At 32.8% G+C, this 144,179-nt stretch overlaps 6 protein-coding genes and 1 long non-coding RNA gene across 9 annotated transcripts; 6 read left to right on the plus strand and 1 right to left on the minus strand.

Moving 5' to 3' along the window:
• Positions 1-11,406: 11,406 nt before the first annotated feature.
• Positions 11,407-11,913, plus strand: LOC123695222. The gene has a single exon (XM_045640996.1). It carries the CDS (start codon positions 11,407-11,409, stop codon positions 11,911-11,913), a length of 507 nt encoding a protein of 168 aa, XP_045496952.1.
• Positions 11,914-14,746: 2,833 nt separating this feature from the next.
• On the plus strand, positions 14,747-16,078 carry LOC123695223. The gene is made up of 2 exons (XM_045640997.1): positions 14,747-15,663; positions 15,763-16,078. The coding sequence occupies exons 1-2, from the start codon at positions 14,747-14,749 to the stop codon at positions 16,076-16,078; spliced, it is 1,233 nt and encodes a 410-aa protein (XP_045496953.1).
• A 3,061-nt stretch (positions 16,079-19,139) lies between these two features.
• Positions 19,140-20,828, plus strand: LOC123695224 (putative uncharacterized protein DDB_G0271606). The gene has a single exon (XM_045640998.1). The coding sequence runs from the start codon at positions 19,140-19,142 to the stop codon at positions 20,826-20,828; it is 1,689 nt and encodes a 562-aa protein (XP_045496954.1).
• Positions 20,829-28,423: 7,595 nt separating this feature from the next.
• On the minus strand, positions 28,424-68,197 carry LOC123695073 (cadherin-89D). 3 transcript variants are annotated; one of them, XM_045640774.1, is made up of 22 exons: positions 68,065-68,197; positions 61,453-61,589; positions 48,850-48,949; positions 44,576-44,762; positions 42,396-42,504; positions 41,874-42,076; positions 41,171-41,299; positions 40,080-40,272; positions 39,507-39,665; positions 38,911-39,044; positions 38,214-38,817; positions 37,709-37,867; positions 37,085-37,265; positions 36,851-37,014; positions 34,529-36,675; positions 33,848-34,054; positions 32,558-32,727; positions 32,189-32,257; positions 31,712-31,915; positions 30,686-31,006; positions 30,052-30,129; positions 28,424-29,009 (listed from the first exon to the last, which is right to left on the minus strand). In XM_045640774.1, exons 2-22 carry the CDS (start codon positions 61,502-61,504, stop codon positions 28,526-28,528), a joined length of 6,054 nt encoding a protein of 2,017 aa, XP_045496730.1. In that variant the 5' UTR covers positions 61,505-61,589; positions 68,065-68,197; the 3' UTR covers positions 28,424-28,525. The 3 variants fall into 3 exon arrangements, with proteins under 3 accessions (XP_045496730.1, XP_045496729.1, XP_045496731.1); XM_045640773.1 differs by having other exon boundaries at positions 30,052-30,168; XM_045640775.1 differs by lacking the exons at positions 40,080-40,272; positions 41,171-41,299; positions 41,874-42,076; ... (3 more) ...; positions 61,453-61,589; positions 68,065-68,197 and having other exon boundaries at positions 30,052-30,168; positions 38,911-39,037; positions 39,507-39,620.
• A 2,018-nt stretch (positions 68,198-70,215) lies between these two features.
• On the plus strand, positions 70,216-71,863 carry LOC123695145. The gene is made up of 2 exons (XR_006751906.1): positions 70,216-70,681; positions 71,010-71,863. It is a non-coding gene; the product is annotated as an uncharacterized LOC123695145 (long non-coding RNA).
• Positions 71,864-89,622: 17,759 nt separating this feature from the next.
• On the plus strand, positions 89,623-91,387 carry LOC123695104. The gene is made up of 3 exons (XM_045640824.1): positions 89,623-89,661; positions 90,052-90,289; positions 90,568-91,387. The coding sequence occupies exons 1-3, from the start codon at positions 89,632-89,634 to the stop codon at positions 91,218-91,220; spliced, it is 921 nt and encodes a 306-aa protein (XP_045496780.1). The 5' UTR covers positions 89,623-89,631; the 3' UTR covers positions 91,221-91,387.
• A 7,465-nt stretch (positions 91,388-98,852) lies between these two features.
• LOC123695225 lies at positions 98,853-143,917 on the plus strand. Its single transcript, XM_045640999.1, has 5 exons — positions 98,853-99,090; positions 99,228-99,289; positions 130,798-130,838; positions 131,647-134,454; positions 143,776-143,917. The coding sequence occupies exons 1-5, from the start codon at positions 98,853-98,855 to the stop codon at positions 143,915-143,917; spliced, it is 3,291 nt and encodes a 1,096-aa protein (XP_045496955.1).
• The last annotated feature ends 262 nt before the right edge of the window (positions 143,918-144,179 follow it).

Here is a 144,179-nt window from a genome sequence, read left to right on the forward strand (position 1 = left end):
ATTGAAAAACTACAAAACTTACTTTACCGATAATTGAATAAAAAATCGTTCAACGCAGCCTCGACTGAAAATCCATACCCGTTGTCCCTGGGTAGACCGTGAACTCCAGATTTGGGTCACCAGTGCAAGGCTGTAGGCCCAGGATTGCAGGGCCAGCGTCGTTAGTGCATTCAGCTATTCATTTTTATGTTAAATTGAGAGGCTTTGTACAAATGATGTATTTGGCTGGGGAATGGTAAATACGGAATATTTTACCGGAATGTACAGGAAATAATAAGACGTGAGATTGTAGAGACTAGGCTTTTTAGTGCAATTTTATTGTTTGAAAATATTGTTTTGTAAAGCTGGATTAAAATAGAAATAAAAGCATTTGATCTTTCTCCTAACAAAGTGGTTAGCTAACTTTATTGTTGCTAATTACTACAAAAGCGTGCGAACAAACTATTAGGCTGACGTTACCTGGTAGTGGGCCTCACACAGGTGGGTATAGATCCATTGCGTTTTGCTCAGTGCTTAAAATTAAATAAATAAATAAATAATTGTTTTGTTTTCAAAAGAAAGCAAGGTAAGATACTTTTATTTACACATTAAATTATTCTTAATTGTTATATTTTACTTACATAACACATACGTCAAAGTACATAGGGTGTACCTATTACATAGATAAACCAAAATATAATTTTATCATAGTGTTTACATACAAAATTGGGTCTACTTGTATTTGTTAAATAAATACATATATTTGGTACTATTGTTTGTAGAGGAGCTAATGTAATACGTTACCTAAATAAACAATTTTGAATATAGAGATTACAATGTTTCCCGTCTAGTTCATATTTTGTACTAAAAATGCATTTAATTTCGTCATGACGATTAGTAATCATTCTAGTAGAATTCTAAATGAATCAAATTAATGAGACTGCAGAAAATTAATAAAATCCTAAACTTCAGAATGGCTTATTGAATTTAACTTTTCCCATTAATAATTTTAATTGCAATATTATGTACTAGGTACAATGTACTAGGTATTCCTCGAAAAAAAAAATATCCTAACTTCGACTTCCTAAAATTCGAAACTTCTAAATACAAATGAATTATAAACAAATAAAACGCAATCCTCAAATCTCATAAGGCGGGACAATCGGACAATGCAGATGTCCAGATGTTTTGAGCTGTGCCACGGCCTTGTCCCCTACCTGACCTAAAACGTTAGTTCACGGACGCACGACCCTTGCATTCCAGTGCACACCTTCCAGTGTTATAGGAATTCCGGTTTTCTTACCTCTGTTGTTAACCGCTTCTTCAGTAGGATGGGTTCTTATTGGATCTGGACTTGTAATAATTACCTGAGAGTCAACTTAAGCTTGTTTTTTTATTTATAATGCTCTGGAAAATTGTAAGAATTGCCAAAGTTTTATTTAAATTTTCTTCCAAATTTTAATTAATGTTTACTTAAATTAACAGCCTCTATTGAAAATAAACAGCCTTTATTTCTTAATTTATTCAATTAATATAACCTCTCTTTACCGAGATAAATAGCGTAATTACATAATAATAATTGTTTATATTTATGATCACAGGTAACCCTACCGTGAAACAAGATGGCCGCCCTAATTTAACCCAGTTCCGGCGCGAACCGGTTCAAGGTCGCTGCACCGCGCCAATCAATACGCGATATCAAATTTCACGTTCCCGCGCTGTCAAATTTGACAATCAATACAGATGTCAAAATAAAATTATCATGTCCTTGTCCAGTGTTCTTTTTTTTCTATCTTACATCGTTACCTTAAAAAGTACCTACCTATCAATAGAATGCATAAATATCAATAGGTGGCAGTTTTGAAAATGTTTATAGTATACAATACTGCACACAATTACTAAATCAATTATATACTTAATTAATATTATGTAAAATGGATATAAAATTCCTATGACATAATATTATAGTTAGCATAAAAATTATTAAAATATCCTCGTAATAACAACCAAATCTGAAAATCTGAATCTATAATTAATCACAATTATTAACATGTAATATTTCATCGATAAAGTCAATAATTTTACGCAAACACCCAAAACGAACGAGTCAAGACCAACACATAATTAGTGACCATTTATAGACAAGGAAAGCTCAAATAAGTGACGAATTTTACGCAATAAATAGGCACTTAATGTCGCAAAAATTAGCCTCGATACACTTTCGTTATGACCAATTTGCTGTTAAATCACACTATACAAAATTGTGGAAATAATTAAAAGTTTTCCTTATCAATGTTAATCAAATACTTAGCATAATGGAATGGAATGCCAATGGGCTTCTTAAACACCACAATGAATTACAAATTGTCCTTGAAATAGAAAATATTGACGTGTGCTTAGTATCGGAAACACACTTCACCAAACAATCATACATTAAATTTAAAGGTTACAAAGTATATCTTGCACTTCACCCAAATAACACAGCTAGAGGTGGAAGTGCAGTGATAATAAAAGAAAAGTTGAAGCACTATGAAATAAGTAAAATCGAAGAACAAGAAGTACAGGCCGTAACAGTATGCGTTGAAACCAAACGTGGTCCTGTATCTATATCAGCCTTGTATTTCCCACCGAGAGAATCTTTTAATAAAGAGAAATACGTTACCCTTCTCAAGAGTTTTGGCGACAGATTTATTGTTGGTGGTGACTTTAACGCCAAACATACCCATTGGGGCTCCAGGTTGATTACACCTAAAGGCAAAGAACTTCTAAGCGCCATGAAATATATGAACTGTAACTTTGCATCTACGGGCAAACCAACCTATTGGCCTACAGATCCAAACAAAATACCCGACCTATTGGATTTCTTTATATATAAAAATATATCATCTAACTATTTAGATATAAAGAGTATGAATGATATGATTTCAGACCACTCGCCCATAATTCTTAAATTATGTATAAATATTATAAATAAGAATAATATCCTAAGATTAGTAAATAAGAAAACAGACTGGAACAGTTTTAGAAGCGACTTGGACACACATATAAAACTTAATATACTTACCATTAAAAAATTCAGAACAACTTGATATAGAAGTTGAAAAATTTATGGTAGACATACAACAAGCAGCATGGAGAAACACACCAGATAGTCACTCTTGTCACAGGGGAGCAGTCTACCCGAAGAATATTATCGAACTTTTACGTGAAAAGAGAAAGCAGAGAAACCGGTGGCACCAAACTCGTTTTCCTGGTGATAAAAAGCTACTAAATAATCTCACAAAACAGCTACAAAGAGAGATAAAAAAACTAAATGACGCTAATATGACGTCATATCTCAAAAAACTGACTAACGATCGCAGCACAGACTACTCTCTCTGGAAAGCTACGAAACATATGAATAGACCCGTTCTGCATATTCCACCAATTAAGGAAGAAAATGGAAAATGGGCAATCCACAATGAACAAAAAGCTAAAAGATTTGCGCAACATCTGGAAAATATCTTTAAGCCATATGATGATGACGCAAATGAACTACCTGAAGATCAAAACCTTAATGAAGAATTACAAATAAAGTCTGTAACACCCAAAGAGATTTCCAACGAAATTAAGTTAAGTATTAACCCAAAAAAATCTCCGGGGTTTGACTTAATCACAGGCGAAATAATGCATAATTTGCCACGCAAAGCTATAATTAAATTAACAACACTCTTCAACGCTGCATTTAGGTTAAAATATGTGCCTAATTTGTGGAAAGTTGCTGAAGTTATTATGATATTAAAGCCAGGAAAACCACCAAATGATGTAACATCATATCGACCGATCTCGTTGCTACCAATAGTATCAAAACTTTTTGAAAAACTGTTACTTAAACGGATCATGCCAATACTTGATGAGAAGAAAATAATTCCAGAACACCAATTTGGATTTAGAAAGAAACACTCCACAATAGATCAAGTTCACAGATTAACAAATGTCATCGAAAAAGCGTTTGAAGAAAAGAAAGTCTGTTCAGCAGTGTTTTTAGATGTCGCTCAGGCTTTTGATAAGGTTTGGCACAAAGGTCTCATTCATAAAATAAGAACAATGCTACCAAAACAAATTTCAGATATCTTAGAATCGTATATAACCAATCGAGTATTTAGAGTTCGACAAGACGATGCCTACTCGGACCTCAAGAAAATACGAGCTGGTGTACCACAAGGAAGTGTTTTGGGTCCCATCCTATACCTTTTGTATACGTGTGACATCCCAGTATTAGAAAAAAACATTACTGCAACATTTGCCGACGACACTGCTATCATGGCCACAGGCATCACTTACCAGGAAGCAGGAGATAAAGTTCAAGAAGCTGTGAACCAGGTCTACGAATGGACTCGGAAATGGCGGATAAGATTGAACGAATCCAAATCCGTTCACATAAATTTTACAAACAAAAGAACACAGATTGTCCCGATACTCCTTAATGGCCAACAAATACCTTATGCTAACACGGCGAAATACCTCGGTATGACGCTTGACGCTAAGCTACGCTGGAAGGCTCACGTCAAGAAGAAGCGAGAAGAATTAGGCTTGCGCTATAAGAAATTGTATTGGCTTCTTGGAAGATACTCCCAGTTGTCGATACATAATAAGCTACTCATATATAAACAAGTCCTAATGCCAGTATGGACGTATGGTATTCAGCTGTGGGGCTGTACCAAAAAAAGCAACATTGACATTATACAACGTTTCCAAAATAAAGTACTGAGAGACATTGTAAATGCTCCATGGTACATCCGTAATGGTGACCTCCACCGTGACCTAAAAGTGGACACCGTGGACAAAATTGTTCAAAAACATGCAGAAGCTCATCAACATCGACTTCATCATCACGTGAATGTTGAGGCTATCCAGCTCCTTGACACCACGGACCTAGTGCGAAGACTAAAAAGGACTAAACCTTTTGAGTTAGTGTAGTGATAAGTGAAAAGTGAACAGTGACAATTATCTGTATACCAAAGCACACGAGCAAAGTGACTTACTTCCCCTTAACAGACACTAAGCAAGTGACAATGGACACTCTCTTAGAATAAGTTATTTAGAAATTTAGGTTAACATAAAATTACTTATTAGTCTTGTAGGCTAGATTGTAATTTGTATAAGGTGCTATTTTAATTAGCAACCTTATTTAATTAAAAAAAAAAAAAAAAAAAAAAAAAAATGTTAATCTATATGACAAGTGACAACCGCGTCTTAGTTAGCAGAGAACATTTTTTTTAAACTAAGTACCTACTTAGTAGGTAGTTACTTATATAAATTTATTTTTGAATAATTTTCACGAACGTCCATTATTGGATTGATGCTGTAATAGGTGTATTTGATGCTGTAACTTTGGTTTATATAAAAAATTGTGATAAAAGAAAAAGATAGAGCTTTGAGGTAGAGTCTGTTTTAATTCCCAATATAACTCAGAAGATGCCACAACTTTAAACTAGTATCTACCTATCTATACTTATATTATAAAGCTGAAAAGTTTGTTTGTTTGAACGCGTTCATCTCGGGAACTACTCGTAAAATTGTTTCGATGTTAGATATTCTATTTATCGAGAAAGGCTATCACTATATATTATCATCTCGCTAAGACCAACATTCCTTTACCAACATTTAACAATGTGCTTGCTTAAAGTGATATTCACAAATCATTCACAACCATAACCCAACCGTACAATATTTGTTCAGGCATTTAGCCTATAATCCAATACCTAGATCGTAAGCTAGATGCAATAGGAAGCGGCATACCGGTACACTATTCGTGTCAGGACGTCCAAGGTCCCAGAATGTAGGTATCTAGGTCATAACCAGGTTACTGTATTTTGTTTACGTTCAATTCTGTACAAATATTGTTATGATGGATGTTACGTAGGGTTTTGATTACATTTTAATCCATACAGATTATTGTGTTTGAATGAAAATTACATTTGTACATAAATATGTACAATGTGTAAACTAAATACTAATTTACTTATATTATTTTCTTCCTGAATAATTATTGCTACTTGCTAGTGCTGTATAAAATCACTTTAAAACGATTAGCTGTAGAGTTTCTTTCCAATATTTCTCAGTGAAGCGTCGCGTCGTTCCGAATCGGTGGTACTTTGATAAAATAAAAATACTTTTCATAGATATTGTAGAGGCTTATAAAATGTAGCGACTTTACTTGTATTAGATATCTATGTATGTAAGGTAAGAATGTTGTTCTTTCTAATAAAATATTAAACATAATACATTTATTTCTATTATTGCATACAAATGTAAACGGATGAAGTATGTAACTGACATTTCAAGTTTATCAATTGCATAGATACTTTGCATATTATATTGTCACCCTTTTGTTTCCAGAGATGATATTTTGTTTTTCATTTGTTTACGTATATTAATTGTATTTTTTTTTTGTAAAAATGTCTTATTAACGTAATTCAATTAATACCTACAATTAAATGTCTTATGAACGCTTTAATCGATTTTATTTTTCAGAGTAGATTTAAAAACCGTACAAATTAAGTACATTTATACATATAATAAATCTGTAGAAGGGTCAATTCTGTACATTGAAAATATTGAAAAAATAAATAGCAGGGGGTGTTACTGGATCGATACCAAACCCAAATATGTGATTAAAAAAATTTTTGTCTGTCTGTCTGTCTGTCTGTCTGTCTGTCTGTCTGTCTGTATGTGAAGGCAACACGTGAAAACTAATGGTTCGATTTCGATGAAACTTTGTATAATTATACCTTATAATCCTGAGCGTAAAATAGGATACTTTTTATCCTGGAAAAATACGTAGAAAAAAAATTAAATTAATTTTTCAGTTTTATCCATAGACGTTGTTCTGTAGAACCGCGAACACACGTTGCGTATTATTATAGGCCTAGCCGTATTTGGGTCCAATAGATATTTATAAGATGTCATTGTGAGTTACTCAAAATGGAGAAATAAACCATCCACGCGAAGACCGACATCCGCGCGGACGGAGTCGCGGGCGGAAGCTAGTACTTAATATAAAACGGAATTCAATATTCATCTGACATAGTGTGTGGACATCATATTATTAACTTAAATACTTTATCCATTACCACGTCACAGCCTCATATTATTATTATTAAATATTAATATTTCATTAAACATTTTCCTTTGTAATATCTTCTAATATTGTATATAAATCTCGTGTCACAATGTTTGTCCTCAATGGACTCCTAAACCACTTAACCGATTATAATAAAATTCGCACACCATGTGCAGTTTGATCCAACTTGAGAGATAGGATAGTTTAAATCTCAAATCGTTTAAAGCGGGCGAAGCCGCGGGTGGTAAGCTAGTTATATAATATTTTGAAGTAGGTACTTATTACAAATTTAAGTAGACATATTTTATACCACAGATAAACCTCTTTTTCCATTATAGCGCTATCAAATCTTTTCATCAAAGCTTTTTTAAATAAATTCACTGTCATTTTTCAATGATAAATAATACCAGCCTCACCTTGACCCATTAAAACTGAACAATATGAAATATATGGAATATAATATTGTTACAAAACGATCATTAATTAGAGATCCCTAAGTTGGATAAAGAAGCGAAAACTTTCAAGGACAAACGACTTGTTGAAACATTGGAAACAACTTTGTTTACCCATACCATAGGTTTCAATAATTTAAAAAGTTAATTAATTATTGAATATAAAAAAAATCTTACAATAATACGGCTAAAATGCTATAAATTTTTATATAATATGACATATTTATCCTGTAACCATTTACGACGTGTAATCTAAAAACAACAAAAAGACACAATATTTCAGTTGTTTACTAATTTAAAATTGAAAGTTTTATGTGGTTATTCAATTTGAATATAATATAATTATTATATTACTAAAGCTACTGAATTTAAAATTGTCAGAATCAAATTTTTATTCTTCTCCATTGAACACCAATTGTCGGGCACCAGCACGAATGAAGATGTATTAAAAAAAACTCGAATTATTTTTCTCTATTTAACACAATTAATATATATGTTTATTTTGTTTAATCCAAACTCGAACGAGCTTTCTCACGCAAAACTCGAACGAATCCACATTAAGGCCGCATCTAAGAGTTCATCCAATTAATCTCTGCCGATACTGTTCGAGTTCAACCTTCACACAGTTTCAACTGTTTTGGATACTTTACGAACGCCTTCACGGTCGTGGGTTCGATTCCCGACTCCCAAGGGAAACATTAGTACAGTTTGGAACTATTATTGCGGTAAAGTAACCTTAGTATGTACTGTTTTATGACCTGGAAAGCTATTTTTATCCTAAATTATTACAACGAATCAGAACCTCGAACAGATCTTTTATGATAGTTCAGGTTATAATTTTGGCCAAGTGCGGGTTTGCATAATATGTTATATTTTGTCATTTTTTTTAGTTTCTTGGATACAGGATAGGCCAGGTTCTTCACTGATTGAGTTGGGGATCGTTGGGGGTGTGCTAAATAATTAAATTCTTGAATAGTCGAATCAGGTATTTATAGAGGTAAGTTCTACATTATAATATTAGATCAGTATTTTTTTAATCAATGACACGATACGACAACCAAAAGCGCCTCTAAAGAAAAGTTTAATTGAAGAAAACATTTGAAAAAAGAAACATTTTATTCCAGATAAATATTAATTTATTTAAATTAAGTTTAAGTTATTTCTAAGAAGAAAGGGTAACTATATTTTCCAAAATATACTTACGTATTCAAAATATATTCATAATTGTATTCAAAACCGATATTGTGTTTGTCCCACTTACATTTCCTCCATCGAAGACCGGAAGTGGATAGATTGCGGGAACGTCCCAGCAACATCCGGTGAGATTGCGCCTATGTACCTTGACGTGAAATTGCATGAAACATTAATTTTTTCTTCATAGCATATGATAAAACTTAAGCTTTTTTTACGAATAAGCCTACGCTTTACTGTCATATTTCAACTCATCAAAAACTGAAATAGGTATGAATAAACATTTTTTTAATCTGCCTCCGATCTTTAAAAGTCATCCAAATTTCTAAAAGAATTAACAAAGATCATCAAAAGCTATATGTGCCGATTTAGGTGGGAAAATATTGACATTACTTCTTCTATAAAAAAATAGTGAAACAATAACTATAGAAAATCAATTTTTTTAAGCATTAAAATTCAGACCTAAAAGCATGCTCAAATCCAACTAAAAGCACAAAAATCAGTACTGACAATAACAGTTTGTATACAATAAAGCGATGACACAAACTTGTTCTGAGTTTACCGTTCGCCAAACTTGTAAATCTATTAATGCTCTCAACTTCAGTTTGAGTAACACAATAATAGTGCACAATATAGGAATTAGGAAGCTTGACGAAATCTTCCGTGCAATGGTTAAAATTAAACTTAGAACTGGGGAGTAGGAAGTCCTGAGTTCGAACTCAGGACTTCCTGAACTGACTCAGAAGTCCTGAGTTCGTCTTGTAGAGACAAAAATTCTTGCCCTTGCTCTCCATTTGCATTGAGAAATTACAATTAAAAACACAGGACTTTGAATGGAGAGCTTATAATATGTCGTTTTGTATGTTGCTAATTTTAAGTAAATAATATGATATCTTCTAAGCAGAGAAAACAAATACTTGATCAATTTTTTTTTTATATTGTCAAATCACATTAGTTAAAATAATTTATAGGTTTCTCCAAACTTTAAATAAGCCAAATTCTCTCACTCCATTAATTAAAGCTATTTTGCGAACAAACAAACACGCGATTCCTTATTCATAATATTTATAGCATGGAAAGGATAACGACCTCTAAAATAACAGACATCGTTAGTTGTACTAACTTTCATCTAATTGTTTACCAATTACAAGTTTCGCTGTCGACCATTTGCGATTTCCTAATTTGTTAATTGCTTCACAATAGTGTTTGTGTATTGAAGTAAAAAATAATAGTGGATATATATTGGATTGCTCGGAAATTATTATTACTGGTTTCTTTAAAGGGATAATTAACAGTATTTTTTCGTTTAGAAATCAAAGATTTTCGTAATTTATTAAATATATTCCCGAAGTTTCTCATACTTTGCAGCGAGCGTAAAAATCTTCAATTTCTAAATGTAAAATTCGCGTAAAATCAAACACAAGAAAATACAGTGTTTTTCCTGATAAAATAATATAACAAGATGATGATGAGATTTTTAAAGTGAAACTTTTATTACATCGTCTCAAACTTTTTGGTCTGTGTAGCGCATGTCGCGTGACGCACGATACGTACGATAATTATCGTACAAATACGATAATTTTTAGTTAAATGTCTATACTTAGTGTGAAAAAAAGTTTCACTTTTACCGTGGTTTCATAAAACCACACAAACTTTTTTTTTAATTATACGCAATAGTTTAGATTTAGCTTCGCTTAGTTTTGAAACATGACAGTCGAAATATTCAGAAGAATTTATTTATCTACATTCCTTATCCATTTATCGTAAACAAACTTAAATCACATTAATACGCAAACTTCTGGCTGTTTCAATTTATCATCACGGAGTAAAACTCGCGAAGAAATCTCAACGAATTAATTGAGTTAGAGCTTAGAGGAAATTGAGTTTCCAATTATGTGTGGGCATCGCACCCTTATCTTCATCATAATCGTTTAATGATATGCGACCCTTATGTCGCTTTGTTGTGGTATGGTCTGTTCATATGAGAGGGAAGTGAATCTAATGCTCAAAACCATTAAATTTTACTACTTTTAAAAGCTCAAGCGTTTAGTACCTACTAGGAAGAACATCAACAATATAAGTAATTTATAATATCTATTTTATTATTAATGATTGTGGTCAAGAAATAAAAGTCGTGATCAATGAAGTGTCTGTGTTTTGGAATACAACTTTCCGTCGCCGTTTTCCTTCGATCGTGATTCTCAAATTCCAGGAAGTCTCTCGACGCTTACTGTAATATTTCAAATTACAATAGTCAATAGACACATTTTATATTACAGGGTGGTTCTAAATTACGTTGACAAATTTCAAAATAATAAATTTCAAAAATGGGACATGCTGCGTTTCTATTGTTTTTTAATTATTATTTTCACATGTTTTGGCGCCAACTTAACGTTATTTGTGAAGAGAATAAATTTAAAATAAGTCATTTTTTAGTATGTCTGCTCAACGAGGTGCAATAATATCCTTATATATGAGACTGGTAAGCGGCAGTGCGAGGTAGTGCAACTTCTCGGTATCAGTCGGCAGTTAGTTTCTTCTGCTATTAAACGCTTCTATGAGCTTGGCCATCTCGGTGAACGTCTGGGAAGAGGCAGAAAAATAACTGTGAGGACGCTTAGAATTCAACATATCGTCAAACAAAGATTGACCCGCAATTCATAAGCCGAGGTAAGAAAAATGGCTCGAGACTTAGTTGTAAGTCATTCAACGTTACAACGAGTTGTTAAAAATGAGCTCAAGTTAACAGCATACAAGCTGCGAAAAGCACAGCGGTTGGATGATAAAGATAAAAAAATACGCCTTGAAAGATGTCGCTTACTGAAAGCGCGCTCCGCTGGTGAAGCGTGGAAAAATATTTTTTTCACAGATGAAATTTTTTTTCAAATTGAGCAGTCTCATAACCACCAAAACGATAGAGTTTACTCTTCTAGTCATCCTGGAGCCACAGCAATTATCCCCCATCGGCAAAAACCGGATTCAGTCCTGGTTTGGCGTGGCATTTGCTCAACAGGCAAAACGCCTCTCGTTTTCGTAAAAAAAGGTGTGAAAGTGAATCAAGAAATATACCAACGCGATATTTTGGAGAGTCTAGTTCTTCCTTGGAGCCAGCAGCACTTCGGTGACCAACCGTGGACTTTTCAACAGGACTCTGCTCCATCTCACAGGGCCTCAAATGTGCAGTAGTGATGTATGGACCATTTCCCAGAGTTCATAAGTTCCAAGGAATGGCCTCCATTTTCACCAGATTTTAATCAAATGGATTTCAGCGTATGATCAATTTAGAGGCGAGGGCCTGTGCAACTTCATACAGAAGTGTAGACGCGATGAAGGCAACACTTACTTGTGAGTGGGACAAAATATCTGAAGAGGAGTTACGGAAAATCGTCGAAAACTTCAGAAAACGTATAAGCCTTTGTATTAAAGTAAGAGGTGGTTATTTTGAAAATAAATACATATTTACATTAAAATAATACTGTATTTTTATTATTTAGTAGTCACCGTTATACTGTGTAAAAGAAAAATAAAATAAATCGTAAAATAAGTTGTCAACGTATTTCAGAGCCACCCTGTAATGTGAGATTTCAATTTTCAACTGGTGTCCCCATCGAAATTTTCCTTTTAACTTTAGGTAGGTACTTTATTTTTTATTTTTCAAGCGCCTTAAAAAGTCTACAACACCGTCTATGAGCACCAACCAAATCAAGTACAATGACTTTTAAACCAGTAAGTCAATATTTGTGGTTAGTGACACCGATTCTCGATACATCTGGAACCGATTGATTGAATTTGAAACAAATAAAGAAGTAATTTCATTTGTTTGAACGATGCTTTTCCGTTCAATTAATGCTTTTGTGTTTTTCGAGTTTATTTGATTGAAATTTTGTGGTTTGAATTGAGGTTTGAATCGTAGTGTGGTTTGTTAAATGGTAAAGTGGTTATTGCGTGATTATCGAACATATTTGGATTCCATTTCGGGTGAAAAAAAAATAATAAATGGGTCTGGAAGTTCGTCAAGCTTGATTTTTTTTAGCCCATTTATAATAAAACTAAAATAACCTCAAGAAGAGCAAAGGATATGAAGTCCTTTCCACTATAATGGGAAACAACTGGAAATCCATCAAGAGGCTCTACCTTAAACTTTTAACGATTACTATAAATACCGTTCATACAAGAATAAAATCATAAAACTTTGCGCCTTTCAAACTTACAGGCAAACGCACCTAGCAGATATTTTTACGTATTTTTTCAAGATTACTAAATCAAGATACAATCATACGTTTTACATAATTCTAAGAAGCCATTAAAACTGTTTCTAACAAGTTGAAGATGTTCTCGGAAGTGTACTTCGCTACGTGTATCACTGCGGTTCAAAACGACATTTTGTATTTACTCGGGATTCAAATAATAAGGTCGTTGAACGAGACACACTCTTTTTGCTTTTTCTCAAATAAAATAATGCCACTTTTGCACTTTGCCTAGACAGTTCAATGATAAATTTAAAGATATTTATTTTTTTGACTTTCATTTTAAAAAAAAATCTAAGGATATAACTAAGTAGGTAATACGTATGTTACCGGAAATGTATGTAATCCGTCATTGTATACAATTCCTAGGAAATCTATACATTTCCTAAATAGCTATCGGAAATGTAAAACATTTAAGATACCTATTGATATGTCGCAGGCAAATTGTAAAATATAATCTAGCGGCTAGATAAATTTGTAAACGACTAGATTCTAGCCGTTTACAAACGGTCGGCATTTTGTAGTAACTATGCCGATAATTCGTAATCAGAAATTTTTGGTTTGGATAAGGGGGTGGGTTAGGTTAGGTTTGTGTTTTTTTAAAACTACACAGAAATAGGAGTCCCACGAAGTGGGGCTCCGTCGGCTATATACGATATTGGAATTGTATACAATTCCCAGGAAGATTATACATTTCCTAGGATATGCATGCATTAAATAGTTTTTTAAACAATATTTTATACATTTACGAAATGGTATCGGAATTGTACACACTTCCTAGGAATTGTATACAATTCCTTGATTTCATACATTTCCGGTAACATGTATAACTATAACAAATAATTATGATATTAATGCTGATTTACGCAGGGTCAGTAGACAAGTCAGTCGCAGCGCCAATTTCGGCGCCGCGACTGACTTTAACTGTTTACATGAAGTAAGTAGTAGTGGTTCGTTTCTCACGGTGACCACACGTTTGTGAAGTCAGTGGGAAAAATGAATTCGCGAAAACAACTGAAACGACGATTTAATTATTTGTTGAAAAATTTATCAATTTTGCTGTTGAATGAGTTAATAGAAATTGTAGAAAATGAGATATAACTAAAAATAAACGACAATGGGTAAGAAAATGGATTTAGGGATTTAATATCCCAAAGGCACTCGTTTTTGCCATATAATTGCAACAATTTGAAGGTTTCGTCTTCGCTTACGGGTCATTTTTATCGCCAGCGAAAAAAACGTGGTCACTCTACAACGCAGCAGCAATGACTATACTCTGTCCACTATAAGAATTGCTTTTTGACAGCTCGACGGTTTATAGCTTTAGTGATGTTCAAAAGATTCTCGATTGTGATATCATTCCGATTATGAATTTTTAACATAATCATTAATCGAATAAATAAATTAAATTAATTAAATTATTACGTAAATGTAATAATAAGTACATATTATAAAGATACATTTTATGTTGCATTTTTGTTTTGTTTATATGTTATTTTATATATCATTTATTAATATAAATACATATATTTTAATTGCTAAAATCTCCAAACGGTTTGACATTATATTACCTATATGTATACTGGTAACATCAACCGACCATCCACCGGCCACAATTTTGACGTCATCCGTCACTCGCAGCAAAACGCCCGTGCCAGTCACACGCATTTATGTTCGCTGAGTGTTCTCTCGCATTTGTTAGTCGCCTTGAGTTGAGTAGTTTTATTCCTCGGTGCATCTTTTGTGAGTGTTTAGATCCATTGATCTTGAAAATGCCGAAAGGACAAGTTTTGAAAGGACAATCCAGACAGTTAGTGCTAAAACTTTGTGATTTCTTTGAGAAAGAAAATCAAAATGGCGGTCCTCTCATACCTTTCTCGCAAGTGCGAAACCGTGTTTCGGTTGCATTGGGTATCAGTCTACCAACTGTGACTAAAATTACGAATGATGCCTACGGTAGGAGCGGCTTGGAAAGAAACAAACCTTCTACACCAAAAAGAAAGCGTCGGCCTCGTAAGGTGACAGGTGTTGATGATTTTGACGCTGATGCCATTCGTCGTCATGTATATGACTACTATTTAAAAAAAGAAATTCCAACTTTAAGAAAACTTATTGTTTCCTTGCAAAGAAGTGGTTTATTTCATGGTCAAAAATCTTCATTGGCCAAAGTTTTAAAAACAATTGGCTTTTCATTTAAAAAATCTGATAAAAGAAAAGTGTTAATGGAACGAACTGATGTTGCTTTGTCACGATGTGACTTTTTAAGAAAGGCAAAAAGAATACAAGATTGGACAAATATTGTTTTTACAGATGAAACATGGCTCAACGCTAACCACACAATATCCCGTTCCTGGACTGACGGTACTGCTGCATCAACCTCCGCAGTACCAATGGGAAAAGGTGAACGCCTCATCATATGTCACGCTGGTACGGCAAAAGGTTTTGTACGAAATGCACTGCTGGCATTCAAATCTAAGAAATCAGGCGATTACCACGAAGAAATGAATGCAGAGGTCTATGAAGAGTGGTTCAAAAACATGCTCCTATCATTGGAAGAACCATCTACAATTTTAATTGATAACGCACCTTACCACTCTCGCCAAATTGATAAAATGCCAACACAAGCTAATAAAAAACATGAAATTATTAATTGGCTTCGCGATAATGGAGAAAATGTGGACGATTCTATGTTAAAAATAGAATTATTACAAATATTAAAAACAAAAAAAAAACCTAAACGCTATGTAATAGATGAAATGGCAGCAGAATATGGCCATATCGTCCTTAGAATTCCTCCTTATCACTGCCAATACAACGCTATAGAGCTCATCTGGGCTCAAGTAAAAGGGCATGCTGCGAGAAGCAATACGAGCCCGCCATTCACAGCGAATAAAATGTTGGCATTACTAAAAGACGCTTGCACCCACGTGACGGCCGAGAACTGGGCAAGAGTGGTGGAGAGAACTAAACGTATCATATTATCTGATTGGGACCGTGATATTGCATTCGACAATATATGCACACAAGACCTTATCCTACATATTACTGAAGACTCCTCATCGGACGAATCCAGTGAAGATTGTAATTCTGACGACTTAGGCTAATAAAATAGATTAAACTACTCTCGTTGTTTTATTTGTTTTTCAAACTAAAAAAAAAGTAAAACTTTATATTATATTAATATTTTATTTGGTTTCTATCTTACAATTTGGTTGTTTTTATGTTTAAATAACATTAACTTAGTAGAAGAATTTTTTATCGGATATATTCACATTTCGATTATTTATAATCTGTGGCACAATAATATTGAATCGTTCTGTGAAGCACATCTCTAAGTGGGCGGTACCTGTCCATAAAGAACAGTATTTTATTGTATGACATTTTTACATAATAAATACAAAATTTCATAGTTGTGAGCTGTCAAAAAGCAAATAATATAATGGACAGAGTATAACCACGCACTGACTTGTCTGTTTACACGGGGTTTATTTGGCTGACTTCTTGGGGGTGCGCGGGTAGCGGGGGGCGCCAACTGAGTCTAAAATATTCGTGTCCTTACATTAAAATAGAGACATAAAGGGATAGGAGTTATGATTCAAGTTTCAACTTCCAACACAGAGCTTTCATATTTAAGACTAGCTGCTCCCCGCGGTTTCACTCCCGTGGCTCCGCTCCTGTTGGTCGTAGCATGATGATAGATTTTATATATAGCCTAAAACCTTCCTCAATAAATGAGCTTTCTAACACCGAAAGAATTTTTTAAATCGGACCAGTAGTTTCCGAGATTAGCGCGTTCAAACAAACAAAAAAACTAAGACTCTAAGATCCGAATATAAGTCGACCTGCAACGGCGTGATAATAGAATGAAACCAATTTTATAATAAATTTAGAGTATTAAAAATGTATTAAAAATGGGTTGACTGGGAAAATCCTGGACAGGATTTAATGAATTTAAAAAAAAACATTTTTTTTAATTAATAAAAAAGATAATAAAAAAAAATTATAATAGACTTAAAGTATTTATGAAACCTACAGAATGTGCAGTCATAGTCGTTTTCTAATATTTACCGGGACAAACGGCTAGGTTGGCAGGTATAAACAGGTATGTCGATTGTCGGTACCAGTTACTTTCACTTGATAGGATGATGAAAAGAAATTTATTATAAAATTGGTCCTATTCTATTATCACGCCGTTGCAGGTCGACTTATATTCGGATCTTAGACCATTAGTATAGACATTGAGTGATAAAATTAATGTTAAAGTACGTTCAATATTCAGGTCTTTACAAAAACTAGCTGTGGCACGCGATTAGGTAACAAATAAAATGTATCTTCGAAAATCGGAGCAACAACCGATATTTTGTAGACCTAATACTGTCTATATACCTACTAATGGATGTTACCTATCTATACTAGATTGAGAGCAGAGCGTATTTCGAATGCTTATGTAAACTGATTTATCACTTTTCTCAGGATTATAATAATTTTAATAATATTTAAAGGCACACCAACAAGAAAATTAAGCTACATACAAATTTGAAGCAATACTTTCTTACCTGCCTCAGACTGTCCAAAAATGATAATTTTCTTTCTTTAGTCTGTCGAACCAGTCCTTCCTGAAATTAGCAATACTGAGAAACAGTTTATAATGTTCAGAAATCCATATTTTTCTAAAAAATAGTTATTATAGTTAGTTACAATATGAATTCCAGGTTAATTAACGGACTTGACCGCGTTAAACTTAAAATGACTGAGGTAATAACTTTGCTCTGATTCCAAAGCGTCACCTCTGGAAGTCATCAAGCTGGAATTAGATTTATTTCCAGATTCCCGTCAATTATCGGTTTATTGGTTTATTCCATTTACTAGAAATCACGCCCGCGTCAGCCGGATGGCTGGGAATTCCTTATCGTTATCTGGGTTTAAATAATGTAACGGTGCTGTTACTTAGGTACCTTATACTTACACGTTGAAAATGTTTTTTTGTTTGTTTGTATTCAATAGGCTCGAAAAGTACTGGATCGACCTTTTTTTTGTTTTATCAGTAGATATTCTAATCATAGTAGAGACGAATCTTAAATAACGAAAAAATATTAAATTAAGTTCAGTCGATCTAATGGTGTAAGTATCAGGACTTTCTTATAATATCTGTATATATTTTGTATGTAATAAGATAAGAAATAATTATTTCTATGACAGGAAATAGGTGCTCCAATAAAATGCAACGCTAAAAAATACACAGATGCAATCAGTACAAATAATGAATATTGTGATAATATTATAAAAATGATTTCATATTATTTGCAAAATCTCAGGTTCAAGTTACGGGTTTTGCCCAGTTGATATAATACTTGATACTGATAAATTGTAGGTCAATAATATGTACTTATGTCTTTGGTATTCCTAAATAGTGCAGAGATTCTCAAACTTTTTTAATTATTTCAAGTCTAAACGATTAAAAAAATTGTAATTAGGTATATCGCTGCTTGTCTACCATATTCGCAAAAATCTTTTTATTTTCTAATCTATACCTACATTATAAAGCTGAAGAGTTTGTTTGTTTGTTTGAACGGGCTAATCTCAGGAACTACTGACTCAGGAACTAAAACTGGTCCGATTTGAAAAATTCTTTCGGTGATAGGTAGATAGCCCATTTATCGAGGAAGGCTATAGGCCATGTATCATCACGCTGACCAACAGCAGCGAAGCAATGCGTAGATAAGGCGTAGATATAAAGACGGGGGTTCGAGACCTGTAGGCGAGCGTGCAGGATCATAGCCTGAACCATCACACGTGTCCCAGTAGTAGAACATGATAATGATGATGACGATGATGACCAGCAGTTATTATTTTTATAATTCTCTGATATCTTAAATACAACATTATGTATAATTATTAGGTATCTATTTTATGTAAGCAAATTTCTAAAATTAAAGCTGTCGTGTAGTCTGTTCATATTAATCTCCGGATTTTTTTTATAAAATGTAAAGAAACAGAAATGTTAAAAATAAAAAATGTTTAATATTCCTAGAATGATTTATATACTGTGCTTTATAAATTGCATTATACATGTGATGATAGGAAGTCAAAACTTATCAACTACCTATAAATAATTTACTTACAATTGGCATTTATCATTAATTATTTTGCGTCGTTCTTGTCAAGATGTATCGTGTAATCATTTTACTGAGTGCGGTTTTATTGTACGTCGATATTGCAAATTGTTTCCATTTTTGTGCTCAATATGAGAATCAAGTGTCCGAAAAACAAACGCTCATCGATAACTTACGAGTCTCTTTAAATAATTGTTTGAATAAAAACGAGCAATTACGTGAGCAAAATAATATTGTGCAGTCACGACAAAATGAGGGCGAAAAAAGGGTTCAGGACTTATTGCTCAGGATTAAAAGACACCAAATACAAGATGCACAATGTCGAAAGCAAGCAGAGCAAGCCAAAAATAAACTCCTTGCACAGGAACAGATTACACAAACACGAGTAGCTCAGTACCAAAAACAATTAAATCATCAAGCAGCTTTGCTGAAGCAGCAAGAGATGAAAATCAAGGAGAAAGAAGAACAAATATCGCATTTACAAGCGAAGTTGTTTGCTCAAGAAAACGCCGCTCAAACACAACAAGCTTCGTGTCAGCAACAAAAAGAACAACACCTTCGCTTCCAACAACAACAAGAAAATACGATAAAAGAGCAAGGACAACAGATTGCGAATTTACAAGCACAATTGATTTCTCAAGAAAAAACCGTTCAAACACAATTAACTTTATGTCAGCAACAAAAAGAACAACACCTTAATTTGCAACAACAACAAGAAAAGACGATAAAAGAGCAAGGACAACAGATAGCTAATTTACTAGCAAAGTTGCTTGCTCAAGACAATACCGAACAAACACAACAAACTTTGTGTCAGCAACACCTTCAAATCCAACAACAACAAGAAAAGACAATAAACGAGCAAGGGCAAAAGATAGCGAATTTACAAGCACAATTGATTTCTCAAGAAAAAACCGCACAAACACAATTAACTTTGTGTCAGGAACAAAAAGAACAACACCTTCATTTGCAACAACAACAAGAAAAGACGATAAAAGAGCAAGGACAACAGATAGCTAATTTACTAGCAAAGTTGCTTGCTCAAGACAAGACCGAACAAACACAACAAACTTTATGTCAGCAACACCTGCAAATCCAACAACAACAAGAAAAGACAATAAAAGAACAAGGACAACAGATAGTGCAGCTGCAACAGAAATTACTCACACAAGAACAGAGCGCTCTCTCGCAACTATCTTTGTGTCAACAACAACTAAAACAACAAATAGCAATTCACGAAAAAACAACACAAGAGCAACAACTTAAGATACAACAGCAACAGATTCGGCTGCTTGAATTAGAAAAGAGTTCAGTGATCTTTTCACCTTCTAACATACCACGAAGCCAAACATTTGACCAGGTCAGCTCGTTCTTGAATGAACTGTCCATAATACAGTGTCGTTACGCCGCGAAAGAAATTATTGATTCCAGTAAATATAAACTTATATACGATCTACCAAAAAATCTTACAAATGGTAATATAGAAGTTACAATGAATAGAAAAGTTATTTATGTAAAAGTGAGTGAAGGACAAACAGTTTTGTTTGAAAGCGTTGACTTATTACCAGTTACTGTGGACTTTGAAGAGGCTGACTGGCAAATATTGGGAGATACTTTGGAGATATTAATTCCATTTAACAGGGATAAAACCGACGCTGAAAGAAAATCATGTAATGAGAACGTTTCAATGGTCAGAATAATACAGTCAGATGTAAAAATCGATAAATTAAATAGAAGTCAGTAGTGGCTTCTAATTATATTTTTGCTAAAAATGCTTGAAATTGTACCATAATAACTAATAATAATGTAATATAAAATAATATTATAAAATTCGAGCTTTCGTCGCAGTGTTAGCGACTAAATCTGCGGGCTGTATATTGTAGTCTCTATTATTGTATTCTAAATAGTAAACCGCAAAAACCATATCATTTTCTTCTTTCATAAGAAACAACGAACAAAGAGAGAAATAATCATTGTTTGCGAAACGCGATATCAAACAAAGGCCTAAAAGTGTTTATGTATCGAGATAAAACTGGTTTTAATTCAAAATGATATAACAACAGTATAAACCCTTATAGGACGGTACCATTTGTAAAGTTATGCACTAACTTTTTCAATCAGGAACTGTATGTCTTAAAAAGTTCGAAAGTGCAAAGCTCTAGCGGTTTCAATATTTAAAAAACGCATCTTGTAAGTTCTTCATTTTGTAAAATCACACAGTCTGTAATTGTGTTTATGAATAAGGTACGATTTTTTGTTACTTTTTTTCATTATTTAGTGAACGTTTATCTACTTGCATAAAAATAAGTAGTTAGTTGATATATGTATATATATTATGTATCTACATATTATATAATAAAAATAAAAATAAAAATTATTTTCATTAAAAAAGCATTTAATTCCACACATTAGACCTATAATTTTATAGGTACAACTACGTATATTTTTGAAGATCTCGTCCATTGAAATAGCGATTAGCGAACTTGTGATTGCATCCACTATCTAGACATTCTGTTTATGTGCGTAGATAAGTGACGAGTATGCACTTTTGTTCACTTCTGTAACTTTGAAGTTTTATAGCGTATTCAATGTTATCGGATAAAAATTGGTCATTGAAATTTCAATTGAAATCGTGGATAACTGAAAAAGTCTATTCCATATACGCCATGTATTGTAAACAACTTAAGTAAATATTTTAGCTCAAAGTCTACGTCTAAAGATTGGGTATTTTGAGATCAACATCAACTTTAGTTAGAAAAATCAAATTATTCCTTAATTACTTAAGTAACTACATAATTTAATTAAATATTTAAATTGACGTGAGAAATATTATCTATAAATAATGAATAAATGATACTACAATATTGCAAATGCTGTAGCCAAAGTAAATTTAAATATGATTTTATGAAAGAAGCAGGTGGCTGGTCAGCCTCGCATCATTAAAAAGAAATGACTGGACAAAATATCTTAAATATTAACAGCATATCGAGTAAAGTGCTATTGTCATTAAGTTGCCATAAACAGACGGTAAAAATTAATGGACGGTAATGCCCGCCCAGCCGTTAATTTATGTGAGCTTTTTTAGGTTTACGGCTATTTTCTTTTGAAATAAAATGTCTCTAAACCTATTTTATGCCCCGTAGAAAAAAATATATTTGTGGCTTTGATTCTTAAAAATAAATACATAGTTACCTACTATAAAGTTGCGAGACTTTTTTGATATTAAGTACCTCACTTATAATTAATTAATTTTTAATTAATATTCAATCAAACTATTATTCAAACTCAAAAAACTCAAACTCAAACATTTATTTATTCAATTAGACTTCTTTTAGAAGCACTTTTGAAACGTCATTACATATTTTAACATTTACCACCGATTCGGAAAGCAGTATCTACGGAGAAGAATCGGCAAGAAACTCCATAGTTGCTCTTTTTAATCATGTCAGTTTTACAATTTAATTTTACAAAATACATTATATGTGTTATATGTACATTATAATCATAATATGCCAAAGAACTGTCCTGTGGTTTTTACGCGACAACCCTCCATGGGTTTTTATCGTCCATATATTCCTTAATACTGTAATAGGCTCTCTGAATAAGTACATTTTTTATATAAGTTTTAAATTTAGAACTACTGAACTCTTTAATATTATGAGGAATTCTGTTGTAAAAGCGTATACCTTGACCCATAAATGAATTTTTAACTTTAGCTAGCCGGAAAAATGGAATTTCAATTTTATTTCTGTTTCTTGTGTCATAACAATGTCTATCTCCTACTTTTGTGTGTAAATAAGCGTTATTGTGTACATATAAAATATTATTAAATATATACTGCGACGGTACAGTAAGGATACCAGTATTCTTAAAGAGATCTCTTAGTGAGTCTCGAGCACGCAAATTATATATAGAGCGTATGGCTCTTTTCTGTAGTATAAATATAGTTTCTATATCTGCACCCCTGCCCCATAGTAGAATTCCATAGGACATAATGCTATGAAAGTAGCTAAAGTAAACCAATCTAGCCGTCTCTTCATCGGTGAGATGCCTTATTCTTCTCACTGCATATGCAGCTGAGCTGAGCTTAGCAGCGGTGGTGGTAATATGGGCCCCCCATTGTAGCTTCTCATCTAGTGTCAAACCAAGAAAACAGTAGATTCAACAGGGTATAATACCTCCCCGTTTAAAATAATATTCCTTTTCACCTTTTTTACATTTGGGAGGATAAATTCTACACAATTTGTTTTTTTTGCATTTAGTAGTAAATTATTAGCATTAAACCAATCGGATATGCGTGAAAGAGCAGAGTTTACTTCGTCAACATTTGTGTCATGTCTATCCACATTAAATATTAAAGAGGTGTCATCTGCAAACAGTACTATTTCACACATATCCTGCAAATAATAAGGTAGGTCATTAATATACACTAAGAACAAAAACGGTCCTAAGATAGATCCCTGCGGAACACCTATGTTAATCGGCGCACCGCAAGATTTCTCTTCATTAACGACAACGGTTTGTACCCTGTTCTGAAGATATGAAGCTATGAGATCCTGAGCTAAACCTTTGATACCATAAAAATTTAGTTTCCGTAATAGAGTGGAATGTTCTACACAGTCGAAAGCCTTAGAAAGGTCGCAGAATATCCCCAAAGCATTCTTTGAATTTTCCCATGCTTTGTATATATGTGACAAAAGAGCTACTCCGGCATCAGTGGTAGAGCGCCCCTTTGTGAAACCATACTGTTTGGCGTGCAGTAAACCATTTGATGCAAAATGACTACTTAATTGGTTTAAGATTAATTTCTCGAAGACTTTGCTCAAAGTTGGTAATATGGAAATTGGCCTATAGTTATTACAGTCTTCTTGGTCACCACTTTTAACACTAGAGCGCACGCGCGGGGGACATAGGTCACCCAGTGTATTATATTTCTAAATAATTTTTTAAAGAATCGTGCTTGAGTGTTGCTGTCTCAGGTATTCCTCGACTACAAATCACCAGACATTTTATCAGCGCGCCAGCTTCCTTGGTGTAACGAAGTGTACTCTGTGAATGTTTTAAAGTATATGGGTGACGCATGTCTCCCGCGCGAGCGTTCTAGGAAGTTTTTGAAATCATACAATTGCGAGTGAAAATCAAGTATACCCTCAAGTAAGTTAATTATTACTTTTATTTTTTACTGCTTTTGTGATAAATTTCTAATTTTAAGAATTTATTAATAGATAGGTAACTAAAATCGAAATAAAATACTCATATTCTTTTATGCTCAAATTTATAAGAGTGCTAGGACACACTTATTTTTTTAGGTTGATATGGCATCTGCTTCGAAAGATTTGACTATAAGTAGGTGACTGGAGGAGGCATTGACGGAAAGCAGAGTCATCAGAGGATGAAGAAGAAGATAATAGCCCACAAGAACCCTCTACCTACTCCAATCAATTCACCTCATGTATCTGGCACGGAACTGGAAAGTGACGGTGTGTCTGACGAAGACAAAGATAAAATGCCATTGTCACAGTTAGCCGGTTATGGATCTAGTAGTCTAGTAATTTACCAGTTGAATAATCTCCAAGTCAAGACAATCCGCCGAAAATATTTGCAAGAGGCTGGGTTTGAACTTGTGAAAGCCCTTATAACGCGACGAATTTCCAAAGGAAACATACCCAGAGCTATAAAATTAAAATCCACACTGCTGGTGCATGTCTGAATATCCTCCAGTACAAAATTTGCCTATACGCGGTGGAAAAGGGCGGTGTGACTTTTGCAGCAGAGCGAGAGATCGCAGCACTCGCAAACAGTGTAGCAAGTAAAATAGGCGTATTTGACCAGATCACCAATTTATATTATGTCATATGTGTGAAGAAAATTTTATTGGATAAGAACAACTTATTCTTAAACTTTATAATTAGATGATTATTTTTAACAAATTTGTAGTTTCCAAAGTAAAAACAACTGATTGATCACAATAAGTCAAAAATTGGTTACTTTTCATAGAGGTTTATGTTTAGCTCATAATTTAAGTGAAATGAGAAAATGTTGATATATTTTTTGTCTCATCACTTAAAAATAAAGTTGATTTGTAAATAAATACTTCGTTTACTTTTTAAACTACGATTTTTATGAAAAAAACGTGCGTCGTAATGGGTGACATATGTAACCCACGCGTGCACTCAAGGAAAATTTTAGGCGCGAGCGCTCTAGTGTTAAATAAAGGAATAACTTTGCTAAACTTTAGTAAATCAGGGAATATACCACAGTCGCAACACTGATTAAATATAAACGCTAGATGTTTGGCAATATTTTCTATGATATTATTTACTAAATTAACAGACATACCCCAGAGATCACATGTTTTTTTTAAATTTAATGTTTTAAACGTTTTAACAATTTCATCAGCAGTCACGTGGCGCAATTCAAATAATTTGTTACACTCAGCAACGTGGTCCCTCAAAAAGGACTCTGCAAGCGCTGAGGACGAATTTAATTTCTTAGTAATACTAGCAGGGACACTACTAAAGAAATCTTCAAAAGCAAGCGCAACATCAGCACTTTTGTCAATGACCCTACCAGCATTGACAAGTTTTATGGTACTATCATTTGATTGGCTTTTGCCCATTTCACCATTAATAATTGTCCAAACCGTTTTAACTTTATTGTCAGAGTTGCGTATTTTATCTCTGACATACAAACTCTTGGCAGTGGAACAAACTTTTTTAAACGTTTTTGAATAATTTCTAACGTAACTAAGAAATGATAAGTCTTTGTTATATTGTTTCATACCATATAACTCGTAAAGAACGTTCCTGCATCTGAGTATACTAGGAGTTGCCCATTGACTGAATGGTTAATCCTTGGTAATAGTTAAAGATTTAACTTTAAATATTTTTTCATATTCACTATTAATTAATTTAAAAAGATTTGTAAACATTTCACAAGGATTTTTATGAAAGGATTGATCATTCAGGTCAGGCAGTTTATTATCAATATTATTTCTAAATGTATGAATGCCTTTTTTAGTTATAGGCCTAACGTAATTTCTTTTGAATGTAGGTATGTAATCCCACTCAAAAACTACTTTCTGGCCACAGTGATCCGAAGTTAGTGTGTTGAGAATATTTTTTTCTAAACAGTTGCAATCACAATATATATTGTCAATACAAGTTGCAGAAGTAGGTGTTATTCGTGTGGGTTGATCAAAAAGTTTATACAGATTAAATGAATGAAACAAATTAACTATTCGTGTAGCCGTTTGTGTGTGTGAAAGTAAATCAATATTAAAATCACCACATACTATTACCTTCTTTTTACTCCTGCCTAAACGCTTTAATATTTCTTATTTATTGTAATCCGAAAACGCATAATTAAGTAAAGGAATTGATTGAGCATTTATGAAATTATTAACCTGTGATTTGGATTAAATTTAAAACCGAAAAGCTGGCTTTTAAAGCCACAAGAAATATCAAATAAAAACCAGTTAAATTTTAACCTAGCGTTAATGAATATCGTTTTTTAAAACTAACACAATATTATGATTAAAAATGATCATTTGACTGGAAGTCACGGGCATCAGCTAGTCTATATATATAAAACTCAAAGGTGACTGATATAGTGATCTATCAAGGCACAGCCCAAACCACTGGACGTACGGGCCACGGGCTGAAATTTGGCATGCAGGTAGATGTCATAACGTAGGCGTCCCCTAAGAAAGGATTTTAGAATATTCATCCCCTGGAGGGGTAAAATAGGGGATGAAAATTTATCTTTTCCACGCAAGCGAAGCTGCGGGCAACAGCTAGTTTCTTATAAACGTATTTGTAACAGAAGCAAATAACCAATTCAATGAAGTGTACAGAATGGGGATTTATCCGCCCTTTCGTTTTCAATAACACATGAATACGTGACTAAAAACAACCTTAGCTTTCTTAGCGATAAACTTAGTTATGTGAATGAACATATTATGTTGTTCAATAAAATATTCAACGAATTCAATGAATGTATGTACTGTTATGTATAAAGGTAACGTATAAACGGAAATATTTACATATTCAGTTGATATGCCGATAAACCGATTTTGATAAAACTCAGCGAGCTTTTGATTTTGTTGAAATACTTACCACTACATCAAAGATAGATATTATACAGAAAATGATAGTAGGTAACTAATTACTTACTTTAACTTAACTTTTCGCTTGCGGCTTCGCCCACTTAGTATCAAACCTGCATGTATCTATTAAAAAACCGCATCAAAATCCATTGCGCAGTTTTATAGCATACATAGGGATATAGCCAACTCTGCCTAGTACCTAGTTGTTCATTTATTTTGTGTGCTTGACAGTTTAAAAATAAAAATTATTATTATTCTTATCCAATATAGATAAATTCACGGAAACAAAAACTGTTAAAATCGATTCAGCCGTTCTTAAATTATAAACTACTTGAGTTTTTACTATGTAAATGACTGACTGATGAACTAACGCAACTTTATTTTATACCTATAGATACTACAGAATATATATTATAATAAACTATATAGTACGAAATTACTAAGAGAATAAAATGTACTGAAAAACAGACCGTAAACAAAACGGATCCAATATTGTGGAGTCAACGAACCGACCAACTTATAATTTGTTTGTCAAATTCCTTGTTTTTAATGGATTTGTTATTTCAATTCTGTTTGCACATTCGGGACTTCACTTGATTTGATTTTCTGTTTGTACAATCGATATTACAATCAAATATTTCGCAGTATTATTTATTAATAGTATGAACTTTTTAAGGAAATCTTTGAGAGAAGTAGTGTATGTGTTCAAGAGTTATCAATAAACTAGCTGTGCGCGGTTTTATTCGCAGTGCTGAACGTGTTGGTCTTAGCGTGATGTTAATATATTATAGTCTATAGCCTTCCTCGATAAATGGGCTATCACACTCAAACAATTTTGCAAATCGGACCAGTAGTTCCTGAGATTATCGCGTTCAAACAAACAAAAAACTCTTCAGCTTTATAATATTAGTTTAGATTGCTAAGGTGAAATAAAACAAAATTGAAAAAATACAAATTTAATTACAGCACTATTTACAAAAGTCGTTACATAAATAATTACAAATCGCTATCCTACAAAGGTGGTAAGTCAAATATCCGCAATGGCACTAACTAACGTTACACTACAATTTTACACTTACATCTAATAATGTACAAAAGTTTACAATTCCTACTCTTAAAGCTTCATCGTTGCCATGGCAACAGTATTAGTAAAAAAAAGACGTGTGTCACTCGGGGACTGCCGCGGTAAAGCAAAGCATGCTATGCCTTCAAGCCACACCTCCATACCCGTCGGAGTGGGGAGCGTGAGGTTTTTTCGTTACGGAATTTCTGGATTCGGTCCCCGCGCTCAAGGCCCGCGATAGAAGCTATGCAATAGCTTAATAACAAATAACTCATAACGGTCTCGCGAACACAAGTCTCTCACTGGGCTGTCTCCGCATGATCTCCGCAGCAGCCGGTGTGGCCACAAACATGGCGGGCTGACCGCTCACATCCACGAAGCTGCCAACCCTTCGGTTAGTGCTCAGTTTCCTCAACCTCGTGTCGAACTGGTCTTCGTTCTCGCTATGATCGTAGTCTATCATGGGCTCGTTCATGACTTCTTTCCTTCTGTAATTCTTCTTGCCGTTCAGGAAGTACGATGGCGTGACGTTCACGTTTGGCGTTGAAGCTTGTCGCGTTATTCGTGGCCCGATTCTCTCGAAGGACGGGAAGTGTCGAAGGTTTTCTGAGAAGGATTGTCTTCGATGGTTGTACCGGCGGATGTCCAGCGGCTGGTGGCCGAAGGAAGCCCGTCGGTTAAACCGCGGCTCGGAATCTCGGTAGGCCTTGCGGTCGTGGTTGTGATTGGATTTCAGGGAATCTTCGTAACTGCATCTGTAATCATATAATTTATAAGGTCGCTGCACGTTATGCTCAAGCGCTTAGAAACTAAATATTTTTAACGGATTTTAAACGCAATATATTCATTTTATTATTTTCCCGACGTTTCGCACACTTTGTAGCCAATGGTTACGGGGAGACAGAGAAACGTCGGGAAAATAATAAAATGATTAAATCGCGTTTAAAATCCGTAAAAAATTTTAATTTCTAAATGTCTTATACTCGCGTAAAATCAAACACTAAAAAATACTATGCTCAAGCGCTTTATTAGGTTTAAAAGATCTATAACTATTTCATTACTGTGAGGATTGGTTTTACTATCTAATTAATTTCTTCTGTAGGTATGCTTACTCATTTAGTTACATTCCTTTTTCACTTTGACATTTACGATGAGTGACGAATAATCAACGATACTCATTAACAATACTTGTTAACAAGCTTTCCGCCCGCGGCCTCGCCCGCGTTTTCAAAGAAAAACCCGCATAATTCCCGTTCCCGTGGAATTTCCGGGATAAAACCTATCCTACGTGTTAATCCAAGTTACCCCTCTTTATGTGTGCCAAATTTCATTGTAAGTAATCGGTTCAATAATATTTGCGTGAAAGAGTAACAAACATACACACATATTACATCCATCCTCACAAACTTTCGCATTTATAATATTAGGAAGGATAGGATAACGTACTTTATGTACAATTTTTATGAAGTTAAAAATACATAATTATTAATAACTAATTCAGGAGCGCTATGGATTCATATATAAGCTGTACCTATTTTTTAATGTCAATAAAGTTATTGAAGTGAAACTTCTTTATCGGGGTTGGAAAAAAATTTAGTGTAACACTTTTGCGTTACGCGCCATCTTGTTCTTATCCGTACCACGCGTGATTCGACGTATTTCTGTAAAGTTGCATATAGTAAATTATTTTTTTGTAAAATAAGGACATAAAGAAGTTTCACATCTTACGTGTGTACACTAGTACACGCACACATTTTTTTATTATTTATTATTTAATAGTAAAATAATTCCCCTCACCCGCTGCTCTCTTCCGAAGTGTGCACAGAGGACTGCCCGCAGGCACACTTGCCCTCAGCGATGCCGGAGTCCTGTCCGCTGGAATTCACTGACGTTATCGACGTGTCCTGTCCTTTCCTATGTTCATGTTTGTGTTAACATTGCTCGTGATGGTACAATTTAATCGATACACTAGTTTCAAATACAATTTGTTGAAGATTTAGTGTGTTCACTCTGTTAGAAATTATGACCATCACCGATTTCTATGATTTTTTAACCGACTTCAAAAAAAGGAGGTTATCAATTCGGCCGGTATTTTTTTTTATGTATATACACCGATTACTCCGATTGCTGAACTGTTACGTGATTCTTTTTTATTCGATGCGGGATGGTGTCGAATTGGTCCCATAAAAATTTTATTCGGATAGGCCCAGTAGTTTTTATTTTATGAGCATTTTTGTCTGTATTTGTAAGTGTTGCAAGTGCAAATTTGAAGTCGGTTGTTGTTAAGGTTAGTGTCGATTGCTGAATGTATGTAGAAATCATGTACAAAGAAACATTAGTTGTGTTAAACATGTTAATAAGGAAAGGAACAAGATTTTAATAAATAAACTTATATTAATATGGCTTAAATATACATGTATGTATGTCTCACCTCTTCGACGGTCTCTGATTAAACTTAATACACATCCTCTCGTGTTTGTGATTGAATATTTCCGATCCGTTTATATTATCGAATTGACCTTTAATACATTTTTGGTGCGCTTTCCCAAACTCCTCGATAGTGTTACCGTGGGGACAAATCTTCTTTGTGGGATTTTGGTTTATTACATCGATGTAAGAATCAGCTTCGCTATAGGATTGGTTTAGTTCTTGGCACTGATTGTTTCCAGATGGAAAGAGACCTCCGAACTTACTGAGATGCTCAGTAGAGAAAGCGTTATGACGATGTTGGGAATATGGTTGATGGCGGTTTCTGTTAGGACAAGATAGAAGAGAAGTGAGTCCAAGAAATAATAGGTTAATTTAGAATAGCGAGAGAATATACAGCATACTATTAAATATAAAGAAATACTTGATAGGTTTGATAATTACAAGTGATGCATGAGCTATTAACAATGAAAGCGAATATGTGTAAGAATTTAAAATATGATAAAATTGTATTGTAATCAAAAGATAACAGTAGTAATGAAACACTTAAAATCTTTGTACTTTTTATTAAAGTAAGAGTCAGGCAATAAATTAAAGTTTAATTATCTAGAATTGATTCTAAAAAGTTAATTTATAAAATAATGTGTCGTATGCTTTCTTTTGTGGTGATGATGATGGTGGTGTCTGAAACGTGGAATAAAAAACCTTGCTTACTTTCATGAATCATTCCTCTGGCCTTTGTAAGCAGATTTTTGTTAAAAAATTGGTACAAATATATAGACAACTTTTGAAGTTATACTTCTTTTGGCGCGATGGAGAAAAATGATGAGAGTGAATTTTTACGATGCGCGCGCACACCGACACCTAAATTTAACAGCATGAAGTTAGTTCTAGGTGGTATGATAACTATGTTCATTATATTCATTATATTTACTATGTTCAATATATCCTAGTATTTTTTTTTCACACGCCAAAGAAGTATAACTTCTAACGCGTGTACATAATAGTACACACTCTTTCGTATATTTACCTTTTCGTCTTCCTGACGCAAAGTATACATATAGCGGTAGTGAAGGCACCGATAAACACTAGACATCCTAGTGCAACCACACTAATTTCCACAGTACTGAACATTTGGGCACTTCTAGCTTGAACCATTGTGGTGTCACCAACTTCAAGCACTTTGAAACCGGCCAAATTGTGACGTAGTGCTACTTCTCTCTTCATTAGAGATCTAGAAGATAAGTTATTGTTTGAATTCGAGTTATTTAGAAGGTTTCTTTTTTTGAACGAATTTTTGTAGCTGAAAATAATACGACTTCCTTGCTACATGACAATGCCATTGTTGATTTTTTATAAGTATCCATAGAATTGATTTTTTTGTATTCTCATACGACGAATATTGATAAAATAAGAAAAGAAATCATAAACGCCTACTCATTTAAGTTTAAACAGAACTTAAATGAGTAGGCGTTAACGTAGGAGAAACACGACGAACAGCACTTACTTTTGCAACACATCCATATCAATTATAGCATTAGATACCGGGTCAACGGCGTAAATGTACATGTCGGTTCTGAAATGGAAATAATTTTCGAATTAATTATAGATAGGTACAAAATTAGATAATTTCCGACAATAAATTTTACAAAAGATCTGGATTTTCTAAGAAAGATTTATGAAGTGATATGATTAATTGAAAGTAAGCAAATTGTGCTCAAAAGTAACTTGATTATTATTGGTAACTCCAAATATATTATATTCTGCATCCTTGACCTATAAATTTCGTTATTTTTAAAGCTACCAATGACTACATCCTAAAGATGTAGAAAAAGTCGAAAATAGATTAAAAATTAGGATAAATGAATGAACTCACGCATAACCATCCATTGCAGTCTTGGCGCTTGTTTCCAGTCTCCGCACGCGGATATCAAAGCCGGTGATGTTGGAGAGATACCTCGTTATATTGTACAGCTCTTTTTCCACTTCCATGGGTTTTGCAGCTACAACTATTACAAGCTGTTTGTTTTCATCTAGCACGTATACCTGTATATAAAATAATTACATGCTTATAAATTATAATAGGTTTATTTTAGGGATTGAAAAATGTCACTGGTACATAGGGAATATTTATATTAAGAAGTTTAGATTTCCAAAGGGGTCAGATAAGAAAATGAGGATAACAACATTTTCATTGTGTTGACAATAATATTATAAAGATTGCTGACTAGGATGTTACAGTAATTTGCTCAGGTGCACAGAGATACAAATGCACAAATTAGTAACTTTTTTTACAACAGTTCTATTTAATTGTAATCAGCAACACCTTAGTACTAACATTTTCGGAAACATCACTCAAACATTATGGTTTAAGATCCGAATATAAGTCGACATGCAACGGCGTGATAATAGAATGAAACCAATTTTATAATAAACTAGCCTTCCGCCCGCAGCTTCGCCCGCGTTTTCAAATAAAAACCCGTTCCCGTAGGATTTCCGGGATAAAACCTATCCTATGTCCTTTTTCGGGTATCAAAATATCTCTATACCAAATTTCATGCAAATTGGTTCAGTAGTTAAGGCGTGATTGAGTAACAGACAGACAGACAGAGTTACTTTCGCATTTATAATATTAGTATGGATTTAGTGTATTAAAAAAATTATTAAGAATGGGTTGACTGGGAAAATCCTGACATTAGCCTTAATAGAAAGTAACGCGCTACCGAGTCCATCGCCCATACACGTCCGCTCGTGCGTCCACACAGCTTTTTTTTAATTGTCTGATAGGGAAGAGTTCGACCACGATCTCGCCTGCGACACTTTAGCTGCAAACGCCGTTAGTACACCGACGCATTCGTATGCGGCAGCGAATCTCTGCGAAACTACTGCGTAGCGAAATATCTGCGGAACGTTAGTACACAGCAATGTTTTCGCAACTTTTTTGCAATGCGTCTGTGTTATGGCCATTTCGCAGTTCCTTGCGAAACAATACTGACAAGGACGCAACTATTTCATCTATCTATGTGCTAGAGTGAGACATATCATATGCGAAAACCTGCCATACTACTGACAGATTTTTCGTTGTTTCGCTACCGCACGCGAATTCATCGGTGTACTAAGGGCGTAACTTTGCAACCTTATCCCTAAGGTTATAAAGGATACTCACAAAAACATTAGCTATCGCGGATCTCCCATCGTCCGCCCCCCGCCTGTCGGTGGCCTTAACATCAAACCCGAGCACCCGCCCCGCGTCCCGCACGAACGACCCCGCCACCCGCACCCGCCCGCTGACCGCGTCCACACTAAACCGCCCTTCTGAGTTGATCACTTGGTAACGGATGTCTGCGTTGATGCCTGCATCTGCGTCTATCGCCTGTGAGATTATTGGTATACGATTTGAATATTTGTTTGCCATTTTTTTCACAGTTTTTCATAATTCAACAAAGTTATGTAATTGTTAATTATGACCTAAGTGATAATCTAAACACTTTAAACTGTAAGCACGCCTTGTCTATGCCAGATTTTTCTTCTATTTTGAAAACGTGAAATGGCTTGAAATTATCGTCATGTTAACTTTATTTAATCTTGTCTGAATAAAGGCTAAAATTGTGGGCTAAGAAGTGAAACTTCTTTATCGAGGTTGGAAAAAAATTTAGTGTAACTATTTTTTTTCGTTACGCATGACATTTTTTCGTTACGCGCCATCTTTTTCTTATCCCTACCACGAGTGATTCGACGTATTTCTGTAAAGTTGCATATATTATTTTTTTTTAAATAAGGCCATAGAGAAGTTTCACTTCTTACGTGTGTACACTAGTACACGCACACATTTTTTATTTATTCCTACCTGTAACTGTATAACTTCATATCCAAACGGTGCGGTTGTTGGAATGGCTGTAACCATCGGTCGACCTCCATAGATAAACCTCGGAGCGTTGTCATTCACGTCTTTTATTCTAACTACAACTTTAACATCAAACTTCGTCATTCCCTCTAAAACATCATCTGCTACGGGATATATCATGTGAGGTAATTCTCGACTAATCTTTTGCCTCTCAGCCCTAACAATAACCTCGTAAATATCCCGGGTTTCCCTATCTGGACTTTTTATTAAATATAACGTTCCGTTCCGTGGATCAATCACAAATGTTCTCTTTATATCCGTCTCATTTTCGTTGTAAATGTAATATCTCATTTTGAAATTTTCATAATATTCTGTTAAATTGAGGGTGACAAGTTCAACAGGCGTTTGGACATTTTCTTCAATTTCTAATTCATAGTATCTTGATATAAATACCGGTTTGTCCGATACTTCAACTTCATCTGGTACATCTGTTACAGTTAATATAACAAAGGCGGTGGAACTTAAACTCGGAGATCCAAGATCCGATGCAATTACAGTTATATTGTGTACTGATTGCGTTTCATAATCTAACCTCCCTGTCGTTGTAATAACACCTTCTTTCGAATCGATAGAAAATATATTAAGCTGATTTTTCTTTTGCGGTATGCTGTATAGAATTAAACCGTTGCCGTTTCCAATAAAATCTGAATCGTTTGCGTAAACCCTAGCCACAACAGTACCAATTGGAGCATTTTCTTCAAGTGTTGCTCTATAAACGGGTATCATTTTTACAGACTCATAATTGTGGTTTATTTTTTCATCTGCTTCCGAATGTTTCCACTCCAATAGTTCATTATAATCAAAGAATTTCGGCGCGTTATCGTTAACGTCTAATACTTGCACTTCAACACTTACAGACGATGATAATTTCTTTTCTTGACCATTATCCATGGCCACTACTGTTAGAACATACTTATCTTCTTTCTCTCTATCAAGTTCACCATTAACACTAAATACCCCACTCAAGGGTGATATTTCAAATGGTAAGTCATCATTGGGTGGATCAATAAAGTATGTTATATTAGCATTTTGGCCAAAGTCAGCGTCAGTTGCATCCACTTTTCCTAGAACTCGTCTACTGTATTGTGCTTCTTCTACATTAAAGCTATACCAAGCCTTTTTAAACATTGGGAAATGATCATTAACGTCTTTAATAAACAGTCTTATAGTAATGTGATCACTTAGTTGGCCGCCATCTAATGCTGATATATTTAGCCGAAATTCGGATTCCGGTGGTAATGCTCTAGCAGCAACAATATTACCATATCTTTCATTAATTACAAAATACCTCTTCATTTGTAAAGCAGTTGCAGGGAGTGAATAAGGCGGCAAAAATACCTCAGAAATAAATTCATAGTGAATTTGACCATTTGCCCCACTATCCATATCTATTGCATGTAATTTTAGTATAGTTGTTCCAACTGCAATATTTTCAGGCACTAAAAATAATGGAGAATCCACCGTTACAGCAAATTTATTCTTAGGTTTAGCTTCAACATTAAATATTACACCGGTTGCATTTCCCTTTTCCTTGTATACATTCACAGAACTTACTCCGGAATTTTCTAATAATTCTATATTTTCACCGAGAGGAATTATTACTTGGTCAAATTTAGGTGCATTGTCATTAACGTCTGCCACGAATATTGTTAATTTTGCTTCTGAATTTAAACTTCCTCTATCTCTGGCTACAATTTTCAATAGATAAGCGTTTTTTTCTTCCCTATCAAGTTTGTTTCCAATAAACGTGACAACTCCCGTTTCTTCGTCAACATTAAATAATTCATGACCATCACCAAACAGAGTGTATGTAAATACAGCATTAGTCCCCGTATCCGCATCTTTCGCTCTAATTTTATTATTCATTTTAACTTCAGTTCCTTTCGATGCATTTTCAGTTATGGTCCCCTCATATAAAGGCAGCTCAAACACTGGAGGGTTGTCATTTTCATCGTCAACGTGTATCGTCACTTGATACAAATTGGCGCCAGAAATAACTCCTTTGACAAACTCTGCTATTACGGTCATTCTATACGTATCTCTTTTTTCTCTATCTAAGGGCTTCTGTGCATAAATTGTACCATCTTGCCCTAAAAGAGAAGAAATAATATGTTTAGAATTTTATAATAACATAATAATGTTAATGTTAATAAAAAAATCTCACTGCTAATAAGCAGTGGGATTTTTCACTGAAAAATTCAAGACAGAAAAATATATTTTATTTAACATCATTACGCATTCATAAGAATTTAATTTATATCTTACCAATGGCAACATCATCAGAAACATCCTGTTGGTTGGCAATAATGAATCTAACTTTTCCGGTATAATTGACGGAAATAGAGCTTATATTACTTGGAAATATTTGTCCAATGGTAGCTCCAGCGACATTCTCCCTAACGTGAAACACGAGCGGCGAATGCGTTCCTCTGAAATAAGAAAACGGTGTTATTTATAATTTTTAAATTTTCAATAATTACGAATACAGAAAATAATTACTTCAAAAAGACACCTCTCTCATCGTTAACGTCCACAACATGAACAGTTGCATTTGTTGTGATTGTGTAATTGTGTTTTTCTTGTATTGCCACGGCTTCAAACTCATAAACGGGTCGATCGAACTTAGATAACTCATCTACAACTGTTATAACACCGGAACGCTCTTCAACCGCGAATGGTACTAGAAAAGAATTACATTTATACACTTAATCAACATCTTAAATCTTAAATCACATAATCAACAAATTTAATAAAATATTTTTTAAGCTATTGCATAGCTTCTATCGCGGGCCTTGAGCGCGGGGACCGAATCGAGAAATTCCGTAACGAAAAAACCTCACGCTCCCCACGGGGACGGGCGGAGGTGTGGCTTGAAGGCATAGCATGCAATAGCGCAACCGCCCCAGTCCCCGAGTGACACACGTCGTTTTTATTTATTGAAGTGAAACTTCTTTAGACGCGTTGGGAGTAAAATTTCAAGGTCGCGTCATGGCAATACCGCCACGTCATTGAGTGAGAACTTTTGGTATCTTTGAATCTTGCCAAAGAAGTTTCACTTCTGACACACGTGTTCTCGGCACACACGCTTTTTTCTGTAGGTAATATAAAACAATTCACAAATACCTCCTTCTTCATATCCGTGTAACAAATCATAGGACAGTTCTCCCTTCTGCATGGCTTCATTGACTCTTATTTGCCCGACGCTTGTCCCAATGCCCACGTTTGATCCAACCCAAAATTCGTACGGAGATCCAATAAAATCTGGTTTATCGGTTTTAGAACCTAAATAATAAATAAAAACGTTAAAAAAATTATTACAACATGTATGGCGATTTCAATAAGGTACCTAGCTTTTCTGTCAATAATTATTATTGTATTTCAACTAGCTGTGCCTCGCGGTTTCACTCGCATTGCTTCGCTCCTGTTGGTCTTAGCGTGATGATATATAACCTATAACCTTCCTCGATAAATGGGCCATCTAACACCGAAATAATTTTTCAAATCGGACCAATAGTTCCTGAGATTAGCGCGTTCAAACAAACAAACAAACTCCTCACAGATTAGTATACAGTGTTAATTATTTCTTACAATTGTTCTTAAAATATTCGTTTAATTTCTAAAATCTTACCTTTGTTTATATTTATGACGTCAATAGTAACCACAGCTAACGAATACCTTCGTTCACTGGGATTGGCCGGTTGGTCAGACGCTTCAATGAATAAAGCATGTCTTCCCTCTAAAATAGGCGACTCTGCCAACGTAATAACTCCAGTTTTGGCATCAACTTGAAACGGCGATGTTATTGTAAGATTACTCGTTCTTTGCAAATCATATAACACTATTCCATTCCTTCCTAAATCGTGATCCACTGCGTTTACAGTTCCAATTTCAGTTCCTATCTTCGCGTTGGATTTAACAGAGAATTCGTATAAATTACTTGGAATGAAAATGGGGTTATTATCATTTGCATCTAGTAATGTTACTTCAACAGTAACGAATGACATTAGCTGATGGGTATCATCGTTGTATTCAATGTTTTCAGCTTTTGTGCCTATTCTGTCGGGAAACACGTATGTTGTTTTTTCTTTTGATGGTGGTAGTTTTGGAGCGGGATTCCGTCGCCATTTCGCTAGCCTCTGTTTATCCAGGAATGTGCCCACAATGCTGGGATTCTTTTCTTTAGCGAACACTTTCATTCGTAGAGACGAATGCTGTTCGCGATCTAAGACAGTCTGAGGAAAGAAGAACATGTTACAGAATTTTTTTAATTAATTGAAGAAAATATATAATATATTTTCATACTAAAATTTAATACAAATACAAACTTGATTTTTGACAGTGAGCCAACCAGTTCTAGGGTCTATAGAAAATGCTCCGTTAGGGTCGTGCAGTTGATATGTAAATTCCCCATTATCACCTTGGTCCTTATCCGTCGCCATCACTTGAAGAACACTGAAACCTAAGAAAATAGTGTTCATCTTGTATCAAATGTATTCAAGACTTCAAAATATCATTTATATCGCTACGTTATAATAAAGTAAATATGTATTGTGGAAACGTAGTCCAAAATTTATAAATTTGTTATTTACTGGTGTTAAATTAATGATATGGTCTTATTCAAGATTAAAATCTACACAAAACGTAACATAAGTCAACAAAACACACAGTGATATCATAGTATAGGTCATAACCAAGTTATGTATCCCTACTAATATTATAAATGCGAAAGTAACTCTGTCTGTCTGTCTGTTACGCTTTCCCGCTTAAACCTCTCAACCGATTTTGATGAAATTTGGCACAGACAATCTTTAGACCGTGAGAAAGAACATAGGCTACCTTTTATCAAAACACCACGCGGGCGAAGCCGCGGGCGGAAGCTAATATTGTTATACATCTGTTTCACAAAATATTGAACTCATACCATTGGGCAAGTTCTCGACAATGCTGATGTTATAGAAGTCCACTTCGAACTCGGGCAGATTGTCGTTCAAGTCCAGTATCTCGAGCTCGACTCTGGCCTGTGCGGTCTTCAGCGGGTTGTCCACTTGGCCAGCTTGTACTTGGAGTATAAATGTATTCCCTGGATACAAGGATTTTGAGATTTTTTCAATGTTTAAAATATTTCCTACGGATTATTTGACAACTGTGACTAACTTATTTTGAGTTTGAGTTATTAAAAAGTGTATCGTTTAGAATCATCAAGTGTATTTAAAAATTCGGAATAACCTGTTATTTTATAACAATATTTTTTTTATTCATAATAAACGCAATATTTTCTTTTAACAGATATTTTAGAATTTATATGTGTTATCGTGCTTATAATAATTATACATATTATATGTTTTTTAAACATTTATAAAATACACAAATGGCCACAAGCTTTAAATTACCAGTAACTTATTGAAAAACATACAAAGCATTAACTTCCTTCAAATTGCCAATAACTTCTTCAGAAATTAACACGCAAAATCAAAATTAATTCCCTCCAACATACCGGGTAAACCGCTCTCATTGTCCAGATCGATCTCTCTATCCAGGAACAGGCTCCCATTCAATGGACTGAGTGAGAACAGCCTCCTATCATTCCCGGAGACCAGCTCATACCGAACTGGAGCAGCCAGCCCACTGTCCTGGTCAAATGCCCGGATCGGCTGCGGGAACGATAGCTCGCGGTGGATTCGCTTGTTCTGGAGAAGGAAATTAGGCTATTTATAAAATTCTTAGTGTAACCACCAGTTTTACCGACGTCGTATCGTACATAGTATAAAACGAAGTCGCTTTCTCTGTCCCTATGTCCCCATGTATGCTTAAATCTTTAAAACTACGAAACCGATTTTGACGCGGTTTTTTTAATAGATAGTGATTCAAGAGGAAGGTTTTAGTATATAATTTGTTGGGTTTCAGACAAAGCGGACGAAGCTGCGGGTGGAAAAAAAGTATGTAGCTCATAGTCTTCCACTATAAATGAACTGACACTGAACATTTTTCAAATTGGACCAGTAGTTCTTGAGCTTAACGAGATCAAACAAACTCTTCAGCTTTATATTTTTTTTTACATTGTGAGTAAAAATACTAGTAGCTATCCCTAAAAACGGTGCTCCGCTAGTTACTTAACACATGTATAAAAATAGTTTAAAACCTATTTCATAATTTTCCTTTCTCGATGAATACAAAAATTAATACGAAAATTATTTGAAGGAACATACATACAATGTTATATGGTTGTGATGGATAGGAGAAGTGTTATTGGGTCAATCAAATCACATCTATTTATATGTAAATTCATACAGTCAGGTCACAATATAGGATACATCATAACTATATCTTAATATATATATGTATGTATAAATCTCGTGTTACAATGTTCGTTCTCAATGGACTCCTAAACCACATAACCGATTATAATAAAATTCGCACACCATGTGCAGTTCGATCCAACTTGAGAGATAGGATAGGTTTTATCCCGGAAATCTCGCGGGCGAAAAGCTAGTCATAATATAAAATAAAGTCACTTTCCACTATAGCTATGGTATAGCTTAGATATTTTAAATACTATACATAAAAAATAAACAACCAAATAATTACCATAAGTGGATAAAACTCCGGTATTTTAGTTCTGTAGACATCAAGCGTGAACTTGGGAGGCAGGTCATCATTGTCCAACACGATGATGTGGACCGTCGTGTTGGAGCTGCGGGGGGGGGATCCGCGGTCCTGGACAACAATATTAAGATGAATATTATCTACTAAGTATAGGTATAAAAATAAGTCGGGTTTTCCTTCCTGACGCTATAACTCCAGAACGCACGAACCGATTTCCACGGTTTTGCATTCGTTGGAAAGGTCTCGGGCCCCGTGAGGTTTATAGCAAAGAAAATGTGTCTCTGGTGGCGAAACGGAGTTCGCCCGGTTTGCCAGTTAAGTATATAAATAGGTTTTGAATCGTAATCTGTGCCGGTACATAATAGTGTACAGGCCTACTGTACATAATATGTATTTTGTAATACAATAAGTTTTACTGAATGATAAATGTTAAACATTGTTCAGGTATATACAAGACGTATAAAATATGATTAATTAATTATTATTGGATGACTGAAATTACGAGATTTTATTTTTTCATGCTATGCTCATTGTTATTTCTATGCATTAAATAACATAATGTGGCTTTTTCTTTGAAATCTTACTACATTAAATAAGGCCTAATAAACATCTAATCTGTATTACATAAAAAAAATTTTTGTTCAAATTAACTTCACAAATAAACAGGCAAATGAATTATCCTTACAGATGCAGTTATAGTGAGCAAGAACTCCCTATCGCCACTATCATAGTCCAAGTGCTTCTTCAGCAGCAGGCCGGGCTTGTGGGAGGTCTCCAGGGCGAAGCGGTTCCCTTCATCACCAGACACGATGGTGTACTGGATATCGGAGTTGGGCGTGTTCGGCTTGTCCCGGTCGAACGCACGGATACCCCGGTATATGATAAGACCTGGGAATATTTTATGGTAGATTTAAGTTTAATTTCGTAACTGATGGCTTCTTGAAGTTTTAGTTCAAGAAAACAATGTACCTAGTCTGTATTTACCTGGCCAAAACTGTTAATTTATCTTTCCAAATAAGCCAGATATATTAAAATTATATGCTATCAACATTATTACCTTTTATTTAAATTAGGTACATATCAGATGCTTAATAATTCCATTACCTATTTATTATCAAAAATGTTAAAATAATCAAGGAAATTCTTGATCAAAACCTTTAGAAACGATTTACAACCTTAAGATATAAGTTTATACGACAAATGTTACCTGGTGGAGTAAGCTCATCCACGCTGACCCTGTAGGGCGCGTCTATGAAGGTGGGCACATTATCATTGATGTCCTCGATGTACACCGTCACTGACAAGTACGCTGATATCTGGAACATTTTCATTTATTAAATACGCTATTTTTGCTCTTAGTTTAAAATATATGCAGACACTTTATTATAACTACACCACTATAGATACGAAAAAAAATACATTATAATTTAATATTCTACTTCCTACAGTGGTTGACATGATTGTCTGATTCAATTGATGTCTATTCATAGGTTAATGCACGTTAAAAATATAATATTAAAACTCATATTGCTACTTCTATTCCTATTTATACTAAATGAACTCAAATCTATGTCACTCGTATGATTGAAATCAAAATCAGTCCAAGCCTATTTATATCAAGACATATCTAGCTATATTAAACTCCGCTTAGACCACAATATTCAATTTTACAAACTTCCCATACAACAAAAGTTTGCTACAATATACCACTACACATTTGACCCCAACAACCTTTAAAACAATTTACTATGGAAAGTTTCATAGTGACATTCAGAGAGTGGTTTTTAAAGGCTTCAACTTCCATTATGGCGATTGTGAGGAAAATAGCAATGTGTCCTGTGTAAACTCTATTTATAGAGACAAATCTGTTTCCCACAAGTGTATCGGAAATAGAATTGGTTATTTTTATCGCTTCTGAGTTTCATTTTTAATGGGATGATGGAGAATGATATTATCGTTCTTATATTATATAAAGTTATGTTTTGACGCTTCATATAAGTTGGAACTATCCATTTATAAATAACCTTATTCTTAGACCTTATTGTAATAATTATGTTATTATAGTTACTTACATACATAAGAAAATATTGATGGATGTTGTTTTTTGGTATTTTATATAAGTAAACAAGAAAAAAATCTAGATAAGAAAGCTCCATCGAATTTGGCTGAAATGTAGGTACGTAATGACATGAGTAGTATAATAGTTGCGATAAGTTCACTCTACTCAAAAACGAATTCTATTTCTCAATATATAAAAGCGAAGAGAACTCTATAAAAATTCTGTTCAAAATCTGTAACCATAAGCATACATTTACAAATCCCAATCCACAAACGTCGACCTCAATGCCGCAAAAATCCCATTCTATTCAGCTCAGTTATTTATCGACACATGTTAGAGCAATGTACAAACATTATTAGCATATTGTCAAATAGTATGCGAGCACCAAACGCAATTATGCAAATCTTGGAGTACAGACGTAAACAATATACGCACAGTACAGCCATAGAAATATCTAGAAGTGATACGGAATTTTGTGAAGGCGATGGCTGCGTTATTGTATTTTTCGCTTATTGACTATTTTTAAAGCAATTGTGCCTCAGTAATAAATATACACTGAGGATTTTGCTACTCCATCTAGTCCAAAAGTAGCCAAAAATAATCTAAGCTTCTGAGATCTGGATCATAAAAAACGAGTAATCTTGTAAGTTATTTGAAATGATGATTTCTTAGGAAATGACTTGTCTAATAGGTATAGTTAATTTCACACATTGCCAAGCGATTTTAAGAATTATATAAGATGTCGTAGTCATCTGGTTGAATCTGCTATTTGATTAAACGACTAGCGCGTTCATTGAATGACGACAATTAATTGTATGACTAAAAGTTGTTTAATCTTACATTCAACGTCTTGACTGAGTTTCCTGTAACATATCCATTCAACATAATTCTGTGTATGTACTCTCAGCAGGTTCATTGACTCTATCAAAAACACATCTGATTTTACGATTCGCATAAAAGTGAAAATGTTTTTACCCCTGTTGCGTTTATTGCCTACTTACAATTATTGTTTCCTTATTTATAACCTTATCCTATCCCGGCTTTGTCTGGGTTGATATAAATATAAATAATTAGTATACATAATATACATGAGTACCTTCCTTAAAATGAAACCTACCTAAATGGCGCACAATGTCAAATTAAAATTATTTTCAAATATAATAAAAGTAGAAAATATTTGGGTTCGATTCCTGATGGAGACGAAAAAAAAAATGTCTCGGTCTGGCAGGACACGAAGGCTGATCACCACCTGATCACATCTGCCCCTTATCCCACTAGGGGACACGTCACACGGGACTTTTTTATTCACCTTAACAAAAAAAAATTACCAGATCATCCCCCTCATCAAAGTCACAGCCCAGTCTGAACTTGACCACGTTCTGTGGGGTGTCGCTGTCGACCAGCTGGTCCACGCTCTGCGCGAGCACCACGGCCACGTGGGTCCGGTTCACGTCACGGTATGTGAACAGGTGTGCGTCTTCCTCCCGGTCTACTGGCTGGAGGAGCAGGTTCTTTCTGGAATGGGATTTAAAGAAATTTACTGCTGGTGAACGAAGTTGGAAATAAATAATGTAGGGGTTCATGTACAACGAGTGATACACCTTGTTTTAGAATTTTTTTTAATAGGAGAAACGTAAAAAGTAAGGTAAAAGGGTATAAAATATTATGAAAAACAAAAAACATAATATACAGGTATATACCTACATTATACATGGTATATAACTATTTTAGACAATACAGATAAAGATAATAAGTAGGTATTTACATAAAGACTGTACATATAACCGCATAATACATAAACAAGAATACATATAGTAACTACAGAAACAATTTAACAAATTTTTTGAGTTTTAGTACTTAAACTCATCATCAAAGGAATGGTTTACAAAATCATTAACTATTAAATAATAAAAATATAAAAAGACATTTTGGTTTTAAACACCATTGCTGTAAGGAAATTGTATTTTTATTTTCAATAAACTTATAGCATCTGCAATAATTTAGTTTTAATTTTTTATTATATAAATTGCATCATTATAATAATTTAGTTTAAAAAAAATTTTAAACTTTGTTGGTAAAAGCGCTATCTATCACATTAATTCTCAACTTCTAGCATTTTAGTATAACTTTTAGACAAAACATTTTCATAAATTACCACTAGATGACGCTAATTTGAAAGCTGTTCTTGAATCACTATTAATTGATAAAAGTTTATTCATTAAACAAAATAAGAATTTTTCGTTAAATGATCACTCAAAAATCTTATAATGAATAGCTTAATTATTCTCTCAAACAAGAATACTGAAAGGAATTTAGGTGCATTCAATAAACAAGTCTCTAATTGGCTGTACCCAATATCAGCATGCAAAAATAGTAGGTAATTAGACCGAATCGATATAAATCTAGTACATTACCCGGGTTCGTTAAACAAGTTTAAACAACCTTGTATATTACAAGGCTTGCCCTATAATAATATGACGACCAATCTCAAAAGGGGAATGAGGTAGGTACTACTTAAAAATTAATAACTGTGAAGAAATGTTTGTAATTTTAAGGTTGCACTTATGTTGATATATATAATAATAAACCGCATTATAAACTTGTTGTATGTAGGTACTTCAATAGGCACATCATAACTAAATTTAGGTAATTTATTTTGCATTTTTTTTAATATTACGATAGTAAATAGAATTTTATATAGAAATAGTAGTTATCTATAATAGTTCCTAAAATATAACTGGTAACACTTTTTTCTATACACATCTGCTATTTTTAAGCTTTCATTTTCCGGAAGTTTCATAATATTTAAAAAATTGTGCAATAAATTAACAATTTCCTCAAAAAACGAAATAGATTTCACGCTGTCGAGTTTTGAAATCTATAAAATATAAATTATCTCTAAACGTAACGTATTGCACTTCCAAAAAAACATCACATATTATAACTTCCATTCTTAGTTCGCAAAAAAAACAAACAAAACAATGAAGTTATATCAATTTTATTAGTAATTAGACCATAATATTATCCAATTGCGCTAACACACGTAATGTTACAATACGTTACTTTCAGCACGAAATGTTCTCTATGTCTGTGAATGTTAACACGTTGTAAATGAGCGGGCGAAACGCTAGCGAACGCACGTTTCTCAATAATTATACTCATTACTCATATTATACGCTCTAATATTGAAAACTAAACAGAAGAAAACGGCAGGAAACTAAAAAAGCAATATTTTTTAAAGGGTTTATAATAATAAATAGCATGCTGTAATTAATACGTTAAAATATAGTTACAAATGAAAATGACAGTGTTTTTAGGCACATCATATTTTAATCGCATAAAAAGACATTTTTAAGTTTTTTTTTATACAAATAGTTTTGTTAAAACTATTCATGTAAGAATTCAAACAATTCTTATATTTTAGTCCATCAAATAAGGTCTTTAAACCGCCCGTTTACACACAGTAGCTGCCTTTTACACTTTTACTATCACTCTTGTGTAATATTGACGTTGGAACTGACCATCTTGTCCCCAATATGAAAGGTTTGTCTGTATGTCTATGGGTTAAGCACTTTTGCTTGCGGTCAGAGCTTTGATGGGCCAACTAATCGATGTCAAGTGTTACAAAGGTGGAAACTATTTTTGTTTTTTATCTGTCAGCAAGAAATTAATAATTCTGAATTTAATTTGATAATTGGAAACGTATACCATAACGCAAGGAGAAAATAAATATTACGTCATTTATAAATAAGTAATGAACTAGATAATATTCATACTTGATTATAATATTTATTAGAGAAACGGAAATTCAGAATAATTTCCGTATTTATTTTTATTTTTAGCCATAATTATTATTATCTTTACCTATTATGTCATTAAACTAGAAAACTTTTAAGAGGAATGAATTAATGAATTCTCTATAATGAACATACTATAATGATAATAATCTATACTTATATTATTAAGCTGAAGAGTTTGTTAGTTTGTTTGAACGCGCTAATCTCAGGAACTACTGGTCCGATTTGAAAAATTATTTCGGTGTTAGATAGCTCATTTATCGAGGAAGGCTATTATCATCACGCTAAGACCAACAAGAGCGGAGCAACGCGGGTGAAACCGCGGAGCACAGCTCGTATTTGATAAAATTGTTAATCATCAATCCAAATGAAAATCTTTTAAGAATTTTATTCAAGTTTAATTCAACTGTATATAAAAGAAAGTTATGATTTCAAAGTGTAGGTACATAATATGTAGGTATGAATCTTTGGTACGCACGAGCTCTACTTAATATGAAAATGTCTTTAGGGATTTAAGCAGTGTTACTAATTAGATTTGTATTAATTGTGAAATAACCATTAGCGAGATTACATAAATTTGATGTGCATTTTTTCTTTCATCAAAATCTATCAAGTCATCAAAGTAAGTTAATATTTTTATGATATTTTCCTCAATTATTGCGTTACGTCCTAAAAGATCTCATAAGTCTTTCAACAAAATAGGTGTTAAGTGACTTATTGAGTGAAATATAGTTTCATTGTAAAACTAGTTACAGACAATTGTCTTATATAATTTACAAAATTGCGAACGATATAAAATAATATTTCTAAAGACTCGTTTATCTTTTTAACTTTGTCTTCTGTCTGATTTTGAAAGCTTCGTGTAGGTATAAGTCATTAATAATTCGAATGGGGATACTATAGTTTAAAATTACACGTAAGCATATTTTGAAGTGAAACTTCTTGAGCGGTTAGCCGCGTTGAGAGTAAAATTTCAATGTCGCGTCATGGCAATATCACAGTATTACAATTTACAATATTATTTCCTATGGTAATACTGTGGCAATACCGTCACGTCATGATGTAGGGCGACGATTTATGTATCTTTGAATCTTGCCAAAGAAGTTACACTCCTGACACGTGAGCTCGCGGCATACGCTCTTTTTTTCTAATTATCACATTATAAGATATAAAAGGGCGTGATTTTGTTATAAGGAGCATGCAAATTGTCAAAGTGAAGTCCAAGAAAAGCGGCGGGCGGAAAGCTAGTTATATTTTAATTTATACTGACATAATAAATACACGTTACGTTATAAAATTAATGAATTATTCCACGTGTCACGTTATGATATAATTATGATTTATTTTCATTTTACATTACATAAAGTATCGTTCCGTAAATGTTTGGTTTTTGAACGAAAACCGCACGAATCGCGTGTGCTGTTTCTATTGAATAAACATTTGCTAACATTTTATGTTTTTGAACGAATCGATAGAAAAAATATTTTTTTCAGTATCTTGTCTACATTGATTATGTATGGTCATGCCAAGTGCATTGAAATCATGATCGATATTTACAATGAAATATCTACCTACCTAGTACCTACTGTTTTATATCTTCGGCTCGCAGCAAAAGATTCTTATGATTATGGTGTTTGGTTAAAGCTCTAATAAAAACGCTCGACGCGTTGTGACAATTACAGGAAAACCACATTAGAATGATTGCATCATCAGGCATAACATGTTTTGAAAATTCATATATATCATTTAGCCTAACCGTGACCTTGACCACGACCACGACTATGAAAATGATTATAACTACATACCTTGGATGTACTTCAACTTGTAATACTTCATCCCCAACATTTAGATTTTCAGGTATCCTTACGAATTTTAAATATTCTCCCACGGGATAGAAGTTGCAACCTGTAAAAGAAACCAAACATTAGTTATAGAATATAATGTTTCCTAAAGATAATGTTCTTTGTTCCTTTTTCAAAAATTCTTTTACGTCACAGCATATAAAATTTTAAAATGTGAATCACAACAAAATATTTTTCAAAGAAAGAGAAAATTGTATGAAAGGAAAGACGAATTTTAAATCGTAGCTTGTACGTACAAGCTACGATTTAAAATTCGTTCGTACTTGAGTTATCTATACTAATATTATAAAGCTGAAGAGTCTGTTTGTTTGTTTGAACGCGCTAATCTCAGGAACTACTGGTCCGATTTGAAAAATTCGTTCGGTGTTAGATAGCGCATTTATCAAGGTAGGCAAATAGTAATTTGTAGTCTATATATTATTTCTAGCTTTGAAACCGCGAAGCGCAGCTAGTTACATTAGTATCGAAATTAAAAATGGTAAATGCACCACTGACTTCCAAGCAACCATAATTATACGCTATCATTCCAAATCGCATGTCAATCTTGAAAGTGATGGATCACCACTTATCAAATAAGTTAAAAGCCTCTATATGATTTAAAAGGAATGTGTAAAACAATAGCAATGATATAGATACGTTTTGTTGGGAAACCGATTGTCCCACCGACCTATAGCCATTCTCTTGTCAGGCAAAAAATGTATTAATTGAGCAAGTGGTACGTGTGAATGTTTTAATGGCAGTATTGGGATTTGGAGGTCTCTACATCTATTAGGAGCGATAGGAGAATAGACGAGCTAGTGTTAAGATGAAGGTAATAATGTTTCAGCTTCAAAAGCAATAAAGATGGTGTCAGTCTTTTAAATTAAACTGAGCTTCTGCGTTTTTGAATGATGCAGTTTATGTTAATTATGAGACACGTGAATATGTTGAAAGACCTCATTAATACATTGAAGAACCAAATATCTTGACGAAACAAAATCTGAAAATAAAACGCCTCCATCGTAACATAAACCACATATTATGTCCGATTATTTTTCATGATTAAATAACGTTTTTGAATTTGGAAATTTGATGCGTATATAGGTAGATAGGTGGCGTAGGTGGTTTACGGCGCTAACGTTCAAGCACGTTTGCCCACTATCGAATAAAAATCAATATTATAATCAAGCTGCCAAATAAAGGCATAAATAACATTTTACTTAGCTTTCTTCCGAACTGAATATCTACATTTAAATACATCTTCATTATGGCGCATATCTGATAAAAATCACTAATACTGTGCTAATACCTAATTGTATTGGAATTGTTTATTTCAAATAAAAAATTACGTCATGCAATAAAAAATAATAAGTTGTTATATTTTATTGATTGTCTTTTCACTTTCAATATCTGTGGTTTAGGCGCAGTTAATAAAAAGCAAAGTAAAACATAATCTTTAATGTTTATTCAACAATTGTTATTAAGGCTGACGCGGTTGGTTGAACGCTTCTCTTTTTTGCTTTCAACGAAATTCGCGGCTAGATGAACCGTAACAACCTTAATAAGCCTTGTAATTACTGCTCATTGGTTATTAAAATAAGGGGAAACAGAATTGGCAATGTTTGCTTTTTGCTGAACATCACATCTCATTGCGAAATTTTGAAAAGTGATCTTTCCGTGATGAAGAATGAAGAGTGTGGTATAAAAAAATCCCCGCCTCAATTATTGGGATTGCTGCTTGAAGAAGTTTCTTTTTTATCTATATCTTAGTGTTTCATCAAAATATTGAATTATATTCATCAACTTCTTTGATGAATATATTGAATTTTTTAAATGTAATGAAAAAGTAAAGAGCTTCTACCTACATCTTAATTTGTAATGTTGTTCTAAACACGTGGCACGAACGACGTCATATTTTTAACTTTTAGCAAACATTCTAGAACATAGTTTTCGGTTCCTATATTGTTGTCTTTACGTGCGTTCCTTGCACATTACTTCAGCCATGTGCACTGTAGCATCAAGAAGCCCATCGATTTCATCGTAAATCACCATTGCAAAACATTCCCTTACCCAATGCGTATTCAAATTGATGCTATCATTATGGTTTTGTCTAAACTCGTCACGGACATTATTTTGCGCAAATATTGCGCATTGGCCATGCTTTTGAACGACGATTTTTAAAATCGAAAATTTCCTCATGGTGTTAATTTTTTTTTTCGATCAAAGTAAGAAAGAAAAAATTCAAACCTGGTCTGTTTCTTTGATTAACACAAAAACTTCCGAATTTCTTAAGTTTAAGTAGTGGAAGTAATATTGCAAATTCAGAACTTAATTACCTACTGTCAGTTCATTGCTTAAAGGTATTTGAATAAAAAGAAATCGTTTTGCATCATCAGTATATTGTTATTTGTTACTGTTATGATAATTTCTACCCCAGTATCAGATAAAGGTCACCCACCCATATTACTAAATAACTAATCTTCAAAATTTAGAATAATCTAATAGTATTCTATAATGGTCATAGAAACGGAACTAGGTACTGATGCTATCTCTTCGCTAAACAAATTACCTTCACCATAACGCGTTAACAATAGACTTTAAGCAAATGATTATTCGAAGATCTTGATAGCTATTGTATTTCTGTTTATCGCATCTTTCCCAAGCTTCACCTTATAGTTTCCTTTGTTTGATATTTTCTAGCATATTATTTTTACATAACAATTTATGGTGATGCTGGGTCTTCTGTGATGGCTCAGTTGATTCCCATCTGAGGACTTTTTTCATCAATATGGAAATATTAGGTATTGTCTGTATTAGTACCTACTAAAATCTTTCGTATCATGAGGTCTTCATTGAAATATACATCTTATTACCTATATCTCAAGAAGAATAAGCAATTTCATCCTAGGGCATAAAATTGGCTTTTAAATTGTTTATCGACATAGTGTGATTTTTATCATATTTTCCAAACTGGCATTCTATAAAATGATCTGTTTTAACAAAATAATGTTTCCTCTCAGGGCATCGATTTTATAGGAAAAGTATAAACTATCGCGTCTCAGTCAGGTGTTATCTAAATTACCTAGCTCTCGACAATCTTGGTTCAGATAACAGTAACCACCGTTAGAAGGGCTAGCACTATCATTAGGGTTATTGACGTTTTTCTTACTCAATAAGCAGTTTTTCTCCGATTATAGTAATAGTCGAGGAAAGTTCTTTAAGCACGCTCGACTGCTTGACTGAACGAACCTTTGTAACCTTTTTAATAAAATGACTACGGTACAAACTAATCATTATAAATATCTTGTATATCGTAAATGACATTTTTATTATAATACATAATTTTGTAAGCTAATTAATATTACAGATTTATTTCCGAACTTACTTTAGTTTTCCCTTTGATTTGGCTCTAGGGATTGATTCAAAATCAAGCTCATCAACAATTTGTAACCACGCTTACACAACTAAATGAGTATTTTAAGCTCTCCAAAACAAGACATTACAATCCATAAAATAACACAAAAATGCGGTATGAAAACCTACACTACATTCCTAACCTCAGGATTTAAATTACAGGAACCAAATGCTCAAGACACAAGGCCTACGTCATTATGCAACTATACTGCGCACGCGCAGGGAAAGCGGTGGAAAGTTAGCATTTACATATCGAGATTAACTGATTCTATAATTTGTGTTTGTGACGTATTATGTAATTTGATTGCAGCTATTAATTACTAATAATCTACGTGGTTATGAGTATTGAATATTCATGCGAATGTGTTTACAAAACGTGGTCGTAGTATGATTTTATCAGCTAGTATTTTTTTGAGGTTTATTCTGAGGATCTAAAGTTACACCAGTATCTAATAATAGTAACATTTTCATGTAGATTATAGTAACTAAGTTTAAGCAACATGATATTCTTAATACTATACGGTAACTATACGGTAAAATAATGAATGTAAAACATTGGCAACTGCTATGAATAGCAATGCTAATGCGACTCTAATAATATAGTAACACTGTAATCTAAATGTTCAATAATAAGTTCAATATTATTTTAATGAGATCAAAATATAATTTTATCACGTCGCGTATAAAATTAAAATTGCCTCAAACAGACACTGTTTGTAGTGAAATCCATCACTTAACTAGAAACCACGAGATCACTGTAGTCTGTAAGCAATTTATCGAACGGTTAAGTTAATCTAATAACTTAACTCTGTGCACACTTATAACCTAGTTGAGGCTTCACACGAGACTTTTTATGACAAAGAACACGACACGATTTTCAAAGCGTAACTGCTATTGTTATTTGGACGGAAATAGTTAATAAAGGAATTATTTGATACATTAGGATAATTTAATGTAGATTGATAATTAAATACATAATAGATAGAAATAAACAATAAAGACAAAAAATAATTCTATAAAGATTGGACAATCACAAATGACTTGTATCGAAACGAGATTCAAAGCGTAAATCATAGTCATTATTTGTTTGTAAATTGATCATCATCACGTACGAGCGGCCCGATCAGTCCACGACACAATAGATTTTCTATTGTGTCTGTGATTCCGGGGCCTGAGTTATTACGACCCAACTTGAGCTTTATCATGGCATTGTAACTCATTTGTTTCAAATAAACCCCCCAATTTACATCTGCCATCATCAAACCTTACACAAATTTCTTATTTTGATAATATCATTGACCTTACGAAAGGTCAAGATAAACCAAAAATGGATTCTGAACTGCAAGTGTGAGTGTTCTCTTACAATACCGGTTTGCGGCCTACCGCGTGCCATTTCATTTAATTTCACTCCCATTGAACATCTTTACTTATAAGCCCATCACCTTATTCGGTTACGTAACTTCGTATGTATCAAATCTCACTTTTACTACATCGGGAGATTTTTGCTTGGAAATTATAATATTGACGGTTGTAGCGTGTGAACGGACTTTGATTATAATTTACCTAATATTTATAATTTCTGACTTAAACGTTTAAGATTTTAAATTTAGTTGAGCTTATTGTTTAATATCACCTAGATGCGTTACAGGCTGACTTACCTACAGTTTTTTATTTCGTAGGAAATATGATAAATTACGAAAAGGGGTTTGGGTAAAGTTGGCGTCGTGATGTACTTTCGCGGCAATCGATGAATCTGGGATATTTTAAAAAAGCAATATAATTATTGTAAGCAAAAGTTATTTTGGACACAAATTTCGAAACGTGTTAGGTTAGGTTAGGTTAGAATCTAGATGATTTATTATAAGATTTTTCTGAGTTTTTTAGGTTTTACCTCTATTTATTTAAGAATTATAATCAAAACGTTGTATATAAAAGCTTATATTATACGCAATGTATTGCTCTTTTAAAATATCCAAGTTTCATCACTGGCCGCGATATGTCACCACGACGCCACTAGCCCATGCAAAAGTACCCAAACCCCATTTGATGGGAAATATACATAAATTAAGCGAAAAGGATGTAAGCAATGCAATATACCTAAGTACATCCAAATAATGTTAGGCGGAAAAATTGATTTGCCACATCAAATAAACAAAAAAGTGAAACACATGATAAAAGTCCAAATACAGTCAAAGTTCTCACAAATGATATAACAGTCGAATGACTGCGCAGACCCGCAGCCGGACGAAACGAAAGTAAAAATTATCTCAAAGGTTCAACATTTCGCGTTTTACATAACTCCATTTGTATCACATTCCCGGCATTGTTCTCCTTTCCGCTAATTTCCGGTGGCCCAGTACGAATATGATTTAATTCATTGCATAATTAACCGCAGACGTTATAATGTTACATCCGTTTCGAAACATTCCGCGTTGACAATGCAATTCTTGCTCAAAATCTAAATTAAAATTCATAGATAATTGCCATGAAATATGAATCAGACTTTTGAAAGGAGTCTTGATAAATTGCTAGTTTTAAAACTCTGAAGTAACTGTTGTTTGAGACCTGGCTTCAATGTCTCAACAGGTTTAACATTTGTCCGCAAAATATTTCCAAAATTAATTAGGATTACAGTCAGACTGCATTCTTTATCCAATCAGAAATGAAATTTATGCATTCTCGTTCATTAACGAAAATAAAAGTAAAGAAATTCAGGATTCCAACGATGTCAAACTGTCCTTACATTAGGATTTTGGCAACGGACATTTATGCAACACAAAATATGATGTGATATTATCTCTCACAATCGATGCAATATTCGAATTTCCTAATCAAAAGGTCAATAGAGCCAACAACCTCACTCATAATTCTTTGCATCGGAAAGTAAATTATAGGATTTCCGACTTTGCATGTTTATTCAAATCAGTTACATGTATTTTGTGTTCCGTACATGAACGCAATGCCGTTTCAAAGAAGTCTTATGAAATAGTATGTGCATATTTATTTGTACCGCTATTAGACCAGTTTTGACACATCCTTTTAGTTCAGTAAAGTAATTATTTACCGCCATGTCCTCTGTACCGTTAGGGGATTTAAATTTTAGAATAGACTGCCATAAAACAGCTAAATGATAAATTAATTCATTGATAAGAGCCATAACGGAGACATCGATTAAAATTAAAATAGTGATGGAGTTGATGATATAAACAATAATGAAAGACTAATTTAAATAATTTGCAACATAAATGCTAATAAGGCCACTAGGTTGCTACCAGTCATTGAATTCATCACAGTTGGCTAATATTATTGTGTAGATATATAAATGTGTCTAAAATTATATGATTTATTTACATAATATCATAAAGAGTTTATTAAATTTTAGTTACTATTAATAGATGGGTAATGAGGGATGATATAGGTAGCTAATTAAACAAATATCTAGTCATAGAACATTTAGAACATTATCAAGTCAAAAATGCCATATTTTCAAACATTGTTGATAATTTTAACTGACTGAACTATACCTACTGCAAATCAGAAGTTGTGGAACCGTCTATAAAAGTTTTAGGAGTCACATAATTCTAAATCGACTCATCAACTGCACCACAGTTCCACATGATTTCCTATCTCCATACATCATGTGCAACTCAGGCCAATATCATAAATGATCGAAGCCTTCATCTACCGCTAGGGTCGACGAACTTGGCAAAAACATAGGAAGCATGAGCAGTTGCCACGTGTGAACGTGTTTCTTGTACATATCCGAGAAATTGCGAATACCGAGCGCGTTCCGCATCACTCCGACATGCGTTTTATAAATCGCTTTTGATTAAGTCACTCGCGCGCAGGTAAAGGGCCTGGGGTAACCCTAGATAGGTTGGCCATAGAAACTTTCGTTAAAGGAATAGATTGCTTTAATTTACTATTTATTTATTATCTTAATTTCATGGAACATGGAATTAATCTCTTCTTGCTTGCAAAAAGACATTTTCTGCCCAGAGCATGTAATAAGAATAGAACATAGATTTGGTTAAACTGATTTCATTGAAATCACGTGAACATAAAACTTATAATATGAATGCACGATCATTTTTAAATTATGCATATTATAAAAGACTCAACAGTTAGTATTACAAAGTAGCTGTTATCGCAAAAAAAGTCAATAAAATAGCCATTCAGGCGTGCATTGATACATAAATAAATCATTAAAAGCTTGTATTTCTACTTAAAATGCTCTACACTGCGTTAATTATGTTAAAACAATTTCCCTTACAAGGATTTTACATATTACGTCTCGAATATAAATGCATGGCTTTTCCTGAATATTGATCATTTTTTATCTAATATTGTTTCTATTTAATAGCTCTATCACTAACAGCTTCTATATGACATTTTTGCATATAAATGTCTACCTGAAATCTAAATAACTGTTTTTCTAGAGTGCTTTTAGAAATTTACATGATACTAAAACAAACTATTTCTAAAAGTTGCATGTCTTTCTGCTTGACTATTTATTTGTCTGCTAATCTGTACAATCGTCTACATTCTACATAATTATCATTCTTGTTCTAACTACTTGTAATATATTTATACTTTCAACTAGACTTCCTTAGGAAGCGCTTTTAAACCGTCATATTACGTAACTATCAGATGCCAGTTCAAGTTTATAACAGCCGACAAGAAAGTTTTGTTGCTATTTTATAATCAGATAAAATACAGTTACTACAGTTTTGTTTTATTCATAAAAATATGAAGACAACAATCATCTTAACAATATGTACTATAGAAACAAAGAAACCTGACTGAAAATTTTACTATTAATTATTTTCAGGCGCCTTTGTTTAAATTTTGTCTGTGCCCCACGGTTTTACCTGCCGTGCTTCGCTTCTGTTGGTCTTAGCGCGACGGCATATAGCCTTCCTTGATAAATGGGCTATCTAACAACGAAATAATTTTTCAAATCCGACCTGTAGTAGTTCCTGAGATTAGCGTGTTCAAGCAAACAAACAAACTCTTCAGTATAGATTACACAAATCTACAAGATACAAGAATCTATTGACACAAATAGCATAAAAATACGACAAGCCATTTATGCTCTAGCACCTCAGTCTAGCACATGCCAAAGAAATATGCATACGTATAATTACACTCGGAAAACATAACCTCCTTCAGTCGCAGTCGGGTAAAAACTGTCCACCTAACATTCCATATATTTACCGTACATAATATATGAATTTATGCTTCAGTAGAATTTTGAACTAAAACAAAAATTAACATATTTTATAGAATGCAATTTTATACGGGTATTAGCTGATTATTAAATTTAAAATCTCTTAAGAAGTCATTATTATCTAAATAATACATATTAATGTGTGCGTGTGTAAACTTCATGCATATTGAATATGCAATCAGAAGGCAATCAGTTTTCAAGTGTAAAAAATATAAAAAAAAACAAGTGACTTCAAATTTTCCAAATGATTTGTAAGTAGGCCACTAATATCTTTAAAATCGTCCAAACGAATTGAAACATACAAAAGAGGCATAAATCAAATAATGAAAGTGTCATACCCCACAAAGCTGTAATTATTTTCCGGACGTGTTTCCACAGACAAACAAAGAAATTGCAATACAATGTATGAGAAAAATGCCTTTGGAACATCTCACGATCGACTTTTGGACACTCTTTTAAGCCAATATCTATCTTATTTCCACCTTTTTAAAGTCCAATTTGAAACGACAAAAGAATAGATCTTGAATTTTATTCATAAGATCAATTTTGAACTTTATAACGTTGCAGCAAAGTCGATTTGCGTCTGGCTTGTTATAAGTAGAGCTTTTATTGAAAACAAATTAAGCCTTATTACAATTACGTAAGGTGGCAAATGTTAAACTATTTGTGTTAAATGACACGCGGTTTCTTCAATTAATTATATGGCTTAGAAATCTATAGAGTGAAATTGTTTAGTTCATTATTTGCACGAATTAGTGTTTAGGTGCGTACCGTCAACGTAGTAATTTGTATAATCAATCATTGTTATATTGTTATTATTTATTTGTTTAGTTTTCTTTCTCCTTTAAGATTTTAGATTTAAAAGCGGTTCTGCTGCTGGAAAACACGTGCCTGCGATACTTATTTGGAAATAAAAGCCGCTGGTAAAACTAAAAGGGCTAGTTGAAAATAGGCATTTTCGACATAGACCTAATTAATCAGGTATTTCTTAGTGAATACTTAGTTAGTAGTGATTAATGCAACACGAGTATAGCTCTACGTAGCAAAATTTATTTTAATATTTAAGAAGTCATTAACTCCACTTAAAAAAACTGCCCAATACTTTGTAAGCAAACAAGATAATATTATAATCATTGAGATTAAAGTTAAATATCAACAATTACACAATGTTTGTTGATAATTTTGATAACTTATAAGTATTAGTGAAAAAATCCAGTTTGTCAGGAAATGGCAATCAGAACATAATACATCAAACAATCATCCTCAAAACAACTGTACACTTAAGTAGAAACTAACATATATCCTGCATTTATTCAATAGATTGCTTCATTATTGCAAATACTATTATTAAATTAAACTATTATTTGAATGCTTATCGTTACGTCTTGTTACTTTCATTAAGATAAATATGTAACAATTATGTTATTAGACAGGAAAGATGTTTCAACACTGTAATAATATTAAAATTTTACTTTATTTTAACAAATGTATTTGTTATTTTATTTTAACAAATTAAAAAAATATTTTAAAAACAAAAAATAAAAAGTACGATTGCATTTTTGAACCTTTTCGAATGTCATAACATTATAACATATAGTTACATAATTAGATAAGGTATTCACTAACCAATTCCTAACTTCAGGCTGACACTTATTCACAAATATCAAATAGAAAAATACAATATTCTACTGTCCATCCCGAGATGATGATCTTTAGCCTATACAACTATGTAAGTATCGATGCATTGATCTAATCAAATATTAAAATGTCGTTAATAACTGCAAGCCTCTGAGAGAACGCAATTAAACTAATCTTGCAATAAAATCTAGCGTACAGTTAACGATATTTAAAGGTACAGTAAAACGGCACATAAAATGGTAATAACACGTTTGTGCGAGGCATTACGGCTAATTAATGAATTTCACTGCGACAGATGGATGTAGGCTGCACGTTGTCATTACGATTGAGATCTGTTTCGCTCTACAAAGTGGTGCCGTGAGATATGGCGGAATGGGGACGAACACACGGTTTATATCATTTAATTTAAATTAAAAATAAATCAGATTTCATGTTGCTGATGATTACATGATTGATGAATATAAGGAACAGCGTCGGGGCAAGGATGTATCCTTGTGGGACACCAAAAAATAATTAAGATGCTATAATTGTAGCCTAATGTTAATATTATATTAAAGTCTAATATAGACATAATATTATACTGTATACACGAGTACAAAATACTTTCATACCTACGTTTATGTTCAAAATTTGGGACCAACCAAAAAGAAAATGTATACAGACTTACCTTTGCAATTGTTACGTAAGATGTACTTTCCATATCTTTTTTCTGATTTGTTTGTTCTATATAATATGGATCGCGAAGACGTTCATTGACGTTAATATTATCAGAGCGTCTATCAGTCATTACTCACATTCCCAAGCCATGTGATGCTATCACGGCTCCCCATAACAGTACCCTTACAATGTCACGCTACACCACAATTACCTCATAAAATCTCTAAACAAAGCATCTCAGATTATCACAAAACAAATCATTTTTCTTCAAATAAGTTCCGCTATGGAGAAAGTTGGAAAGCCGTGAACTTTTGACCATAATTAGAGTATTTACAAAATTGCTGGCCTAATATTATCTTGTGTTATGCAGTATGTTAATTTCGAGTGTTTTGGTTACGTTTAATGTCACAAATTAACTTAATGTGATAATAAGTTTTTCAAGAGATTGCAGTTCTTAATATTTACTGACTTCTGCTAGCGGTTTCGCTACCTTGTTTTGTTTTACACATGTGGATTATGCCACTTTATTATCATCTCTTGACTTTCCTATAAAATATTTTTGTAGAAAACATTTTATTAAATTAATATAATTAATTCGAATGCGAATAATAAAGATAAAATTGTAATCGATGTTAATTCCTTACAACTTGTAAATGTATTTATTTTATGAGTATGTACTTTATTTTATTTTACACTGTAATTACCATATATTACATTTCTTACTATTTCACGGATTCTTAGCTCGTGAAAAATTAAACAATTATTATGATAAATAATATAAATGCATTGATAATACAAAAATAATGTTTTTTTTTTTACAATACTTAATTGCATTGTAATTACAATCATATCTACACTGTATCTATACAATTGTTTGTTTGTTTGAACGCTTTAATCTCGGGAACTACTGGTCCGATTTGAAAAATTCATTCGGTGTTAGATAGCCCATTTATCGAGGAAGGCATCTCGCCAAGACCAACAGGAGCGGAGCACTGCGGGTAAAACCGCGGAGCACAGCAGTAGTAAATTATAAAACACTAAATGGATACAATATAAATGTTTATTTTCTTTAAAGAAAGTGTGAAAGTAATGCGAACTTGAGGTTAAGTGAGACCAAATTCAACTTAATGATATCAGTAAGCGCCTTGCGTGACTTATGTTCAGTTAAGTGCTGTACAAAAAGTATAATGTTAATGGATAAGTTATGTATACGTTTGTGACAGATAATAAAATATCATATTATCCGTGTAAGAATACAGATTTAAATAAAAATACAATGTCTGATAATTTTAACCAAGAAATTTTTTTATTATTTAATTCAACAATTATCAATTTTCAAGGAAAACCGTACTTTCAACCGTAGGTAGGTACTTACATTTTTTACGAATTATAATTATTCATTAACTATGTATTATTCTAATTTTCTTTACATACTAACTAATATAATAAACGTGAAAGATTATGAGACTGTTTTATGTTTGTTCCTCTTTCACGCGAAAACCACTGAACCGATTTAGATGATAGGTGGCAGTTATTTAGCTTACATACCAGAATAACACACGAGCAAGTTATTTCGACTGTGAAAATGAATATCTAGTAATTAATAATATAATTATTATAATACTTACATTGAATAACTCCAAGTGTGCCCAAAAGCACAATCAATGTGATGGCGCGCATGATCACTCTCTTTTGCACAGTCGGTTAAACACAGCACTTACACATAATATGTCCACATATAACTTTCATTTTTCCCGGATCAAATCTGTGGACAATATAATAATACCATTTAATTAAATGTTATTTCTATATGTATAGGAACCTAGTTGTTGCAAATTCTGTTCTATGCTATTCAGCAAGTTAGTGAAATTTTATTAAGCCTGATTTTATATTTTTAATTAATTTTTATAGCAAACTTTTTATCCAGAAATGTATTTTATTTGCCATTTATTAGGTATCTAGTAAAGTAATTCAGTAAGATATGCCACAGTATGTGATATGCTATTGTATGTTATTCGCGATCTTAAAGCTCTAAAGTGTTCAAATATGCGCTTGGAAAAGCTATTCGAATAAAGTACCTAATATTAATTGAAGTGTGAGTTTTGATACAAAAAATAAATAATAAAAAATACGTCTTTATCAAATCCAAAATACGAAAAATGGTGTTGAGTTTGAACTTGCCATTGAGTTTGAGTTCATGTTTATACCTGAGAGCGGTATAATCAGAATAGCAGTACACATATCGCGTGACTTCTGCCATTAATTGGATCTATTTTACCTGCCAGTTGCCAGTTTACCGGTACATGTCACTTTATGGTATGTCAGGCGTCCTCAGTTATCCGACTGCGAAGAAGCGTTATGTTTTAAAGTATTTTTAATATTACTTATGTTTATTTGTTTGACTCGTACGTTTCATAAACGACTTAAATTCGAGATATTGTGGTTTAATTGATATTTCATTAACCTATACGTTAATTTGCCTATTTTTGAGGGTAAGTATTGTTTTTCCTACAATATCTATCAAGAAAGGTATCAAAATATTTTTTTAATTAACAAATAAGGCTAGTTGTAAACGTTTCATATTATTATCGGTTTAAATAATATTCAAACTTGTTCATTTTCAATGTACCAAATATTGGGTGTGAATTTTTTATTACATTTTATCATTTTTTCTTAATATTATTCGATAAGCGAAGTCAAGCGCACTAGCTAGTGTACTATATAAATTATTGAGTATTCAATGGAGTATAACAGATGGACTATGGAGGTTTAACGGCACTTAATAGAGGTCTCAATGGAAGAAGCGTTAGCGACCCTGCAGTGATATTCTATTTTCCTAACATTTAGATATTATAAAATTTACAAATTTTACTTAATTCGTATCATTTTATAATACAAGTTTTCCACGATTTTTTCTATAATTTTTTGATCTAGTTTAAACCATCTACAAATTTTTATACTAAGTACTATAAGTTATAATAAATGGAAGGAAGTATGTTTTTTTGCACTATAGAGAAAGATTATAGTCTGGTCTTATCAGTCCTTAATCACGCGAGTAAATCCACGGTAAGTGCCAAGTGCTTGGACGAATGAATCAGGTAAAATTATAAACTTCAAACACTGGCCTTATCACAAGATTCCATCACGTAACAAACAGTTACTTTTTTAAAATCTAAATAAAACAGACGTAGCGGGAGGCCAATGAACATAATTAATTATGATTATTTAATAATGGCTGGCGGAAATAATGGTATTATATGGATGCAATTGTTTTAAAGTGTAGCATATATGGGAATTGTTGATAAATAAAGCATTACGATTGAAAGACTAGGTTTTATATGAGTGAGAGGTTATATTTTGAGTTTGATAATAGTTAATCTATACTAATATTATAAAGCTGAAGAACGCGCTAATCTCAGGAAATATTGGTCCGATTTGAAAAATTATTTCGGTGTTAGATAGTCCATTTATCGAGGTAGGCTATATATTATCATTACGCTAAGACCAACAGAAGCGGAGCCACGCGGGTGAAACCGCGAAGCGCCGCTAGTACATAATATATTAATATTATGTACCTACTAGCTCTATAGGAGGTCTAGGAGGACTCAACACAAATACGTTTCATTATTTTTAACACTGTTTCCGTTTTAACTACAAATTATTTCTATTACTGGGTTGTAAAATGAATAAAAATGTAAGGCAATGTCAATTGTCATACCGTCCGTCGGAATAATGAATTTGATTAGTTCAGGATACATCGCCCATTTTTGCAAGTGACTACTATCAAGCTAATTTTCCGTTTGTAGCTTTATTTTGATGAGACGCCCAATAATTTCGTGTACGAAAGTCTCGATTGTGGTAGCTAACAGAGATAACAAGGATAAAAATTTTTGATTTGATGGTTCTCAAATATTTATTACTAACTGAATTTTTTTTTTTGTTCAATCTCAAGATTGCCTAAATTATTCGAAAAAATATTTGTCCTACAAAATCTATGGTTGGTTCAAAGAGTCCTCCTTTCCAAAGTGTATCGATAACGAGGTCATCATAAATGATTACTAACAAGCTGATTTTTTTGTTTTCACTTAGTTAATGTTTATATAATTCAACAGACATATTGTCCTACAAATTGCGTAATAAATATTTGAGAACCATCAAATCAAAAATTTTTATCCTTGTTATCTCTGTTAGCTACCACAATCGAGAGTTTCGTACACGAAATTATTCGGTGTCTCATCAAAATAAAGCTACAAACGGAAAATCAGCTTGATAGTAGTCACTTGCAAAAATGGGCGATGTATCCTGAACTAGATGTTGTTGTTTGAGTCAATGAAATTAGAGCGGGTTTATTCAGAGGTAGAGCCTCTAAAATTTTTAGGGGGGCAAAGAATAAAGAAGGGAATGAACTGGATAGGGTGAGGAAAAGGATATAAGCCTTTCATATTTACCGAAAGTATTCGTCCTAAGTATAAAAAGTGAAATTTTTAATAGGCGCAGGTGAGGCAATATTAGGTAAATACAGTATAAAATTATCATTTAGCATAACCTTTAACAGCTGCCATGAGCTAACACCTACACCTATGTACCTATTAGTTATTCGTAAAGTTTGAACAGTGAAACTTAGCTAAACGCTACAGAACGGACACTCTCCGCCTCCCGCCAAAATTAAACACTTACCTCACCCCGCACGATCAGACATGTTATGGTACCCATTTCCCCGCAAGGACGATACCAACGACGTCTTTAGACGAAACGCAACGAAGATTGACAACATTAATCAAATTGACTTAAAGCAATTTTATTATTTTGGATTTGTGATTATCGTTTTTCGTAGAAAATGGTTAGATATTGTGCTGTTTACGGACGTATTTCATCAGAAAAACGCGAATTTTTTTTTACGCTAGTCACAAATGTGCCAACCATAAAGAGTTTACACACACATTTGCAGTCTCTACAGTGTGACTGTCAAAACTATAATTTTGTATGGAGTGTCCGGGGTGTGACTTAGGTAAATTCCCCAAGAGGATAGAGACGATTTTTCTTTATTTTAATCCTTATTTTTACTAACATATAAACCGCATATTACAAACATACCTTCTACAGCTTCTAAAATGATAATTAATTTTAACACATTGAAACAAGCGAAGCTGCGGGAAGAAAACTAATAATAAAATGTTCAATTTACGAATGTAGGTACATACCTACATAAATACATATAAATAAGTATAAAATTGAGTAATAACGGTACGCGATGCAATTAACAGCCAGTGACCCATGCGATGATATTTAATGGTTTTTAATAATTATATTTCTATTATATGACACTCATTGCTTACTGTTCTTACTTCATTTTTAGGTGTATTGGCTAAAGCCTTACTAAAGCTTACGAAACACTGTCTATTAATTCTTATGAATATGCAAAAATTAAATTTTCCGAGAGGATTGAATAGTTCAAGTTCGTAATAATACATCCCTACTAATATGATAAAAGCGAAATTAACTCTGTCTGTCTGTATGTCTGTCTGTTACGCTTTCCCGCTTAAACCTCTCAACCGATTTTGATTAAATTTGGCACAGGCCACAGACAATCTTTACACCCTGAGAAAGAACATAGGCTACCTTTATTTGCGAAATAATATTATGTACCACGGCCCCACGGGCGAATGCCCAAGCCTAGCCGGGGCGGACCGCTAGTAAGTAAATATTTTATGAATTTAATAGACATTATTTTTGTCTGGTATTATTATTTATTTTTATAAAAAAAGGGTAATACCTTTTTGTTTATAAAAAATGCACAGAATAATTGCAATTATAAGTTTATATTTATTTCGCAAATGTTTCGGCATAAAAAAAAACTTTAATGTTACAATAACTGATATTGTACGATCAAGTTAACAAAAGACATTAAACTATTTATGACTCCAAAATTCTATCAATTATGGAAAGATAAAATTACTTTCACCGGTGGTTATTGCTTTGAAAGTAAATTTCAAATTAATTTAGATTAAATTCGACTTATGCAACAAATCTATAATTCTCTCAATTTGGCGATATTTTTAAATCGCCTTTCTAACAGTTTTTTTTTTTTTTCAAAAAGGAAAAATCGCTACATTAACTCGACTAGTTACTACATAAAGTAAGGTTATGTTTTAGCGCCATCGTAATTTCTAGGCATAAAATAGGTAGGTACTTGCATAATTATTCTTCTCTATTAGAAGTTTACTCCATTGATAATGTTACGTTTTATTCAATCCAATTAGACATACCCAAGAAGCTTATATCCTCTGACATACCTAACTTCTAACTTTAAAAATATAATCCGTCCCTATGTATGCTTCAATCTATAAAATACATAACGGATTTTGATGCGGTTTTATCAAAGAAATATTTATTTTAGATAAAGCGAGCAAATCCGCGGTCGGACAGCTTGTTTTATATCATTTTAACAAGCCGAGTGTTATATATTTTAAAATATATGGGCTACTAGATTTCCGCCCGCGGCTTCGCCTGCGTTTGTAAAGGAAAACCCGCATAGGTCCCGTTCCCGTGGGATTTCCGGGATAAAAACTATCCTATGTGTTAATCCAAGTTACCCTCTATATGTGAGCTAAATTTCATTGTAATTGGTTCAGTAGTTTTTACGTGAAAGAGTAACAAACATCCATACATCCATACAAACTTTCGCCTTTATAATATATTATATATATATATTAGAATTAGATAAACGTCACTTGAACATCGGTTATTTTTTATTCAAAATGAGTAATATTCCTTTTCAAAATATATTAGAGTAATAAAGCAATGAATAGTAATTATTGTAATATATAATTTTATGTGCAACGGTAGTCGTTGTCAATTAGTTTTTAGGGTTCTGTAGCCAGAAACATAAATTATTTGTATCGGATAATATCATTTTACACGTTATATGTTTTTACGAGTCATATTTAAATTTTATACAAAAGCTATTAACATTTTTTATACAATACATACTGTTAAGTCTAAATTGTGATAAATATTACATAATATAATATGGTAATTATGTAATTCAATGGTGACTGACTGACTGACATAGTGATCTATCAACGCACAGCGTGAACCACTGGACGGATCGGGCTGAAATTTGGTATACAATATTCTACCCCCAAAGGCACAAAATAGGGAATGAAAGTTTGTACCTTCTATGAAAATTTATATTTTCCACGCATACGAAGCTGCGGGCAACAGCTAGTTTTGTAATAAAATATTGTGTGTACTTTTTTAAGATACATTTAATTACTTAAGGTTTTCTATGTACATGCGACACACACTTGGCAGGTTGGCAGGCACCAAAATATTCAGTTCATATTAAATGAACATCTAAATAAAAAACTAATTACTATTCACACGTTTTTTTTAATGTTATGTAATAAAAAGTGTTCATTCTAGTTTTTATATTTAATTAATTAAGTATTCTTGACCATTTATCATACTTATATAATTTTTTAGGTATATCTTAAGTATGAACGTTATAATAAGATAAACTTTATATGATATTACGATTTCATACATACCGTAACCATAATACCTACCTACATACAACTCGAAAAAAATATTAATTAACAAGGTAAATGATATGCTCTTATGTAGAAATTGTTTAAGTGTGCGTGTTAAAACAGGTACTTTGTATTCATGAATACAGAAAATTATATTTATATTGTACTTTTTATGATTTTCATTTTGTTTTTGCTTCTAAACTTAGGTAATAAATAGTAAATAACCAAAATAATTTGGGTATATTTAATAAGTAGGTCGTTTTAAACTGTGTACGGAAAAAATATTTGCATTAGCATATTTTAAAATAGTTTATGAATAAAATTATGTATTTGTTGGCTGTATTTTTTATTTTAAATCTTTATTTTAAAACGAGAGTGAAAAATAAAATTAGACAGAATATATTATAAACTAATTTTACCATTCTATCTAGTAAAAGTATGTTATAGTTATATCTAGAGTAAATTTCATTTTAGTATATTTAGATTTTTATTAATAAAATGATATTCTAAATTATGTACCTACATTGCTTTTTAAATTCATAATAAAATCAAATACCTTATAGAACTTTCTTCACAAACTTAAAGTGCACATATAATATTTTTATATTACAATTTAAGCGCTTAATAAAAATTACTAAGTAATTAAAATATTTTTTATTATCTACCAAAAATGTTAACAAAATTATTTTCTACAATAAAAAAACTCACCATCAACGAGCGAAAAAAATCCAAAAAATGCAACAAAAAAAATCACTCAATTTGACATGAATTCTAAACGTCAGAAAGCGTCAAATCAGTTGCGCGCGCGCAGCCGTCGCCCGTGCGCTATCCGACCACAACTAGCGACTGGGCTAACTCAACGCACTTCCTACCATAGCCCGCTTGCACATTAGAAATGCGAACTTTTAACGGATTTAAAACACGCTTTATTTTTGGTTGGAGTCAAAATTTAAAGAAAATACGGGAGTTTACTACGTGTTCTTTCGCCTTCTATAATTGGATTTCTTCTGATTATATTTTACGGTATTACTTATTTTGCATCTTCAATTTTACTGAGCAAGTTTGAATCAAAATAAATATAATTTATTAAAATAATAGGTATATTACTTATAGGTATACATAGTTTAAAAAAATGGCTTACAATACTATTTAGTATTTATCTACACAATTATTTACAACAAACATTTATTTTATATCAGGTGTTACTATTAGCCCGATCAAAAACTTTAGACACTTCACAAATCACAGCACTGCCTTTTACCACAAAACCAAGTTTAAAAGCAAGCCATTAAATAAAAAATTATAATAACTAACGGTTATCAATTAAGAAGAAATGGAAAGTGAGCTAACGTTTGTTATGAAAATCTTGTTTCCATTAAACTCTCGAGCTCTCGAGTCTCGCCAACCCGTGCTTTATGATATTATTATTATTTTTAATTACCATTGTTAATATCAAATTGTTATTGAGGTGATAAAATAAAAGGAAAGTAATTTATGACTGACATATCAACGTAAGTTCAAACTAAGATTAGAGACATGTAATTTTGATGATAGTTACATATTTCTCTTTTATAAATTTTCTAGCTTTCTTCGCGCGGCTTCGCTCGTTTTAAAAAAAAATGACAAATTATATACTAAAACCTTCCTCTTGAAGGACTCTATCTATTTAAAAATCGCTTCAAAATGTGTTGTGTGGTCTTAAACATTTAAACATACATAGGGACGAACAGACAGCGACAGCGCCTTTTTTTAAATACTATGTTAGTAATACTTATTATAGAGCTTAGGACGGATTTAAACGTCTATCATGAAATTAATTTGTATACAATTCTGCGATATTGAATAGAAACGCGAATGAATGAATAGAAATTAAAAGTAGAGTCGAAGAAAGAACTTGAAAAAAAAACGTCCCAAAGGTTGTATATCCCTTAATAGAAAGTAATAAAGCAGTTTCTTTATCCACCTGTGTTTAATACAAAGACACGAATTTGTACTATGTTTGTCACCTGAACAATGTCACGACAGTGCTCTACTAAATTCGACTGCACGATTGGTAAATAGGTCAATTTTCTGGTACCGGAATACCATAGTATATTCATTAATTCACTTTCATAGTACTAATCTTACTTCCTCAATGCGAAAGTTTTCGAGGATGGATGTTTGTCACTCTTTCAGACGATAACTTCTGAAGTTCTGATCGTAGGTGGATTAAAGAACAGGGGAAATAATTAGTCAGCAGTATATAAGCTAAGTTGCCATAAAATGATGCGAGTTGACTGTCCTTTCAATAGAAGAAAAAAATATTTCGAGTGGCAAATGACAATTTTTATCCTGCCTTGTAACACATCTACGAACATACTAATTGTTAACAGTCAATTCTAAACTGCTAAACGGAAATAAAATAAATCATATCCTACATAAGTATACCTTACAAATGTTACGTAGTTATATCAACTTTACAAGGCATATACCCGCTTTCTTTTACTTACCAATTGTAATGTCTAAATCACTGAATATAATTGACACACCAATAGCAAATCTAAACTTTCAAACCATCATTTGAATTTTGAACGCAGATTGAACGCTCTAACAATAGAAAAAACTTATTTGAATATTGCATAATCGTGTTACTGTTTTCTTAATATTATGTTGTACAAAACCGTGTTTAAAGTTTTTAATGAGCGTAGGTAATAATTGGGTCATTGTCAAATTTTGCGCAGGTTAACTTGTCCCTCAAAACTTTTTTACTTCTATACCATTAAAAAATTAACTGTCACTAAAAACTTACAGCAAATACAAACTTAATCGCATTAATAAACAGATATTAATAAAATAAAGACTTAGTTTTCTTTTTTTATTTTATTTTTTAAAGTAACATTGTGGTTTTTTCTGGTAACAGAAGGGTTTTCCATACAAATTTGACCTGTCCCAAGTAGCACTTCGTTACAGAAAATATAAAATAACTACAATTTCCAATATACCAACCCACATCAATTAAAATATTAATATAAACAGAATATTGCGAATATTTCTAAAAGTACATTTTCAACCCGATCAGTGCTAAGATTTATTTTATAAAAAATATTTTAACTTTGTCCCACGTAGTGTTTGGAATCGTGTGCACTACTATGTTACTAAATAAATCATTACTCAAAATAGAGGTGGCGCTGTTTTCGACTTTCTATTAGCTTGAGCGAGGTTTCTGCAGCCATTGTGGTCGTTCGTTAGGTCTGGGGGTGGGGTACATTGAATCTCAGTCGACCGCGTGGCGCTGAACGTGCCGCGTGTTTTTATTCCGCATCAACATTGTTACCTACCTATTAAAGTAAGTAAAACCGTTTTTTTCTATTAACTTACGTTCACTTTGTTGTTTAAGGGGTAATTATGCTCAATTTGAAATAAAAAAATAACTAAATGCATTATTCTATGATTTATGTCTTTTAGAATGTAAAATTTACAACTCTGTTATCATCATTCTGTTACTTAGCTCATGGTAACAGAGTTGAGTAAGCATGTATTCTGTAACTTTTGTTTGAAATTTTATATTTGTAATAATTTTTTTTCTTAAGAATCGGCTTCCCAAAGTAATTTTGAGTTGTTATATGTAAATAAATCATATTTAATTAAATGTAACTTTGAAGATATTGTTACAGGTTATTCTGCCGTTATTAACGCCCTTAAAATGCCTCTCACGCCAGCTGAGAAGCAAGCAAGTTAACAGAAACAGATCGAAGTTATTTACAGGTTATATAAAATTTAAGTAACAATTAGAAACAGTTAACAAGAGATAGGAGACGTATAAAAAACAATGCAACAGAGAAAAACGAAAGAAGTCTAAAAATAAGGACGGCAATCCAGAAAATCCAGTAAATGCTATTAAAAATGGCCATGAAAAAGTTAAGAATCTGAAGGAAAAGTATGCTATTGATAAAATATTCGACAAGAAGGCCGTTAAAATGTCTAGGCAGGAAATACAAATTATACAAGAGTGTCTTGCTGTGGATCAAAGTTTCATATGAAAAAAATCAGCCCACATGTAAGAAAAATGTTTTTAGAACCAAAATCAATCTTTTCGAACGTGACGACATATCAAAAGTATGCAATTTATTCACTTATAGTACAAAAAGAACAACTAAGTTACTGTGTTACAACTCTGTTACTTTCGTGTCCCGAAGATTAAAGAACTTAGTTACGAAATTTAGGAAAAGCTATTCAATATAATACTGCTAAATTACAATAGGTTAATTTGTCAGTTAATGAAGCGGTTATATGTTGTAATTAGCTGTTAATTTACAGATATTTCATGGAGTAGTGTAGAATTTAAGGTTTGTTATTATTCATAAAGTAACAGAGTTGACTAAAATTGTAAATAAATTACTGTTAAACTTAAAAAAAGCTTGTGCTTCTAATGGTGATTATAAGATATAAGACTGTAATTAATATAAAAGCCAAAATATGTGCGACTGGCTTATTTAATTTAATGATAAAAGGTAAAGTGTAATAATAACAGAGTTGTATTTTTTCTCCACCCTGACGCACTAAATCTGAAATAAATCTTAAATTATTAGCTAAACATCTCGGCCAACTTGAATTACAGATACTTCAGTTATTTTAACAGGCACGGGCATAAAGAAAAGTTCAATTTTAAAATATTTTCTTTTTCACATTTTTGAAATCTGCAGTTACGTTTACCTGCGCAAAATTTGACAATGACCCAATTAATATTTTTTTTGAGCTTCGCATTCGTTTCCTTGTATGTAATTATGCGTTAGTTTATGCCTGAGTTTAAATATCATGTAGTTTTTTTTTTCTATTTTTAAATAAGTAGTAAGTAGGTAAGTAGTTACCTATAATTTATTTGAATCTTGCCCGAGTCAGATCCATTTGAATTTTTAACGCCGCGAATTAATATGGGATCCTATCTAAATAAGTATTTAAATGTTTTGATTTTATCGTGAAACGGGATTTTAATCCATCACTATCAATTTACTGTAGATATTCATCAAACCGTTAGGCTACTCACGAACCCATCTCTATAATTTTACAAGCGGACCCAACAATCCTATCTCATAAGATCCTAAATAGTTTTCTAAAATTTCTAACTTAAGATGATAATCACCAATTATTCTTCTTCTTCTTTTTCTTCAATTGCAGCTTCCAATCCTAGATCATTTCCATCATATTATGAAGCTCTAGATCATAATCTAAAACGCTGGCCAAGTAACTATGTATTTAACAATTTGTCAATGTCAAATTGTTAAATACTTGGCCAGTCAACGTCTCTATAATCGAAATTATTAGTTCATCATGCCGGTATTGCGAGTTTTGGATGACTGGCTAACATTTGCTGTAAATAGTAAGTTAAAAAAGGAGCAACAAAATCTCGATCTTCTAGTCTCGAAACCCGTAATTTTCGATTGAACTCGCGAGGCCTTAACCACTAAGCTACTGCTGCTAATAAATAAAGATACCTATCACATTATTATTAACGGTATAAAATAAATTAACACATCCATCTTAGTATATTATTAAAATCTGGTTTAACGCGTTATCGCTAAAAATAATCAAAAGTGCGGTTATTTCATAATATCCTTTTAAACAGTTACGTAAAGATCCAGTTAATACTGTAGTACAGTATACGCAATGAGTCGTTCATTTTAGGTTATTTTTAGTCATTTACTTGACAGTATTTAATAAGTAAACGAACCAATAACCTACATGTCTCAGAATATAATCACAATAGTTAATACTATTTAAATTAAAATGTGAGACGAATTAAGACAAATGACAATTAAATCATAATATACCTTTGTATACCTAGTTAACCCTTATTAAAACGCTGGGAGCTATACTTCCCACGTCTCAGATTGAAGTAAATCGTGTTTTATTTTTATATGCTTAAACCTAATGCAGTGTAATATTTATCTACGCAATCTTAACATTTCAGAGAACTTTTTTTCATGGAAACACTTTTCTGAGAATTATTACATGTCATGGTAAATACACGTCAAAGTCAGGTGACGTGATTTTGCCACCGAAAATGACCGTTATTTTTTAGTTTTTTGTGTAGTGCTGAAAAAAAATTAGATAAGTAGATTTGAGTTTTAGCTATGTAAACTAGACTATATTACGGTTGCGTGAAACGTAAAAATATGCCCAGAATCTTTCGTTTATACCTTGGTAGAGTCGATTGAAATTAAGTCTATAAGTGGGAAGATATCATCCCAGTGTTCGTCACTGCACACGACATTCGGAAATTCTATATATAAAATCCGTGTGTCTAAAAAATCTTTTTTAGTTGGTTTAAGCAACTTATTTCTTATTATTCATTATTTCCTGATAAGATAATTAGACATCTTAACTCAATACATTAATATTTACCTATTGCTTTTATTTTGTTTTAGAAAAATGCCTTGTTTATGTTGAAGTCATTCATTTTTCAATTCCCGAATTCTTCCCTTAGTAAAAGAACTTGCATTGATGAGTGCTTTCACCTGCTTTATTAAAAAATATGATCTATATAATTTTTAACGATAAAATTTAATTCACAAGTGGAGTCAGGGCAACTAGCTAGTGTTTGAAAATATTGGTGTCATACTAGGACACTGGGAGCTATAGTTCCCACGTTTCCAACCTTTTTACAAGAGAGAACAGATGACGGGATATATACTTCCCACCCAAAAAAGGTTACTTCCCCCCACTAACCCCTCTTTTGTGTGTATTTTTGAAATCTACGACCCAAAGTTACCTAGGAACGTATCTTACTTTTTTGTTAACTCCTCCACAGGGTCGCGTTTGAATAAGGGTTAAGTACTTGATGTTTTCGATTTTTTCTTTTCTAGCCTGAGAGCAATAATATGGTGTTTCATATTTGATATCAGATCTATTTAGAGAAGTAGAAGTCTTTAAAATATTCCTTTAAAACTTCCCGCGCAATCGACTGTCATCTGCCAGCATAATACCCCTTCCAGACGACACAATTTTTCGTCCAATTTGACTAGATTGGCAATCAAATTGGGTCGTCTAGACGGAAATATGAAATTGAAGGTCATTGGGTGGTCGGGATCAGCCGATTTGCGATTGCCTTGGGATTGCCCGATCAAATTGGGTGGTGTGGACGCTAATTGGCCAATTTTTACTTGTAATCTCTTCCTGATGCTAGATATTTAAGCGTTACTATTAATCTTTCCTCAGGACTAACGGATTCTCTCAGTCTAACAGTGTCTTGTTTAGTAATGTATGGGCTTACTAGAGATAATAATTCATTAAAAGTGTCATGGTCCATCCGCATAAAATTTGTGAAATCGACACTGTCCAGTTCTCTAACAATATTTATATAACTTAGCAATATTTAACTCTAACAATATTTCTTTTAAGCAACCATTCTTTGCTCCATATCCTTTTTCTTTTTCTTTCTTCTAAATTTGTAGTTACGGCCAAAATCAGCCCCAATTTTTGTTTTTTACTAAGAGGCATGTTGCAAAATAAAAGTCCAGTGAGTAACGGCAACGGAGCAGAACTAAAATTGGCGATTTAATTGTGTACGTGTGGATAGACGATCAAATTGGGCCCGATTCAATCGGCAATCAAATCGGCTGATTAAATTGTGTCGTCTGTAAGGGGTTTAAGTGTGCGTGTCCGCGACTAGTGACACAGTTGACAGATATATACTACGTACATAAGTGATGTGCGATCTTGAATTCGCCACAGCTCAGCCATCCTGCATCCATTCGGTCCCCAAAGGAAGTTCCCCCGGCTGGCCACAGGAACTCACTCATTCCCGCGGTCACGGCGATTCTTGCATCTCGAACTGTTTTCAGGATTCGATGTTAATGCTAAGGCCCCTGAGGCAAGCCATCTCTGCGATGCCCCTGAGGCAAATGCAGGCTTCGGTGATAGGGCTAAGGCCCCTGAGGCAAACGCAGGCTTCGGTGATAGTGCTAAAGCTCCTGAGGCAAGCAACCGTTGTTTTCAAGCAAGCAAAAGTTGTTTTCAATTGGGCCCTTACGTTAAGCAAAAGGATTGTAGTTAATGCTGAGGCCCCTCACGGCAAGCAAGACATTGGCTGATTATGCAAAGTATTGCAAAAGAGAACCACTATCACAGCACCCCGCTGACTTAGCACCAACTTCCCACAGCTTGTAACCAAGTGTCTCAATGACAGCTTCAGTCAAGATATTCCAATTTCTAGCTTTGTAAAGAAAAATTCTATTGGGTCCTCATCTGGCAACCTCACCCTATTCACGAGTTCCCTAATCTGCAACCATTTATTTTCAGTGAATGAAAATACCTCTATTAACTTCTCCTTACAATCGTCCCAATTAATTTCATATGAAGGTTGTTGCTCATACCAAGACTTAGCGTACCCACTAAATTTTGATGTATAATTAAGTACCAGGGTATGTTCATCCCATTGATGCTTGGCTGTGGTTTCTGAACTGTGAATCCAATGTTCTATATATACAGAAGTTGTTTGAGGATTAAACACTATTATTAAATTAAATTAAAATTAAAATTAACACTATTATTATTTAAGTCATAACGCCCTACATAACGCATAATAGTTTGCATATCCTTATCAAAACTAGGACTTATTTTAGATATGGGCGGTGTTCCACTCTGATCGGGCATAATCTTCTTTCTTAACTCTCTGACTCATTGTTTCAGCTTTTTTCCTTCTCCCCCAGAAGAAGAAGATGAAGAACTTGAGCTACTATGAGCCCATTTCTGAACCTTGACCCATATTACTCTTATTTATTTGATTACAATCTAATTAAATTTAGGTTTATATATAACAAATTGTTTTATATCAAGAGTCTAATTAGAATTAGGTCTTTATTAAATTGTTCTGATTCGCACATACACAGACCTATGTTATCCAATAGTCACTGTCCAACATATATAATGCACACAGGAAATAAAATGAAAATTAAGTTTTTAAAATTATCTTGTATAAATTCAAAATATAATTTATTATTATAATAGTCCACATACTTAGAATGTTTTACTATTCACTAGTTATTGTTTATTTAATATTCCAAACAGAATTCAGACAATATTATTTAAAGTTGTAAACAATATGGATGGAGCTCACCAGTCACCAAGGTCTCTTGGGCACCTTAAACCACACCGGCGTATAAATAACTTGTTACCACGAAAGAAAGCAACAAAAGCCCACACCACAGTTAGTTTTAAGCGTTTAATAGTGAAAAGCATCCATTATTGCAAAATTAAAGTTCAACAAGTAACTTTTCCGTCACCAATTAAGTTAATAAAACTTCACACACTTTTGTTAGCGAATTAATCATCCCAAAAACCACTTAATATTGTTCGTGTTTGTGAGAAATATACCACTTCTGATTCTAATAGGAAATTATAAGACTTTAAGAGGGCTTATTCAATTTAACGCAAGTCAAAATCTCCGCGATCTATTACGATAGATCGCGGCTTGCGCTATCCTTTTACTATGAACAGCATAGGTCCACAGGAGAGCGCCGAGCAACATGTCCTCTCTCTGGAAAGGCTCGCTGCCGACTGATTTTAATCGGGTCGCGCGCAGTGTTTTATAGTACTTTAAAAAAAATTGTAGAAAAATAATAGAGGTACCTTAGTTGATTTTTTAAATTTTATCTTATAAGTAAGACGTTCTTTTATTGCAATATGTATAAATTATATTCAACTAAGTCAAATATCTTGGTGAAAATAATCATTTTGTCGACTATAATTTCTAAAAAAATTCACATTGTTCGGATTTTAATTTCGTAAGTTAGGAGTCCAAAATAAAAAAATCTTTTAACTAACTATTTTAATAAGGATTTTTGCAGTTAGTTAAAAAAAATGTGTGTTAGATCTGTCAGCAATTTCAGATATTTTTAGCTTCGAAATTGACACTAAAAGTGAAATCAAGTAATCATCGGCTCAGTTATCTTGATGGTATTCACAAATACTGTATTAATTGAAAAAAACTCTTAACTAACTATATAGACAATAAAATTTCCTAAAATTATTAGTAATTCATATGTTTGTAAGATAAGTGGTTGATGGACAATCTGGTTTGAAAAATCACATATTTGAGCCAAACAGCGCACGGACCGCGTACACGGCCTTAATTAATGAATTCAAATATAGTAATTTTTAATGTAGGTAGCCAAAAGAATAAAGCAAAAACAATGCTCTCTTCCCGCGCAATCGACTGTCATCTGCCAGAATTAGGGAGGGGACGTTTCCGCGACTAGTGATGTGCGATCTTGATTTCATCTAACAGTATAATATATATTTCGAGCTTGCTAATACATAGGTACTTTAATATTTCAAGATAGATCAACAGGAAGTTCATATCCTTTTCGGTGTAAAATAGTGTCATGACATTTAACTTCTAATAGGTAACGTTTTCGTTTAATATTTAACATAACATCTTTTAAATAATGTCAACAGGACCTATCTGTGTTTCGTAAAGTTTACAAACTTAGTATAACTAGCCTATGTTTATAATGATAGAAGAAAACTAAATCCAATTTCCTAAAAGAAAAGCGGTACTTACCTACCCATCATTATAAATATAATAGCTTTCTGCCGCACACATTTTAAAGAAAATTATCACAGTTCCCGTTCCTGTGGGATTTCTGGGACAGAAAGTAGGTAAGTATAGGTATAGTAGCCTATGTCTTATTCTGGATCTTCAGCTACCTACATACAAACATTGTAATCGATTCAGTACCTAGTATTTGCGTGAAAGAGTAGCAAACAATATACATAGTTACTCACCAACTTTCGTATTTATAATATAGGTATGTAGGATTTTGTAGCAATTTATTTTTAAACTTATTAAGCTGTAAGCACTACATTGAAAGGGAAAATAGATAACGTAATTACAATGTTCATTTTTGCTAACGCATCTCCAACATTTGACCGACCTTCACCTGCTTACGTTATTATAAAAACAACACACATTACATCGATGCGTCAGTAAGACGCCAAGTTTTTAGTTCACATAGTAATCAATCAATGTACATGCACACTGCGATATAGTTCTAAAAGCGAACTTTTAACCGGTTTCAGACAACTTTTACCGCTAAAGATGGTCAGAGGTTACATCATAATAATTATATAATAATGTGAATATTTACGGTATATTTATTAATTAGTGACAAACGGAAGGTCAAAAAATTTAATAAATTAGAAATTTTATACGTAAGTTTTTTGTACTACTTACTTACTGTACATTTTCTTCCGCTAAATGGAAAACGTAAATAACTTTACTAATTTCATATCATAAGATATCGGTTAGTAGAAAGTTTAATATGTACTTACTTATAAAATCATTAATTTAGTTTAATAAATAACCTCGAAATAAAATATTCTTTCATTTTACATGCAGAAATTTAAATTAAGTAACTAAGTAATAAATAAAAGCTTGCGTTTTAAAGAAGTTTATTTATTTTCACTTTGTCTAATATCTCAATGTTTTCTCAGTCAAAACTTACGAGTTAATAATACTAACAAGGTCGTTTAGGTAATAATAAAATTAAGTGGATCGATCGTGTCGGTAAAATTGAACAAAGTTTAGCTTGCTTAATCTAGACTAACTTTAGACAGTCATTAGTCACTATCACTTGCAATATAGTCTTAGAGATTTTGATTACATATTATTATTACTGTTATGATAAAAAGTTTAGTACTAAATATAATTTTTACGTTTTCCTTCGTTAAATAATTGTCCTTATTTTTTTTTTAGTTGGTTTTCTTCGTTAAAGTTTAACAACGACTATTTTTATACCAACAATCGAAAACTGTTTAATTTTTCATTATTAGGTAGGTCATTTTGCCGCTGTCTTTCTTTAGTTTAGGATTTGAATTATATTTAAAAAATTATCATAAATTTTTCATTTTGCACATTACAGACATTGCCACTGCTCCTATTGGCGAATGAAATCATCACCAAGAAATCATTACCTATGTCAAAATGACACACAGATAAATTCTTATTACCTTTGTATTATCCTTAATCTATATAATCTATTTACCTAATCTATTTATAATTTTGTTCAGCAGCTCCTAGACAACACATCAGTAGGTATTTGCTTCGCATTTTAGCACGTTTCGTAATATACGAAACCATTTGAATACCTAACGATGATCACTTTTACACCTGCGTTGTAACGTTTGCATTATCTGTGTCATCATAACTCGATTTTAATATGATTACATATTGATCATTCATTAGAAAAGGTTAAATTATGTTTTAATTTGGACTGGTTATTACTTTTAAAGGACGCAAACAAATACTTATATTTCATCCTCAGATTTCATCCATCATGTCGACACTTCGTTATATTTTATGAAGTCTTGTAACACCATAGTTACGATACTCTTTCATTTATAGATATGGAGTCTATGGTATCAAAAATTTGTTTTTAACTATTCGAAAGCTAGAAAAATAACCGAATGAATTTATTATACAGTTGAGCATCCCTGTAATAATTTTGAATAATAATTTATTTATCAAGATAATTAAAATTTTTAAATAAGCAAATACATACCTAGTACCTACTTAGTAGGTAGTTAGGTAGGTACTTATTTCACCAACTCATTAAACCTAGACCAGGTTACATTACGAAAAATACTAAAATTGTGAATAAACACTGATTTCCCATGATTTGAATTTCAAATAAGGTTCGTTGAAACAAAGCATTTTGTCACGACGATAGTTTCAGATATTGCTGCAAATAATTAGGTATCTGGTTCGTGGGAATTTAAAATGTTTTTCATTATTGAACTGACGCCCTATGGCCAATGGCTATCAATTCCCTTTTTTGTCATTACGTAGGTAATTAGATCCCTGAAGAACCGCCATACTGGTAAAAAATACCAAATATTCTATCTCACTATATTCCCAACTAAGGGTGCTTTTCCACCAGAGATGTACGAAGATGCGTTGCAAGGGATGTGTTTTTAAATAACCAAAACTGTTGGTTTATGTACCTCGCCTCGGTCAGCACAGTTTTGGTGGAAGCGATACACCTAGTTCTTTACAGATACATCTTCATAGCGCATCCTCGCACATCTCGGGTGGAAAAGCATCCTAATAGACAAACAAAGAGCTGATATAACAAAAAAAAAAATGTTAAGTACTTACTTACTTATTCAATATTTTTCTAAAAACATTTTTATAAAATATTTTTGTTCGTGTAACTAAGGGAACGCATCTATTTTGAATTAAAGAAATTAATTTCCCGTTACGAAAACCACTGAACTGAACATTTTGTTGTGGTTTGCAACGGTTTTGAGCCATTTGCATTTAGATAATTATGTTATTATATTGAAAGTGACAGTAGTCGGAATAAACCAAATGCACCAGACTTCCCTTCTCTAATGAAACTGTAAAAAGTATTGATTTATTAAATAACAGAAAGTGGTTAGATTATATAACGTTTTAGAGATTTTATAAAGCTTAACATAATTCGATAAAATTTTAAAGATATTTCGGTTGCAGATGTGCCTAGTTTAGATAAAATAAAATGAGATAAACATACCTATTTAGATTTTAGAGACTAGAGACAACTCAATGCAAATTAATTCTATAAATTTTATAATTAATGTATTACGTGTTTCTTTATATTAATAAATGTTCAGATTAATTTTTGTGATCGTGATTTGATAAGGTAGGTACTTATATAAATTAATTCCAGCATTTCTGTGTAGAATCTGCTTTCCGTGATAAATAGTAGGGTAAGAGCGGGCAACTCCAGTCAGGAGATAATACCAGTCACTTTACTATTACATACAAAATGGTGCGCTAAATGCACACACACATGTGAACAAGATGGCGTGATCGTTCTATCTGTTTGACTTTGAGTCTAATAAAATAATTGGTTCTTGTGAATATTGAACAAGGAAGTATTGAACATTAACTTGAACTTATCTCGTGTGATATTAACGTTTTTGTTGTGAGGTGGAGTCCGTTATGCAATCGGGAGACCTTTCTCTGAGATAGCGCCGTTAGCTGTCGAATCATTTTGGTGTAGGTACCTGAAGCGTTTTGTATTATCTGAATCTATTGTAATAGCTATGAAGCATCTTTGTTATCCAATAGCTTAATATGTAATGACTACATAATATTTTGAAATAAAGTGATCAGTCGAATCTGTCTGTTCGCGATAAGCTCGAAAACATCTAGGTTGAAAGCTTGAATTAAATAATAGCGAAAATTTATGATCTGGTGGCAATCTACTTAGGGTAAGAGCGGGCAACCCCAGTCAGGAGATAATACCAGTCACTTTACTATTACATACAAAATGGTGCGCTAAATGCACACACACACTAGTCCAAAAAACTCTTAGAAGGCTTCATTCATTCAATGGATAATAAATAAGTAGGTAATTATTTTTATTTAAATTGTAAATGATTGATTGAAATGTATTAGACGCATAATTCTTTACAACATATTTAGGTACTCAGAGAAATTGAGTTAATCTGTAGTATTTCGAGCATGTGTGTATCTTTAAGATGGATTATATTTTCTTTCTTTTCTGTACAATCATAGTTTTCTTAACCTAAGAAAGAACTTGAAAAATAACTCCCCTCGGGAGTCGAATATATGACCTATATGGACCTGTGTGGATCTCTAGCCAAATATGCATACCTACCACTGCACCACCGGGTCGTAATTTCGTAAACACATACATTAAAATCAAGAATGCTATGTACCGTTTATGTTATTATATGTTAGCATTTTTAACGGTAGTCCATGTCCCATGATAACCGACTACCGCAAGAACTGACGCGGACGCGACGCGACGGCAGAAACACTTTCATTGGAAACCTGTCCTGGGTTAATAAATAATAATTTTTCATTTATTTCCTTTGTTTTTATATGTTTATTAAAAGTGTAAAACTACTTTTAGTTTCTGTGGTGTACATATTATAAAGAGAAAAAATTACGTAATAAGGCGTAAACTATAGACCGATCTCCGGTTAAAGATACCTACTGCCAATATAATATACCTACATACAAAAATCTATAATGGTGATTACCATGTGATAACTTACAATATGAGCATAATACTTATGATAGGTACGCATAATAACCTAATAAGTATTTCTGTTTCCTACTTTAATAATTTGAAACAACAATCGTATCGAAATCGAAATAAGTAGGTATTACAGCAGATTTTACCAAGAAGCCGAAGATTCATCACAATATCGTGTGTGGAAGGTGGAAGCAATCTCGTACGGACGCATTCAGATGTGCACTGATGCAATCGATTTGTTTACTGAACATTAATATTTATCTGGAGCTGTTAAAACTGTCAAATAGTAACATATTTAAAGTTGCCGAAAATGTACAATATAATAATTTCTAACTCATATTTTCACTGTCGGCTCAAACTTGTTATATAATACCTACTGATAGCTCAGTTTATACACTGCTAAATAAAAAATAATGGTCCCATGAAAAATTAAACTCTATATTTGAACAGCACTTCACTTCATACTAGGTACTTTTACTTTTCTTACGTTTTATTTACCCTATCACTTTACTTTCATCTAAATTAGTGTTTTATAGGCACAAATATAGTTTTAGCTAATAAAAGAAAAAGTGTCTATGACAATAACATGCATGGAATAAATGTTGAAGGCACGTTAATAGGTCGAGGTTGTAAACAATTAGCATGCAAATAATCTATTATAATTCTATCTATAAAACTGAAAGTTTACGAAACTACAGCGAGGATCTGTAACCCAGTAAACCTTATAAGTCTTGCAGTAAGTAGGCCTCGTCTCAGAGGAGCTGTGCTAAAGGAATAATAATTATATTGATAAACTGACAATGAAACTTAGCATATTAAATTGGTTTTACATATTAGAATTGCCATAATATACAGATACTAAGTGGGAAATTAATGTAACCTATTTCATTTTCATCCAAATCCTATAAATTTTTTATGTACTTACTTACTTAACTAACTACTTTATTTAATAATAACAATCTCGCTTAGAGCTTGCGATTTAAAATCATGTTTAAATGTGTTTAAGAAATTAGTAATATTAATGTATAGATACATAAAAAAGAAATAACAACTCTATATAAATACTGAATACCAGTGATCGAAATATGACAATAACATTAGGAGAGTGTCGTAACCTAATTGTGCTCACAAATGTACCGTGAAATCAAAACACCTGCACCGACACTCTACCTGTCTTCACGTAATCTTTCGGATAGACCAAGCAAGAAAAATCATATTTTTTCAGCTAAGTCATAATATACATTTCATATTTACTCATATTGCCTCGACGCGAAAGACGCGAGTTTGAATCCCACCTCGTGACCGAATTTTGTCTATTCTTTAAAAAAATAGATTTTTAACTTGTCGTAGGTATTATATATATGCATGCTTGTATAGAATATCTCACGGATCACGGTGATAATTATTAATAAATCAAATCAAATAATTTATTGCATACACATTTTACATAATATTAAAAAGTTAAAAACCCTATGCAGGTATAAGGTAGATATTGCAATACATAAATATCCAGCAGTAAAAGAATTCAGTCTAGTAGTTCTCTTTTCAGCTCTATATTAATTATTAGATAGTACAACAATTATTTATGCAAGACTAACTTATTCATTAAAAGTGGAAAAGTACCTACCTACCAGTATACGGCGAAGAAATGAATTGTTTTTTTTACAGGAAGCTCAGAATAAATGTCAGATTCATGAGAAAATGAAGCTGATATTGTTGTGATATTCTGCGAACACTGCTATAGTTCCTATATTGATTTACATTTTACTAACTTTTCGCCCGCAGCTTCGCCCGCGTTGTCAAAGGAAAACACGGATAATTCCCGTTCCTGTAGGATTTTCGGGATAAAAACTATCCATGAAACTTGGTTCAGTAGTTTTTGCGTGAAGGGGTACATACAAACTTTCGCATTTATAAAGTTAGTAGGATAAGACGTACCTAACTATCTATTGGGAATACTTTTTATTCTATTAATTAAGTAAGTAGGTATAGAGATTTTGTTCTTTAAAAACTAAAATAAAAAAGATTATCTCACTCAGGAACGAAACAGCTTTCTACTGGTCAATGAATTTTATGTACCTACTTATTATCATTGCAATGACTGGCAATGACATGGTAAATTTAACAAATATTTACATTACATAACTCAAACTTAATGTTATTCACTATTAGATTTAAACTCAGCATATAATTTGAGTTTTCAACCAGTTTCCATGGTGTACCTTCTAAACTAAACCACAGACTAAACATCATTTTACCGTGAGAACAGATTGATGTATTTATTGGGAACACAGAATAGATGCTTAGATAACAAAGCCCCACTGATTGTTTAATCTTGCATAGATACGAATATTATAAAGCTGAAGATCGCGCGCGCGGAGACCCTGAAGAATATGTTTGTTTGAACGCGCCAATATCGGGAACTAGTGGTCCGATTTGAAAAATTCTTTCAATGTCAGATTTAAAGATAACCGATTTATCGTAGCTGTATCATACCTATAGGTACAAATAAAAACTACTTTCTGAGTTTCCATTTCAAATAAAATTTTAGATTTTATATTTAAAATTTTCTTAAGTTAAGCTAGATCAATTTGTTAAAAATACACAAAGTTTCACATTATCATAACCTGCCCTTTGAATTTCCTTATGCGATTTCCATTTGACGTGTTATCAACGTTTCCCGGAAGCGGCCATTTTGTCTAGTTGCACAATATGGCCGCCACTTCCGGCGGGAATTTACATGAACGAATAGTATCATTTTCTGGAAATATAAGTAGGTACTTGAGTTAGATTCTAGTTTTAGAATGTTAGGTCCGTAAACGGTAAGTTCTATCATTATTGGTCCATGGTTCTATCTATAGCTACTTACGATATATTATTTACTTTAACAATTTTATGGAAGGCTCATAAAAAAAGCTTCATTCATCAACATTTTTTGTTCAGAATAATTATTATAATACGTAAGTAGGTACATGAAAAATTATAAATACACTATCATAATATTTTAAATGTATTAAGCTACCTACCTACCTAACTATAATAATTATTACTGAATCTTTGCAAAAACGAAAATGAAATTTCTAGGAAAAGCCCATCAAAAGAATTCAGAATGTAATAGATGCAAAATACATTCGTTTTACATAATTTAAATTAATTGTTAACGAGGTAAAAAAGCGAAAGCTTCCTTGCTAAGTGTATTCGATTAAATTTTGCATGGAGATAGTTTGTAATTACATACTAATTAGGTACTCTCGAGTCTTATCTCTAATAAAATGTTTTCAGTAGATTTTTGTAATAATTTTTAGATGTATACAAATATATTTACTATTAGTTATTAGTATTATAAAATTGTCTTTGACATTAATTATTATATATATTATCAACTTTTCAAACCACCTTTTTATTTTCACGCCCTCTCGTGGGCAACATATAAACTAAAACATCACTACAGCCACAGACTAATAATAATATACTACGTATCTACAGCTGTACTTAAATAGCAAAGACGATACAACGTAATATTTAATAATATCCCTAGATGGTTCTGAATATAATTTTAAGATATATATATACGTGCTTATATAGTTAATTAATGTACATTTATATAATAAAGATGACATAATGTACATTTATATAATAAAGATGACATATTATTTTCTATTTTTGATTTTATTAAATAACACTATTTTATGACCATCGCATTTATCTCTAATTTAAGCAATATTTAAAATAACTATAAATTATTGTTAATAAAACAACAATATTTATTTTTATTTTTACGCCCTCTTGTTGGTAAACTATGAACTAACACTACACTGCACTGCACCTTAAAACCGTAATATTTAATATTGCCTCTAGATGGCTCTGTACACAATTTCAAAAAGTTTCTATATCTGATACAATAGATGTCGCTATTTCAATTTTTGATGTTGGTAAATGTTAAAAATACTTACAGCTATGTAATGACGATTCGAAAGTGCTACTAAATACTATAGCTGTAGTCTAATTGAATAAATGAATGTTTGAGTTTGAGTTTGATGTTAAATATAATTTATAACGCCTAGAATATTGTATCTCAAAACCGTAATTATTCTGATGATGAAAATAGGTATATTTTTATTTTATTAATCGCTCAACCGCATTTCCAATTACGATGGATATGAAATCTGTTGCTAAATTAATAATTGTAGCAGGTAAATAAGTAGATAGCTGTAGCAGTAGGATGAATTATTATTGGATTTACTTACGGGAAGAACATATTGTAAGTATTTATATAGATAGTTACCAATATCTATATTCCATAAATACAAATTTTATAATAAATAAAATAAAGGCATAAAACCCAATTCATATTATAACTATTATATTATTACCTACTTACATAAATTAAAAGTTTTAATTGAAAAAAAAAATTACCTTTAAAACACAGCATTATAACTGATGTAAGTACATATTTAAATATTAATATAAGTATTATTATATCCGTAATATTTCAAAAACTTAAATTTTCATATTTTCAGAACTAGAAACGATTTTCAGAAAATAAACGATTTAGGTATTTATTTATTTATATATATAGAAAACATGAATCCAAATCTGCAAAATTACATACAATAGAATCTGTTACAAAATTGGAAAGCCCCGGACCATCACAAATTCAAGAGGCAGTACTGCAGCTAATACCACTACAAATATGGAATGAAAAACAATTAGGTAATGAAGAACAATATCAAGGAATATGCAAATCTATACTAATATTATAAAGTTGAAGAGTTTGTTTGTTTGTTTGAACGTGCTAATCACAGGAACTTACTGGTCAGTGGTCGGATTTGAAAAATTCTTTCGGTGCTAAAGACCAAGAATAAGACGTTATTCATTTATCTAAATTGTTATTCGTGGTGGAAAATCTTTCCCATAAGTAGGAATCTCGATTTATATAATTTGAGAATAATCTTTATACAGGGTGTCTCACTATTGGTATACGAAGCGCGAAGGGACTTGTAGTTTTGCATAATATACTGATCACGTAAAAAATACTTAAACAAAAGAAAATCCATGTTTTCTTCACTAGCTTCGCGAAGCCGGCATATACCTACCACTTCTCTAATGCGAGCATTTTGTCTATGAAAACCACAGATTTACTGTTCTGTGATGAAAACATAATCTTAAATGACAGCTCAAGTACTGGTATCAAAATTGGGCTTGTTATGGGTGTACACATAGAGTTTTAAGAATTCATCTATCTGAAAAAGAAATGCGTCTGGAATTTTATAAGTATTTTTTACGTACTCAGCGTATGCAAAACTATAACCCTACCAACAGTGGGACACCCTGTACCTATATTTCTGACTAAAAATAAAACTGAATTCAATCTCATATCATAATAAAATTATCTTGAATAATTTTTGTATTATTTCGTCGATATATTTTTAGACACCCTCGCAAGCAAAGGTAGTAAATACTAAATTCTTTGTTATCTGCTCGTATAATATTATCTCAAATCTAACATAAAATTTATAAAATTTTCCCTCATGTAATATGCAAAGCTTCAGGTCAACTTTTTAATTATTGCAGTTAATAAGGTAAATTGTGGAATGACACGTACCTAGCTAAGAGAAACAGGGAAATGCTGAATTTTAGGAGCTGTCAGCTGCTGTCATGTTGGCATCAGATTTGGCGGGAAATGCGCAATTAGCGCGCGTTACTGCATGCGCCATTTTGAATGTGAGATCTATTTTACAATCATGTTAATATGATGGTTGTTGAAACATTGACGGATTTACAGGCAAAATAATACGTAAAGTCAAAACAAAATATTAATTTATTATAGATTTAGGTAGACTAAAAAATTCAGTGCAGCATTTAATGATTTCAAATGCATACTTTAATTATTTATGTTTGAGATTCTTCATCTTAGTAGGTATTTATAATTTATTGCAAACCAAAATATAAAATTGAAAACCTAGTTCCATAGAATTGGCGTTATTTTCACATCTTGTTTGGTTGCCAGCGTTTACAAGGGAAGCTAATAATAATACCTACGTTTTTTAAGTCATCGACTTACAAATCAGTAAAACTCGTCTTTTTACCATTATAATATTATTATGCTGTGTGTGTGAATATGTTAGGTAATTTTCCTCATAAATTAATTTAAAAGAAAATAATTAAAATTCTTTGTAGAGTATTCTCAATAATTTTAATATTTTAACGAAAATAGAAACGATATTTTGTATAAAGTGGAGATTTTAACTTTCTAATTGACTTGTAAGTTGTAGGTGGGAATGGTCTCACATTACGATAATTTGCTAAAAGCTCTTTCATGTTTAACTAGACGAAGACATTAAAGAAGTTCTTTTGAAGTACCGTACACACTGCCTGTAAACTTTATAGAACTAGCTTATTGTTTCAAAAATTAAGTACAAATTTTTTTAATATAATATTATGTTGATGTGTGATCAAGTTATTATTGTGAAAGAAGGCATCTTTGTTGAAATATTTAAGAGTAAAAAATATTGTGTTGATGATATTCCAACATTATAAAAACAATAAAACTAACTAAGTACATAGGTATACCGTTTTTTACTTTTCAGATTAATAAAAATACAAGTGATAACTGCGTTAAAAACAACCGACTTCAAACTTGCACTTGCAAAATTTACAAATACCTACAGACAAAAATGCTCATAAAATAAAAACTTCTGGGCCTATCCGAATAAAATTTTTATGGGACCAATTCGACACCATCCCGCATCGAACAAAAAAAGAATCACGTAAATCGGTTCAGAAACCTCGGAGTAATCGGTGTACATACATAAAAAAAAAAAAATATACCGGCCGAATTGATAACCTCCTCCTTTTTTTTGAAGTCGGTAAAAAATCCGTAGCTATTTGATATTTTGGTTTTATGGCATTCAAGTGTTTTATTAAAGAATACATAAAATATATACATTCTTAAAGAATATAAAAAATTCCATCGTGAGGCGGGATTCGAATGAACCGCACTGAACCGACTTAGATGAAATTTGGTACAAAAATAGGGAACTATGCAGGTTTATGTATGAGATGCAGAGAGCTAGTGATAATATTATATTAGCGTCTAATGTCTTGTTATTTATTTATTTAATTTTTAAAACTCGCTTAAAATCAACAAAGAAAATACAATACAGTCTGTACTATGCTTAACATATTCAGTGACCCGTCACGGTCCGTTTTGTGTGAACTTAACGTTGCTCGTTCAGTCCAACACATGATGGCATCTCAACTCGGATTGCTTAGCGTAAGTAAACAATTTTCTGTTTTGTATTTTCTAGTGTTTGATTTTTTGCGAGCATACATTTAGAAATTAAAGATTTCAACAGATTTTAATAAATTTTCAGTCTCTCGCGTGACCACGGAACGACGGGATAATAATATACCTAATGAGGAAGTCGCGTTTGAAATGTGTTAATGACTTTAATTTGTACTTTTTCCCTATATAGTAATTACCTATAACATATATTTTTTTTCAAATTGTTCTACCCTGTTTGTTCCCTTTACGCGATAGTGGCAATTTTTTTCAATTTCTAGCCAAGTTTTAGATCACTCGTATTTATGAATTGATAATTGATATCATATCGGTGTTGTATCAATTATGTATAAAATTTTAATATAACAATTTCTATTTCAGATGCTTTTCCTAACAGTCACTTGCGAGTTCATCTCCGACAGTGGCTGGACTCCCATATCAAGAGAAAAGGCGGTTAATCCGGGAAATTTCATTAAAACACAAGTTTACGGGAATTCCCAAACAGACTGGAATAGTGACGCGGACTCAACATTTACTGGAGAGATTCATATCAAATTACCTGATAGCCGTGAAATGTATGAAGGCTTTTATCCTAGAAATCTGGATGTACATAGAAAAGGTAACCCTATAATTTAATAGAAGAAATCAAATACATAGTCCTTAATTAACTTAATCTTTTTATAATTACGTTTTTTGTAATTATAAAATCAACCACATCGCGTCAATTTTAATAAAATTGTTATGATGGATGGATTGGATACAATACTCTGGACTGTTAAAGTATGCACTACATCAAGATCATCTACAGGATATTAATTAATTTCTAAAGTTAGAAATAAAACACAATTTCACATAAAATTATTTTTATTTACTAACATTTCTGTCATGACATTACAGATGTACTGCCTCCTACAAACTCCGATGAAAGAGAAGACAATTCTTTTGAACATCGAATAACCACAGAAATACCTTTGAAATTAAACATTGAAAGAACTGAAACACTCAGAAGAAAAGCAAAGAAAATGAATGATAAAAATTATTCCGCTAAAGAAAATCTTATAGAAGACATAGACGCGAACGAAGACACATTTAAAATGGACAGGAAAGCAATTAATGATAAGTATGCAGTCACAGAACACGTGGACGATGACGTCATAGCAGAAAGTAGCATTGGCGAGGACTTTCCTCCACTTAAAGAAGTACCAAGACACAACCCAACAGATGACTTCATTAAGATTCTTGCTAACTATAACATACGAAGTAGTGATAGGCTTCCAAATTACGCTCTCTCAAGGCAGAACAGTCGTCATTCCAATAAATTTATTTACATGCCGTTAAGAATAGCAGAAGGGTTTAATAGCCCCAATCACTTGTTAGTGGACCCTTTGCTAGCAGTATTTTTGTCGAACTATGGTTATTATCTACCAGGCCTGTACGGTATTACGGGGAACTACCGGAATCTGTACGGGTATGTCGCTGCCAACAACATCCATAACAACCAGCCCTTTGGTTCTTACAAAATTTATTCTGATACAGATTCTTCTCATTAATGTATGCGGCAAAGTATTTTAAGCTAACTAATTTTGTTTTGTAATTTTTACATAGGTATAGTGATAAGGCCGTTGTGTTAATTAGGTAAGTATATCAATAATTTAGAATATTGTTCTATTTCTTAAACTTTAGTTTAAATATACTGTAAAATAAAGTGTAAAATAAATAATTTATATAATTTTAAACTCGATTCCTATAGAATATCAGTTATAGATACCTCTAATCAATCTTATAGTCGTAAGAACAAAAATTTCATTACAAAAGATTGGTGCAAATTTAAAGTTTAAATCTGGCAAGCGTTTCGAGTTCATTCTAGTATTTTAGCCCGGATGAAATTATGTGCTAGTTAGGTCCTGGACGCATTCCAGTGTTCCCACGACTTGGCTACGTGCATTCTTTTCTTTGATTTGCTATCTTTAAAAGTGTTTTATGTTCCTTAAAAAGTACCTACTATTTTTATATCTAGACTCTTGAGGTATTTGGTATAGCAGAATACTAGACAACTTCGATTCTACAATCTACATGCTGTATCTATTGTCTTAGTTGTTGTTCTGGGTGCTGGAGCCAGGAGATTCATTGGACTGATTTAAAAATAATAATTCATTTTTTTATTATAACTTCATTGGTCCACTTGTTAGTAACAATATTCTTATAACTATGTTAGTAATAAGAATATTGATTATTATCCTTACTAATATTATAAATGCGAAAGTAACTCTGTCTGTCTGTCTGTTACTCAATCACGCCTAAACTACTGAACCAATTTGCATGAAATTTGGTATAGAGATATGTATTTTGATACCCGAGAAAGGACATAGGCTACCTTTTATTGTGAAACATGTACCACGGGCGAAGCCGGGGCGGACCACTAGTGATGTATATGTATGATTTGTTTGTACTTCTGCGTTTTATGTTTGACGTTTGTACAGCCAAATTTTGGTGCAGCTATACTATCTGTTATTGTATCGCTCTATCATTGGTCAACTGAACCTGCAAATTATAGACGTATTATAAAACGTAATATCATTTAGTATGGCGGCTTGTTGTTGCAGATGATGACTGAAAAAGAAGCCATGTAAAATATATTATGTCAACTCAATACGATATACATTGACTAATATTAATTATGACAAAATATTAGTTACTTATATTATATTTTTTGGTAGTTTATAATACTGAATTCGCCGCGGCTTCGTTCGCGTGGTGTAAAATGTAACAAATTGTATAGGTAAATAATATTCAAAACCTTGCTCTAGAATCACTCTATCTGTTAAAAAATCGATTCGAACATGATTCGAACCTCTTTGCGTAGTTTTAAAGATTTAAGCATACATAGGGACGGAGAGACAGCGACACTTGTTTTATATCATGTCGTTATTTAGTAAATCAGGACGGGAATACCAATTTTCATTAAAAAACTGTCTAGTTGATTCCCTGATTCTATTAACGATCAGCTAAAGGTACAATAGAGAGGGGATAGCTATGCACTAGACCGAAAAATGCAGTTACTCGCCAATATTTCTTTTTGCCATTCCGTTTAACTTACCGTGGTATTTTTGCGATTCGTTCGGCCATTTTGGAATCTATTATAGACGAATAGAATGTATGAAAATGGAGATTTTATATTTTAATCTCAATATTTGCTATGAACTTATCGAGTTATTATTGAAGTATCCTTATTCATAATATGTTTATCAAATTAAATTGCTGTTTTTGTAAAAAAATAAGTTTTATTAATTTTAATTTTCAACACAAATTTTTCTTGAATTTCGGATAAAAACTCTAACAACATCACGCTACAAACAAAATATAGGTAAATATAAAAGTCAATAAAAAAAAAACTTTAATGCGTAGGTATTATAAAAGAACATAGATTGCTATCTTTTACTACCCTATCCATATTGCAATATTAAAAAAAAAATCTCTTAAGCCTATTTTTAATATAACATTGGAATGATCCTCATTTCCCGTCATCAACGTAAGAGCGGAAGCCGAGGGATGATACTCCATCTCGAGTTATATAAAAACCCTCATAAAATTCAAATTTGACGCTAATACTTATTTTTAGACGTTCCCGATGATTTATTGGATTCGAATAAGTTGAGAGACGATCTTTTCATGCTGTAAATCAGTAAGTGTAAAGGTACATTAAAATAATGAAATAGAAAAAAAAGCACTATTGTAACTAACTAAGTATTATAAATTTAATTTGTTGGCATTTTGATTTTATATTCTAAAACTAAAAATAATGTAGCTTCATTTAAGTAAACTATTTTAAAAAAGCGCGCTCTATCGAATTCCTGTTCACAATTTGACACTTTCACTTATTTAGAATTACTTAGTTTCGATTTTCCAATGGTTTCCTGTAATGTGTGTATTAGGTATTATTATTCGCCTCAAGTAAGTATAATATATAATTATTATAAAATAATGTGTTTATATTAAGCATCTCTAATTAATCGAATTATTTGTATTACCAGCATAGATTTATTGGCCTCTAATTTAAACTAATTTGTGAATCCAAATACATTATTGTAGATATGTGAATGTACTGGTTGGTAGCTCTATTTTACCGTTAAATATAATAAATAATTAGTATTATTACGATCACAGTAAGCCTAAAATGAAAGTGATTCCCGTCAAGTGTTCCCAGGCAGTCGCAGCGGGCCGCTTCCGAGCAGGAAATGAATCGAATTTCCGCCACTGCACGCCTCCACGCTTCGTGTTCGCTGAACGAATGTCACGTCCATTTGTGATACAAGAGTACATCCAATAGTTTCCAATCGGTTGTGACGTTTTGAAGTTCTTGAAATGTATTTATGACTAACTGCTTGCAATTTACTGAAAAAAAAATATCTAAACATGCACCATTGCATAAATTAGCCTTTAACTAAGATCAATAAGGTAAAAATAACTTTCTAGTTTATTTCTTTACTTCTAACATTTTGTGCGAAACTTGAATAACACCTCTATAAACTGCTCTAGAAGACTTTATAATGTATTTTTATTTCATCACAAAATCTGGTTCCTACGACGAAAACAAATATATATTAAATCCAAAGGTCTCCTAATTATCCGCATTCATAAAATCCAATTAAAAACGTAAATTGGAACAAGGTTCAAGCACAAACGTAGGAGCAAATGTAAGAGGATTAAAAAATGATAAAAAGCCTAAAACGGCATTAGCCGGTCTGTTGAAGCCGGGACACCTCTATTTCATATAATAACGTCTTCGCAAATGATAGCGTTCTTGATTTAATTTAAATTATGATGTTTCACATCTTTGTTGCTATTAATTCAAAAATATTTTTAACGCTAGTAAGTTTAAGTGTAATACATATTGATTGTAATTTAGATACCAAATAAATAAATATTATGCGATAGTATTGTTTACCTTACATGATAGGGCTCGGCTAGGAAAACCCATTTATCATTAAAAATATTCAAAAGCGCAATTAAGAAATTAGGAGCGTAAAATTGGGAGTACGATGTAACTTAACATTATAGAACATTAGTACAATGTGATTTGGTAGCATTACATTCATAATTAGGGTGCTAATAGACAGATCGTGTTCCACTTTAGCTAATGAGCGAGGGATTTTTTATAATTCAATTGGTTTTGCTTCGTTTCGGGTGCGACTGGTAATATCACTTTAATCAGGGGAATGGAATGCGATTTTCTTATTGTTTCAGACGACACTTATGTAGGATTGCATCTTCTAGTTTTTATATGTAATGGAGCAAAGAAAAATACGGATTTTTAACCGACTTCAAAAAAAAGGAGGAGGTTATCAATTCGGCCGGTATATTTTTTTTTTTTTTATGTATGTACACCGATCACTCCGAGGTTTCTGAACCGATTTACGTGATTCTTTTTTTGTTCGATGCGGGATGGTGTCAAATTGGTCCCATAAAAATTTTATTCGGATAGGCCCAGTAGTTTTTATTTTATGAGCATTTTTGTCTGTAGGTATTTGTAAATTTTGCAAGTGCAAGTTTGAAGTCGGTTGTTTTTAACGTAGTTATCACTTGTTCGTTTGTAAGCTAATGTAATTTACTATCTGTGACCCGCAGTTTTACCCGCATTTCTTCGCAGAAGCGAAGATCAATAGGGATTGGTCTTAGCGTGATCAAATATGCCTATAGCTATATATTTATCACTGAACGATTTTTTTCAAATCGGACACATAGTTCTAGAGATTAGCGCGTTCAACCAACCAAACTCTCTCAGCTTTATAATATTAGTATAGATTGCTTAGCTTTTTTAATGATTTTTTTTTTATTTTTTTTATTACAGAGCAAGCAAAGGAGCAGGTGGGCCACCTGATGTTAAGTGGTCACCACCGCCCATAAACACTTGTAACACTAGAAGTTATTGTGATTATTAATATTCACCTACATAAATTATTTTAGGTTAATTTATTTTCCTAAACTGTGACAGCTACAAAAATCAAAAGCAATAGGAATATGGGAATATCTTTATACTGAAGTTTGACTAAAATCAATACAAAATAACTTCTAGTTATAATAAAGTTATACAGTATGAACTACCACCACGTTAGTTGATGTCGTCTGGTGACAATACATCACAATTGGCTCAGATTAACGGCCCTGCTCCATTAGCAAATCGTAAATTTAAATTAAAATTGTACTGTGTGATTGGTTTTTATTGTCGATATCGAAACTTAATGATTATGTACCTTATTATAGGCTGTTACTATGAGTAGGCAGTAATAGTCAGATATTATGATAAAGGGGTCATTTCTCGTACCTATTAAATAAATTATTGTACTTTATCGAATTTATCTCTATCGAAGTTACTTAGAAAAAAAATTCACCAACAGAGAGCTGATTCCTGAATTTATTTTGTATTTTTCCGCTTAAAAAATTGTACATTTAATGTAAGCATCTGGCAGTTAAATGCAAATAGAAGATATACGCCAAATTATTATTAAGACGTATGAGTTATTTAAACAGAAGGCGCTAGCTTTTAACCTGTACTTTTAACCTAGGACATCTTACGACCTATATAGTAAGCAATTGAAAATAAATTAGTATTCCTGTCACATATAAATGTCTAGTTTATTTCAATTGTCTATAATTTGTCGTCATTGTGAGCCAATCAGAACACAGATAAATGACGCGTAAAAGCTTCATTCATTCATGAATTGTGAACATTATTACATATAAGGTACCTATTTATAAGATACATACGGATAGTAATATAAAATTAATTATCTACTCTCTGAAAATCGCGATGTTTATGTATTTTATCGAATTGAACAAAATAGCCCCGATATTTTTAATTTTGTCAATTCGGACAGAGGTCGATATGGACATCTGTGACAGCAATTACAAACAAAAAAAGAAAAGAATGCTTTAATTATATTGAAATTGGCATTTTGTTAGAAAAATCTTGTTAAGATTGCTGCCTGTCGTATTTAGGCTGGTTGCAGAGCTTGACCGACCGTCAGTGCGTACCGTCGGTCCTGACAATACGCATCAACAATTGTATGACTATGACACTAATGCGCATGACAATACGCGTGCGTATGGTCGGTCTAGCTATGAACGGGTTTATGAATTTCCATACATATGACAAGCGCGACTGACGTACGCACTGATGGTCGGTCAAGCTCTGAAACCAGCCTTAAAGCAAAGACAGTCGAATTTAAATGTTTTGTTTGTATGAAATTACATATCTGATATTATGTACTAAATGTTATACTTACATATTGAAAAATTAGATAAGTCTATCTGAAATTATCAAACAATATTATATAGAGCGCTGCGTAGAGCAGTTTTTCTTATTGGACGATATAATGTCATTGTGATTATTTTAATGATTCATTATTTTCATGATTCATTATTTTCATTTATTTATGTTTTACAAAAAGAATCAAGTAAATTTTAATACAAAATAATGGTATAGAATATCGATGTAATACAGTGAGGCAAAACGGGTTGTTACAAGCATATTTAAATAATTACTACTAAGAATTCTTGTATGGTCCTTATTATAAAAGGAATTCCAAAAACCATTTAGCGTTCCAAGTAATTTCTTTCACTCAAAGTGAATAAAGCCAGAAGACTCAGTCCAGATAATTCCATATAACGATTTATCTCACGCCACGGCTCTGAGACGAGATCCCGGATCGCTAAGATTTATTCGTCTAGGAAGGGGATGAGACGCCCCAAGGTTAAAGAATCTGCATTTTTATCTAAACGCCGTGTCCTTACGTGATTATGTTGACGGTTGGTACAGTTTAAATGTTTTTAGTAAAAAAAATTGAGTTTTTAATGTCACTCACTATTGGGCTATAAAGTCTTATCAGAATTACAAAGATAAAAAAATCAAAGTACTATTTAAATATTTAAGTACTATGGAATTTATACGTGAATCAAAAAGAAGAAAGATAATTTTTTGTCGTCTAATCTGCACAAATTCAATTTCTATGTATTGTATCTGTAATTTTTAGCAAATGTATTATTATGTGTCTGAACGCAATATATTATAAACAATAAAAATAATAAAATATCTATCTATTTGTCTGCAAGTCTGCTCTTCACTCTGTTATCACTACCTACTTGGGTGTGCTATTACTTATGTACATTAAAATAAATAATAATCTTTATTTACTTTATTATGTTCATATAATACAAACGTTTATTTTAACCGCCAAGAACTACCGAAAGCACCAACTCGCCTCCAAAACTACCTACAATTTATCTTAATATAAAACAAGGTTTATACTGGTGATCAGCAAACGGTTTATTTGCAATATAAATGCTAATTCGCTTGCTTATTGTCACCCGGCTGCGTTTGAAATAATTCCTGTATTGACTATTGGTGCAACATACAGAGTCATGAATATTTATGAGACGGTTTAGAAGTCAAATGTCGCTTGGGGAAGTTTGCAAATGGGAATCGTTTTATTAAAGGTTAAGATGCAATGAACTATATTATCAATATCGTAAGTATTAACTTGTAAAAAGGCGTATATAATACAATATACATACAGTTATTAAATTAGATCAATTTTGTTTAAGTTAAAGAGAAAATTGGTAGAAACTTTACAGGTGCAACTAATAAAAGTGTTAAAAAAATTAGTTAAAAGTCATTGGTTAAAAATTGATGAGCTTCACCTGTAATATAACCTACATGTTTGTATAATGTTGCTCCCCAAGTGTACTCCTTTTGACTCGATTTTGTCTATGAACAAGGATCGGTGACACTAAAATAATTTCGTTTAAACCTTCTTTATAGTTTTTTTTTTAAACTATACTTATTTATTGCTCTATAAGCGATTGCGGTCTTTGAACGTCACGTTTACGTTATATAGAAAAGAAACGAAACAAGTGAAATGATAATCTAATAATATACTAGATATCCAAAATCATGTTCCCCTTTACTACTAAATCTCTGGTAACAGCGCAATGTTCACTGACATTGATTCCCAGTAACATCCGCCACGCACGTCCATCACATTCGGAAGGGTACTCTAATCGACACTAGAAGGGCGGTTAGCGTCGGACAAGTCACTTCCCTCGGGAGCCAGTCGCCGACAGCAGCATAGCCGGACTGAACGCGCTCACAGCTCAACCCTACCCTACTGAATGGATACGCCATCATGGGGAGTGACAGACCGAGTAACCCGTGTTATTGTGTGGTGCAAGTGTGTTTCTGTGTGTTTTTCCTGCTAGGTTGTGGATTTGTGGCGGTACGGCAGCAGGCGCTGGAGCAGCGGCTGCAGGTGCTGGAGGAGCAGCAGCTTATGTTAGAGCAGCTGGTGAGGCCAGCTACTACGCGGAAGGCGGAAGTTCCGAGACGAGTGAGGAGAGATGCCACGGACTGCGTCTGCCCAGCAGGTAAGGTTTAGCTTTTAGAAGAAATTTGAAAACCTGTCTTTGGTTTTATGTCTTTAATTTATGTCAAGTAGTTGATGTAATAAGGTCAATTTAAAAGTTATGTTTTCTATATAATATAAAAAAAATTTCGATTCCAGAAGATTCTGATGAAATAAAGAGTTGGAAAATAGTGTTTATTACTACTTTAGCACGATACCACGTATTTAATGTATACGTTTTTAAATGCCTAGTTTCTTTTATGGCATAAAAAGATCGTATCGTAAACAGAGGGAAAAGAAAGAAATTAGAGACAGAAGAAGCTTTATTATGATTTATTTAGTAAAACTGCGAACCCGGAATTGAAAACATTTTTATGCGTGGAATTACAAATTTTAATGCCAAAAGGTTGTATTCGGAAAGTTTTAATAGCATCACTGTGTATTTACGATGTAAATAAAACATAACACAATGCAACATTAACAATTGAACAGGCTTTGAATAACAATTCTACACAGCGTTGAAAGTATATGTCTCGCTAGGCAATTTATTTCTAGACATTGTATAAGAGGTAGCATTTCAAAACGTCGATCACTCGAGCGATTTCACAGCGACAATTAACAAAATTAATATCGGTTCTCTCTAAACACAATCAGCGTCCGCAAGCTTGCCGCAGAGCCGATACGGACATATTGTGTAACTGCGACCACTTTACAATATCCGCAGATAAACTCAATTGGGACACCATCGTCCTCTCCTGCACTCGATAAGCAACCTTAACCCTTCTAGGATAAGTCACAATTCCTCAAACCGTTTTCGGCAGTCCCTACGCCGCGTTTCTACGAGGCATCGCGACGAGACAAATTGTAATGCTCTATTGTAACAGCCATTACAGTTAATGGCTCAATAAGGAGTATTGAAAACGTTCGGATCGCGGCCGGGCCTACCATTGGAGATTATTGAATTTAACACGCGCTGCAGGGCCGTGCGAAGGGAAGTATGTTGACCTCCGCCGGATATTAAAAATGGCTCCTTAAATTGGTTCACAGATTTGTTATCGACGGCATATTGCACGTTTCCGTCGACTTTCCAATTGAACTCCGGCAAGTCGTCATCGAACGTGGCTCTGATGTTAATAGACTTTTCGAGGGCCATCTCTCCGGGCGAGATTGATGAAAATTCCGCCGAAAAAAGGATGCGGGATTTGAAGTTTTTCTTGAAAAAATCAGCAGACGAACGATCGCTAATTACCTCTTATTGTTGGCGCGCGAAATAAAGGCTTAATTGTCAGAAGTTTGCAGTGACTTCGATCCCCTTATCTGAGGCGCCACGAGCTCAAATTAAAGAAACCCTCCAATAGATCTTTCCGTCCAAGTTTTGCGCAGATTTAGTTACTGTCGGTGACGACTTTTGTTTGTAAGGCTTGACTTCGAGCACCTTTCTTTGTTAACGCTACCTTTCAACAGTTACTAAATTAACATTTTAAATTATCTACTTATTTCTTTGTTTACTTCAAATATCTGACTGAAATTAGGTAGGTGCGTGACTTTTATCATGATAAAACCTCTAAATGGAAATTAAAAAAAAAAAAAAACAAAATACTATGTCTACTTATCGTCATTTACCAAACCGTAGCAGCGTCAATGCTACAATCGATTTTGAAGACCATATTGATAAAATTCCTCCACTATTGTTCAAGCATACAGCACTCGGGAATTTCATTAAAATTTTTAATCTGCCCGCTAAGAATAGAAGTCATAAGTAATATATGGTGCTCGTGAGAACTTGGCACGTTCTCCTCCGGGGGGAGCCATAAATTGTTGGTAATTGTTACATTGCTCCTCCACCGCACATCTTGTAGTGTTGTTTCAAATCGTATTAGTTTTGCGAAGCTCTCGTCTTGTTTGTGAGGAACAATGCGAAATAAATTGTGTTTGGCAGCGTAATGAATTATGTTTATCTAATCTGCTACGAAATGTTTTGTTGCAAGCTACGAGCGCTACGATACGAAGTCTACGCTATTTCTATTGTTTTTTTTCGGAAATTAATTTGCGTAAATAAATTTTTATTACGCAAATTAATTTAAGTAATACATACATTAATTAAACAATTATCTAAAATACTTTACAATTTATGCTACATTATTGTAATAAATAGGTATAAGCTTATTTTAACTATAGGTGTTGTTACAGAGGTACATGATTACAAAGTACCAAATAAATGGAAAAATATGTACTTTTCATAAAAATAAACCGTATATTTTAAGAAATATTTGGAAAAATAATTTTTAAACGTTTAACGAAGTTAATTACGAGAGGAAGGGTTAAAAGGAATCTACAACATTAATTAAAAAGGGAAAGACAAAGTGGGTAATTAAAGACAGAAAATATTTAAATTGTACTTTATTATTTTTACATGAAAGTATAATTTCAATGTTTGTTTTCTTTTTATTTACATAATATTTTATACGACATTACTGACCCATCGTAGAACGGAATATTCTTGATGTATGTAGAGAAAAATATAAGATTTGATAAATATACCTTTTAATAAATTTAAAAATTGAATTTTGAATCGGAATCAATTTATTTCAGGTTGTTCTTACTATTGAGCTGTTTGTTATCTCTCGCAATACATTATTGATTATACAATCTCTGAACCGACCTACTGTAAATTGTAATAATGTGGTACCTAATAAAGTAGGTACACTCAATATTATCAGATGAAGTAAATTTATTGTAATTTCTAGAACAACAAATCCCTCTATTAAAGACTGCTAAAAATAGATATTATATCCGATTTAATTTCTATCGTTTATTATTTCTACTGACAAATTGGAATCACGACATAGTATAAAACAAAGTCGCTTTCTCTGTCCCTATTTCCCTTTGTATGCTTAAATTAAAACTACAAAACGGATTTTGATGCGGTTTTTTTTAATAGATAGAGTGATTCAAGAGGAAGGTTTTAGTATATAATTGATTAGGTTTTAAATAAAACGGGCGAAGCCGCGGGCGGTAAGCTAGTGATCCATAATGTAATATTATGTTAACATAGAAAATTGCATAGGTACTATTAAGTAAATAAATTTATTTAAAATATTCTGATATTTCCTGCATTTTTCTTCTACATTACTCTGTTGAGACATACAAACCGAAATCGGTTCAGCAATTCACGAGAACCATAACTAAATTAGGTATTAATTTTTACGCACCTGTGCTTCTAATAACAGACAGCTATATGTGGCTATATTGTAGTTTATGACATTACACGGACATAAAGCCCTGGAGGCGAGCCAAGCTAAGCACTCAATACTCTGATAGATTTACTGCTCTGCATAAGGGCCTATCCAGTTAAAGAGAGAAACTATGTCTGTGATATAGCAGTCCTAAAGAGACTTGACTGCGAAATTAGTACTCTCCTTTATATTAAATACATGTAGAGAATGGTATCTATGCTCCTCGCTTTTTCACTGCATATCACTTAAGGAAATAATATTACCAAGATATTACCTATTTATTTATTTATATAATATGTCAAGTATTGTGCTTGTATTTATATTTTGATCAGACAGAGATTTCAGATATTTATGAACTTGGAAAAATATACTTATTTATTTTTGTTTGAATAAGCCTTAACTAATAGATTTAATATGAAATGAACGAAATAAGTATATCGTAAAACTCGAAAATATAAATATCATTTATATATTTTTGCTGCCAGTGTGACAGATGATTAAGTCGGCTCTTATAAATTCATCTGTCAAGTGCGAAATAATGAGCCGACAAGAAATGATACGAGGCTCTGATGTTTTTGTGCACTTGCTTATTAATTCTGTTTTCACGGACAGATGAATTTGTAAAACATTATTTCAGTGAGACGATTTATTCAAAACGATCTGTATATCTAAGGAGTAACTTCTTATTTGGTTGTGAACCAATATTTAATAAAATTTTGTAGTATACACATCTCTATAATAAATATAATGTTTGAGTGACATAAGACTTGGCAACTCTTATAAAAATGTGTATAATAACAGGAAATATTTTATTTTCTGTATGTTATATAAACTGGATAACCTCAAAAACTACTAAACTGAAATTCAACATTCTTTCACGAGTACATACAATATCATTCTCGACTTACATAAGTTTTATCCCAGTCCAACCCAAGCAAAGCCGGGTCGAAGTATTAAATAAACACCCAAAAGTTCCGGCAACTCGCAAAGAAATTTGGGACTATTACTGAACTGGTATTTACATAAATCAGGGGGTGACGGGATAAACCGGCGCAAACAAGTTTGTTACAGTAATGAAAGGGACGCTTTTTGTTCCTACGATATATTACTCTATTTACATATAAATATATCTAGTATTGCATTAATTCATTAGGACTGGCAAAGTTTTAAACGGGGTTTTAAACATATCAGTTGTGATGAAAAGTTACTTTTTACATGTAAGTACATTCCTATTTCATTTCCTGCATTTCGTTATTTTGTTACCTTTGTACCTTTGAACCTACGACATCTGTCTTAGTACGTGTTTTATTTATTTCGTTTATATGAATAATGAACTATTAATATTTACGGAATTATCTCTATAATCCTAAGCTTTCTTAAAATATCTTCAGAATGAAACGTTTTTATTTCCTACAGAACCCTAAGCGTAAACAAACACTTCAATATTGCACATGAAGCAAAAATAATGTATTTATGCACACTGACGCGTCTCAACACAAGATTTATCTCGACACGAGTCGCCGCGTATTTCTAATATTTCTGAAACGCGCCTGAATCTCGCGAAAAGGCGACAAGTGTCAAACTCAGCACCGATACCCTCTTAACAACAAACTTTCAACTCTATACCCGTAATAACACGGTCCATATTCCTAACAAAATCCTGTAATTTGCACTCGCCTTGTGGTATTCCAATATTTCAACAACATGCATTGCGAAACAAAAAATAACTCTAGAAAAATGTACTTTATCTCGCTGAAATAGGATGCAGTTTTGAATGCGATAGCTGATAAAGATTACTTGATGATACATTTTTAAGTCGTTTGTGCCTTAGCATACGAATCGAGAATTAAATTTGAAAAGTCGGTGTATTTCTTTTATTTATCAAGGCAAGCTTGTTTTGCGCTTCTGAAATATATTAACCGTGAAGAGATATTAATGTTACAAGGAAAATCCTTTCTTTTGGTGTATTTCAGATAATTTCAAATTGTTTCCGTGGATCAGAAATATAATAAGTAAGTCAATCTGTAAACAAGAAAAATATTATACTTACGCTTTACTTACGTATAATGTTTTACAGATGCACTATATGTTTTTAGGCCCGAAAAAGTGACATTCTTGTTTTATTGGATATATCTAAGGAGCTTCTCTTTTTAAATGCACGAGTAGAACACCCAGAATTTCAAAAACACGATTTTTAAAAAAATATTTAAAATATTGGAATTTTCGCGGCCGAATGAGCTAAATAAATTCGTATAAAAAAAATAGATACACTGGATAATTTATTATGTTGCTAATATATGAAGCGATTACAGGCGCAAATTATCCCTTTTTGAAATTTTCGATATTGTCGATAGAGGCGAAAGTATTGTAATTTTTATTGATTTTCGTTTTTATTTTTTTATATTAAATGCAGGCGTTAGTAGAAGCTCTGTTTAGTACCAAAAGAAGCCTTGAAATGAGGTCTACATGTGACAAAAATAGCACATTTTAAATATTTAAAAAAAAACGTGTTTTTGAAATAAAACTCTGGGTGTTCTACTCGTGCATTTGAAAAGGGAAGCTGCTTAGATATTTCCAATAAAACAAGAATGTCACTTTTTCGGGCCTAAAAACATAATATAGTGAGATGGTTAAAACTTATTGAAGTAAAACACAGTTAAGCTAAAGAAAAAACTTGTAATGCTTGCACGTCTGACTTGACTGAATTGGTTAAAATAGATAATGTTACGATTTTAATTTAATATTTATTTGCCATAGTGCTATAAAATAAAATCTCTATCATCAGTATAAAGTGATATTCTTATCAAAAGAGAGAAATAAAAGCTACGGCAACAACAATTTACTCTCCTAACACTACGCCAAGTGTCAGTGTTGTTTTTGGGATAAATACATTAACATTTTTTTATTAGAAATTCGAACCTGGGACCTCCCTATATAGGTATACACATCCTCTATAAAATATGCTATCCACTAGATACACACAATAATAGTAATCCTAAAACAACAAACATCCCGATATTGGATTCTTACAAGCGACTTATCTCATTCCTATTCAAGCGGTATCCAGTCTAGGGATATGAAATAGTAAAAATTCAAATGAAGTCGACAATAATCATAAAAATAACGTTCGCTATCAGATTTTCGCTCACTCATGTATACTTTCTTTGTTCGGATGCAAATGGAAGAAGTAATTTCAGGGGAATCCCCGCGAGATGGCGGTTCAAGATTAAATCTTTGAAATGGAAACTGGTGAGGAATGCATGTTGCGGGCTAGTTTAGATTGAAATAGAGGTTAAGTGATATATTTTGGTGGAAATAGAAGATTGATTAAAAAGCCTTTAGTATAAAACGGAATAAAGAACGTTTTTATAAAGAATCAATCTTCATCTATTATAAAAGCTTTTTCTAGCGAATAAACGCAACAGTGTAGTTTCAAAGTTTTTATAGGTTGAATTCTCATTAGATCTTAATAAAATTTTCTGCGACAAAAAAATTAGTACTAAATACATAGAATAAATTTGACGATTACCACGAGAAGCTGTCGGCTTCAGCTAATCATCACATAGTGTAAAACAAAGCGCTATCTCTATCTCTATGTATGCTTAAATCTGCGTTTTTTTATAAATAGTGATTCAAGAGGCAGGTTTTAGTATATATTATTATAGGTTATAGACAAAGCGGGCGAAGCTGCGAGCAGAAAGCTAGCAATCTATGTAAATAATTAAATAGCATAACGACACAAAATGGCGGTTCACAAAATATACGATCACGTTTTCAGCTAAAATGTAAATTAACCACAACAATTATACTCTGAAATTGACTTAAATAGCTCTACGTATAATTTTTATGTAAAATATCACGAGGCGTTAGAATTATAGGCCGAGAGCTCGCTGATGTTATTTTCTATGAACGAACACGTGTGTGAATTTGCTGGTCTTTTGTTAGTTAATCTGTTGTATTGTTTGTGTTAATTAATGTATTGTTTTAAAATAGAAAGGTTTGAGGGTTATTGGTTATTGATTAGATCTGATCGTGGATTTCATAATATTTCAGTAGATCTGTGTGTGATAGGCGACGCGACTAATTATTATATTCTATTCACATTTTATTTTTAATGTTGTTATGACTTAAATGGTTTACTAGTGAAAATAGGCTACCTATGCTTTTTGAGCAAATAACTATTTGAAAATTAATAAAAAAGTTAGTACTCATTTCCATGGGAGTGTCCTTGTCTACGCGGGCGAGGCCGCGGCCGCGGTCAAAAATCTGGTTAGTGAACTTCTTGACATACTATTGTTCACTATATAGTAGAGTTCCGTTCGTTTCCATAGTAATATATGCAGCAATCTCTCCAACTAGCCGTAGGGTAGATGCAAGATCCAGGGAACAGCCAAACGCATGTTTACACATTAGATGTTAATTTAGGAGATCGATCTCTGCTTTAAATATGTAAATGAATTCAAGCAAATATATGCAGAGACGGTTGCATGTATTTTATCAACAAATATTTGCGTAACGTAGTTGGTATTAACATAATATTAATTGGGAACATCTTTATGCGTGAAATTGTAATTAGTGAATGCCTGAAGGTATGTAGAATTATAAATGAAAGATACGCGTCTGTAATAAATAAAAATTTTATCAATTAATGGTGTATAGTGAAAACAAATGATGACTAATTAAAAGAAGAGCGTGTGTGCCGAGCACACGTGTCAGAAGTGAAACTTCTTTGGCAAAATTTAAATATACAAAAATTGTCGCCTTACTCCATGACGGTATTGCCAGACGCGTCCTTGACTTGTTAGACCTCAATACACCTAAAAAAAAAATCATTTTTTTTACACCCTAGTCTTTATAGTATCTAACTTTAAATTTTTTACGTGGCAAATTTTGCCGCGCTTTTCTATTCGTTTTTCAAACAAGTGACAAACGTTTTAGATGCAACAACGAAGGTCCATTTACCTCTACAAATCGCTATAAATAAAACATAAGGGCTTAAAGGCCATTAGTCAAAGTGAAAAATAAATTGCAATTAAAAGAATATTCACTTAGTTCGAGCTGTTTTGGCTTTTCGCTCGTAACAAGCGATTAATTTGATTTCATTGAATTGCAAATCGATTTCGTTGAACTGAGATACAATTTTGTGGATGCTAAATTTTGTCTTAAAAGTAATGATATATACAAGTGTAATTGTTTTTGTTAATTATTATATCTATTGAAGAATGTCGTTCGATTTGTTACTAATTACATGCTTCTTTCCTAAAGATTATAAGTAATAGCATAATATTATGCAGGTAAGTCACATTATTTTTCAAAAATCTTCATTGTTATAATGTATGCTCTATATTTTGGCATAGCTGCTTAGATTCCATTAAGTAATTATTTACTATTTGACTATTAGTAAGCTAGGTACAAGTTATGCAAAAGCTGACAACGAAGAATGATGCAAATAAATATGAAAGAACCTTACAATGCTAAATTATAAATCATAATACAACATGAATATAACTCTGTCTGAATACAACTCTATCTCACACTTTGACATAACCTCCATATTAAATAATAATACGTTAGCTTCTTTCAATAATTAATCGATATTGATATATTTCCAACCCTTTTTCCTTATCTTAAAAATACATTACAATTGTAAAATGATTGTGATTTTTTTAGTCTTGACTATTTAATTTTATTTTTGTTTGGTGGAAACATAATATGTCGTTTCAAGCATACCTAGCTCTCAGAAGTACCTACTACGTAGAGTAAACATCACCTATTCATATTGTATAGTAGCATTATTATTATTATTTATTATTCAGCCATGGCTCCCCCACTGCTGGGCAAAGGCCTCTCTTCGGCATTGTTTTCATCAAAGTATATTTGGTAGGGGGAATAAAACATTTTAATTAATGAATTAATTAAAAAGACATACTCTTTAAAAAATATACATTACTAAAACAATAAACACATTATCTAATCAGGACAATTGCAAAACCTCTTAATTAAATATCTTATTACGTTTAAACCATTTAAGAGTTAACAAGGAAACACGATTAAAACGGTTTTCCATTCGTCTCAAATAACAAGTTATTTACAACAGAGTATTTCAGAATATAATATTCATCTTGATCAAAATCTAATTTCACCGGAGTCGACCTTAGAGGGAGTAAACAACCCTAAGATGGATTGTTTTTAGCTGACGGCTTGTTATATACTGTATACTATGGTAGGGTTATTTTTCTTGTGACCTTTAAAAGTTATAAAACTAAATTTTATTTTTAATTGTGTTTATTTGGGATAATCGAGTATTTATATACATAGTTGGAAAGCAGAATTCTAGTCTCTCTACTTATGTAGAGCAACTTATAATATGATACGACTTTCTATATTGATATCATAGATTTGTATGATAATATGTATTCGGTATCCTTTTTTTTTTAAATTAGAGATACGCTTTATATTTTACGGAGTGCATTTTTCATGAGATATGGTTGAAACATAAAAAAAAATCACATGTATAACATATAAAAGTTTTTAAATAAATGCAATCCATACAACGTAAGTCTAAAAATTCAACATCTCAAGTTTGTCGGAGATCTATTGTGGGTAAAGTTGATAACTTCGGTTGCTCAGAATTTCGCTCACGTGCTCTTGTGGGGGGAGGGTATGTACATTGTACTATATGTATTTTGAGCTAGATTTTAGATAGGAAAGATCGAGTTACTGGTCTATTAAGAAACTATGAAAATATATAAGAAAATAAGATGTTTTTGATAAGATTTTTCTTAGGAATACTTGTCTTGAGGTAGGTACCTATAGTAAATAGGAAAATTTGAACTGGGTCGAGTAGTCATACATTATAACCAAGAAAGATTTTTTTCATTTAAAGAAATATAGTAATGTTCAATTCACTTCGTTACATTATTTTATGTCTCTCCATTTATCCTTATGATAGCTTCTTCTGCTGAAAATCATCAACATGTCTGTACATAGTAAATTATCACTGTTAAGATTTAATTCTTAAACAATCTGTTTCAAATCTTGAAACACATCACACGTGTTCCCGAGGCCAGAGGTCAAAATATATAGTCCAACAACTCGGCTCATAAACGTCACACACCTCGCCTTGACGTTCAATTGCCGGGGAAATTTACTTTTCCCGGGCTACCCTAACGGTATGTTTGGATTAACGGAAACATGTGTACATTTTATGAAGTGAGCGGTGAAGTTTAAGTAATTGTTAAAAACGTAAAATAAGATTTTTGTTTATATGTTTATTACGTATATAAAAAAACTTAAGTGAAAGATCTAATCAGGACCCAATCGACTTTTGTCTTCAGTATTTGAACTTGGCTGATCGTAACGCACATACAGAAAAACTGATAAATTGGTTTTGGTTGTATTAATCAAAACATTTCGCTTAAAATTCATCTCTTTTTATATACCTAAATGCGAAAGTAATGTCCATCTATAATCTACCTATTTACCTATAGCTCGCGTTGTGTGTATTCATAATGTAAAATCACTTGTTTCGATGCAAAGAATAGGATGTCGAAATTGTAACTTATATAATTATTACTAGCTTTCCGCCCGCGGCTTCGCCCGCGTTTTAAAAGAAAAACCCGCATAGTTCCCGTTCCCGAGGGATTTCCGGGTTAAGTGGTTTAGGAGTCCATTGAGGACAAACATTGTGACACGAGATTTATATATATTAAGATAGAGAATAATATGAACTTTAAATAATAAACATTTTATAAAGAATTCCATACAATTTATGAACTAGAATTGCTTGTGAAGCTGCAATAAAACTGATACTAGTCTGAGATGCACAAGAATTATTGTATCTCAAGAAAGAAATGTGAAATCTCGCCCTTGTTCTAACAGAAAATATATTTTGGGTTCGCGCCAACACTGCTCTGTATCTGCTTTATGTGTATTCTTACTAATAAAGTTTAAATTTGTGAGTGCTTTTGAAATGGACTTTTTTAAAGTTAAATTCATTTGAAAAATAATATAACTTTTCATATTAATTTCAGCATAATATAGAGCACCTTCTTCCATGCTATACGAAAGATGAAATATCTCGAAGGAAATTTATTCTTTGTAGCTTTACCATTTCCTCTATCATTTAGAAAAAATTCCATTACATTCAGTTCATCATAAAGGAAGGAATATGAATAAAATATTAAAAATTATATGTCAAAATAAGTATTCATTATTTATTTCATTCACTTATTTGTATACCAAACATTAAAGAAATGTTCACAATCTTCTACAATGCTTTATCTACAAAATTCTCCATTCTTTCCGAGCATTATCTCTCACATTCAATATTATTTCAGTGGGCGCCATTTTTCAAGTAAATGATAGGAAGTGCCAGATCGAATCCCATCTCTCCACTTTATTTAAGTGCGCATATGTTTTAAATTTCATGTGATTTATCAGGAATCTAAACTTTCAGAAGTAGAAGTATATACATAGAAGTTTAATAACTTTATTATTTCTCTTAGCTTAATAAAAAAAGTGAATATATTAGGTACTTGTGTAATTATGTAGTTTTTAGGTTGTGTGGTAAATTTTCATACTATTTTATTTATAAAATCAATACTCCAAAACTATCAGTTATGCAGTTTTGAACCATATATCTAATATCTAGTGATGTGACATTCGTTGGCCACCCGCGGAGGGTCGCCGGTTCAATCCGACACGGTTTGGGCGGCGTCGCTGTCACGTCTTCAATGTATACGTTACTTTTTGTGTCACCCAACTAGTATATGTATAATGTATATATACATATAATATGTATATCGATGTAATATTATGTATGTGCAATCAGATTTTACTGCTATGTGGTATATTATTAAGCTGATAACTGAAACTTAAGGATTTATTTCATCCCCAATCTTACCCTATAACCAAATTCATGTTAATTACTATTCTAAAATTCTAAACTTAATTGTCATTCAAATAAAGTAATTCCAAAAACAAAATGAAAAATAAATATACCTCATATAGATTATAAATAAAACGACCATTTTACTGTCCTTAACTTTATCATCCTAAACACGTACTATCAATGTATCTTGACAGAAAAATAAACAACATAAATCATCACCATGTAACAGTTGGTCATATATTAGTTATCGAATAGATAAGCAATAAGTTTATGGAAGTGTGGATATTGCTTCCGACAAATTGCCTACAGATGGCAGCTAACTCTTGCAGTGTAGTCGCGGTGAAACTGTCGCATTTGAGACTGTTGAATTAATTAATTTTAGGTGGGAGTATGAGGTGTTAATGACAGTGTCGCTTTTTAAATACAAACTTAATGATTAATTCGAAATTGAGGTTTGTAAATGCGGAAAGAATGGTTTTATTTATATTGTAATTAATAAAATGCAAAATACGCATGCTTCAAGATAGCAAACAGATAGTAGAAGTAGTACCATAAGTCATATTTGACCATATTATAATGAAGGTATTTATAAATTTTACTATACACACAATTCTAGAGGTATATTATAAAATGTTTTTTATAATATACCTCTAGGGTATTTATTATTAAAGGAAGAATATTTATTATTAAACCGGTAATATTTATTATTAAAGGCTCCATAGAACTGAAAACAGAAACATTAGAAAGATAAATGAGGATTAACAATCTTAAAAACTTCTTTCAATAATTTAAACGGGAAGCGGGTGATTAGAAACGAAAATGAATCTCGTCTTTAGAATGAGCATTTATTTTTGTAAGCTTTTCTTAAACTGAGCTTTGAAAGGCTTTATAAGCTAAAGCTTGAGCTTGGAAAAGTCTGTATTGTTAAAGAAATTTTAAAATAATACAATTTCTTTACGACGTTCGATGTTTTAAAAAAAATTACTTATATAGAAGTAGTAGAAGAAGAAAGGAAAGGCTTATCGGAAGTGAAAATCGATTTATGATGAAAAAAATTATAATAATCGAAAACGTTCCAGTAAATATTATATTATATGAAGATCAAATCCTCAGCTAGAATATCTTAACTATAAGTAATTTACCTATAAGTTTTAATCCGCGGCTTCACTTGCGTATATACAGATATAGTTTTCACAAATATTTCCACATCATATTATCTCGATTATCTACCCAGTCTCAACACTTACCATATTACACGAACACCAAACGCGTAAAAAACCATCCCCAGACATAAAAGTTGTCGCGAAAGCGCTGCAGGTGCGCTTTATGGTCACGTTATTTTTTCCAAATGCACCCTTCCTGAATATTGCAACTTTTCACGTACGAATTTATTCCGAAAGACGTGACCTAAGTTTGCCTGATTCTGTTCTGCATTCAACGAACTGCTTGAAGTATTGAACTTTTTTAAATATATTTATGACTTAGAAAGTAAAGACTTTAACGGATTTTAAACGCGATTTATTCGTTATATTATTAAGACTTTAATTTCTAAAATATTTATGACTGTTAAGCGTGTAAAGTGAGTTCTGGACTGTGATGTTATTTGTGATTGTTGGTGCTCCACATTTAATGCCCCTTCTGCTGTCTAGATAAAAAAATCTAAATCTTTCGACAGTAAAAAGCTACGTAATTCCAAAAACAACATAAGTAACTTTATTCATTACAGACATACAAAAATCGAATCCGAGAGGGCTTAATTATATTATTAATATAGAGTCACATAAACTATGAAAACCGGAGGGAAAACCTTAATTTCTATAAAAAAAACTTCCAGGACGAACGACCCGCGTACATCACTTCGGCAATTCCAGCTCAACCAATTTCCTTTCCGATGAAAGTTTACGGAAAAAACGCTGTTAATAATAACTTTGTTCATAATACTAATCGATTTATTTCCATGGCTAAGGCTGTGTCTACACTTGGTGCGAGCGATATTTTTTTAATATTTTGGATTAAAATAATAGCTAGTTATTAATAATTGATAGTGCATTAAATGACTATTTATTCAAAGAAAAAAAAAAAGGTCACCTATTCATTTTTTTCAGTTTTAATAATGTTTTGTAAATTATACAGTATTAAAGTGATCAGTTTTAAGTCAGAAATATTCAACATAGCAAGTTAGGTTATTTTAGAAAAACATAACGAAAGCTATCACTGGATAGTGATTCCCTTTTTCTACGAAAATAGAGTGCAATATTACTAATTTATTACATATCTAATATGTATATCGTCCTCCTTGCTATGAAATAGGTGTGCACAATCTTTAAACAACCAATCTCTAACAGACATTTAACAACTTTTCGCGGCCTATTAAAGTTTTTCTTTAAGGATATGTCCAAAGTTTTTCCTCCGGCCTGTATATTGCTATATGGAGGTAATTCTTTATTGCTCGGAGCTATTTTATTAGACGAAATTCAGTTATTTAAAGTACGTAAACGGGGGAATATAACTCAAACAACTTAAAACATTAATTCATTAGGTAGTAGACTTTTTCAAAATACATAATATTATTTAGGCAATACGCTAGTCTGTTTAGTGACATATTTATTTCCCTTTGTATTGACCACCATAATATAAACAAATATAATAGCTAAATGTATATTACCAAACTGTATTTGATACTAAAAATAAAATAAAATATCCACACTACTTATCTCCTTATGTTTTACACTAAATTCCACATCATAAAACGGCACAATAATTTCGCAACAAAACATAACAGAAACCAATATTGAGGTGGTAAATATAATCTCGATGCAATGGAGCCTAAGAAAGTGCCATAAAGCCTCAACTTTATGTCCCTTTGTCTACACCACATTAAGATTCATTCCACTTCGGTATCATTAACTACATTGTATTTTCAGGTTATTATTGTCAATTGTCATTGTATTAAATTATAACTATTCGCTTGTTAAACTGCATTGTTCTAAACAATAATGTGGAAGTCTACTGCACCGATTTTCATTATGTTTTCACCAATGTGTAGCGTAGATATCGAAGAAGGTATTATATATTTAACTTGTTAAGTTTAAGACAACACTTTTATAAAAAGTCAAGTTGTTTTCTCTTACCTCACTTTAATAGGTAATTATTGATGCGACCTTTTATTTTAAGCCATTATGAATAAAAAAAATCGAGTTTAGAACGTACTTAACTTATACAAAAAAGTATATCAAGATTCTGTGTAATGCGAGACGAAATTGCGCAGCCTTTGTCGCGGCTTGCCGTTAACACAAACCTTTTATGGTTTTATGTTATGTTCTTGTGAAATAGACCGAAATACGTTTTTGTAACTCTGCCCTTACTGCAAAGTTTCCTTTAAGTGGAAACCTTAGAATCGTCACATCAAAGTCAGAAAACTATTGTATCTAACCGTAAATATCAAGCGAACTTACAGAACCTTTGTACAAAAAAATTGCGGAATGAACATTCGCACACTTACAATTTATAAACAGCCCATAGAAGTAAGTATATAGGTACTTCTACTAACTACTATAATATAAAGTAAGTATTACTTTTCCGATCTTTAAAATGTATTCATTAATATTTTGATTGCCAAATTTAGCCAATAAAAATTCTTTACATACTGAGCAAGTTACCATTACAAGAAATGCGTGGTAACAAACTATCCCATCTTCTGGTCCCATAAAAATAGAGCAAGTAGCAGGTATCTGTAACAATATGGTGACCGAGTTGGCCGCAGATTAGCATCTTTAATTGAACACGGCTGTGGGCGGGGGGGGGGAGGGGAGGGATGTCCGATTGTATGAATATTCAAGTACCCTCGATCAGGGCAAACGATTTATTGGTCAGAGCGCGAGAAAGTTTTCATGTAACAACTAACACGTCAAATTGTTATTTTGTCAATCATCCTTATTTTAATTTGTCATGATAGCTATTAAGATAGATAGTAACTATTGCTAAAATCTTGAGTGGAAACTAAAGATTTTCTCAGACAGGATCCATGATTGGAATACCTACTAGGTTAGCACTACGGGCTACGGTCAGGTAGTGATGGGTGAACGCATATTCTCAACGTTGTGGACAAGTACTTAAATTTTTTTACTAAAAATTTTAGAATTTGTACAATCTGCAAAGGTGGTCTACTACTATTTAAAATATTATATCTGCAAGCAAACCAATTGAATGTACGCAGGTAAATATTGTAGGAAGATTCCATGTAATTATTGTTAAATTAGATTATTAATCTGATTATCCCAATTCCGTATGTTACATAAATAATTAATTAATTACAAGTGTAGGATACACTCACATAATTAAGAGATTAACTCGTCAATTAACAGGGTCTATTTAAAGCATGTCTGTTTCAATCAGATGGTATCTCAGGAACCGTTAATATTTTAACGAAGCAACGTTCGGATCGAAATCTTTTAGCTTTGTTTGAGTTAGGTCTATATAATTAATCTAGTGACCGCTGCACTTCGCCTAACGAGCTAGCCCCGGGGAGACTGGGGAGTAATGGCATTATTGTGTAGTACTTAAAAGTGCGTGTATTTTATTTTATTTTATACACAAGTTAATATAACACAACGTACGTACGTCAAAAGGTACCTAGTAAAATAAATTATTAAATTAAAATCTTAATAAGGTTAAATTGTATTTTATGCTCTATTACGTTTTACAAGTAAAAGTAAATGTTATTGCACATTCATATTGAATTAAACGGCTAATATTACGCTCTCTCTTAAGTGCTCAATATTTCCAACGTAATAACGAAAAGCTCTAGCACTCTACATTTTGGAATTATAATCACATTATCCTCTGAAAATTGTAATTTCCCCTCCACTGCTAAGTGAATAAAATTATTAACGCATTAGACAGTCGCAGTTACAATAACCGTCCTCTGCTGGAGAAAATTGCAAATGATACGTAACAAAATTGCTTAATATCGCTTACGCCAGATGTCCCCGGTCTCCCCGCTTCCGCGTTGTCTAATTAAAGCTCATTCTACCGCACTCATTTAAATATTTAATTGCTACGAAGTAAGTGAATTAAAAACTAGTGAATCCTTGCCCACGGCGAGATGATTGCGTATTTTGTGATTCTGCTTCAAATCTTAATTAACAGCTCTTTTCAAGAGCAATTGAACTCGGTCTATGATGAAAGAGGCGTCATCTTAACTGAATCCATAAACAGTATACCCTATACTATTGTTCGTATTATTTTTTATTAGCTTTGATAAGACAAATGGTACTCAAGTTATCTGCGAGCAATATTATGTGATATACAAACACACCCATATATTTACACAATATAAACTAAGATTGTTCCTAGAATCGAGATTTTGATTCGCTACGTAATATAAATATTTATTTAATAGTTATTATCTTAGGAAACACTCGTTGAGAATGTTCAAATTATTCGTATAAAAATATTTTTATCAAAATATATTTGATATTGGTAAGAAATAAATTGGCTATTATATAAATTATATTGGAAATAAACATCAAATATTATTGGTATCAACAAATCACCAAATTGGTTGTAAATATACCTAAAGAAAATATTTCTTTCAGTAGATAATAATATGATATATTGGTAGTTCAAAAGAATTTACATTATATAAATAAATTGTATTTTGTTATATTATTGCTTTTATACTAATGATGTACATTGTACGTACAACAAACATAATTGATTTTATAAATGTTAGTTGGAATAAACTATCTTTGCTTAAAAATCTCACCTAATGTAATAAAACATTTTTGATTAAGTCCTCAATGTGACGGGGGTTATCCCGAGATGAAAAAAAAAACAGTTAATGTTATAAATCGTTTTATTATAATAATACTACATTTCCGCCCGCGGCTTCGCTCGCGTTTTCAAATAAAAGTCGCATAGTTCCCTTTCCATGGGATTTCCGGGGTTCAAACTATCCTATGTGTTAATCCAAGTTACCCTCTATATGTGTGCTTAATTTCATTGTAATCGGTTCAGTAGTATTTGCGTGAAAGAGTAACAAACACACACATACACATCCTCACAAACTTCGACCACATTTATAATATTATTTAGTAGGATCTCATATGCATCTGACGATCATTTCTGTGAAGCTGCAGTATTATTTCTAACATAAACAGTCAAACAAAATTGAAAAATTTTAAATACACCTAAAAACATAACAAATTTCACTTCATATGAAAATTATGGTAATTTACAATATTACCAAAACATTAAAATGTTAAAGCCCATCATCATAAGCAACCCGATTGAAGCTTACCGTATCCACCCAAAGCACTCAGCTTATAAAACTTTTACTTAACATTAAGCAGAATAACTTTTCCAGCACATTAACTTGCCGACGAGTGTTCCCTCATACAGAAGTAGTGTCGTTTAGTACATGCAATCTACAGTTAACATTGTAAATTATAATAAAATGCAATATAAGAGATATTAAATTAGAATAAATGCAGTCGTTAATATAGCCGCGTCTGTTTCAAACGAATTTGTTTTAGACGTGAAATATTTTAATGCGCGTTGACAGTTAAATGGCAAGGTCGCGTCATATCAATACCGTCACGTCATGGGGTAAGGCGAAGATATTGGTATCTTTGAATAGTGCCAAGGGAGTTTCACTTCTGACACGTGTAATCGGCACACACGCTTTTTTGTTCTATACATTGCTTATCTTTTACAAAGCGTTAACCCTTAACTTAGCACGCAATGTATAAGTGTGAGGGTGATTATTCCAAGATAGATTTGTATATATTCTCGTCCCATCAGCGGGGCCTGATTAAATGGCGGCAGAGGTCGTTAGGGCGCCACGGAAATTTGTTTTGACCCGCCTTTTCCCAGTAAATAGTGTTGGCAATGGTTTCTTTTATCGTTGACTTCTTGAGAGCAATTCGGCTAAATTCGGTGGACAGTTGTAGGGTACGGTTGATGTGTGGGTGGGATTTATGTTATGTTTATATTTGTCCGGGTTGCAATTGAGGGAATTGTATGAAAAGCTGTTTGTTGTTGAGTTTGATATAAAAATACAGCATACTGTTAGTTGGTTTAATCGTACTGGTAGTTCTACTTGATATAAATTTAAGATTTCTTAACGCTTGTATGAAATTTCATAATTACCAAGTAGCAATTTCATAATAAAAAAAAACAATTAAAATTGTAGCCTATTAAAACACTTATTAATACATTTATCTATATGAACATAATGATCTGAGGTTCATGTACGTAGTTCATACTATTTGGGAAGGTACCTACTCTTACTTTACCAATTCCGAAATGTCCCTTTCCTATGATTCAATTTGTCAGCCCTTTCACAATTGGTTTCTTCGATTTGTCTCTCCGGTGCTCCCTAACAGATATAACTAAAAATGCTGACTAGCCAAACGCTATGTTTTGCTTTCCATTCCAGTATTCTTACCGTCTAGTTTCTATTTTACTAATATTTCTGTAACACGGCTATAATATAAATAGTATATAATAATTTATCAATAAATGGCTGATGAATCTTACTCCTTTTATTCCTAAATTTAAGGATTAATGCATAACTCTCTACAAATAAAACCACTTAAACTATTTTGAGTAAAAAAAAACCATAGTCTATGCACACAAAACTGATAATATAAGAATAACTCTGTATTTTGATATGAAAGTATCTATATATATAAAGATTATGGCGACATAAAAAATATCGACTGTGCACTTATGTAATTATAACTTCAATTATGAAAAAATAGGTTAAGTTAACAAAATGGCGATAGCTTGTTACTGATACATTCTATCAATTCTTCCAAGAGTAGATGCTACAGTAAACACAATTCCCGTATTTGACAAGCGGGCTGCATGACAAATGTGGAAGCAAACTGCGGTAATGTAACGCAAATATTGGTCTCACTTACAATGAATTCTTGATATGCCTATGTATGGAAAAATCGATTGATTGAAGGGAAAATAATTATTCGCGAAGGCCTTAAGTAAGAGGCTCAGCGATGGAAAAAACTATTTAATTTAATTTTAAAATTAAATAAAATACCCTAATAAGTCATGTTAATTGTCATAGGTATACGACAAAAACATTATTTTCTTTACAGATAAAAATATATAAAAGTTTTACGAGAAAAAATTATGAACTTTATTATACTAAAACGTCTCATAGAAGACAATAGATTTATTAATTAATGCCTTATCGTCCTGAAAATTGCTATGAAACCTAACTTAATATATTATAGTAAAATATTTAGCGGTTTTATCACTATGAAGAGCTTTCTGCCATGATTATGAAATAAATTATTGAATTCTTGACTAGTTAATTGTGTTTAGTAACTTGAGCTTTTGAATACAATACATATCAAGGTATGTCTTCCATCACGTAATTTTACTATCCTTGCCACAATATACCTGAATATAAACCAATCAAGTGCAGTTAAACGAATGCCCGTTAATTACCGACATGATCATGTGTGTAAAGCAACAAATAACCGCGATATTTAACCACGAAACAGATTGCGTAATGAATGTCCAGGCTATTTAACAGCTATTAACGATATAAGGGAAATGGGAATGTGTATGTAAATTTTTTGCTCCCTGTTGGCTTATAAAGCACGATTTATGAGGGTACGAGAAAATAAGCGCTTTTTGTGATACTATATTGTAAATCTGATGTGTAAATATATACTTTAGATTTATTGTAATATTTATCTGTATGTAATGTTGTGCAAAAAAGGGTTTGAAATTAAATATTAAAAACAATACACGAGCGTTTGTTAATATTTTCCTGGATTAATATTTTCCTCATATAGATATTATATATGTAGTTATAGACGAAGTTAACCCATATAAACAAACACTTGTCCGTAATTTCATTTTAGTTCGATTTCAATTCCCACTGAATGCAAAATATTGTTTTCCAAATCTATGCCAAATCTCTTTACGTATAGGGCTGTCGATTGTCGAGTTTCATCCGCGTCAGTTCAATAAATCAAGCGCAATTCATTTAAATATATTTATTGCACATGACAGCCCTATATCACTGTTATCGACTATGGTAAGGCTTAGTCGAATTTATATGGAATTTTTATATCTGCCATCAATCTATGGGGCTTTCATTTACGCGTAAAATTCTGCTTTTTGGAGGTGCCCAATAAAAATGTCATCATACTCAATTTATGTTTGCTGTAGATATTGCTGGGGTTAGACTTTGCGTTTGTATAGATGCTGGAATGTGGAGGCTTTTAATGCGTAAGCCGAATTATCTAGTTGGTGATGGTAATTTTTTTATTAAATCCATAATACATATAAGACGGTTTGTTTTATCCAAATCATATTTACATACACCGGTCATCAAGTCATGTCTATGTATATAGTAATGTAGTTAGTTTAGTATATTTAATTAGCTACTTTTAATCTTATAAACGGATGACTTATTCAGATGAACAGAGGTATTTGACCTGTGTGGCTAGAAGTAGATAGCCACGATAACCAGATTTGGTTTTCCCAAAAATAAGAGCTCAAGTAAAATCGATGAAAATATGAGCTGATCAAAATCTCTAATATAAAAAGCAATTTATGAAAATAAAGGGTCGTCCCCGGGGCCTTACGCCCGACTTGACGTTGCAAATTGGCCGAACCCTTACGTCAGATTTATTGGAGCTAATAAAACGAAACTACGCAAGGTCAACGACTGCGACAGTGTATACTGGAAACCAGCAGGTCGTTTCCTGTAGCACACGCCTCTAAATCTTGATGCTGATATTGTTTGGCTGCGAGAAAAGAAAGTTTGGGTATGATGCACCTCTGCTTAGCAAAAAGATACTGCTTAAAGACTTTCCTGCTTTTGTAGGGCTGTCACAGAAGTCTTTTTGATAAATAAATAACTAATTTTATATAATTATTCGTTTTCGTATTGCTGCCGTGAACATTTGCAAGCTTGCTCTACAAAAAGGTAAGAGTATCTACTCTTTTTCCTTTTTGAAGAGTATAATACGTTTAACTATAAATAATTGTAGTTCGGAATCATTATAAAACATAATATACAGACTTTGAAAAAAATTTACACTAAATATCATCATATCAGTGCATAATAACGATATCAAATATTGATTAAACAAACTTAATGGAGATTTTCCAATTCGCTGAAATAGAAGAATAAATATGAAATTTGAACAAGAATATGTAACCGTCATGGGACGGGGGTCACCCCCACCCCCCCTCGGTAGATAATGCCATATTTGATATTACCATCCCGCAATCACGGACCTCAAGGGACGCGGCTTCGATTACCCGGCCAAAAAGAATATGAGTAAAATAACTTGTGCTTTTACTGGATATTTTTTTTATAAATTGGGGCAAGACTAACTACACATAATATTATTTCTCGAGAAAAGGAAATGAAATGATAGGGATGGAAATAAAATATAACACCACTATCTACTGATAAAATAATTCACAAAATAATCTTCCAGTTTATCCAAATTGGTAGGTATATATGTTAAAATGTAAAATTGGATTTTGTATTCTACCCACAACATTATCAAATTAATTTGTTTTTTTTTGCATGTCATACTTGTCAAAATCTCTAGCCCCGGGCTAACTCCTTAGATATAACATCAAACAATGAAAAGATAATATTTTCCTCATAAATGAATATTTACCCAGGATTTGCATTATTTCCCCTGTAAAACAACATGGCCCCTGGGCATTCGTATCTCGTCCCTGGGGGGTATTGTAATAAACGGAGATAATATTAAACCTAGCTTAATTGTCGCGTGACTGACATCGTTAATCTATGTGTAATTGGAGGGAATTTATATTTACTACACTAGCTTCCGCCCGCGACTCCGTCCGCGCGGATGTCGGTCTTTGCGTGGATGGTTTATTTCTCCATTTTGAGTAACTCGGACAATGACATCTTATAAATATCTATGGACCCAAATACGGCTAGGTCTATAATAATACGCAACGTGTGTTCGCGGTACCTACTACAGAACAACGTCTATGGATAACTGAAAAATTGAGATTAATTTTTTTTCTACGTATTTTTCCAGGATAAAAAGTATCCTATTTTACGCCCAGGATAATAAGGTATAATTATACCAAGTTTCATCGAAATCGAACCGGTAGTTTTCACGTGATGTCTTCACATACAGACAGACAGACAGACAGACAGACAGACAGACAAAAATTTTTTTAATCACATATTTGGGTTTGGTATCGATCCAGTAACACCCCCTGCTAGTTATTTTTTCAATATTTTCAATGTACAGAATTGACCCTTCTACAGATTTATTATATGTATAGATTGTAATAAATATAATTTCCTTGGGTTTGATTCCTTAGGTTGAAAAATAAATAAACTTAAATTGATGACATTTCAAGCGTAAACTTCTTAAGTTTTGCAGATATTTATATTTCAAACTACCAATAGCGAAAATTGTGTTAAAACAGGGTTTGTTTTAAATTGTAAAATTAATACATGCTTTAAAATCAGTAACAGTAATAACTTAAGAAAAATTAAAAACATGTAGATAAAAATGTTATTTATCTGAATCGACATTCTCAAATTGCTGTCCAAATTACGAAGACTTCGGACCTTTTGATTGAAATATGAAATGATTTGATGAAATTTAGACCACCGTTATTGTTTACGACTTCTTACAATTCTATCTTATCATTACATCATCTTACAGACTATTTTGGATATTAGAATATTCTCGAATAAACCATATCGTACCTTAAAGGATATGTTTCCTCTCTATTAATATTAGAGCGCAAATATATAATGATAAGGACCCACATGGCCCGCTACGTCATGAATAAGTCATGAGACAATTACTGTAAAACTCCCTCGGTACGGTCACAGATTGTATATTGTTTACTTATGCATGTTGTATGCAGATTTTTAAATCTTCATTTAAAGTGTGAAACAGTATGAAAAACTTGTAAAGTTGCGACTTGCGACAGTTTGTTTAATGAAGTAACATTTTTCCGACATTTTTGTAAAAATAACGGAGCTATCCTTGAAAGTTGCGCTTTTAATTAAAACTTTGATTCCTTAGAATAAATGCATTATTTAATTAGTAACGAAACTTTGATTTAACATAATAATTAATAGGTAACACATAGGTGAAGCGAACATAAAATAGTCCCTACGTTGCTCTACATCTCTGTATGCATTCTACATAATGTTTCTATTAAAAATCCTTAGAAACAACTGATGAATTAGTTGAATAGCAGTGAAACTGTCTAAACTCTAAACCATATGAAATAACCAAATAACACATAGGTGAAGCGATCATAAAATAGTCCCTCCATTGCTCCATATACCAACCTACGTGATGTTCCAACGTGACACATAAACAAACACACATGTAAAGGATCGGAATCATAAAGTTCACTTCATCACTCCATTGTTTGCGACTATAAACAAGTTAGAAGTTCAGGGGACAGACCGACGGGTGATAAATGGTCTAGATATAACGAATGGCGGACATTCGAAGATTTAGGAAACATTTATTTAACTGAAGTAAACTACATCGTTTATCAAAATATTGAGATTTATTTATAACTTGCTTTTCGTCCATTTTTTTGAGGATTTTTCACACAGTTATTATCCTGGTTCAAGTGGAGAGAAATCCAACGAATCAGAAATAATTAAAATTGGTCTTCTTTTTTATTCTAGTCTCGAATCAAGCTAAAAATACCTATGTGCTATGAGGCTATAATATTATAATTTATAGTTTTTGCTTCTTCATATCAGAATATCACTGAATATTTTTTGAGAATGCGAATAATATGATCATAGATAATATCAAAAGTATGTCAGTATGGTATTATATCACCAGCTCAGTATGAATAAATACATAATATCAATGAGGAAATATAATAGGATAGGATTACCTTATTCTTTTTATCGAAGAACTTTCTTAAATATAAGTAAGCATAAGAAATACAACACACATCGATCATATCAATTTATAAGTTTCCCGTTTAATTTAGAAATTAGTAAAAACGATCTTAGTTTAAAAGCGATTATCGTATTATTTACAAAAAAAAAACACCGCTAACCAAAACAAAATTCGCTCCTCAAAAGCACTCAAAAGCGAGCGAAAAATTAGGAGCGCCATCACATAAAGCGCTGGCAGCGTAAACACAAAAACAATTAAAATGATACGTGTGTAATTACAGCTATCAAAAAGCGATTCCCGCTGCAAAGGGATATATTTGAATATAAATTGTGGACGTGCCTCTGAAGCACCAGGGAAATTGTTTATTAAACAGAGACCTTGCAAAAATACCTTCTATTCCCGTGTAATTAACCCAGTTTTTGTTATAATTTATTATGCTAATTTTTGGAGAGAATAGTTAATTGGGTATTTGATATTTATTTTATGGTAATAAAATATTCCTTTTTATTAAGATATTTCTTAAATTATATTCTGTTTTAACAACTCGGCTATAAAAATCCGCAGCTTTACGTGGTAATCGCGTATAATATACTATCCATCATTGTAGAAAAAATTTCGTATATTATGTCTGATCTACTTTTTTGCATGAAAATTTCTATAAAACATTTGAGAAGATATAGGTAGATTATTTTAACTGTATTATTTTAAAACTTTGCAATAAAGATTTTTTCTATTTCTATTCTATTTTCTATTATAATACAATATATAAATTTCTTTAATAACAATCTGATAATACTATTTCTTACTGTTTCTTTTTCTTTTTGAAATACATTTTAATAAACGATGATAATAGCACACGAGAGCTCATCAAAAGCGTATCAAAATTTAACTGCTTCGATAAAATAATCAACAAAAACCTTAATCATAATTAATTAATTATCATCTTTTCATAAAAACTTTTCTTTTAAGAAGACAATGAAGCTTGATCCATAATTTGGGAGTCCCAGGGATTCGGCTCATGCGCTCCACATAATTATGTCAGAGCATTGGTTAGACTCGCTTTAACGTTTGGTATGTATTACACGACATGCCTTGAATATTTATTGGTTTTACGTTGCTTTGTTATTTTAGTAAGTTCTTGTGGTCTGGAATTAGTCCTGATGAGACAATTTGATAGTATGAATCTGACTGCTCTACAATATTATACATATGCGTAGTTTAAGCTATTACCGGCGATGTAGACAAAGTCCATCACAGGCAATTTCGATGAGTTAATGTTGATGTTTCGTCAAGTATATAAGAATTATAGATTAATTTGATTTGCTTGCTCGAATCGATATCATTTTTTTTTAATAACATCTAATAGAGAAATATGCCCGCCGTCCCAGTCTTCAAATAATTAAATTTATAAACGATCTTCTAATCGGCATTTAAAAACTTTTCACAATAATTCCTACAGTAATTTAATTAAGAAACAAACTTACTATTGCAAAAGAGTTTCCCATAATCACAGCAATTCAAACGAACGATCCAAACAAAAGAAACTCCTTCGAGAATCGTTTTACTTCCTAAAGTAATTATCACTTAGTGCAAGCTAAGTTTAAACCCTTAATTTGTACTAGCCATTTTTCTGCGCTATATCTCAAGGAATTAACAACACCTGCACACCAGATAAACGTCCTAATTACAACTGTATCCCCCCTTTCACCCCCCTTTACAAGGACATTGGAATCTTGGGCGCACAAGATTTATTTGGCAAGCCGTTTAGATCCTTGTAAATAGCAGAGAAATGCTAATAGGGAAATGTTTGTTTTGTATTCCGTTTTATGAAATGAAACCTTGTAAGTTGAGTCAAAAAAAGCTTTGAGCTTTTTTGTTTGTAACGAAATACAAGACTCTCCTAACAGTAATTATATGTTTATTATTATTTCTACAATAAGCAATAGAAATGATAAACGTATCGAGTAAATGTTTGTATTTATTTATTACGCATTAATTAGGTGACGAAAAGTGAAAATACTATATGGTAATTACAAATGATATAATAAGTTTCACGACACCGATAAAACTTAATATAAACTACATACCTATCCAAAAATAATATTGACTACTCACAATCCCTACATAAATTTTAATATCGTTAGCACCTACAAATTACACAATTTCCGTTAAATCCCCGAGAATGTTGTATAAAACCGAGCCATAAGTAAAAGTCTTGTTTAAAAGAAAAGTACAGCATTATATCGGGGACAATTAGCGCCACCTGGCGAGATAGCGCTTAATCCTGCCCCCGGGGACAACGCGCTTCGTTAGCGCTTACCTAAACTGAAAACGTCAAAGATTATGTAGTTATATTTATTTGATTCTGTTATATTAGCATACCAAATTATATAAGTTTATAATTCAGTCTATGCATTATAAGGCTGTTTCTCTATTTTCATGCGAAAAATGCTGAAATAAATCTGATTTTATAATTAGGTACGTTACAGTAAAAATTAGACTTATTAACAACGCAACGGTAGGGTAAAAGCGCTAAGTTTATATACAGAGCTTAAGAGCTATTTAAACATTTGATGCAACTAATGTATTATAAAAAGTAATTACATGAACACATAAAATTTATTAATACTTACTTATACTACACAATACTGTTAAAACATTATTACAATTAATTTGGACATTTAAATATTCTGTTGAACTGGAATTGCCACATCTACGAGCCTTAATCTTTGAACCTCTCGCCATTTCTACCCAATAATTAGCAAGAAAGCTTGAACACTACACCCGATAAGCTTACTTCTTCCACAAACATAACCTTCACAATTAATGTAGCATCTAACACAATAGTATAGAGTTCAATTTCGTTTAAATTTCTGTATATTGGTAACTTATTACCGTATGACCTTTGCACCCATGTCTAGCCTGTTTTGGTTATGAATGTCACAGAGTACAGAGAATGGTGAATTTTATCACACAAGCGCAGGAAATAAGTGATCGTTAATACTCTTGGATAGTCTGTGTTAATTAAGCCGATGTTAAAATGGCTTACTTCAGCTTGTGTTTGGCTTGATAATATAACGAGGAGTCAATGGTAAAGCTTTTTTTTATATGTATAAGTACCTATGAACTTTATAATTTGGACAAGAAAACCGATAAAGCCACAACCAGAAGCTGTTTATAAAAACATAAAAACCATAAACAACGGGCCATAGATAATCGGTGATGTGTACACAACGTGCCCCGCGACCCCATGCGGGAAACATCGAGCAGAATGGGACATCTATGGGTAATGATGTGAAAAGATATACGTGACGTCATTTCAATGTATCGTTTTAACCGACTTTAAAAGGAGGGATTCTATGTTTCATGTTTATGATTTTTTTTAACCTTTTTATCTCGATTTTGCTCGATATGCAATGAAAATGAACTATATTATACTTTCAGGTTCGTGGATTATTAGAGTAGGTATGTAAATATAAAGTATCATAATGTAATTAAAAATAAGGTTTAAATAACAATGTTAGGTTAGCTAATAGCTTCAGCTGAAGTTCTCAGTTTGATTGTGGGTAGAGATTATTACAAAAATCAATGGAAAAGTTTCTCTCTTGACCTAAAAGAAAAATTAATAAGCCGTAAAAAAAGTCTGGAAATAAGTAAGCATCATTTGTGTATATCTCCTAGTCAGATTACTGCTCTATAAATAAAAAAAATATGACAACAAAGTCTTAACAGCCTTCGATCAAACAGACAATATCGTACCCACACGTCATAAATACTTCCTTATTGTGCGCTTTACGGCGATAACATTCCCAAAAACCATTTAATATCAGACAGGGGCATTGCCTTCAACATCTCGTTTTAATAAAAATCCTGCAAAAGAAACCGAGCAAGGAAAATCGTGGCTTTATGGAGATGCGTCGCTTGTTACGTAGTACAAGCACATAATATTATATGTGAACATATGGTGTTATCATCACAATTTATGGTTACGTATATTTTATATGTGAAGAATATTCATAATAGAGTGATTGCTTCGAGCGGGCGTTGATTGTATACATATTGTTATATACCGACGTGACAGGTACATATGAAAAAAAAATGATACTAAAAGTTTATTCGTGGGTTCGATTCCCACCCAGGGACAAATATTTGTGTGATGAACTATGTTTGTTCTGTGTCTGGGTATTAATTATCTAAGTATGATTTAAAAATATATATATTGTGTGTTTATCAGCCTTTTGGTTTCCATAACACAAGCGAAAAGCTTGGTTTGCGTTCGGCCGTGTGTGAAAAATGCCCTGAAATATTTAGTTATTTGTTAACTTGTAAGTAAATATTTCAATTTTATTTTCCAATGTGCAAACATACAAACTCGTAGTATTACAAAATTTTGTATGAATTTGGAGTTTCCTCCTTAATTCGATCAGTCTGAATCTAAAACTCCGTTCCAACGTCTATTGTTAAGACGCAAATAACTTTCTGGACGCTATGAAATATAGTATACAGTAATATAGCTAAGCGGGCTCCTTCGTAAAATCCAATTTGGATCATTCTTTAACCCGCCTAGGGATGTACCGACCTGTGACATTTTCGTACTGAAGATGAAGTCTGGAATTCAGAGATTTTGCTTTTATTACTATACCTTTAAGGTGTTTGCTGTTTTGCTTGCTTGACATAGAAAGAAGGAATGAACTTAAAGGGCATGTTCTTGTTAACGAAATCTAAAACGGGACGGATATAAAAGAATTAATTTCAAATATGATAAGAAGAAGCTTCACCTTAGAAAGTATATGGAAATGTAGAGATTCTAGCTCTAAATATTACTTAAATCTAAAAATAACTTATACTACATATTCTCCTCTTCTTGTTATCATCGCTTTTCTCCATTCAATTGATTAAGGAACCATCATCATCTCTTTTGAACTCGGTCAAAAGAAGAATACCTAAAAGTCACATCTCTACGAAGAGGGGCCCGTCCAGCTCGTAAAATGGGATCGTACTTTGCATAAAATGAAAATCGAATCCCACTAACAAAATAACCCCGAAAAGGTCCGGATAAATGTCCCAAACGGGGCATAATGATATTCTTAAATACTTTGTAAGAACCCTTTGAGTTACCGAGTTAGGCAAATCTGTTTATTAACTTTCAAGTTAAGGCTGTTTGACTGTCTTCTCGAAAAGTTATGTTCTTTTCGATGATTAATCTTCTAATATTTATTGATAATAGATCACCTTGGCAAAGTTTATGCGTCAGGGTGGTGTTTGTGAGCGAAGATTTCTACCATATTGAGGATTTTTCGTAGAGAATGATAAAACAAATAATGTATTGTATTCCATGAATTGTGATCTTGTAACTCTTAAAGATAAAAATATAATTATTATAGAAAATATATTAATATCTACTCAGGTTTTCTCATATCTAGACTAGCTCAAGGTTTATTTGCAGTAGTGGAACGAAATGTAAGATCTTTTTTCAAAAAATAAAAGTATTTATTAAATTTTGAGACGATAGGAATGTTACTTATAAAGTCCTAGGTTTCAAATTAGTTTCAACAAACAAACTGCCTGTATAGTAGGGTGGAGTGATAATGTATGAAAGAATTTTTTTTTTGTTTTTTTCAAATGGCATAACTAGATAACTACTTGGCAAAGTTTAGCCAAGTAGTTATCTAGTTTAGTTAGTAATCTTATTACCGTCGTCTGGCGTATCGTGTCGTACACGTATCGTATACGTACGCTTGATAATTAATCGTAAGCTGCTTACAAACTTATGTCCTGAACAAACAGTGTTTAGTGACCTTGTGAGTTGGATACAATGGTCTTCGGGGTATATGTGGTTCAGACTCTATTGTGTTGTATATTGTTCTTAGTTTCACGTGAAGAAATTATAGCGCTTTGTCTACCGTATTACATTATTAATTATTACGTTTTAGTGGAAAAGTTCAAAATTTATGACATAATATTATACTACCTATATGTTATATAGTTTTTCTGTCGAGTCAACCCGTTTTTAATAAATTTTTGCATTGTATTCCATCATAATATTGTTTTATTTCTATCATAGTTTTAAGAAAAAGCGGAACCTCTTGACACAAGCATTTTATTTGTTTACGAGGAGTGTTCACAACGAAAGAAATAATTTGAAATTTGAAATGTAACGCATTATTTCTTTATTATTTCTTACTTTCACAAAACTTTTATACGAATCCACAACATTTTTAACTACCATAAATTGAGAAATTCAATACAAATATTGTTTGGCGCAAGATTGATGCGTTATTTACAGCAGCGGCCATTGGTCAACGCATTACGGAAACTCGAGACCGACCATCCGTCTTTTATATTTACGCTGCATTTCGCAATGCAATAGCTTCGGTTACTGTATTTTATTTTGGTAAATATTGTAGAATTTTCTAGATAATCTATGGTCTATTAACTGGTCTATTATTTATGTCTCCATGACTTTTTTTTAAACGAACAAACTTCAGCTTTATGGTCTTAGTATTAGTAAATAAATGTTTCTTTCTTTCTTAGTACGTAAAATTTTATTTTATGTAATAGAAAACCTATTATTTAGGTAAATTATCTTTTTCTATAGGATGGTGTCGGTTAATGTGTAGGTACCTACGTGTAAACGTTTTGTGAAATAATAATTTATTTTTTTGCAGGTATGTTTCGGAGAGTTTGGTGTAAGTATGTACTCAGACAGGCATGTTATATAGGTAAAATAGGTAGGCAAGTACCTTTAAACAGGCGTTTTAATTACTTTTTAAAAAACTTAATGATATAGCATTATTTAAGAATAGCGGTGAAATGAGCCTATGTTTATCTGTGGTTTTATTTAAGTAAGTACTTAATTCTAGAAGACGGTTGACGCTGCAATGGTGTACACTGTACAGTGTACAGTGTACACTCTTCCCTTGAAGGATTCCTTATGCGTTACGAAGTTTGCATTTGTAAGCCAAAAGACAGCGCTTGGTTTATTTGATTATTTCTTACAGAAAAAAAATCTGCTACAATTTTATAACATTATTTACGCAGCCTAGGTACCTTTTATATTTGGGCTAAGGGTCGAAATGTCGAATTAATTTCAATAAGTATTCCAACAGGCGGAATTTAATAAATTCAGCGGGGAGAGATCTCGAATATTCTATTGATATTTTCGTGGCCACGGATCACCGGCCACGGGAATGAGAAGAAAATATTATTTCGATCGCTTTCGCGTGATTACCCGCGCTTTTGATGTTACGCGCGCCGCCAAGTATGAAAAGCACCTAACACACAAAAAAATAACTAGAGGATAAATTGATGGTATTACTGCCTTTTGTTTGTTTATGTCTATCCGCGGTTTTTTTTATTTCATACCGAAGTTTTTTTTTATAAATTCGCTTCCAATACAACATATTTTTATTCCGCAACATCATGCTATTTTTAAACGGACAGGTATTATATCTAAGTATTATTAATTATCTGTTATTATAATAATTATAATAATAATTATATATTTTGGAAACCAGTACTGACATTGGTGATACGGGATCGATACTATACGCTGCGGCGGTAGTCGTGTGTCGAGCGGTGGGGATTAACTTCTCGAATACGGGAAGAGGATCTCCGCAGCGACATACGACACCTGCTTGGAGGCGTCGTATCGAAACTCGAATCGCTAATGCCAGAGTCCTCATCGGTAAGCTTACTGCTTTTAGGGCCGGTAACACAAGACCGCGAGTGATGCGCTTTGTCAGGTCTGCAATCAGTGAGATATCTCACAATCTGCCCCAGGCAGAGCTATTGCGAATAGTGACAGTGCGCATCGACACCCTGAAACAGCAGGTCGCAGCTTGGGGGAAACGCATTAGACGGTACTCTGAAACAACAAGGAGACACCGTGAGAATCGTCTCTTCGAAAGTGACCAAAGGAAGTTCTACAAGTACCTTCAATCTGGGGCTCGGAAAGCACACATGGGGCCACAACCCGAAAAGGCGGACCTGATTGCCTTTTGGCGTGGAATATGGTCTCATGCTGCTGAGCACGTCGAAGGTGCTTGGATGATGGAGCTGGAGGAAGCGTGTGTAGCCTTACCACCCATGGACCCTGTTGTTGTCACAAGAGACGACATCAGCGCAGCAGTCCGAAAATGCCCGAACTGGAAAACTCCAGGGGTAGACGGACTTCAGACTTACTGGCTGAAAGGGTTCAACGCATGCCATGCTACCTTAGCCCGCCAATTTGGAGAAGCGATTGAGCACCGCTTGCTTCCAAACTTCCTCACTACTGGGGTCACTTATCTAGCTCCTAAATCCAACCGCTCCGCTGACCCGTCACAATACCGCCCAATTACGTGCCTACCTACCATCTACAAGGCATTGACATCTGTACTGGCGGCCAAAATTGCCAAGCATATAGATGGCAATAGAATTTTGGCAGATACACAGAATGGATGTCGGGCGGGTGGTCGCGGAACTAAGGAGCTTCTCCTGATCGACACGGTTATTGGTCAGCAGGTCAAGCGTAACAGACGCAACTTATCCGCTGCCTGGATTGACTATAAAAAAGCATTTGACTCGGTCCCCCATACATGGTTAACGAGAGTCCTGGAACTTTATAAGATCGATCCTTCGATCCGAGGGCTTCTCGGAACATGTATGGGGCAATGGAGTACAATGCTTTGTCTCCAAGGTAAGCGGCTGTCTGACGCGGAGGACCGAATAAAGATACGGCGGGGTATTTTCCAGGGCGATTGCCTGAGTCCTCTATGGTTTTGCCTGGCACTAAACCCTCTAAGCTATTTGCTTGAGAGATTAGGATCCGGATTTCAGCTTCGCAGGGGTGGCCTAAGACTTAACCATCTGCTCTACATGGATGATCTCAAATTATTTGCGCCTAATAGGTCCAGGTTAACGGAGCTGCTAAAAATCACGTGTGATTTTAGCAGCTCCATTGGCATGGAACTTGGGGTGGATAAGTGTGCGGTTATACATGTGGAGCGGGGTAAAGTAACCGCGTCTGATGACATAACACCATCTGGCGCGGCCCATCTTAGGGTACTTACAGAGGCTGAAACTTACCGATACTTGGGTATGTCACAGAATATATGTGTGGAGGGGGTGAGCGTGAAACAGGATGTTGCCGAGGTGTTTTGTGAACGCATGACAAAAGTTTTCAACAGCTATTTGTCGGGCGTGAACAAAATACGAGCGTTCAATACCTGGGTCATGCCCGTTCTCCTGTACACATTTGGCGTACTCAAGTGGACTCAGACCGAACTGAACGCCCTGGACCGGAAAGTCCGCACAACTATGACTCTGCATCGGTTGCATCACCCGAAATCGTCAGTGATGAGGCTGTATATCCCTAGAAGGTGCGGTGGTCGTGGCATGTTAAGTGCCCAATCGCTGCACAATCGGGAGATATGCAAACTCAGAGACTATTTCCTTGCAAAGGTTAGTCATGCAATCCATGCTGAAGTCATAGAATGTGACAAAGGACTCACTCCCCTATCCCTGGCCAAACAGGACTGGCAAAAGCCGGCGGTGCTCAACATTTCCGACAGAGAGGCCATATGGAAAGAGAAAGAGCTACACGGTAGGTTTCACAGGATTCTGCATGAACCTCATGTAGATTTCTTGTCCTCCGTGCACTGGCTGCGTTTCGGTGACCTCTTTGGGGAAACCGAGGGTTTTGTCTGTGCGATACAGGATCAGGTGGTTAAGACGAACAATTATCGGAGGTACATCATAAAGGACGGGACCCAGGACTTATGTCGTATGTGTCACCGTCCTGGAGAAACTCTCCGACATGTTACTTCCGGTTGTTCCATGCTTGCCAACACTGAGTACTTGCACAGGCATAACCTAGCAGCTAGGATTATCCACCAAGAGCTCGCTCTGAAGTATGGCCTTCTTGTCGGAAAAGTGCCTTATTACAAGTACGCGCCGGAGCCGGTCCTGGAAAATAACCGTGCCAAATTGTACTGGGATCGGCCCATCATCACAGACAGGACTATTCTAGCGAATAGACCTGATATTGTGGTGATGGACCTAGCAACTTCCAGGATTTTCTTGGTAGACATCACTATCCCACATGACGACAATCTTGTTAAGGCCGATTCAGATAAACGGCTGAAATATCTGGATCTGGCGCATGAGGTTGTCGAGATGTGGGGCGGTGTGTCTGCCGAGATAATCCCCATAGTTGTGTCCACCAATGGGCTGATTCCTTCCTCCTTAAAACAATATTTAAGGAGGTTGGATTTACCGGTAAAGCCCATGACAGTGGGGATACAGCGGGCAGTCCTGCTGGACAACGCTCGGATAGTCCGCAGGTTTCTCACTCAATCGCCCTAGGCTCCGGCCGTCTGGCCACTCAGCCGGAGTTGTTTAAAACACCGCCGCGAGGCGAGATACTTGCCCCCCCAAATTATATTATTATACTCTAAAAATATATTAAAAATATATGAATAGTTGACTGATCAAAACTCATAGTAAGCACGTACATGACTAGTTTTTCGAAGCCTATAAAATGTATAAATATATTCTGAACTTAATCCATAGTATTAGGTATGTTATTTTCATGCTTATTCTTTGAGGTAGACATAGGATAGGCCCTAATTTATCACCATTAATCATTATCTTTAGAAAAATTACTCTATCGCCTAATCATGCAAGTAATCATGTAATAATAATAGTATGTTCTATATTATATATTTATCTGTGGTTCTATGTTCAAAACCCTGACGGTAAATTTTGTCGAAGCATCAGCAAAGCCTGCGGTTTGCGGCTATTTTGCTGACTGACCACTGATTGCGTTTTGGTGTTAATTATTTAAATTTATCAATGTACCAAAATTAATTTAGGTTAATCATTTTATTTTGAAAATATTTTTTTTTCCTAAAATTTTCTTGTAAATTCCCAATCCTAATTCGTATAAACTAGTGGCAAGTAAAACAAATTTCAACACGTAAATAGATAATCCATATTAATAAATAATAATATTATTAATACGAAAGTAACTCTGTCTGTCTGTCTGTTACTCAATCACGCCTAAACTACTGAACCAATTTTCATAAAATTTGGTATGGAGATATTTTAATACCCGAGAAAGGACATAGGCTACTTTTTATCCCGGGAAAATCGCAATCCCGGAAATCCCACCGGAATGGGAACTATGCGGGTTTTTCTTTAACTGCGCGGGCGAAGCCGCGAAACACTATTAAAATAATATAACCGAATGAGTTTTTGAATTCACATTAATTAATCATTAATGATTAAACCTTCCGTATCAATTTACAAAGCCCACATGAGAAAGAGTTACTTTTATCCAGAAATATTGCTTCAACAATATAATATGCTAAAATAACATAACCATTTGTAATATTTAAAGCATAATTTTGCTTACATACCGCTTGAACAGTTTATCCTCTGAACGAGCCGTGGCCGAGCAAATATTATCTGTGGCAATTCCGACCGCGGCCATAGAGAAAACAAACGCTGTCAAAATATACGTCACTGGCTCACTGCCGCTTGCGTGAGTTGCAATTTAATTTATCGGCTGGAGGATTTATTTTTTTATTAGTTCAACACTTTCTTTAATAAAGTAATAGTATTTAAAACTGAACTCTAATAAATAAATAAATAATAAATAAATATTTCGGGACAATTTTCACACACGGCACGATCTGATCCCATAATAAGCTTTTCGCTTGTGTTATGGAAACCAGATGGCTGATAAACATACATATATATAATTTTAAATAAATACTTATATATATAATTATTAACACCCAGACACGGAGCAAACATCTTTGTTCATCACACAAATATTTGCCCCGGGTGGGAATCGAACCCACGACCTCTGGCTTGGAAGGCAGGGCCACTACCAACCAAGCCAACCGGTCAGTCAAGTAATCACTATGGTTGGTTAATAAGGTAAAAGTCACATTAAGGAATTAACTTTTTGAGAAATTTTTATAATAACAAGTAAAGATTTTTTATTCATAATAATAATTATATGACATGACGGATTCGATTCTCAATAAAATATATTAAAACACGTAACATTTATAGTGCGAGATTCATAAATTATAATAAACATAACAGTCATTCAAAGGTTATCAAATAATATTGATTTGATAGATTTATTGACAAAACAGACTATAATTCATTTGCATAATATCCTTTCACAAATTCAATAAAGTGAAGTGTTAATTCACCGTAAGTATTTTGAAATCGATAATAGAGAAATAGGATCAATTAAACAAAACCTCACTGCTAAATGTTCATATTATATTACAGTATTATTGAATAATAACAAATATGAAAACAAAACATATTATATTTTTTTAAAAGACTGCAGCCAGCAATATCACAAAAAACGAACTTCTTACTCAAAGTAGTTGTTTTATTCAAGACTTAATGAATAAATTGTATTGAAATCAACGAGAAAATTGCTTTAAAGATGAAATATTCTCAATAGCTTGCTTTTAACTATAACTGGAATATATATATACGAGCACAAAGAAAATACATAAAGTGTTAAAAAGTTAAATTTACTTCTCTTTTGAAGTGAAACTAATCATAGGCGCGTTGAGAGTAAAATTTCAAGATAGCAGCAATACCGTCACGTCATGGAGTAAGGTATTTTTGTATCTTTAAATCTTGCCAAAGAAGTTTCACTTCTGACACGTGCTCCACACACACACTCTTTTTTAACTAACGATGATTTTTACCCGTCTATAAGTACCAGGCTAACATATCACGCAGGAGTATAATAGACCAGGGTAAATCATGAATCTCGGTACAACGCCTTCTTGAAATAGTGTAGATATCGAGTGTGATTTATGTCGTAGTAGGTTGCTTTATGTGTTGCGGCCGCTATGGGGTCAGCTTAGGCGGTGCGCGCATTGGTCACTGAATTGTGAAATTGTTTCAAGCTTCATTTGTTTTATGATGAGGGTGGGTATTAAAATGATATAGTACGAAAAAAGTGTTTCATATTTATTTTTATAATTTTAAGTGGAATCATGCAATAGGTATATTTAGTTTGTAAAATCTGCCCAGTACAGGTATATAGGTATCAGGGTAGATATAACACTCAATTTTTTTATAAATTCCGAATTATTGTCGCGTAGTTCTTCGGCAAAACATGTAGTTTTAAGTTTTAGCCTTATAATATAATTTAAAATCTAAATGTAAAATCATAACAGAATATAACAGAAAGCTAGTTTATGCGTTTATACTTTATAGTAATCCAACAGAAAATGCATATAATTAAACACCTCGCTACTTAAAACCTTTTTTTTTAATACTAAGTAATTATCACAAATAGAATTGTCTCAAATTTCTAACAGTGTAAACTAGTCATTATGCAGTACTTATACAATTTCTCACCGAGCGAGCAATCTGAATCAATTCAATTCAATTCAAATGCACGTTTCAATTCAAAATAAGTGACAGGTGCCATTCCACAACCATTTGCATTGTATTGAATTCCTTGAACGTGGTGTCAATTAAAGTTATAGCAGATGGTTGGAAAATTTAATTATTGGTTACGTCTTATATTTAACTAACTGTGCCCCGCGGTTTCACCTGAATTGCTCTGCTCTTGTTGGTCTTAGGGTGATGATATATACCTTTAACCTTCCTTGATGAATGTACTATCTAACACCGAAATAATTTTTCAAATCGAACCAGCAGTTCCTGAGATTAGCGCGTTCAAACAAACTCTTCAGCTGTATAATATTAGTATAGATTTGATCGTAAATATAAAAAAAAGTCTATAAGAAGAAATAATGAAAGAAAGTGTAACCCGTCTATGTGTAAATGCTTTAGTTGATAGAGCAAGAAATTTCGAGTTACATTCCTGAGTATTATTTTTATTTGTGAATAAAGCATATAAACTTTTTTCAAAATTTCCATTCACTCTGATAAATAATTTAGTGTTCACAACTGTTCTCTAATGCACAATGCACGTAATATTCTTTTTCCGTTTTACCAGAGTTACATTAACTTGGCTAAATGTTGATGGACTATTTATGATTCTGTACGTCTTCAGAGAACAGCCATGATAGTTATGAAAATATGATGCATGGGACCAATATATCTTTTACATACCGTTGAGTGCTAATAAACCAAAAGTGTCAAATTAATAAATTGCATAAATATATAATTTTATTCCCCAATCATTGCAGAACATGACATGACTAAGCACTTCCCATAAATTTAGTTTAATTAATATTAAAATTTAAAACCGTGGCGTGGTGACAAATGGCGGTATCCTATATTATTTTCACGTATCACCTAATTGCCACTTCGGTTGTTATTAATCTGTGGACACAGGGCGTGGCTTCAGATGGAAGTGGTAGCGTTGTTTGCAACATTTGTTTACCTTATTTATTGATTACTTGTATTGATCAATTTCTGTGTAAAGTCTAAAAATATTTATAATACATAGTGCTCAGAATACTTACTGGCTCGTGGCATCATTTACTTTTACATCTTCATATAACCCGATTGATAATAAACCTTAAAGTATATAGAAGTTTACGTATTATAGTCCGTTTTAATTACATTACTATACGCAGAAAATACATAATGTTTATGAAACGTTCTAATAAAAGATGTGGGGTAATTTCGGAAAATTGTGAATATCTTATGAAAATAAAAGGGGTTTAATAATTAAAGCATTCGTATTTGTTAAATCAATCAATAGTTACGTGTTAATTTAATATTATTATATTTACTAAGTCATTCGTAATTACTTTCATGCACTATTACGAGTTACGAGTTAGTAAACTCCGCTTATCCCATAGGTCTACAGAAGTCAGCGGGTGCAAATTACAAGGCAATTACATGCTAACTGGAACAGCACGTGCTTCCTGCGATCTCACTTCGTGCCATCTTGCGTCCAGATTATAGATAATGATTTAGTGAAACTGTTGTTAGAGCTAGTTGTATATCAATGGTAGCTAGTTGTATATCAATGGTAGCTACTGTAGGTAATGATTATATCTATGTGTAAGGAAAGAATGGTGGAAAACAAAGTATTAATATGTTTGGGAATTCTCGCTGTAAAATATGACTTACATTTTGGAAAGGTTAAAGAAAGCGTAAAGTAAGTTTTCAGCTCTTTACTCATCAGCTTAGATAAAATGAGGATCGTTGCTGTTGCCGCACATTCATGTAACAAGTTTTTTATTTAACTGAAACTAGTTCATTATTTTGTTTATTATTTTTACTTAAACATTGATTGAAGCATCGCCAAGTTATAACACAATCTACAAGTACAACCGAAATTATAAATCTTTATAACTTAGGTATATACCTAACGTTATATACCTATCTAAGAAATTGTTAAACTATATTTAAATAAATCTCTGTTAATATGCTAAGGGCCTCCCATATTCCCTCACACGCAATCGATAAGTCGAGTGTCCCTCAGAATACAATTTATTTCCCGCCGTCCGCACCTACTGAACACTTCAAATATTTATTTGACGCGAATCGACCCCACTGCCTGTATGGCTACGAACACAGCGAATCTGTAGGAGAAATATTATTTTAAGCTTTGGGTATATTGATGGTATTATTATTTTAAGTAATTTTTTTTTGTCTGTGTGTAATAGAAAAACTCTATTAACAACTAAACTGATTATGAAAATTTTTCAATAGTTTCGATATTGATTGAAGAAGCATATTATTTATTTATATCCCGGTCTTACCAAGGTGAAACGGCAAGCTGTAAGTATTTAATCTGTTATATTTCAATAAAAACATTTAAATTTCAATGAATATTTGTCTCTATTAAATAATTTTCTTAAAATTCTAGTGACTCCTCCAGTAGTATCCAAGTTATATTATGAAGATTATTTTATAATAATCATTTTAATCATCCTAGACGCATACAGTACTAACTTAATTATAATACATCGATAGGTATCACAGCTAGTCTATTTCGTGGCCTAAACCATGTCTCGAGTATTCTTGTCACTGATACACGATAGCCGACGGTTCATACCCTTCATAAAACGATACTTTTTGTGATATTATTAGCTAAAATATCCCTAGCTCTATCGATCTAATCATGCTTGATTTGTACGGGAAAGGCTTTAGTGTGCGAAGCTACCAACTACACTAAAGTCTATAACATTCACATAATTTAATACAAATGGAAACAGTATATTTTACTGTCTCTTCAAACAAAAAAAAAAAAAATCAACAAAAACATTCCAAATTATGGCAGGCATATTCCAGTTATATTTTAAACCGTGTACTTATTATGTTTGAAATCCTCGTGACAACATCATAAAGAAACCCTGCTTTATGACGTCACCATAAACACAATAAACAAAATGTTTCACAATTATTTTTTACATACACTTTGGTTTTATCTCGTTATTTTTCCAAAAAGGTGTTATTGTTGTTGTCGCAATATTGTTGGCCATTTAATCAGCATTACAAAGGCGTTACAAAAGTATGTAAATACGTCATAAATATAAGCTTGCGGACAGATGTCCCGTGATTGTTATTTATATGCAATTGTTTCAACAATTATTCGCTGCGAACCCTTTGTATTTAGATGGTTTAGATGGTTGTGCCAAAATTTTTAATGCGTAAATGTAGAGTTCTTATGTTTGTTGCTCTATCGTGTTAAATCTGCTGAATTAGTGTAATAATTTAGTATGAGAATAGTAATTAATAATACACAATCTTATAAAACATATGCGTTGCAATTAATCATGGCTTGTATTCAAATCTAACTGACCTAAGTAAGTTCGTATACCTACTTCATATTTTTACCAATATTTATTAATTTTGAATTGCATTCCTCTATATATTTACTTTTTTATTTTAGAGAAAATTAGGTTCTCCGAAACTGGGAAACTAGTAAGCGGCATATTTACAGTAGGTATTTTTGTCACTATTGAAACTAATATGTTCGACGTTCGTACTTTCATAAGTATCAAGAGAAACTTCTCAGTTACAATACTTATCGAACTAACTACCAACATTAAATATCCTCTCTATCAGATAATCAGAAAGCTACAACACAGCAAATAAATTAATCTCATTGAATGAAGTCATACAAACTACATTGTCAGAGAGGAGTGCTTAAAACTGTAGTTATTATCGGAATAAATCTTACATGTCCGGCTACCTTACATCGAAATCTGTTCATGCGTTGTTGCTAGGGCTGCCACTACCTGAATATAATATTTACAGCAAATATAGAAATTGAATTTAAATGTATATCTGCCTTACACGCTTTTTTACATTTTAAGTGCAATATAATATACATATATAATTTACCAATACATTTTGAAATACATATTATGATTTTTTAAACACATAGCTTTTTTATGTTTAAGATTATCTAAATACTGCAAATATAGAAAATTACATCGTAATCGACATCATACTCACCCTCGTTCTCGTCCTTGTCCTTCTTTTCATTTGTGCTGATGAAACTGTATTTTAGATTTTCAAAACACATAATCAGTGAAATAATAGTTTTATTTCGAAAATCCAAAAATCTAAAAAGTGAAAGTTAGCAACCCTAGCTCCTAGGCGGTGACCGATACTGCGATTACGCATCTGTCTGACGTGGGCATAGCCTTCTTGTTAGCCAATAATCTTACAGCCCATACATTTGCTATTATTATAATATAAACATAGCCTTTATGATAATAAGGATGTCTTACTTGTGTATTTATAGTTAAAGCTACGTAGTTTATTGTGAAACTTTATTGGATGTTTTCTTTGTCAGCTTTTAAACATACTTATTCATTTTAGATGTATGTCTTACAACAGCTTCATGGTTTTGTTTGTTTTATTTTTGGTTATTTACTTCTTTATTTATTAGAATCATCGTATGCATACATTTTATGGATTTAATTGCATAAGCCTACAAGTTAAGGTTTTCTATATCAACATTATTGTTAATTTCTTTTAATTAGCAAAAGAGTGAAAATATACGCTAAGAAAAATATATTTTACAGTTTCCTTCGTTAAAGCTGCTACACTTGTTATTGTTGGTAATAAGCTAATAACCAATTTTGCTAAGTTGGTAAATGTAATATTTACCCAACTTTTGTTTACTGCCTTCATTTCCCATAACCAATTCGAAACGAAAACTTATTTCACAAGCCAGTATAAGTTGTAAAGTAAATAAGAGATTTTGTACAATATTGCTTATGTTATTATTGGTGTTGGGTGGGAAACTCACTTATAGGTACCACAGAATAAAGAGTTATACTAATACTGCAAATACTAGACTTTGTTTTTAAGCTTTAATACAATCATGCAAACATAGGTGTATTGACTCTTTAGTTAATATAGAGTTCTTCGCCGTTAATTTGCAACAGTAAGTACTTTTATCTTACCTTAAAACTAGTTATTTTTAATTATTATGGATGGAAATATAAAGCAAACCAATATACATAATTTAAGACAACAGTGCTTAACTTATTTTTGGATACTCATCTCCATATTTCAAAATCCAATTGAACACCGTGAACACTTCACGTTAACACCTACGCATTATCCTGCACGCTATTTTGACCCAAATTCGATTGTTGTTTTAAATAAATACCGTTTATAATCCTTTGACGATCGGAAAGTAAACTGCAAGAGTGGTATTGTTAAAACATCGATATCATTACAATTGGAAAACGGAGTCAACATCCGATTTTCGTCTTTATATATTTGGGAATAGGACCAAATAAATTGCAGTGATGAACTTCGATAATGGCAAAATAAACTTTGCAGTTCGGTATTGAAAGAGCCAAGATAAGTTTGCGGGTGACGGCGGAATTTTTGCAGGGGATTTTGGCGTTTATTTTAATGGGAGTAGAGGTGAGGTTTGTTAGGATGTTTTTGAGGGATGGGTTGGCAAAGTTTGTTTATGATTGAGAGCATAGGAGTAGAGTGCAGTGTAAATTTGCGGTGCTCTTGGACTGCGGCCGCTTATAGCTCGCTCCAAATACGTTTTGTGATTTGTTACCAATTGTTGTTTTTTGGCTTAGTGCAACATTACAATGTATTTGCATACAGCTTGAATGGGTTTTTAATAAAGAGAGCATTAAGCTTGGGTTATAGTTTATAATATTATTGCAGAAAGTTTTTCAATTGACTAGTCAAATCTATAGATGTTTGAATAAATGATAACCAGTTTTCCCGGCTTAGGAAGAGTGACATTGATTTTTTTTTTTTGTAAAAAATAGTTGCCGAAATGCTCTACTTACCTTTTTAAAACGACATAATATTAACCCGCCATTGGTGACCTATTGGTCTGTGAGACCGGGCAGTTAAAGGAACCCAAATATTTTTGTCACCGTTTATCGAATTACACTGTGGTTCCGAGTAGCTGCCTAATTTCGCGCCCCCTACCCTGCCCCTACCCCGCGATAGCGACGCGGGCGCACGTTACAGATTTTTGGCCCCAACCCGGTGCGTGAGACCGGCGTCACCAACTAAGTAAGTCAAATGGTTATTATGTATTTCTTTATTTTACTTATTTTCATAAAGCTGTTGTTGTAATTTTACAGTTTAATCATATAATTATATTATTAGTAAGCGTTTTGCTAGATTTGATCGATATTTTACAAGAAATTTCGTGTTTTTTGTTCAAATTGTGAACATTGTTTCAGCATGCCTTACGAAAGTAATCAGCGTCGGCTCGAGGCTCTTTTGCAAGAAGCAGTATCTGATGAGGACAGATTACAAACGTCATCGGAAAGTGAATCTGGAAGTGACTTCGAATCAGATAATTTTGAACCAGATCGCACGTAGTACCTACCCACTTGCTCTAGTTGTTTGGCTGTTGAAGATGATTGATTTTAGTATTGTATATATTTTTTATTGGTCGAAGTATTACCATTTATGTTACTTAATTTTATGTTTTCAATGTCATAAGACTGACTAAGCCTAATTTTATTGTTAAATAATTAAGATTGTTGCTTTATTTTTGAGTTTTAAAAAAACTTTGTTAAAATACTTGAAAATTTAAGTTATTCCAAAGATATTGTCTTATGCTAATAAAAGAGATTTGATT

Source organism: Colias croceus, chromosome 10 (assembly GCF_905220415.1).
Source record: "Colias croceus chromosome 10, ilColCroc2.1".
NCBI classification, from domain to species: domain Eukaryota; kingdom Metazoa; phylum Arthropoda; class Insecta; order Lepidoptera; family Pieridae; genus Colias; species Colias croceus.

Excerpts from the sequence above, each read along its gene's own strand:
- LOC123695222 (XM_045640996.1), top strand. The coding sequence starts at position 11,407 with ATGGCTCGAGACTTAGTTGTAAGTCATTCAACGTTACAACGAGTTGTT.
- LOC123695223 (XM_045640997.1), top strand. The coding sequence starts at position 14,747 with ATGCCGAAAGGACAAGTTTTGAAAGGACAATCCAGACAGTTAGTGCTA. Across the intron at positions 15,664-15,762 it reads GAAAATGTGGACGATTCTAT|AATTCCTCCTTATCACTGCC; the intron begins GTTAAAAATAGA and ends TATCGTCCTTAG.
- LOC123695224 (XM_045640998.1), top strand. The coding sequence starts at position 19,140 with ATGTATCGTGTAATCATTTTACTGAGTGCGGTTTTATTGTACGTCGAT.
- LOC123695073 (XM_045640773.1), bottom strand. The coding sequence starts at position 61,504 with ATGCGCGCCATCACATTGATTGTGCTTTTGGGCACACTTGGAGTTATT. Across the intron at positions 39,666-40,079 it reads CAATGAGAGCGGTTTACCCG|GGAATACATTTATACTCCAA; the intron begins GTATGTTGGAGG and ends CCTTGTATCCAG. Across the intron at positions 37,266-37,708 it reads ACACGGATATGAAGAAGGAG|TACCATTCGCGGTTGAAGAG; the intron begins GTATTTGTGAAT and ends ATTCTTTTCTAG.
- LOC123695104 (XM_045640824.1), top strand. The coding sequence starts at position 89,632 with ATGATGGCATCTCAACTCGGATTGCTTAGC. Across the intron at positions 89,662-90,051 it reads CTCAACTCGGATTGCTTAGC|ATGCTTTTCCTAACAGTCAC; the intron begins GTAAGTAAACAA and ends TTTCTATTTCAG. Across the intron at positions 90,290-90,567 it reads TCTGGATGTACATAGAAAAG|ATGTACTGCCTCCTACAAAC; the intron begins GTAACCCTATAA and ends ATGACATTACAG.
- LOC123695225 (XM_045640999.1), top strand. The coding sequence starts at position 98,853 with ATGGGGAGTGACAGACCGAGTAACCCGTGTTATTGTGTGGTGCAAGTG. Across the intron at positions 99,091-99,227 it reads GGACTGCGTCTGCCCAGCAG|AAGATTCTGATGAAATAAAG; the intron begins GTAAGGTTTAGC and ends TTTCGATTCCAG. Across the intron at positions 134,455-143,775 it reads AACGCTCGGATAGTCCGCAG|CATGCCTTACGAAAGTAATC; the intron begins GTTTCTCACTCA and ends ACATTGTTTCAG.